Source organism: Paralichthys olivaceus, chromosome 12 (assembly GCF_024713975.1).
Source record: "Paralichthys olivaceus isolate ysfri-2021 chromosome 12, ASM2471397v2, whole genome shotgun sequence".
In the NCBI taxonomy this organism is placed as follows: domain Eukaryota; kingdom Metazoa; phylum Chordata; class Actinopteri; order Pleuronectiformes; family Paralichthyidae; genus Paralichthys; species Paralichthys olivaceus.
The window spans coordinates 24,321,071-24,430,755 of NC_091104.1; the positions used below are offsets into that span (position 1 = coordinate 24,321,071).

The 109,685-nt window shown below is 42.6% G+C and overlaps 31 protein-coding genes and 2 long non-coding RNA genes across 33 annotated transcripts; 13 read left to right on the forward strand and 20 right to left on the reverse strand.

Annotated features, from left to right (window-relative positions):
* The first annotated feature begins 4,747 nt into the window (after positions 1-4,747).
* LOC138412446 (histone H1-like) lies at positions 4,748-5,939 on the forward strand. The gene has a single exon (XM_069536308.1). The coding sequence runs from the start codon at positions 5,181-5,183 to the stop codon at positions 5,808-5,810; it is 630 nt and encodes a 209-aa protein (XP_069392409.1). The 5' UTR covers positions 4,748-5,180; the 3' UTR covers positions 5,811-5,939.
* A 1,513-nt stretch (positions 5,940-7,452) lies between these two features.
* On the reverse strand, positions 7,453-8,104 carry LOC138412406 (histone H2A). Its single transcript, XM_069536211.1, has one exon. It carries the CDS (start codon positions 8,093-8,095, stop codon positions 7,709-7,711), a length of 387 nt encoding a protein of 128 aa, XP_069392312.1. The 5' UTR covers positions 8,096-8,104; the 3' UTR covers positions 7,453-7,708.
* A 307-nt stretch (positions 8,105-8,411) lies between these two features.
* LOC138412270 (histone H3) lies at positions 8,412-9,042 on the forward strand. The gene has a single exon (XM_069535765.1). It carries the CDS (start codon positions 8,423-8,425, stop codon positions 8,831-8,833), a length of 411 nt encoding a protein of 136 aa, XP_069391866.1. The 5' UTR covers positions 8,412-8,422; the 3' UTR covers positions 8,834-9,042.
* Positions 9,043-12,988: 3,946 nt separating this feature from the next.
* Positions 12,989-13,385, reverse strand: LOC138412359 (histone H2B). The gene has a single exon (XM_069536078.1). The coding sequence runs from the start codon at positions 13,361-13,363 to the stop codon at positions 12,989-12,991; it is 375 nt and encodes a 124-aa protein (XP_069392179.1). The 5' UTR covers positions 13,364-13,385.
* Positions 13,386-17,421: 4,036 nt separating this feature from the next.
* LOC138412372 (histone H1-like) lies at positions 17,422-19,943 on the forward strand. The gene has a single exon (XM_069536100.1). The coding sequence runs from the start codon at positions 18,222-18,224 to the stop codon at positions 18,843-18,845; it is 624 nt and encodes a 207-aa protein (XP_069392201.1). The 5' UTR covers positions 17,422-18,221; the 3' UTR covers positions 18,846-19,943.
* A 104-nt stretch (positions 19,944-20,047) lies between these two features.
* On the reverse strand, positions 20,048-20,732 carry LOC138412377 (histone H2A). Its single transcript, XM_069536105.1, has one exon. The coding sequence runs from the start codon at positions 20,673-20,675 to the stop codon at positions 20,289-20,291; it is 387 nt and encodes a 128-aa protein (XP_069392206.1). The 5' UTR covers positions 20,676-20,732; the 3' UTR covers positions 20,048-20,288.
* Positions 20,733-20,867: 135 nt separating this feature from the next.
* Positions 20,868-22,083, forward strand: LOC138412374 (histone H3). Its single transcript, XM_069536102.1, has one exon. The coding sequence runs from the start codon at positions 21,023-21,025 to the stop codon at positions 21,431-21,433; it is 411 nt and encodes a 136-aa protein (XP_069392203.1). The 5' UTR covers positions 20,868-21,022; the 3' UTR covers positions 21,434-22,083.
* A 3,500-nt stretch (positions 22,084-25,583) lies between these two features.
* LOC138412350 (histone H2B) lies at positions 25,584-25,980 on the reverse strand. The gene has a single exon (XM_069536065.1). The coding sequence runs from the start codon at positions 25,956-25,958 to the stop codon at positions 25,584-25,586; it is 375 nt and encodes a 124-aa protein (XP_069392166.1). The 5' UTR covers positions 25,959-25,980.
* A 4,046-nt stretch (positions 25,981-30,026) lies between these two features.
* On the forward strand, positions 30,027-32,538 carry LOC138412373 (histone H1-like). Its single transcript, XM_069536101.1, has one exon. The coding sequence runs from the start codon at positions 30,817-30,819 to the stop codon at positions 31,438-31,440; it is 624 nt and encodes a 207-aa protein (XP_069392202.1). The 5' UTR covers positions 30,027-30,816; the 3' UTR covers positions 31,441-32,538.
* Positions 32,539-32,642: 104 nt separating this feature from the next.
* Positions 32,643-33,327, reverse strand: LOC138412376 (histone H2A). The gene has a single exon (XM_069536104.1). The coding sequence runs from the start codon at positions 33,268-33,270 to the stop codon at positions 32,884-32,886; it is 387 nt and encodes a 128-aa protein (XP_069392205.1). The 5' UTR covers positions 33,271-33,327; the 3' UTR covers positions 32,643-32,883.
* Positions 33,328-33,462: 135 nt separating this feature from the next.
* On the forward strand, positions 33,463-34,678 carry LOC138412375 (histone H3). The gene has a single exon (XM_069536103.1). The coding sequence runs from the start codon at positions 33,618-33,620 to the stop codon at positions 34,026-34,028; it is 411 nt and encodes a 136-aa protein (XP_069392204.1). The 5' UTR covers positions 33,463-33,617; the 3' UTR covers positions 34,029-34,678.
* A 3,161-nt stretch (positions 34,679-37,839) lies between these two features.
* Positions 37,840-39,521, reverse strand: LOC138412283 (histone H2B). The gene has a single exon (XM_069535819.1). The coding sequence runs from the start codon at positions 39,519-39,521 to the stop codon at positions 39,147-39,149; it is 375 nt and encodes a 124-aa protein (XP_069391920.1). The 3' UTR covers positions 37,840-39,146.
* A 4,997-nt stretch (positions 39,522-44,518) lies between these two features.
* On the reverse strand, positions 44,519-45,149 carry LOC138412284 (histone H3). Its single transcript, XM_069535821.1, has one exon. It carries the CDS (start codon positions 45,009-45,011, stop codon positions 44,601-44,603), a length of 411 nt encoding a protein of 136 aa, XP_069391922.1. The 5' UTR covers positions 45,012-45,149; the 3' UTR covers positions 44,519-44,600.
* A 196-nt stretch (positions 45,150-45,345) lies between these two features.
* Positions 45,346-45,762, forward strand: LOC138412468 (histone H2A). Its single transcript, XM_069536407.1, has one exon. It carries the CDS (start codon positions 45,357-45,359, stop codon positions 45,741-45,743), a length of 387 nt encoding a protein of 128 aa, XP_069392508.1. The 5' UTR covers positions 45,346-45,356; the 3' UTR covers positions 45,744-45,762.
* Positions 45,763-47,352: 1,590 nt separating this feature from the next.
* Positions 47,353-49,431, reverse strand: LOC138412483 (uncharacterized). The gene is made up of 2 exons (XR_011244838.1): positions 49,154-49,431; positions 47,353-48,880 (listed from the first exon to the last, which is right to left on the reverse strand). It is a non-coding gene; the product is annotated as an uncharacterized lncRNA (long non-coding RNA).
* Positions 49,432-49,943: 512 nt separating this feature from the next.
* Positions 49,944-50,318, reverse strand: LOC138412484 (histone H2B). The gene has a single exon (XM_069536453.1). The coding sequence runs from the start codon at positions 50,316-50,318 to the stop codon at positions 49,944-49,946; it is 375 nt and encodes a 124-aa protein (XP_069392554.1).
* Positions 50,319-55,006: 4,688 nt separating this feature from the next.
* LOC138412344 (histone H3) lies at positions 55,007-55,643 on the reverse strand. Its single transcript, XM_069536058.1, has one exon. It carries the CDS (start codon positions 55,630-55,632, stop codon positions 55,222-55,224), a length of 411 nt encoding a protein of 136 aa, XP_069392159.1. The 5' UTR covers positions 55,633-55,643; the 3' UTR covers positions 55,007-55,221.
* A 302-nt stretch (positions 55,644-55,945) lies between these two features.
* On the forward strand, positions 55,946-56,399 carry LOC138412367 (histone H2A). The gene has a single exon (XM_069536092.1). It carries the CDS (start codon positions 55,960-55,962, stop codon positions 56,344-56,346), a length of 387 nt encoding a protein of 128 aa, XP_069392193.1. The 5' UTR covers positions 55,946-55,959; the 3' UTR covers positions 56,347-56,399.
* A 2,682-nt stretch (positions 56,400-59,081) lies between these two features.
* LOC138412364 (histone H1-like) lies at positions 59,082-59,834 on the reverse strand. The gene has a single exon (XM_069536089.1). It carries the CDS (start codon positions 59,759-59,761, stop codon positions 59,138-59,140), a length of 624 nt encoding a protein of 207 aa, XP_069392190.1. The 5' UTR covers positions 59,762-59,834; the 3' UTR covers positions 59,082-59,137.
* Positions 59,835-64,333: 4,499 nt separating this feature from the next.
* LOC138412385 (histone H2B) lies at positions 64,334-64,708 on the reverse strand. The gene has a single exon (XM_069536136.1). It carries the CDS (start codon positions 64,706-64,708, stop codon positions 64,334-64,336), a length of 375 nt encoding a protein of 124 aa, XP_069392237.1.
* A 6,696-nt stretch (positions 64,709-71,404) lies between these two features.
* On the reverse strand, positions 71,405-72,188 carry LOC138412366 (histone H3-like). The gene has a single exon (XM_069536091.1). The coding sequence runs from the start codon at positions 72,130-72,132 to the stop codon at positions 71,518-71,520; it is 615 nt and encodes a 204-aa protein (XP_069392192.1). The 5' UTR covers positions 72,133-72,188; the 3' UTR covers positions 71,405-71,517.
* On the forward strand, positions 72,145-72,739 carry LOC138412368 (histone H2A). Its single transcript, XM_069536093.1, has one exon. It carries the CDS (start codon positions 72,256-72,258, stop codon positions 72,640-72,642), a length of 387 nt encoding a protein of 128 aa, XP_069392194.1. The 5' UTR covers positions 72,145-72,255; the 3' UTR covers positions 72,643-72,739.
* Positions 72,740-73,004: 265 nt separating this feature from the next.
* LOC138412369 (uncharacterized) lies at positions 73,005-74,645 on the reverse strand. The gene is made up of 2 exons (XR_011244786.1): positions 74,536-74,645; positions 73,005-74,311 (listed from the first exon to the last, which is right to left on the reverse strand). It is a non-coding gene; the product is annotated as an uncharacterized lncRNA (long non-coding RNA).
* Positions 74,646-75,304: 659 nt separating this feature from the next.
* On the reverse strand, positions 75,305-76,098 carry LOC138412365 (histone H1-like). The gene has a single exon (XM_069536090.1). It carries the CDS (start codon positions 76,028-76,030, stop codon positions 75,407-75,409), a length of 624 nt encoding a protein of 207 aa, XP_069392191.1. The 5' UTR covers positions 76,031-76,098; the 3' UTR covers positions 75,305-75,406.
* Positions 76,099-79,769: 3,671 nt separating this feature from the next.
* LOC138412255 (histone H2B) lies at positions 79,770-80,377 on the reverse strand. The gene has a single exon (XM_069535726.1). The coding sequence runs from the start codon at positions 80,375-80,377 to the stop codon at positions 80,003-80,005; it is 375 nt and encodes a 124-aa protein (XP_069391827.1). The 3' UTR covers positions 79,770-80,002.
* Positions 80,378-87,002: 6,625 nt separating this feature from the next.
* LOC138412227 (histone H1-like) lies at positions 87,003-87,761 on the forward strand. The gene has a single exon (XM_069535651.1). It carries the CDS (start codon positions 87,054-87,056, stop codon positions 87,675-87,677), a length of 624 nt encoding a protein of 207 aa, XP_069391752.1. The 5' UTR covers positions 87,003-87,053; the 3' UTR covers positions 87,678-87,761.
* Positions 87,762-89,479: 1,718 nt separating this feature from the next.
* Positions 89,480-89,949, reverse strand: LOC138412494 (histone H2A). The gene has a single exon (XM_069536464.1). It carries the CDS (start codon positions 89,910-89,912, stop codon positions 89,526-89,528), a length of 387 nt encoding a protein of 128 aa, XP_069392565.1. The 5' UTR covers positions 89,913-89,949; the 3' UTR covers positions 89,480-89,525.
* Positions 89,950-90,235: 286 nt separating this feature from the next.
* LOC138412335 (histone H3) lies at positions 90,236-90,944 on the forward strand. The gene has a single exon (XM_069536026.1). It carries the CDS (start codon positions 90,245-90,247, stop codon positions 90,653-90,655), a length of 411 nt encoding a protein of 136 aa, XP_069392127.1. The 5' UTR covers positions 90,236-90,244; the 3' UTR covers positions 90,656-90,944.
* Positions 90,945-92,534: 1,590 nt separating this feature from the next.
* LOC138412384 (histone H2B) lies at positions 92,535-92,956 on the reverse strand. The gene has a single exon (XM_069536135.1). The coding sequence runs from the start codon at positions 92,932-92,934 to the stop codon at positions 92,560-92,562; it is 375 nt and encodes a 124-aa protein (XP_069392236.1). The 5' UTR covers positions 92,935-92,956; the 3' UTR covers positions 92,535-92,559.
* Positions 92,957-97,354: 4,398 nt separating this feature from the next.
* LOC138412332 (histone H3) lies at positions 97,355-98,079 on the reverse strand. Its single transcript, XM_069536011.1, has one exon. The coding sequence runs from the start codon at positions 97,873-97,875 to the stop codon at positions 97,465-97,467; it is 411 nt and encodes a 136-aa protein (XP_069392112.1). The 5' UTR covers positions 97,876-98,079; the 3' UTR covers positions 97,355-97,464.
* A 132-nt stretch (positions 98,080-98,211) lies between these two features.
* On the forward strand, positions 98,212-98,658 carry LOC138412493 (histone H2A). The gene has a single exon (XM_069536463.1). The coding sequence runs from the start codon at positions 98,223-98,225 to the stop codon at positions 98,607-98,609; it is 387 nt and encodes a 128-aa protein (XP_069392564.1). The 5' UTR covers positions 98,212-98,222; the 3' UTR covers positions 98,610-98,658.
* Positions 98,659-101,867: 3,209 nt separating this feature from the next.
* On the reverse strand, positions 101,868-102,748 carry LOC138412417 (histone H1-like). The gene has a single exon (XM_069536260.1). The coding sequence runs from the start codon at positions 102,545-102,547 to the stop codon at positions 101,924-101,926; it is 624 nt and encodes a 207-aa protein (XP_069392361.1). The 5' UTR covers positions 102,548-102,748; the 3' UTR covers positions 101,868-101,923.
* Positions 102,749-108,236: 5,488 nt separating this feature from the next.
* Positions 108,237-108,682, forward strand: LOC138412295 (histone H2B). Its single transcript, XM_069535837.1, has one exon. The coding sequence runs from the start codon at positions 108,259-108,261 to the stop codon at positions 108,631-108,633; it is 375 nt and encodes a 124-aa protein (XP_069391938.1). The 5' UTR covers positions 108,237-108,258; the 3' UTR covers positions 108,634-108,682.
* The last annotated feature ends 1,003 nt before the right edge of the window (positions 108,683-109,685 follow it).

Below are 109,685 nucleotides of genomic sequence, written 5' to 3' on the forward strand. Positions count from 1 at the left end.
CACAAGTATTCCTGGTCTCCCTACTGTCTCTCTCTTTGTGTCCCCAACACCTTAGTTAAGTTGATTCATGTGTTTATGGTAATTTACATAAATGTTTACAATGTTGACTGTTGAGTTATTTACTTGTGTATGTTTCCACAAGTAACTATTTAGCTTCTTTAGAACAGTAACAATGTGTTGATGCCAGGACATTGATATCTCAAGTATTGTTACTTCAAACTGGGTTAGAAAGACATGCTATTGTTGTTGGGGAGGACCAACACAGCCCTCTGAGTGCAGAGTGTTCTTATAGAAAAGTACTGCTGGGAAGGAGCCATGAAAAGTCAAGGAGCATTACAGGTGTAAAAAAAACTTATTTTCTATTCAGAAAAACAAACATATTATTTCATGTAGTACAGCAGGATCTGTGGGTTTTAACAAATTAATCAAGTTCCACTCCACCACCCATCGTATGACTGTGGTCCAGTCAGCATCCTCTTTCTGGACAGTCACATAAGAACATGATACTTTACCAATTTGAGGTAGTGATATCTACTCAATATCTATATTAGAGTTAAGATGTAAATGTAGATGTGAATGTAGTGTTTTTATACATGTTGGATGGAAACTCACTACAGAGAGAAACTGAAACAAAATAAGTTTAATTCACGTGGTAACATGGTTTATATATGGATAATTACTAAGATCACGTTTCCATTAATGATCAGACCCTGATTGATTGTTGTGGTTCTCTGGAAGAACTAGTGATGAGTGTTGAGCAGAGGATGTGAGCTCTCATTGACTCAGTGTGTGGCTCTTAAAAGAGCCGTTGTGTTGTTGAGCTGTTGAAAGTGAGTTTATCCACCGAAGCCGTACAGAGTGCGGCCCTGTCTCTTCAGAGCATACACCACGTCCATGGCGGTCACGGTCTTCCTCTTGGCGTGCTCGGTGTAGGTGACAGCATCGCGGATAACATTCTCCAGGAAAACCTTCAACACGCCGCGGGTCTCCTCGTAGATCAGACCGGAGATACGCTTCACTCCGCCACGGCGAGCCAGGCGGCGGATGGCGGGCTTGGTGATTCCCTGGATGTTATCACGGAGAACTTTGCGGTGACGCTTTGCGCCTCCTTTACCGAGACCTTTTCCTCCCTTTCCTCGTCCAGACATTTCTCTTCAGTCAGATGAGATCTAGTCAATAGTGTGATCCGCGGGAATCACAGCTATTCATAGGCTGCATGAGGACGTGCTAGAAGACAGAGGAGTACTAGTTCCGCCTCCATCTTCGCTGATAATAAACTCTTTGGTGCACTAGCGCCCCCACAGGACTTTGGATGTAGGACGGTAGATATTAAGGTTTCATTTAAACAGTAACAATACGAGAATCAACTGTAGGTTCTGAAGTCATATCAGATGAAAGACCAGAGGAGAGGAAGTGTTGATGACAAGCTTCCACTATTGAGAATCTGTCTGTAATTTCACCAGCTACCAACCAGATGCTGGTTTACATTTGTGTTGCAGCAGGTCAGTTTGTCCACACTACCAGCCACTCTGGCAGATAATAAACCACCACTTCAGGATCTCGTCCAGTTAGTTGGCAGGAAAAATATTTGAAAGGGAATCTCTGAGAGCAAGTAACTTTGCCTTTAACAAAGCTTCCTTCCTTGTCTGTCACTTTTCTTTCTGTTTCTTTCCGTAGTTCTAAACATTTGGGTTTGTGTGTGCAAGTTCAACTTATACAAACTAATACAGCCAGCCAAGATCTCCAGAGTTCTTTATCCTGGATAAAGCTGGACACACACACACACCATTTTATTTAAGTAACAGTGATTGGTATGAGTTTTGAAAGAAAGCCATGGTGTTCCAAACATTAATGTTTGCAGGTACACAATGTTGACTGGTCACCTGTTCCTGAACAATGCAAGATACATGCAACTCCCCCAGAGCCTCAGATCAACACATTCAAGAGCGGCAACATCTGCCCCTGGACACAAGCAACAACCAGCTCCCAGAACAATCACAACCAGTCTGTGTCGAATGCAACAAGCATTATACTGCTACAGAATGATTACAGAGAGAACTAATAAAAGAGGATATGTGAAGAACTAGACATTAGTTCAATGATGTTCAATGTCTATATCATATGTCAGAACAAGAGCAAGAGTGTGATTGAAACAGTGAGTGGGTTTAATTACATGTACAGTGAAACCAATTGAATCTATTAATTGTCCAGACATCACACGTGATGGTGATGGTCACCCCACTGTGCATGTACAAAGCAGTGGGGGGGTCCTGTCAGCATGACCCAGTGCAGCCTCTCCAGTAGAGTCTTTGATTCTCTCTTTCCAGAGGGAGGACCGCTGTGGAGGGAATCAAACACAGAGCACACTTACAGAGACAAGCTGCTGGAAATCAGGACCGGTACACTGTCACTAAGCAAACCAAGCTTCAATCAAGAAGCTTAAATCTAAATGATCGAGAGTTGTGCACTGATTAAGTGTTGCACTCTCTGTCTGTGTTACAGCAGGACAAGATGTATAATGTCCTCTATTCTACACATTCATCTTTCAAATACTTCTTCCCTGTCGAAGCCTGGTGGCTGCATTACCCACAATCCAACTCAAATGCCATTTGTTATGCTACAAGCAGCTAAGCCTAATAATGGTTCTGCATGCTTCATGGTTGCACGTTGCATTGCAGCGAGGGAGGTAAGGTCAGTGGAATAAGCAGATAATGACCCTGATTATGAAGTAGAGGCAGCTGTACCACAGTGATGGATCGAAACAGGAAAAGAACAGTCAGCAATTTGGGAAATGCTTGTGTTCTTACTACACAAGAAGATCTGTGGTGAGCTGAAGATGAACCCTAAACATCATACAATACCAGAGTAATGGAACAGAATCAGGAAGTGAAACAAGCTTGATAACCTTAAACCACTGTTATTTAACTGTGTTATAGACACACCTGGCACTCACACTACTCCAGTGTTTAAGAGACGCTAAAATGATGATGTAGACACACACAACCGCTTTCTGATTTGTGGTTAAAAAATTAAAACAACTGCTTACATGAATAAGAGATGAGATTTTATTCAAGCGATCTGCTACAATCCTACAACTAACAATCAAAGACTTCCTGTTCCAGCACGTGCATCACCCTTGTATACGAGTTGTCACATGATATGTGTTTTCATGCTTGTTAGTATTGATGGGGGATTAAAACTAATACGGAGAGAAATATTGGTGTGAACAAAAATCGTTTTAATTTGAAAACCCTTTTTTCAAAGCTCCATGGGATCCTCTGAGAATGTTGATGTCATGTTTCAAATGAATTGATTGGTCAGTGAGTGGAACTTTTATACAGGTTGATCTCTTATCTCCAATTTAACCTGCTCCAGAGCAGGTTAGCCGTTCAGCATAAGTTACCATGGTGATTTACACCGATAAGATGTGAACAAGCTTTGTATGACTGGAAAACCTGAATTTATCCTGAATTTAACGCGATAAGAGCAGGTTTGGCCTCGTAGTACAGGCCCTGGTCATAGATCCCCCAACTGACAATCTTGGTTATCTTTTCCTTTCATTCCTCATCCATCTGTATTTTGCTCCAGCACTGGATTCAGTTTTAGTCTGAGAGTGTGTCACTCTCTTGGCATTTGGTTTATGTCAAGAGCCCCCTGTCTTGTGTCAGTCCATTTGTTTTTACCTGCGTAGCCCTGTAGGCTGAAAGCTCTGCGGTCTCTGACGGACTGTAATCCAACCATGGCAGCCTCCATATCACTCACTGCAGCAAGGTCCAGTTTAGCAGAAATGACCTATCCTATGTGATTCACATGATACCTTTAGAAGGGATTCACTCATTAGAAGGGACACTGTGTTGTCCATATTATACTCTGAATAGATACATTGTAACTAGACTTAACTATATTATATGAGTAGTCCATAGCTTTTCAAAAGTATCTCTATCTCCAGCAATATACTCATATGAATAAAACAATGTTTTTATGGAACATGGATCATTGTGATATAGCATCATCACCATCCCACAAAAAATCCGATATCTAGTGCAAATTTCATATTTTTTAATCAGTAAGACAAAAAACCTAAGAACCCCTAGTGAAAAGACTCAAGGCATTTTAAACAAGTGGTTTATTAAATGTGTAGTACTTCAGTCATTTCTACTGTGACACAACTTATGTCCGTAACACGGTTGACAAAGTAAATACTTTGAATGTTTATTTTCATTTAAATATTTTAAAAGTCATGAGAGATTAAGCTTGCCAAATGATGGATTTAGCACACAATGGGGATATATTATGGGAACAACTAAACTATTTAGCAAAGAAAGCTAAAGTTTTTGGTTGATATGATGTGTAGTCCAATCATGCAATGACTCATTTACCAAATCTGACAGCAGGAAAAACAACCAAATGCAGTATATCATACACATTTTCTAATAAATGATGGAACCTGTTGACTTTTTGTATTAAATGAAAGAGAAATGTGGCCCAATATTAATGTGATCATAGTTTGAAGTGAATATTTAGTCAAATTGACTAATCCAACCCATGGACATGAAATGTAGCTCTAATGATAGAATGACTCTCCAGCATCCTCAGCATGAAACGTTCACGGCTCTGATAGAAAGTCTGGCTCCACTTCACCATGAGCCTCGGCCATCAGCGGTGTGTTTGCTGCCTGCACAATAACCTGACTTTCTTCCAAAGGATCATCAGCAGGTGCTTGTTTTGACTCGGTCTCTCTGAACAAACATGTGGAGCAGCTGGGAGACGGATGTTGGTGGAGCTGTGGTGCTTTTCAAGTCATTTTAGGAGAGAAACGAGTGGGAAAAGCCGCCGAGCAGCGCTGCTCACCGCGGTGAACGGGTGAGGTTTGGAGGCTCCACCGACAAAATGCAGAGAGCATCAGGGCTCTTCATGACTTCAATATGAAGACACACAAGTCCGCTACCTGCTTCCTCACTGTCAGCCTCCAGCACCGCTCACCCACTGATGTTTCACTCGTTTATCAGTGAAGAGAAAACACAAGTGTCTCGGCGTTCACACTGCACACAGCAGCCACGGCTGGATTGAGTCTCCACGGTTCTCATGGTGTGTTCAAGTACCGCCTCCCGATCGGGATTCCTCATCAGTTCTGTCACTCACTCCGATAGTTCCTCGTTGATCTAAACACAGAGACAAAGATGGCAGAAGTCCCTCCAGCTCCAGCTCCAGCCCCCGCCCCGGCCAAAGCGGCCAAGAAGAAGGTTGTGAAACCGAAGAAGGTCGGCCCCAGCGTCAGGGAGATCATCATCGAAGCCGTGTCCGCGTCCAAGGAGCGGAACGGCGTGTCAGCGGCCGCCCTCAAGAAGGCTCTGGCTGCCGGAGGCTACGATGTGGAGAAGAACAAGTCCCGCGTCAACACCGCCATCAAGGGCCTGGTGATCAAGGGGACCCTGGTCCAGACCAAGGGAACCGGGGCCTCCGGCTCATTCAAGATCAACAAGAAGGTGGAGCCCAAGGTGAAGAAGCCGGTCAAGAAGGCCGCTCTCAAAGTGAAGAAGCCCGCCGCCAAGAAACCCCTAGCGGCTAAAAAGGCCAAAGCAGCGGCAGCCAAGAAGCCAGCAGCCGCTAAAAAGTCCCCGAAGAAGGCGACGAAACCCGCAGCGGCCAAGAAAGCAGCCAAGAGCCCCAAGAAGGTGGCCAAGAGCCCTAAGAAGGTGGCAGTCAAGAGCCCCAAGAAGGTGGCGAAAAAGGCTCCTGCAGCCAAGAAAGCCCCCGCGAAGAAGGCTGCCAAACCCAAAGTGAAGAAGACAGCAGCCAAGAAGAAGTGAGCTGTCCTCACTGTGAAACATGTTCATCCTGCTAAAAGGCTCTTTTAAGAGCCACACACGTCGATCCACAAAGAGCTGCTTCCTCATCAAACATCACCACTGTCACTCACTGGCAACACATATGTAGAGACTGACTTCTTAACTAAAGAGTCGAGTTATATAGAAACATGTTCAATATTTATTTGTTACAATGTCAAGTTATTTAATGTCAAATACATCAAATACAAATTAATTTAAACGATATTTAGACACTGAAGTAGAAGCAGGCTACTACTGACACACACACACACACACACACACACACACACACACACACACACACACACACACACACACACACACTGTGCAACATCATGTACATCGATTTCAGCTTTACATCATATATTTATAATTTAGATTTTCTTCTTAACAATTATTAATTTGTCATATTTGGTTGTGTAGAAACATATTTATTGTCTTACTGTATATTTATCTTAGTAAACGCATAAGAATGAGTCAGTTATTGACTTTGAGCCACTTAGAATTGACGATGTCCACTTTGCATGAGAATATGTAGTAACATCCGGATTCCAAGAGATGGCGCTGCACTACAATGTGTGAACCAGAACACCGTCCACTACCATGATGAAGTCTCCTACATGTCCTGTCAGAAGCTTTGTTTTCCAGTAGGTCAGCTGCTCCTGTTTTATTCTCATCTAATGATTCAAACACTAAGTTAATTTGTTTCATGTAAATATCAACACATCTTGTGTGGAAGTAAATCTAAGTAACTCCCACCTGAAGATTGTTTTTCAAATCTTGACTATGACTCTGCTTGGGTGTGTCCAAATATAGTCATTTACACCCAGTGCTCACATGTAATTGCTCAATAGCAATTTAGTTTTTCAGATTTAAAAGAAAGTTTCTTTCAAATCATAATCTCTTTACCTTTGTATCTAAACCTCTCGAACCCTATCCTGACTTGTTCTCTCCACCTTGACAACAGCCCTGTGTAGGTGTGTTTACACAGTTGGAGCTAACGTTAAAACCACGTCTGACGAAGGCTACTAACTTTCAGAATATAATTTTAAACTACTAAATTAGACACATTGTTTCAGGACCATGGACAGAGCAGTTAGTTGTGTTTAGGTGCTGTACTTCAACAGTTTGTTTTATGAATGGATGTTGTGGAGCAGAGCGCAGCCACTTTACACTTCAAGTCTATGTGGAAACAAGCTACACATTTAAATACACACGTAGGGGAGAACAGAGTAATATGAATCAGTCAGTCATGCAAAGTGAATTAATCATGTTCATAACCTCAAAATAACTGTTGATCTGAGTTACTGTGTGAACCAGTTTTGTGAAAATGGTGCATGTGGGATAAATTGAGTCATTGCTCACTGAATTCTAACACATATACAAACTGTAAAAGTTTATGTATGTGTTAAAATGTGTATTTAATGGATACCTTGTTGGCTAATGTCATGTTCGAGTCACACAAAACATGTTAACTACACAAAAGTACATGTATACATACATTATTTCTGTATCTAACACAAAAAGGTCAGAATTTAACCCTTACTAAAATGTTTGAGTAACATGTTGAACAACAGTAAACAACCATATGGTTTTACTTAAAACGTTATCCTTTGTTAAATTGCTGGAATATGTTGTACCAGTTATTAATGTGGCACCATTTCCCCATAGAGTGTAAATCTGAAACAATACTAATCACATGCTTTATCAGCTATGGGTACTCAACAACCTGAGGTATAACTTCTGTTCCTTGTTTGTTCAGTACTTGTATTGTGTATTTTCCAAGTTAGATTAGGACATGTGGAGACTTGCTCTTTACCAAAGGTGAGTGTGTGGCTCTTAAAAGAGCCTTTGTGTTGGTGGTTTCCAGCAGCTTCGCTTTACTTGGACTTGGCGGCCTTCTCGGTCTTCTTGGGCAACAGAACAGCCTGGATGTTGGGCAGCACGCCGCCCTGAGCGATGGTCACTCCGCCCAGGAGTTTGTTGAGCTCCTCGTCGTTGCGGACGGCCAGCTGCAGGTGGCGGGGGATGATACGGGTCTTCTTGTTGTCGCGGGCGGCGTTTCCAGCCAGCTCCAGGATCTCAGCGGTCAGGTACTCCAGCACAGCCGCCAAGTAGACGGGGGCGCCGGCACCGACGCGCTGAGCATAGTTGCCTTTACGCAGCAGCCTGTGAACACGACCGACGGGGAACTGGAGCCCAGCGCGGGACGAGCGGGTCTTTGCCTTCGCTCTGGCCTTTCCACCTGTTTTGCCTCTTCCAGACATTTTCAAATCGTTTCCTGAAACACGTCAAGAGAAACTGCGGCAAACAGCTCGAACCCTCGCTTATATCTCAGCGGATCGCGCGGGAGCAGAGAAGAAGCCTCCAGCGGAGCAGGGGAGGTCGTTATGCACGTTTCTCCAATAAGCAGCGGGGACTCAGGCGATGGGTCGCTCCTTTGGGCGGAGCTGAGCTCCAGGAGGAGCCTCTCACCAATCAGGACCCGGGGATCTGAAATCACGTCACAATTTCACGACTGGCTCCGTCGTTTAAAAGCAGAGTGTCGCTGCTCTACTTCACTTTTTCTCAAGATCAGAGAAAGAAAACATACAATGGCAAGAACCAAGCAGACCGCTCGTAAATCCACCGGAGGCAAAGCCCCCAGGAAGCAGCTGGCCACCAAGGCTGCGCGTAAGAGCGCCCCGGCCACCGGCGGCGTGAAGAAGCCTCACCGTTACAGGCCCGGTACCGTGGCTCTGAGAGAGATCCGTCGCTACCAGAAATCGACGGAGCTGCTGATCCGCAAGCTGCCCTTCCAGCGCCTGGTCAGAGAAATCGCTCAGGATTTCAAGACCGACCTGCGCTTCCAGAGCTCCGCTGTCATGGCTCTGCAGGAGGCCAGCGAGGCTTACCTGGTCGGCCTGTTCGAGGACACCAACCTGTGCGCCATCCACGCCAAGAGGGTGACCATCATGCCCAAGGACATCCAGCTGGCCCGCCGCATCCGCGGAGAGAGAGCTTAAACTGCTGCTGCTGCTGCATTCACGATAACAACGGCTCTTTTAAGAGCCACTTCACTGCACTCAAGACAAAACTCCTCCGCTGCTCTCACTAGTTACTGACTGATCATAGATCTAGAAGCTTTCAGCACCAAATAATCAACCAATATACGTGATGTTGCTAATGACGTTCATAGTTCAGCATTTAATTCATTAATAGACAAATAATGTGAATAAACCATTCGCTTTCAATCACACTCTAGATCTGTCAGACCATTTTTTAAATTTACAATTACAGACCACACTGATTCTGGACAGACATTATATTATTGTCTGTGTCGATCAGATTAGAGATGGGATTTATGGATCTTTGGAGGGAGCCAAATATTTGGGATCTGGTCATTTCAAAGAGCCATTTAAAAGACTGGCTCATTTGACTCATTTTTATATTAATTCACTTTTAAGAAGCCAGCCTGGGTTAATTCATTTTATCCTGGAAATAATCACAGGGAGGAATGATGGGCTGAGATTTGGATCAGACCAATTTTGAACTCAGATTTCCCACCAATATTTCAGTTTGAATTATTCTGAAATATTGATTATGGCTTCATTTGACACATGTGGACAAGATTTTAAAGTCTGATATGGATTAATTGTAAATATTCCACTGCTATATCCCTCTGAGTTGACAGTAATATCACTATTTACCCTGAGTATAAAGTGTGTGTATGTGTGTAAAACTACTTTGACTTGTGTTATTCATGCAACACCTACGTCTGCCTGATGTGGAGGCAGAAGTACAGGCACTCTCCACTTCATCGTCAGAGTCATGCTCTCTCCTCACCTCTGAGATTTTAACAGTGGGGTGTTGAGTTTTAAAATGCCTGTGCAAATTATTTGTGGATCCAGATTTCAATGAAATTAACTTCTGGCAAATATAGCACTTAGCCTTTCTGTCTGCCTCAAGCGAAAAGTGCATCTGAATGCTGCTCCTTTTCCCTGGGCTCATTTTGCAGAACGACGACGGACGGTCCTCCCCCTCTTTCAGGCTGCTGTTCACTGCACTGCCGACTCAGAAGCACTCGCTTTTTTTTTTTTTTTTCTGTGTTTTTCACTGAGGCCCTCACATGAAGGGAGCATGCACAACGTGAACTTGTTGCTTAGGTGCTCCTCCCCATGCTCTCTCCGTCTCACTCACTGGAGGAGCTTGTGTGAGCAACTGTGAACCATAGGTGTGAACTCAGGGAGAGAGAAAAAGAAGAACGGCTCCCAACCAAACGCGACTCAGTTCCCATCGTTCATGTTAATGAGCCAGACAAAATATTTGGTTCGTTCGTGAACGACCCAACTCTAGATCAGATAACACTGTAAACATCTTTCAACAATCAACTCCTGACATTTCATCCACAGCCATGTGACAGTACAATAGAGGAACGTTATCAAAAGTTCACTCACACTGTTGATTCAATGATCAATGTAATGAAGGGTGGGGGCAGATCTGGCAGATCTCAAAGCAGTAAAAGAGTAAAACAGCATAAGAGTTATTATATATGGTTCACATAAGGAACAGAGGTCAGAAGGTGACTTGACACAGATAACAGATCTGCACCTGAAAGCATGAAATATGTAACAAAATAATCCAATAAATATATACATTGCAATCCATGTTTTTGAGATTACTGGTCTTTATAATGAGATTATTAAGGCAAGTGAGCTGCCATTTCAGTTACTGAGGTTACGACAGCAAGACAAACTGTGCAAGACGCCCTTGATCTGATCTTCCAAGATGAGGAAGCAGATAGTGATTTGAAGGAGGATGTGTCAGAGCAGGAGGACAACATGGAGGAAAACTACGATTACAGCCGTTCTGATGACGACATTTATATCTTCTGACATATGACATTAAAAATGAAACAATATTTCCTACTAGTCCTCTTCTGTCCGACCATTATTAATGTACAACTATTGACAACACTGAGAAGCTACAATTTAATGAGCTTCTTTACAAATACAATTATAACCACCAGGGAAAACATCCACCACCTCCTCCCCATGAATAACACACATCACTGATTCTTGAGACATGGGACAAAACACGTCCAACATTGCAACCTGCTAATGGGCTTAAAAATATTTTCAATTGTAGATGGGACTGATAATATAATTTAATCTGCACAGTTATCACTTTCAATTGAATCATTATATCAAATCTATGACACTCACTCTCTTCCCACTGCATCTAAAACAGTAGGTCCACAGAGAAGGGTTCAATCATTAATTTGCAATACAATGGTTACAAATACATTTATGCTACACCTTGTTGTTTATGTTAGTGCCTGTTTGTGTAGTCAAATGTTAACTTCCTCATTTAAAGGTTCATTGTGTAACAAGCTGGTAACATCATATCAAACTTGGTGTTCCTCACTCCCCCCTCCCTTCGAGAGCTACGGTGGCCCTCATGCGTCAAAATGCTGGATGACCTCACTGAGCTGACTTCTCTGCAGTGTCTATAGATCGATACATATTGATGAATGTAACCTGTTTATTTTGAATGCAAACTGTAGTTAATAGTTTACATGAAGACAATGTGTTAACATGCTGTGGTAGTGCTTTATTACTGACATTAGGTAGCTGAATTAGCTGAATGCTAATGCAGGCTAACAATATTGATGCTGGCTAATGTTAGCACACAGGCTCGTATAACAGGGAGATGGCGTTAGCAGGAGACACTTGTCTTCTCTGTTTACGTGCTGACACACTTGAGTTCTGTACTGAGGTGAGCAAGAGAAGAGGAGGAGATCCTGGAGCTGCAGCAGTGAGGAGGAGGAGAGACTGGACCACTGGGAGCAGATTGAAGCTACAGGTTTGTGTTTTCATTATATGACTACATGGTCTGCTTGATATCAACAAGAACAATACAACACAAGTGTTTTCATACCACAGCTCTGTGTGCACATCTTACTGAATAATGTTACTGTAACATTAGCTGTGCAGTGCACGTCAGCCACTGACTGTAAAACCTCAGAGACACCACTGAACAATTATTATAGAAATACTGTATGTTACAGGAATATGTTGTTATTGTTTTGCATATGTGGGATACAAGAAACATTGCAGCCTATAACCCCTAATAACTGACCTTATCATATAACCAACATCATATAGAGCTAATAATAAAGCCTTATCTGAGTTTCTCCTTTGTTTATGTTTTCAGACACTTATTGAGGAGATGAGTGTGGAGCAGCACAGGAGCTGACAGCTACAGACATGGTGACTCACCTCCTGCTGGAGTGTCATGGTGTTCTTATGAACTGTAGAGACTAACCTTTCAGACAGTCAGAAGAAATGCTGTGGTCAAGATCCTGAAAACTGTGAGTCTACCACCGTACTTCTCCCAGTACTGCCCAGAAGTGTTTAACATGTTCACAGGCAGTACCAGGAAGATGTTACGGTGTTAGACCATATTAGAGAGCGTGGGGATGACAACACTTTTACCGCAGCATATCAACATTATTATTATTATCAACATGGCTCTTTAGGCCAGGGAACCCATCTTGTCATCCCCAGCTGCTGTTTTTGTCCCTCTGAAGGTTTTGTACAGTACCACGTATTCACACACCTGTCAAATGTATCTAGTATTACAAAAGCAAAGCCGATATGAGTAAGACTTACAGGGTTTGTATTCCACAAGAATGATGTCTTTGTGTCCACACTCCAGACCAGTTGGTGGCGGTAATGCACATAACTGTTCATAGCTAAGAGCCAAAAAGCCAGAAGAAGAAGAAGAATCAGTAAATATAGAGACGTGCCTCAGACCGGTTTGTCCTTTAGATGATCTGTAGCAACAACATTAGACATATTGTTAATTTAATCATCAATGTGTTTGCAAGTCATGTGGACACACTGATTGTTAAGAAATGATACATGATCAACAGAACCAATGAATCCATTGTGTAAATGATTCAGAGCGTTGGGACACTGGACAATAAAACTAATTCAATATGAACCATGAGTATTAAATTGAACCATGATTGAATTCACCACAGTTCCAGTATTAGTGTAAAGTGGCTATTTGAGTGTTGGTGCACATGTTGTTGGAGTCAGGACAGTTTGTCTCTATAGAGAAAGTGTGTGGCTCTTAAAAGAGCCGTTGGTTTGATGTGATGTCTCCAGAGTGGTTTACTTGGAGCTGGTGTACTTGGTCACGGCCTTGGTGCCCTCAGACACGGCGTGTTTAGCCAGCTCACCGGGCAGCAGCAGGCGGACGGCGGTCTGAATCTCCCTGGAGGTGATGGTGGAGCGCTTGTTGTAATGAGCCAGACGAGAGGCCTCACCGGCGATGCGCTCGAAGATGTCGCTCACGAAGGAGTTCATGATGCCCATGGCCTTGGAGGAGATCCCAGTGTCGGGGTGGACCTGCTTCAGCACCTTGTACACGTAGATGGCGTAGCTCTCCTTCCTGCTCTTTCTCCTCTTCTTTCCGCCCTTACCGGGGGCCTTCGTCACCGCTTTCTTGGAGCCCTTCTTGGGCGCGGACTTCGCTGGTTCAGGCATCGTCACGATATTATTCGATCAAATGAATGAAGTCGTCAGTGAACAGGCTGTATTTGAACACAACACATGTAAAGTGGCTGTGCTGTTCCCTCTCTGTGATTGGCTGAATGTTGATCGTCAGTGTAACAGCAGTGGGCGTGTCTCCATGTCCAGAGTCCATTATTCTGCTGCTGACAGAGGTTGAACTGTAGAGATGAACTGGAACATTTGGGGGGTTAAGAAATGCATGATGTCTGAAACTATATATGTTCTTATTATTGATGTTAGTATCACATTAGTATCATTTCAAACTATCTGAACTAAAGCGACCTGATAAACACACTGCTCTAAATATTAAGGGAACACTTGATCGTCACAGTAAAACACCAAGTCAGTTAAACTTCAGGTTTATTAATCTGTTCATTTAGATTGAACTGAATATAATTATTGTCTTCATGATAACAACCAGTCTGATGGAGCTTAAATGTGATGGTTACACAAGTATTCCTGGTCTCCCTCCGTCTCTCTCTTTGTGTCCCCAACACCTTAGTTAAGTTGATTCATGTATTTATGGTAATTTACATAAATGTTTACAATGTTGACTGTTGAGTTATTTACTTGTGTACGTTTCCACATGTAACTATTTAGCTTCTTTAGAACAGTAACAATGTGTTGATGCCAGAACATTGATATCTCAAGTATTGTTACTTCAAACTGGGTTAGAAAGACATGCTATTGTTGTTGGGGAGGACCAACACAGCCCTCTGAGTGCAGAGTGTTCTTATAGAAAAGTACTGCTGGGAAGGAGCCATGAAAAGTCAAGGAGGATTACAGGTGTAAAAAGAACTTATTTTCTATTCAGAAAAACAAACATATTATTTCATGTAGTACAGCAGGATCTGTGGGTTTTAACAAATGAATCAAGTTCCACTCCACCACCCATCGTATGACTGTGGTCCAGTCAGCATCCTCTTTCTGGACAGTCACATAAGAACATGATACTTTACCAATCTGAGATAGTGATATCTACTCAATATCTATATTAGAGTTAAGGTGTAAATGTATATGTGAATGTAGTGTTTTTATACATGTTGGATGGAAACTCACTACAGAGAGAAACTGAAACAAAATAAGTTTAATTCACGTGGTAACATGGTTTATATATGGATAATTACTAAGATCACGTTTCCATTAATGATCAGACCCTGATTGATTGTTGTTCTCTGGAAGAACTAGTGATGAGGGTTGAGCAGAGGATGTGAGCTCTCATTGACTCAGTGTGTGGCTCTTAAAAGAGCCGTTGTGTTGTTGAGCAGTTGAAAGTGAGTTTATCCACCGAAGCCGTACAGAGTGCGGCCCTGTCTCTTCAGAGCATACACCACGTCCATGGCGGTCACGGTCTTCCTCTTGGCGTGCTCGGTGTAGGTGACAGCATCGCGGATGACATTCTCCAGGAAAACCTTCAACACGCCGCGGGTCTCCTCGTAGATCAGACCGGAGATACGCTTCACTCCGCCACGGCGAGCCAGGCGGCGGATGGCGGGCTTGGTGATTCCCTGGATGTTATCACGGAGAACTTTGCGGTGACGCTTTGCGCCTCCTTTACCGAGACCTTTTCCTCCCTTTCCTCGTCCAGACATTTCTCTTCAGTCAGATGAGAGCTAGTCGATAGTGTGACCCCCGGGAATCACAGCTATTCATAGGCTGCATGAGGACGTGTTAGAAGACAGAGATGGACGTATTCCTCCTCTGTGGATCCGCTGATAATAAACTCTTTGGTGCGCTAGCGCCCCCACAGGAGCAGAGGTTGGATGTAGGACTGTAGATATTAAGGTCTGACACTTGACCAGTTTTGTGGAACAGTAGAACTGTAGCACGTCCCCGTCAAGTAAGAATAGAGTCTGTAACAAGCTTGGTTAAAGATAAGAGTTACATTAGGACTGATTAGAGAAGTATAACACAAAGCACATAGAGCCCCGAGGGAAATGGTTCAGAAAGCTGCTGTGCATGTCTCCCCATGTCTGATGAACCATCAGTGTTTCTCACACGACAGTTATGGTCGGTAGATTAGGCTCCAAAGCAGAGGGAAGAGTTTTAATGATTAGAAAAGTAGATGTTATGGTGACCTCGATATCATCTAAACAACCAATATAAATATGTGTAAAACATTGATACTTCAAATATGTTTTTTCTACAAATCTAAAACAGCCTGGGTCCTGGGCGTACACTATGCATCCAGGTCATTGACATTAAATCATGAAACATTTATTTGTACACAGATATCTCACATGCATTAAATGTGAAGCCAAAAAATGAAGTTACCTATTTTTTTTTTCACTTATATACATTAAACATTTAATGGTGTCAAAATGACCCCAAGGACAATAGGAGATTTAAAATGAGAACAAATACATAGCAATCTCAAAATGAATAGGATTGCATGACTATGTTTTTTTTTGTTTTTTTTCTTTGTCCACTGAAACAATGTGTCCAATCCAGTAATTGAAAATCATACTCTGAGAATATGTAGCATTTTTGAAATGTGGTTTGGATTTTATCTCAGAGTGTTTGAACACATCGATGCGGGGCCATTGCCAAGGTTGGAAATAATATACAACAAAAATGATACATTAGTCTATTCCTGTGTCTTCCAGTTAGTCATAGGTTTGAGTTGTTGCTCACTATGATGTAAACACCTTGGTCAAAACTTGACTTTAACCCAGACTGCACACTACACTTGATTTAAATGTTAACATCTGCAGCTCCTGCTAATGGCAGAGTAAAGTACAAGAGTAACATTTATAAGATAATAGTGTCATGAAACAAATACAGTGGAAGGAGTAATGACAAGTTAGAAATACACACAATGTGTAGAAAAGTAGAAGTACTGTAGTCATATACAATAGCTCTGAAGGTACTTTTCATTATGTTTTTATAATCAGGTTTTAAAAGTGTAGTGCTGTGTGTGTGCGGTCACATGTGTGATTATAGACATGTTTCAAAAGAGTCACAAATATTTTAATAAAAACATTGACAAAGTCCTGTATTGTATTAAAGTGCTCCAGTAAACATGACAATGATCCAGCATGCACAACATCAGGACCATGAAACTGGAGCAGCTAAATGGAACTCAACCGTCATCCCGAACAACAGTGCATGTAGCTCTGTCTGCATCTGAATGGTTTGGATTCCTCGATAAACACTTTGCACATTGAAGTTTACTCTTGTTCCCCAGAGGAGCGTAACTCTGGATCAATTCAATAAGAAGCTCCATGTGTTTTTCTGAGCATTCTACCTCTTCTCAGGGTCTTCTTCAGTGAGCTAAAACAGCTTTGGTTCTATCATGTGAGCGGAGGTTGTAATGTTGGTCATGATTTGACCATTGGACCAGTTCCTTTAACTCATGAAAACCCTGAGATGCAATTGAAAGCATCAAACATGATTGTCCCTGAGGGGATGGACTTATAAAGCTTGGATATAATGTTTGGTCTTGACCACACAGCAAGCAGATTTATTGTTATCTTTTCAACTTTGTCTTTGCTTTCCTACCTTTGTGTCATGAGTTTAAAACTGAGATGAATAAAACACTGTTGTTGTTGTTTTGCTATGAGCTTGGATGGGGTGAGAGGAGGGATGAGGGATATTGATCTTGTTTTATTGTAGATATCATGGAAAACACTTTGCTTTATATTGTTTGTTTATAAAGTACTAGATAAATGAAGTATGTTTAAATGGATAAAAATCCATGTTTACAGGCTAATTTACCCACAGCAATCTACACAAACTCAGACTGCACACGTGTGTATATTCTGGATACACAGAGTGTTTGTTGAGACTGAGGTCTTCATTTGTAATATGAATATGTTACTGGCTATAAAAGTCTGAGACTATTTGATCTATAGATCAATAGCTATCCAACTGACAGCTTGACAGAAACACACAAAGGGAATAATTTAATATATGAGACAAATAGTTCTTGATAAGCCTTTGTCATTGTTTAATGAATATTTTTCATAAATAATGATGAACATACTATACAAACACTATCTTTAAAATTAAGAACAAAAGTTTTTTTTACAAAATCGCACAATAGGAATAACAACAAATTCCAGTATATCATACACATTTTCTAATAAATGATGGAACCTGTTGAGTTTTTGTATTAAATGAAAGAGAAATGTGGCTCAATATGAATGTGATCATAGTTTGAAGTTAATATTTAGTAAACTTCACAGATCCAACCCATGGACATGAAATGTAGCTCTAATGATATAATGACTCTCCAGCATCCTCAGCATGAAACGTTCACGGCTCTGATAGAAAGTCTGGCTCCACTTCACCATGAGCCTCGGCCATCAGCGGTGTGTTTGCTGCCTGCACAATAACCTGACTTTCTTCCAAAGGATCATCAGCAGCTGCTTGTTTTGACTCGGTCTCTCTGAACCAACATGTGGAGCAGCTGGGAGACGGATGTTGGTGGAGCTGTGGTGCTTTTCAAGTCATTTTAGGAGAGAAACGAGTGGGAAAAGCCGCCGAGCAGCGCTGCTCACCGCGGTGAACGGGTGAGGTTTGGAGGCTCCACCGACAAAATGCAGAGAGCATCAGAGCTCTTCATGACTTCAATATGAAGACACACAAGTCCGCTACCTGCTTCCTCACTGTCAGCCTCCAGCACCGCTCACCCACTGATGTTTCACTCGTTTATCAGTGAAGAGAAAACACAAGTGTCTCGGCGTTCACACTGCACACAGGAGCCACGGCTGGATTGAGTCTCCACGGTTCTCATGGTGTGTTCAAGTACCGCCTCCCGATCGGGACTCTTCATTAGTCCGGTCACTCACTCCGATAGTTCCTCGTTGATCTAAACTCAGAGACAAAGATGGCAGAAGTCGCTCCAGCTCCAGCCGCCGCCCCGGCCAAAGCGGCCAAGAAGAAGGTTGTGAAACCGAAGAAGGTCGGCCCCAGCGTCAGGGAGATCATCATCGAAGCCGTGTCCGCGTCCAAGGAGCGGAACGGCGTGTCAGCGGCCGCCCTCAAGAAGGCTCTGGCTGCCGGAGGCTACGATGTGGAGAAGAACAAGTCCCGCGTCAACACCGCCATCAAGGGCCTGGTGATCAAGGGGACCCTGGTCCAGACCAAGGGAACCGGGGCCTCCGGCTCATTCAAGATCAACAAGAAGGTGGAGCCCAAGGTGAAGAAGCCGGTCAAGAAGGCCGCTCTCAAAGTGAAGAAGCCCGCCGCCAAGAAACCCCTAGCGGCTAAAAAGGCCAAAGCAGCGGCAGCCAAGAAGCCAGCAGCCGCTAAAAAGTCCCCGAAGAAGGCGACGAAACCCGCAGCGGCCAAGAAAGCAGCCAAGAGCCCCAAGAAGGTGGCCAAGAGCCCTAAGAAGGTGGCAGTCAAGAGCCCCAAGAAGGTGGCGAAAAAGGCTCCTGCAGCCAAGAAAGCCCCCGCGAAGAAGGCTGCCAAACCCAAAGTGAAGAAGACAGCAGCCAAGAAGAAGTGAGCTGTCCTCACTGTGAAACATGTTCATCCTGCTAAAAGGCTCTTTTAAGAGCCACACACGTCGATCCACAAAGAGCTGCTTCCTCATCATACATCACCACTGTCACTCACTGGCAACACATATGTAGAGACTGACTTCTTAACTAAAGAGAGTCGAGTTAGATAGAAACATGTTCAATATTTATTTGTTACAAAGTCAAGTTATTTAATGTCAAATACATTTAACATATCTTTAGACACTGAAGGAGAAGCAGACTACTACTGACACACACACTGTGCAACATGTACATCGATTTCAGCTTTACATCATATATTTATACTTTAGATTTTCCTCTTAAGAAGTATTCAATTGTCATATTTGGTTGTGTAGAAACATATTTATTGTCTTACTGTATATTTATCTTAGTAAACGCATAAGAATGAGTCAATTATTGACTTTGAGCTACTTAGAATTGTCGATGTCCACTTTGCATGAGAATATGTAGTAACATCCGGATTCCAAGAGATGGCGCTGCACTACAATATGTGAACCAGAACACCGTCCACTACCATGATGAAGTCTCCTACATTTCCTTTCAGAAGCTTTGTTTTCCAGTAGGTCAGAATATAATTTTAAACTACTAAATTAGACACATTGTTTCAGGACCATGGACAGAGCAGTTAGTTGTGTTTAGGTGCTGTACTTCAACAGTTTGTTTCTCTGAATGGATGTTGTGGAGCAGAGCGCAGCCGCTTTACACTTCAAGTCTCTGTGGAAACAAGCTACACATTTAAATACACACGTAGGGGAGAACAGAGAAAGATGAATCAGTCAGTCACGCAAAGTGAATTCATCATGTTCATAACCTCAAAATAACCGTTGATCTGAGTTACTGTGTGAACCAGTTTTGTGAAAATGGTGCATGTGGGATAAATTGAGTCATTGCTCACTGAATTCTAACACATATACAAACTGTAAAAGTTTATGTATGTGTTAAAATGTGTATTTAATGGATACCTTGTTGGCAAATGTCATGTTTGAGTCACACAAAACATGTTAACTACACAAAAGTACATGTATACATACATTCTTTCTGTATCTAACACAAAAAGGTCAGAATTTAACCCTTACTAAAATGTTTGAGTAACATGTTGAACAAAAGTAAACAACCATATGGTTTTACTTAAAACGTTTATGCCTTTGTTAAATTGCTGGAATATATGTTGTATCAGTCATTAATGTGGCACCATTTACCCATAGAGTGTAAATCTGAAACAATACTAATCACGTGCTTTATCAGCTATGGGTACCCAACAACCTGAGGTATGACTTCTGTTCCTTGTTTGTTCAGTACTTGTGTATTTTCCAAGTTAGATTAGGACATGTGGAGACTTGCTCTTTACCAGAGGTGAGTATGTGGCTCTTAAAAGAGCCTTTGTGTTGGTGATTTCCAGCAGCTTCGCTTTACTTGGACTTGGCGGCCTTCTCGGTCTTCTTGGGCAACAGAACAGCCTGGATGTTGGGCAGCACGCCGCCCTGAGCGATGGTCACTCCGCCCAGGAGTTTGTTGAGCTCCTCGTCGTTGCGGACGGCCAGCTGCAGGTGGCGGGGGATGATACGGGTCTTCTTGTTGTCGCGGGCGGCGTTTCCAGCCAGCTCCAGGATCTCAGCGGTCAGGTACTCCAGCACAGCCGCCAGGTAGACGGGGGCGCCGGCACCGACGCGCTGAGCATAGTTGCCTTTACGCAGCAGCCTGTGAACACGACCGACGGGGAACTGGAGCCCAGCGCGGGACGAGCGGGTCTTTGCCTTCGCTCTGGCCTTTCCGCCTGTTTTGCCTCTTCCGGACATTTTCAAATCGTTTCCTGAAACACGTCAAGAGAAACTGCGGCAACCAGCTCGAACCCTCGTTTATATATCAGCGGATCGCGCGGGACGGATCATGCCAGACCAACCAGAGAAGAAGACTCCAGCGGAGCGGGGGGGGTCGTTCTCCACTTTTTTCTCCAATAAGCAGCGGGGACTCGGGCGGTGGGTCGCTCCTTTCGGCGGCGTTGAGCTTCAAGAGGAGCCTCTCACCAATCAGGACCAGGGGATCTGAAATCACGTCACCATTTCACGACTGGCTCCGTCGTTTAAAATCAGAGTGTCGCTGCTCTACTTCACTTTTTCTCCCGAACAGAGAGAGAACACATACAATGGCAAGAACCAAGCAGACCGCTCGTAAATCCACCGGAGGCAAAGCCCCCAGGAAGCAGCTGGCCACCAAGGCTGCGCGTAAAAGCGCCCCGGCCACCGGCGGCGTGAAGAAGCCTCACCGTTACAGGCCCGGTACCGTGGCTCTGAGAGAGATCCGTCGCTACCAGAAATCTACGGAGCTGCTGATCCGCAAGCTGCCCTTCCAGCGCCTGGTCAGAGAAATCGCTCAGGATTTCAAGACCGACCTGCGCTTCCAGAGCTCCGCTGTCATGGCTCTGCAGGAGGCCAGCGAGGCTTACCTGGTCGGCCTGTTCGAGGACACCAACCTGTGCGCCATCCACGCCAAGAGGGTTACCATCATGCCCAAGGACATCCAGCTGGCCCGCCGCATCCGCGGAGAGAGAGCTTAAACTGCTGCTACTGCTCCACTCACGATAACAACGGCTCTTTTAAGAGCCACTTCACTGCACTCAAGACAAAGCTCCTCCGCTGCTCTCACTAGTTACTGACTGATCATAGCTCTAGAAGCTTTCATCACCAAATAATCAACCAATATCAGTGATGTTGCTAATGATGGTCATAGTTCAGCATTTAATTCGTTAATAGACAAATAATGTGAATAAACCATTCACTTTCAATCACACTCTAGATCTGTCAGACCATTTTTTTAAATTTACAATAACAGACCACACTGATTCTGGACAGACATTATATTATTGTCTGTGTTGATCAGATTAGAGATGGGATTTATGGATCTTTGGAGGGAGCTGAATATTTGGGATCTGGTCATTTCAAAGATCCATTTAAAAGACTGGCTCATTTGGCTCATTTTTATATTAATTCACTTTTAAGAAGCCAGCCTGGGTTAATTCATTTTATCCTGGAAATAATCACAGGGAGGAATGATGGGCTGAGATTTGGATCAGACCAATTTTGAACTCAGATTTCCCACCAATATTTCAGTTTGAATTATTCTGAAATATTGATTATGGCTTCATTTGACACGTGTGGACAAGATTTTAAAGTCTGATATGGATTAATTGTAAATATTCCACTGCTATATCCCTCTGAGTTGACAGTAATGTCACTATTTACCCTTTGTATAAAGTGTGTATGTGTGTAAAACTACTTTGACTTGTGTAATTCATGCAACACCTACGTCTGCCTGATGTGGAGGCAGAAGTACAGACACTCTCCACTTCATCGTCAGAGTCATGCTCTCTCCTCACTGAGATTTTAACAGTGTGGTGTTGAGTTTTAAAATGCCTGTGCAAATTATTTGTGGATCCAGATTTCAATGAAATTAACTTCTGGCAAATATAGCACTTAGCCTTTCTGTCTGCCTCAAGCGAAAAGTGCATCTGAATGCTGCTCCTTTTCCCTGGGCTCATTTTGCAGAACGACGACGGACGGTCCTCCCCCTCTTTCAGGCTGCTGTTCACTGCACTGCCGACTCAGAAGCACTCGCTTTTTTTTTTTTTTTCTGTGTTTTTCACTGAGGCCCTCACATGAAGGGAGCATGCACAACGTGAACTTGTTGCTTAGGTGCTCCTCCCCATGCTCTCTCCGTCTCACTCACTGGAGGAGCTTGTGTGAGCAACTGTGAACCATAGGTGTGAACTCAGGGAGAGAGAAAAAGAAGAACGGCTCCCAACCAAACGCGACTCAGTTCCCATCGTTCATGTTAATGAGCCAGACAAAATATTTGGTTCGTTCGTGAACGACCCAACTCTAGATCAGATAACACTGTAAACATCTTTCAACAATCAACTCCTGACATTTCATCCACAGCCATGTGACAGTACAATAGAGGAACGTTATCAAAAGTTCACTCACACTGTTGATTCAATGATCAATGTAATGAAGGGTGGGGGCAGATCTGGCAGATCTCAAAGCAGTAAAAGAGTAAAACAGCATAAGAGTTATTATATATGGTTCACATAAGGAACAGAGGTCAGAAGGTGACTTGACACAGATAACAGATCTGCACCTGAAAGCATGAAATATGTAACAAAATAATCCAATAAATATATACATTGCAATCCATGTTTTTGAGATTACTGGTCTTTATAATGAGATTATTAAGGCAAGTGAGCTGCCATTTCAGTTACTGAGGTTACGACAGCAAGACAAACTGTGCAAGACGCCCTTGATCTGATCTTCCAAGATGAGGAAGCAGATAGTGATTTGAAGGAGGATGTGTCAGAGCAGGAGGACAACATGGAGGAAAACTACGATTACAGCCGTTCTGATGACGACATTTATATCTTCTGACATATGACATTAAAAATGAAACAATATTTCCTACTAGTCCTCTTCTGTCCGACCATTATTAATGTACAACTATTGACAACACTGAGAAGCTACAATTTAATGAGCTTCTTTACAAATACAATTATAACCACCAGGGAAAACATCCACCACCTCCTCCCCATGAATAACACACATCACTGATTCTTGAGACATGGGACAAAACACGTCCAACATTGCAACCTGCTAATGGGCTTAAAAATATTTTCAATTGTAGATGGGACTGATAATATAATTTAATCTGCACAGTTATCACTTTCAATTGAATCATTATATCAAATCTATGACACTCACTCTCTTCCCACTGCATCTAAAACAGTAGGTCCACAGAGAAGGGTTCAATCATTAATTTGCAATACAATGGTTACAAATACATTTATGCTACACCTTGTTGTTTATGTTAGTGCCTGTTTGTGTAGTCAAATGTTAACTTCCTCATTTAAAGGTTCATTGTGTAACAAGCTGGTAACATCATATCAAACTTGGTGTTCCTCACTCCCCCCTCCCTTCGAGAGCTACGGTGGCCCTCATGCGTCAAAATGCTGGATGACCTCACTGAGCTGACTTCTCTGCAGTGTCTATAGATCGATACATATTGATGAATGTAACCTGTTTATTTTGAATGCAAACTGTAGTTAATAGTTTACATGAAGACAATGTGTTAACATGCTGTGGTAGTGCTTTATTACTGACATTAGGTAGCTGAATTAGCTGAATGCTAATGCAGGCTAACAATATTGATGCTGGCTAATGTTAGCACACAGGCTCGTATAACAGGGAGATGGCGTTAGCAGGAGACACTTGTCTTCTCTGTTTACGTGCTGACACACTTGAGTTCTGTACTGAGGTGAGCAAGAGAAGAGGAGGAGATCCTGGAGCTGCAGCAGTAAAGAGGAGGAGAGACTGGACCACTGGGAGCAGATTGAAGCTACAGGTTTGTGTTTTCATTATATGACTACATGGTCTGCTTGATATCAACAAGAACAATACAACACAAGTGTTTTCATACCACAGCTCTGTGTGCACATCTTACTGAATAATGTTACTGTAACATTAGCTGTGCAGTGCACGTCAGCCACTGACTGTAAAACCTCAGAGACACCACTGAACAATTATTATAGAAATACTGTATGTTACAGGAATATGTTGTTATTGTTTTGCATATGTGGGATACAAGAAACATTGCAGCCTATAACCCCTAATAACTGACCTTATCATATAACCAACATCATATAGAGCTAATAATAAAGCCTTATCTGAGTTTCTCCTTTGTTTATGTTTTCAGACACTTATTGAGGAGATGAGTGTGGAGCAGCACAGGAGCTGACAGCTACAGACATGGTGACTCACCTCCTGCTGGAGTGTCATGGTGTTCTTATGAACTGTAGAGACTAACCTTTCAGACAGTCAGAAGAAATGCTGTGGTCAAGATCCTGAAAACTGTGAGTCTACCACCGTACTTCTCCCAGTACTGCCCAGAAGTGTTTAACATGTTCACAGGCAGTACCAGGAAGATGTTACGGTGTTAGACCATATTAGAGAGCGTGGGGATGACAACACTTTTACCGCAGCATATCAACATTATTATTATTATCAACATGGCTCTTTAGGCCAGGGAACCCATCTTGTCATCCCCAGCTGCTGTTTTTGTCCCTCTGAAGGTTTTGTACAGTACCACGTATTCACACACCTGTCAAATGTATCTAGTATTACAAAAGCAAAGCCGATATGAGTAAGACTTACAGGGTTTGTATTCCACAAGAATGATGTCTTTGTGTCCACACTCCAGACCAGTTGGTGGCGGTAATGCACATAACTGTTCATAGCTAAGAGCCAAAAAGCCAGAAGAAGAAGAAGAATCAGTAAATATAGAGACGTGCCTCAGACCGGTTTGTCCTTTAGATGATCTGTAGCAACAACATTAGACATATTGTTAATTTAATCATCAATGTGTTTGCAAGTCATGTGGACACACTGATTGTTAAGAAATGATACATGATCAACAGAACCAATGAATCCATTGTGTAAATGATTCAGAGCGTTGGGACACTGGACAATAAAACTAATTCAATATGAACCATGAGTATTAAATTGAACCATGATTGAATTCACCACAGTTCCAGTATTAGTGTAAAGTGGCTATTTGAGTGTTGGTGCACATGTTGTTGGAGTCAGGACAGTTTGTCTCTATAGAGAAAGTGTGTGGCTCTTAAAAGAGCCGTTGGTTTGATGTGATGTCTCCAGAGTGGTTTACTTGGAGCTGGTGTACTTGGTCACGGCCTTGGTGCCCTCAGACACGGCGTGTTTAGCCAGCTCACCGGGCAGCAGCAGGCGGACGGCGGTCTGAATCTCCCTGGAGGTGATGGTGGAGCGCTTGTTGTAATGAGCCAGACGAGAGGCCTCACCGGCGATGCGCTCGAAGATGTCGCTCACGAAGGAGTTCATGATGCCCATGGCCTTGGAGGAGATCCCAGTGTCGGGGTGGACCTGCTTCAGCACCTTGTACACGTAGATGGCGTAGCTCTCCTTCCTGCTCTTTCTCCTCTTCTTTCCGCCCTTACCGGGGGCCTTCGTCACCGCTTTCTTGGAGCCCTTCTTGGGCGCGGACTTCGCTGGTTCAGGCATCGTCACGATATTATTCGATCAAATGAATGAAGTCGTCAGTGAACAGGCTGTATTTGAACACAACACATGTAAAGTGGCTGTGCTGTTCCCTCTCTGTGATTGGCTGAATGTTGATCGTCAGTGTAACAGCAGTGGGCGTGTCTCCATGTCCAGAGTCCATTATTCTGCTGCTGACAGAGGTTGAACTGTAGAGATGAACTGGAACATTTGGGGGGTTAAGAAATGCATGATGTCTGAAACTATATATGTTCTTATTATTGATGTTAGTATCACATTAGTATCATTTCAAACTATCTGAACTAAAGCGACCTGATAAACACACTGCTCTAAATATTAAGGGAACACTTGATCGTCACAGTAAAACACCAAGTCAGTTAAACTTCAGGTTTATTAATCTGTTCATTTAGATTGAACTGAATATAATTATTGTCTTCATGATAACAACCAGTCTGATGGAGCTTAAATGTGATGGTTACACAAGTATTCCTGGTCTCCCTCCGTCTCTCTCTTTGTGTCCCCAACACCTTAGTTAAGTTGATTCATGTATTTATGGTAATTTACATAAATGTTTACAATGTTGACTGTTGAGTTATTTACTTGTGTACGTTTCCACATGTAACTATTTAGCTTCTTTAGAACAGTAACAATGTGTTGATGCCAGAACATTGATATCTCAAGTATTGTTACTTCAAACTGGGTTAGAAAGACATGCTATTGTTGTTGGGGAGGACCAACACAGCCCTCTGAGTGCAGAGTGTTCTTATAGAAAAGTACTGCTGGGAAGGAGCCATGAAAAGTCAAGGAGGATTACAGGTGTAAAAAGAACTTATTTTCTATTCAGAAAAACAAACATATTATTTCATGTAGTACAGCAGGATCTGTGGGTTTTAACAAATGAATCAAGTTCCACTCCACCACCCATCGTATGACTGTGGTCCAGTCAGCATCCTCTTTCTGGACAGTCACATAAGAACATGATACTTTACCAATCTGAGATAGTGATATCTACTCAATATCTATATTAGAGTTAAGGTGTAAATGTATATGTGAATGTAGTGTTTTTATACATGTTGGATGGAAACTCACTACAGAGAGAAACTGAAACAAAATAAGTTTAATTCACGTGGTAACATGGTTTATATATGGATAATTACTAAGATCACGTTTCCATTAATGATCAGACCCTGATTGATTGTTGTTCTCTGGAAGAACTAGTGATGAGGGTTGAGCAGAGGATGTGAGCTCTCATTGACTCAGTGTGTGGCTCTTAAAAGAGCCGTTGTGTTGTTGAGCAGTTGAAAGTGAGTTTATCCACCGAAGCCGTACAGAGTGCGGCCCTGTCTCTTCAGAGCATACACCACGTCCATGGCGGTCACGGTCTTCCTCTTGGCGTGCTCGGTGTAGGTGACAGCATCGCGGATGACATTCTCCAGGAAAACCTTCAACACGCCGCGGGTCTCCTCGTAGATCAGACCGGAGATACGCTTCACTCCGCCACGGCGAGCCAGGCGGCGGATGGCGGGCTTGGTGATTCCCTGGATGTTATCACGGAGAACTTTGCGGTGACGCTTTGCGCCTCCTTTACCGAGACCTTTTCCTCCCTTTCCTCGTCCAGACATTTCTCTTCAGTCAGATGAGAGCTAGTCGATAGTGTGACCCCCGGGAATCACAGCTATTCATAGGCTGCATGAGGACGTGTTAGAAGACAGAGATGGACGTATTCCTCCTCTGTGGATCCGCTGATAATAAACTCTTTGGTGCGCTAGCGCCCCCACAGGAGCAGAGGTTGGATGTAGGACTGTAGATATTAAGGTCTGACACTTGACCAGTTTTGTGGAACAGTAGAACTGTAGCACGTCCCCGTCAAGTAAGAATAGAGTCTGTAACAAGCTTGGTTAAAGATAAGAGTTACATTAGGACTGATTAGAGAAGTATAACACAAAGCACATAGAGCCCCGAGGGAAATGGTTCAGAAAGCTGCTGTGCATGTCTCCCCATGTCTGATGAACCATCAGTGTTTCTCACACGACAGTTATGGTCGGTAGATTAGGCTCCAAAGCAGAGGGAAGAGTTTTAATGATTAGAAAAGTAGATGTTATGGTGACCTCGATATCATCTAAACAACCAATATAAATATGTGTAAAACATTGATACTTCAAATATGTTTTTTCTACAAATCTAAAACAGCCTGGGTCCTGGGCGTACACTATGCATCCAGGTCATTGACATTAAATCATGAAACATTTATTTGTACACAGATATCTCACATGCATTAAATGTGAAGCCAAAAAATGAAGTTACCTATTTTTTTTTTCACTTATATACATTAAACATTTAATGGTGTCAAAATGACCCCAAGGACAATAGGAGATTTAAAATGAGAACAAATACATAGCAATCTCAAAATGAATAGGATTGCATGACTATGTTTTTTTTTGTTTTTTTTCTTTGTCCACTGAAACAATGTGTCCAATCCAGTAATTGAAAATCATACTCTGAGAATATGTAGCATTTTTGAAATGTGGTTTGGATTTTATCTCAGAGTGTTTGAACACATCGATGCGGGGCCATTGCCAAGGTTGGAAATAATATACAACAAAAATGATACATTAGTCTATTCCTGTGTCTTCCAGTTAGTCATAGGTTTGAGTTGTTGCTCACTATGATGTAAACACCTTGGTCAAAACTTGACTTTAACCCAGACTGCACACTACACTTGATTTAAATGTTAACATCTGCAGCTCCTGCTAATGGCAGAGTAAAGTACAAGAGTAACATTTATAAGATAATAGTGTCATGAAACAAATACAGTGGAAGGAGTAATGACAAGTTAGAAATACACACAATGTGTAGAAAAGTAGAAGTACTGTAGTCATATACAATAGCTCTGAAGGTACTTTTCATTATGTTTTTATAATCAGGTTTTAAAAGTGTAGTGCTGTGTGTGTGCGGTCACATGTGTGATTATAGACATGTTTCAAAAGAGTCACAAATATTTTAATAAAAACATTGACAAAGTCCTGTATTGTATTAAAGTGCTCCAGTAAACATGACAATGATCCAGCATGCACAACATCAGGACCATGAAACTGGAGCAGCTAAATGGAACTCAACCGTCATCCCGAACAACAGTGCATGTAGCTCTGTCTGCATCTGAATGGTTTGGATTCCTCGATAAACACTTTGCACATTGAAGTTTACTCTTGTTCCCCAGAGGAGCGTAACTCTGGATCAATTCAATAAGAAGCTCCATGTGTTTTTCTGAGCATTCTACCTCTTCTCAGGGTCTTCTTCAGTGAGCTAAAACAGCTTTGGTTCTATCATGTGAGCGGAGGTTGTAATGTTGGTCATGATTTGACCATTGGACCAGTTCCTTTAACTCATGAAAACCCTGAGATGCAATTGAAAGCATCAAACATGATTGTCCCTGAGGGGATGGACTTATAAAGCTTGGATATAATGTTTGGTCTTGACCACACAGCAAGCAGATTTATTGTTATCTTTTCAACTTTGTCTTTGCTTTCCTACCTTTGTGTCATGAGTTTAAAACTGAGATGAATAAAACACTGTTGTTGTTGTTTTGCTATGAGCTTGGATGGGGTGAGAGGAGGGATGAGGGATATTGATCTTGTTTTATTGTAGATATCATGGAAAACACTTTGCTTTATATTGTTTGTTTATAAAGTACTAGATAAATGAAGTATGTTTAAATGGATAAAAATCCATGTTTACAGGCTAATTTACCCACAGCAATCTACACAAACTCAGACTGCACACGTGTGTATATTCTGGATACACAGAGTGTTTGTTGAGACTGAGGTCTTCATTTGTAATATGAATATGTTACTGGCTATAAAAGTCTGAGACTATTTGATCTATAGATCAATAGCTATCCAACTGACAGCTTGACAGAAACACACAAAGGGAATAATTTAATATATGAGACAAATAGTTATTGATAAGCCTTTGTCATTGTTTAATGAATATTTTTCATAAATAATGATGAACATACTATACAAACACTATCTTTAAAATTAAGAACAAAAGTTTTTTTTACAAAATCGCACAATAGGAATAACAACAAATTCCAGTATATCATACACATTTTCTAATAAATGATGGAACCTGTTGAGTTTTTGTATTAAATGAAAGAGAAATGTGGCTCAATATGAATGTGATCATAGTTTGAAGTTAATATTTAGTAAACTTCACAGATCCAACCCATGGACATGAAATGTAGCTCTAATGATATAATGACTCTCCAGCATCCTCAGCATGAAACGTTCACGGCTCTGATAGAAAGTCTGGCTCCACTTCACCATGAGCCTCGGCCATCAGCGGTGTGTTTGCTGCCTGCACAATAACCTGACTTTCTTCCAAAGGATCATCAGCAGCTGCTTGTTTTGACTCGGTCTCTCTGAACCAACATGTGGAGCAGCTGGGAGACGGATGTTGGTGGAGCTGTGGTGCTTTTCAAGTCATTTTAGGAGAGAAACGAGTGGGAAAAGCCGCCGAGCAGCGCTGCTCACCGCGGTGAACGGGTGAGGTTTGGAGGCTCCACCGACAAAATGCAGAGAGCATCAGAGCTCTTCATGACTTCAATATGAAGACACACAAGTCCGCTACCTGCTTCCTCACTGTCAGCCTCCAGCACCGCTCACCCACTGATGTTTCACTCGTTTATCAGTGAAGAGAAAACACAAGTGTCTCGGCGTTCACACTGCACACAGGAGCCACGGCTGGATTGAGTCTCCACGGTTCTCATGGTGTGTTCAAGTACCGCCTCCCGATCGGGACTCTTCATTAGTCCGGTCACTCACTCCGATAGTTCCTCGTTGATCTAAACTCAGAGACAAAGATGGCAGAAGTCGCTCCAGCTCCAGCCGCCGCCCCGGCCAAAGCGGCCAAGAAGAAGGTTGTGAAACCGAAGAAGGTCGGCCCCAGCGTCAGGGAGATCATCATCGAAGCCGTGTCCGCGTCCAAGGAGCGGAACGGCGTGTCAGCGGCCGCCCTCAAGAAGGCTCTGGCTGCCGGAGGCTACGATGTGGAGAAGAACAAGTCCCGCGTCAACACCGCCATCAAGGGCCTGGTGATCAAGGGGACCCTGGTCCAGACCAAGGGAACCGGGGCCTCCGGCTCATTCAAGATCAACAAGAAGGTGGAGCCCAAGGTGAAGAAGCCGGTCAAGAAGGCCGCTCTCAAAGTGAAGAAGCCCGCCGCCAAGAAACCCCTAGCGGCTAAAAAGGCCAAAGCAGCGGCAGCCAAGAAGCCAGCAGCCGCTAAAAAGTCCCCGAAGAAGGCGACGAAACCCGCAGCGGCCAAGAAAGCAGCCAAGAGCCCCAAGAAGGTGGCCAAGAGCCCTAAGAAGGTGGCAGTCAAGAGCCCCAAGAAGGTGGCGAAAAAGGCTCCTGCAGCCAAGAAAGCCCCCGCGAAGAAGGCTGCCAAACCCAAAGTGAAGAAGACAGCAGCCAAGAAGAAGTGAGCTGTCCTCACTGTGAAACATGTTCATCCTGCTAAAAGGCTCTTTTAAGAGCCACACACGTCGATCCACAAAGAGCTGCTTCCTCATCATACATCACCACTGTCACTCACTGGCAACACATATGTAGAGACTGACTTCTTAACTAAAGAGAGTCGAGTTAGATAGAAACATGTTCAATATTTATTTGTTACAAAGTCAAGTTATTTAATGTCAAATACATTTAACATATCTTTAGACACTGAAGGAGAAGCAGACTACTACTGACACACACACTGTGCAACATGTACATCGATTTCAGCTTTACATCATATATTTATACTTTAGATTTTCCTCTTAAGAAGTATTCAATTGTCATATTTGGTTGTGTAGAAACATATTTATTGTCTTACTGTATATTTATCTTAGTAAACGCATAAGAATGAGTCAATTATTGACTTTGAGCTACTTAGAATTGTCGATGTCCACTTTGCATGAGAATATGTAGTAACATCCGGATTCCAAGAGATGGCGCTGCACTACAATATGTGAACCAGAACACCGTCCACTACCATGATGAAGTCTCCTACATTTCCTTTCAGAAGCTTTGTTTTCCAGTAGGTCAGAATATAATTTTAAACTACTAAATTAGACACATTGTTTCAGGACCATGGACAGAGCAGTTAGTTGTGTTTAGGTGCTGTACTTCAACAGTTTGTTTCTCTGAATGGATGTTGTGGAGCAGAGCGCAGCCGCTTTACACTTCAAGTCTCTGTGGAAACAAGCTACACATTTAAATACACACGTAGGGGAGAACAGAGAAAGATGAATCAGTCAGTCACGCAAAGTGAATTCATCATGTTCATAACCTCAAAATAACCGTTGATCTGAGTTACTGTGTGAACCAGTTTTGTGAAAATGGTGCATGTGGGATAAATTGAGTCATTGCTCACTGAATTCTAACACATATACAAACTGTAAAAGTTTATGTATGTGTTAAAATGTGTATTTAATGGATACCTTGTTGGCAAATGTCATGTTTGAGTCACACAAAACATGTTAACTACACAAAAGTACATGTATACATACATTCTTTCTGTATCTAACACAAAAAGGTCAGAATTTAACCCTTACTAAAATGTTTGAGTAACATGTTGAACAAAAGTAAACAACCATATGGTTTTACTTAAAACGTTTATGCCTTTGTTAAATTGCTGGAATATATGTTGTATCAGTCATTAATGTGGCACCATTTACCCATAGAGTGTAAATCTGAAACAATACTAATCACGTGCTTTATCAGCTATGGGTACCCAACAACCTGAGGTATGACTTCTGTTCCTTGTTTGTTCAGTACTTGTGTATTTTCCAAGTTAGATTAGGACATGTGGAGACTTGCTCTTTACCAGAGGTGAGTATGTGGCTCTTAAAAGAGCCTTTGTGTTGGTGATTTCCAGCAGCTTCGCTTTACTTGGACTTGGCGGCCTTCTCGGTCTTCTTGGGCAACAGAACAGCCTGGATGTTGGGCAGCACGCCGCCCTGAGCGATGGTCACTCCGCCCAGGAGTTTGTTGAGCTCCTCGTCGTTGCGGACGGCCAGCTGCAGGTGGCGGGGGATGATACGGGTCTTCTTGTTGTCGCGGGCGGCGTTTCCAGCCAGCTCCAGGATCTCAGCGGTCAGGTACTCCAGCACAGCCGCCAGGTAGACGGGGGCGCCGGCACCGACGCGCTGAGCATAGTTGCCTTTACGCAGCAGCCTGTGAACACGACCGACGGGGAACTGGAGCCCAGCGCGGGACGAGCGGGTCTTTGCCTTCGCTCTGGCCTTTCCGCCTGTTTTGCCTCTTCCGGACATTTTCAAATCGTTTCCTGAAACACGTCAAGAGAAACTGCGGCAACCAGCTCGAACCCTCGTTTATATATCAGCGGATCGCGCGGGACGGATCATGCCAGACCAACCAGAGAAGAAGACTCCAGCGGAGCGGGGGGGGTCGTTCTCCACTTTTTTCTCCAATAAGCAGCGGGGACTCGGGCGGTGGGTCGCTCCTTTCGGCGGCGTTGAGCTTCAAGAGGAGCCTCTCACCAATCAGGACCAGGGGATCTGAAATCACGTCACCATTTCACGACTGGCTCCGTCGTTTAAAATCAGAGTGTCGCTGCTCTACTTCACTTTTTCTCCCGAACAGAGAGAGAACACATACAATGGCAAGAACCAAGCAGACCGCTCGTAAATCCACCGGAGGCAAAGCCCCCAGGAAGCAGCTGGCCACCAAGGCTGCGCGTAAAAGCGCCCCGGCCACCGGCGGCGTGAAGAAGCCTCACCGTTACAGGCCCGGTACCGTGGCTCTGAGAGAGATCCGTCGCTACCAGAAATCTACGGAGCTGCTGATCCGCAAGCTGCCCTTCCAGCGCCTGGTCAGAGAAATCGCTCAGGATTTCAAGACCGACCTGCGCTTCCAGAGCTCCGCTGTCATGGCTCTGCAGGAGGCCAGCGAGGCTTACCTGGTCGGCCTGTTCGAGGACACCAACCTGTGCGCCATCCACGCCAAGAGGGTTACCATCATGCCCAAGGACATCCAGCTGGCCCGCCGCATCCGCGGAGAGAGAGCTTAAACTGCTGCTACTGCTCCACTCACGATAACAACGGCTCTTTTAAGAGCCACTTCACTGCACTCAAGACAAAGCTCCTCCGCTGCTCTCACTAGTTACTGACTGATCATAGCTCTAGAAGCTTTCATCACCAAATAATCAACCAATATCAGTGATGTTGCTAATGATGGTCATAGTTCAGCATTTAATTCGTTAATAGACAAATAATGTGAATAAACCATTCACTTTCAATCACACTCTAGATCTGTCAGACCATTTTTTTAAATTTACAATAACAGACCACACTGATTCTGGACAGACATTATATTATTGTCTGTGTTGATCAGATTAGAGATGGGATTTATGGATCTTTGGAGGGAGCTGAATATTTGGGATCTGGTCATTTCAAAGATCCATTTAAAAGACTGGCTCATTTGGCTCATTTTTATATTAATTCACTTTTAAGAAGCCAGCCTGGGTTAATTCATTTTATCCTGGAAATAATCACAGGGAGGAATGATGGGCTGAGATTTGGATCAGACCAATTTTGAACTCAGATTTCCCACCAATATTTCAGTTTGAATTATTCTGAAATATTGATTATGGCTTCATTTGACACGTGTGGACAAGATTTTAAAGTCTGATATGGATTAATTGTAAATATTCCACTGCTATATCCCTCTGAGTTGACAGTAATGTCACTATTTACCCTTTGTATAAAGTGTGTATGTGTGTAAAACTACTTTGACTTGTGTAATTCATGCAACACCTACGTCTGCCTGATGTGGAGGCAGAAGTACAGACACTCTCCACTTCATCGTCAGAGTCATGCTCTCTCCTCACTGAGATTTTAACAGTGTGGTGTTGAGTTTTAAAATGCCTGTGCAAATTATTTGTGGATCCAGATTTCAATGAAATTAACTTCTGGCAAATATAGCACTTAGCCTTTCTGTCTGCCTCAAGCGAAAAGTGCATCTGAATGCTGCTCCTTTTCCCTGGGCTCATTTTGCAGAACGACGACGGACGGTCCTCCCCCTCTTTCAGGCTGCTGTTCACTGCACTGCCGACTCAGAAGCACTCGCTTTTTTTTTTTTTTTCTGTGTTTTTCACTGAGGCCCTCACATGAAGGGAGCATGCACAACGTGAACTTGTTGCTTAGGTGCTCCTCCCCATGCTCTCTCCGTCTCACTCACTGGAGGAGCTTGTGTGAGCAACTGTGAACCATAGGTGTGAACTCAGGGAGAGAGAAAAAGAAGAACGGCTCCCAACCAAACGCGACTCAGTTCCCATCGTTCATGTTAATGAGCCAGACAAAATATTTGGTTCGTTCGTGAACGACCCAACTCTAGATCAGATAACACTGTAAACATCTTTCAACAATCAACTCCTGACATTTCATCCACAGCCATGTGACAGTACAATAGAGGAACGTTATCAAAAGTTCACTCACACTGTTGATTCAATGATCAATGTAATGAAGGGTGGGGGCAGATCTGGCAGATCTCAAAGCAGTAAAAGAGTAAAACAGCGAGTTATTATATATGGTTCACATAAGGAACAGAGGTCAGAAGGTGACTTGACACAGATAACAGATCTGCACCTGAAAGCATGAAATATGTAACAAAATAATCCAATAAATATATACATTGCAATCCATGTTTTTGAGATTACTGGTCTTTATAATGAGATTATTAAGGCAAGTGAGCTGCCATTTCAGTTACTGAGGTTACGACAGCAAGACAAACTGTGCAAGACGCCCTTGATCTGATCTTCCAAGATGAGGAAGCAGATAGTGATTTGAAGGAGGATGTGTCAGAGCAGGAGGACAACATGGAGGAAAACTACGATTACAGCCGTTCTGATGACGACATTTATATCTTCTGACATATGACATTAAAAATGAAACAATATTTCCTACTAGTCCTCTTCTGTCCGACCATTATTAATGTACAACTATTGACAACACTGAGAAGCTACAATTTAATGAGCTTCTTTACAAATACAATTATAACCACCAGGGAAAACATCCACCACCTCCTCCCCATGAATAACACACATCACTGATTCTTGAGACATGGGACAAAACACGTCCAACATTGCAACCTGCTAATGGGCTTAAAAATATTTTCAATTGTAGATGGGACTGATAATATAATTTAATCTGCACAGTTATCACTTTCAATTGAATCATTATATCAAATCTATGACACTCACTCTCTTCCCACTGCATCTAAAACAGCAGGTCCACAGAGAAGGGTTCAATCATTAATTTGCAATACAATGGTTACAAATACATTTATGCTACACCTTGTTGTTTATGTTAGTGCCTGTTTGTGTAGTCAAATGTTAACTTCCTCATTTAAAGGTTCATTGTGTAACAAGCTGGTAACATCATATCAAACTTGGTGTTCCTCACTCCCCCCTCCCTTCGAGAGCTACGGTGGCCCTCATGCGTCAAAATGCTGGATGACCTCACTGAGCTGACTTCTCTGCAGTGTCTATAGATCGATACATATTGATGAATGTAACCTGTTTATTTTGAATGCAAACTGTAGTTAATAGTTTACATGAAGACAATGTGTTAAAATGCTGTGGTAGTGCTTTATTACTGACATTAGGTAGCTGAATTAGCTGAATGCTAATGCAGGCTAACAATATTGATGCTGGCTAATGTTAGCACACAGGCTCGTATAACAGGGAGATGGCGTTAGCAGGAGACACTTGTCTTCTCTGTTTACGTGCTGACACACTTGAGTTCTGTACTGAGGTGAGCAAGAGAAGAGGAGGAGATCCTGGAGCTGCAGCAGTGAGGAGGAGGAGAGACTGGACCACTGGGAGCAGATTGAAGCTACAGGTTTGTGTTTTCATTATATGACTACATGGTCTGCTTGATATCAACAAGAACAATACAACACAAGTGTTTTCATACCACAGCTCTGTGTGCACATCTTACTGAATAATGTTACTGTAACATTAGCTGTGCAGTGCACGTCAGCCACTGACTGTAAAACCTCAGAGACACCACTGAACAATTATTATATAAATACTGTAAGTTACAGGAATATGTTGTTATTGTTTTGCATATGTGGGATACAAGAAACATTGCAGCCTATAACCCCTAATAACTGACCTTATCATATAACCAACATAATATAGAGCTAATAATAAAGCCTTATCTGAGTTTCTCCTTTGTTTATGTTTTCAGACACTTATTGAGGAGATGAGTGTGGAGCAGCACAGGAGCTGACAGCTACAGACATGGTGACTCACCTCCTGCTGGAGTGTCATGGTGTTCTTATGAACTGTAGAGACTAACCTTTCAGACAGTCAGAAGAAATGCTGTGGTCAAGATCCTGAAAACTGTGAGTCTACCACCGTACTTCTCCCAGTACTGCCCAGAAGTGTTTAACATGTTCACAGGCAGTACCAGGAAGATGTTACGGTGTTAGACCATATTAGAGAGCGTGGGGATGACAACACTTTTACCGCAGCATATCAACATTTTATTTATTATCAACATGGCTCTTTAGGCCAGGGAACCCATCTTGTCATCCCCAGCTGCTGTATTTGTCCCTCTGAAGGTTTTGAACAGTACCACGTATTCACACACCTGTCAAATGTATCTAGTATTACAAAAGCAAAGCTGATATGAGTAAGACTTACAGGGTTTGTATTCCACAAGAATGATGTCAAAACACAAAGAGTGCATCCTTTTTGCATATTTATAAAAAATGCATTTTTTGAATTTAATCAAATATTTGTAGTCTTCTTTAGCTGAAATCATTCAATATCTGATATACATTTAAAGAACTTTAAACATTGACTGTGCATGTGAGTGATCAATTGCAGATGCAAGCTGTGAAAAACAATAATTAATATTACAATGCTAAAATGGCAGCAAGAAAGCAGATGAAATAACAGAATGGAAGAAATAAACTTGTTGTTAATACAACATTAGATAATGAACAACTGTTCAATGCATTGACTTGCCTGTGTTCCAGTGCAAACTCAGTTGCTGAATACAGTTGGATCTGAAACAGGTTTGTCATTGAACTTGATGTATCAGGGTGAGAAAGCTGTAAAAGAACAGTAAGAAAATAAGTGATACATGACACAGTGGTCTTCTCCTGTAATAAATGATTTTACATCCTGAGATGGTGGGAAGTTCACTAAACCAAATAAATAGATCTAGGATAAGTCAACAAGTACTACAGTGATCTTAGTCTGGAGTAATTCACAATATGAATCTGTAACAATGTAAATGTTACTATAACAGCATCAGTTTGAATATACAAAAAATAATAATCTATTGAACAACAGATTGACTTTGTATTGATGTTGTAAATTACCTGTTCAACAGATAACCTGAGACTTCAGTGTCAGAAAGTCTTTGTCTCTCATTAGTTTTCCATCCTGGAGACAACATGGTGTTTGTCCCCGGTTCTGTCTCAGGTCCCGTTTCACATCTCACATTAACTTTCACTTCTCAGTTGAAGTCTGTGCCGTTCCTTTGGTTTGTCAGAGGTCAATGTATAAGTATTTTCCTCCATTCAACATATTTTCTGTTGGCAAACTTTCTGCCGACCTTTCATAACAACCCCCAGGTCCCACTTCTTCTCCTACTGTTTTTACAGGGGCGGTCCTTCAGTAAACAAACACAAACTCAGTCTTTGTGTCCACACTCCAGACCAGTTGGTGGCGGTAATGCACGAAACTGTGCATAGCTAAGAGCCAAAAAGCCAGAAGAAGAATCAGTAAATATAGAGACGTGCCTCAGACCGGTTTGTCCTTTAGATGATCTGTAGCAACAACATTTGACATATTGTTAATTTAATCATCAATGTGTTTGCAAGTCATGTGGACACACTGATTGTTAAGAAATGATACATGATCAACAGAACCAATGAATCCATTGTGTGAATGATTCAGAGCGTTGGGACACTGGACAATAAGACTAATTCAATATGAACCATAAGTATTAAATTACACCATGATTGAATTCACCACAGTTCCAGTATTAGTGTAAAGTGGCTATTTGAGTGTTGGTGCACATGTTGTTCGAGTCAGGACAGTTTGTCTCCATAGAGAAAGTGTGTGGCTCTTAAAAGAGCCGTTGGTTTGATGTCATGTGTCCAGAGTGGTTTACTTGGAGCTGGTGTACTTGGTCACGGCCTTGGTGCCCTCAGACACGGCGTGTTTAGCCAGCTCACCGGGCAGCAGCAGGCGGACGGCGGTCTGAATCTCCCTGGAGGTGATGGTGGAGCGCTTGTTGTAATGAGCCAGACGAGAGGCCTCACCGGCGATGCGCTCGAAGATGTCGCTCACGAAGGAGTTCATGATGCCCATGGCCTTGGAGGAGATCCCAGTGTCGGGGTGGACCTGCTTCAGCACCTTGTACACGTAGATGGCGTAGCTCTCCTTCCTGCTCTTTCTCCTCTTCTTTCCGCCCTTACCGGGGGCCTTCGTCACCGCTTTCTTGGAGCCCTTCTTGGGCGCGGACTTCGCTGGTTCAGGCATCGTCACGATATTAGTCGATCAAATGAATGAAGTCGTCAGTGAACAGGCTGTATTTGAACACAACACATGTAAAGCTGCTGTGCTGTTCCCTCTCTGTGATTGGCTGAATGTTGATCGTCAGTGTAACAGCAGTGGGCGTGTCTCCATGTCCAGAGTCCATTATTCTGCTGCTGACAGAGGTTGAACTGTAGAGATGAACTGGAACATTTGGGGGGTTAAGAAATGCATGATGTCTGAAACTATATATGTTCTTATTATTGATGTTAGTATCACATTAGTATCATTTCAAACTATCTGAACTAAAGCGACCTGATAAACACACTGCTCTAAATATTAAGGGAACACTTGATCGTCACAGTAAAACACCAAGTCAGTTAAACTTCAGGTTTATTAATCTGTTCATTTAGATTGAACTGAATATAATTATTGTCTTCATGATAACAACCAGTCTGACGGAGCTTAAATGTGATGGTTACACAAGTATTCCTGGTCTCCCTCCCGTCTCTCTCTTTGTGTCCCCAACACCTTAGTTAAGTTGATTCATGTGTTTTTGGTAATTTACATAAATGTTTACAATGTTGACTGTTGAGTTATTTACATGTGTGTGTTTCTACATGAAACTATTTAGCTTCATTAGTAAGTGTTGAACCTGCATCTGCACTTCTTTCACCTCAGTCTGTGGCCTTTCTGGCTTCCTCTTGGTTAGTTCAGTCACAGGAGTGAGAAGCAGGAAGTATGTGTGGTTGATGATGATCAGTGAGGAGATCAGTAAAGTACAGCTTCACAAGTCTGTCTCCAGTTTCATCACATCAAGAGATTCAACTCTCCACATTGAACACTCACGTTGCACTAAGATCATGATTCTATCAACCTCTGCTACATGCTGTGACTGGGACTTTCATTCATTCATTCATTCATTTCATTCATCTGTTTACAGCCTAATTTAACTGCACACAGTCCTTTATCCCCATTTATGTCAATCTTCTATGGTCACTTCATATTTTGAATGTAGTTTAAGGTTGCATAAAACATTTTTATTTCTATAGTTACCTTCTAGTTTTTATATAGATGATTAGCATTAACAGTTTAATATTTATTTTCTATGCATATTTTCTGCAAATATTTAATATCCCTACACATTTTGAATTCCTCTGTATATATTTAAATCCTATGCAAATGTTTTAATTTCTCTGTCAAAGTTTGATTGTGCTTCAATTGTTTAATTTAGTTTCTTTAATTCCTCTGTACACATTTAAATGTACATTAATCTCAGGCATTTTGTGTATGATTACTGTGTTATGAGTTAGCCCTAATGCATAAGTCGAGTCTAATGTATGTTCAATGTATGTTACTGCCACCGGAAGCTTGAATCTCCTTAGGGATCAATAAAGAATCTATCTATCTACTGAGCCTGATTGTTGTTGTTCTCTGGAAGAACTAGTGATGAGTGTTGAGCAGAGGATGTGAGCTCTCATTGACTCAGTGTGTGGCTCTTAAAAGAGCCGTTGTGTTGTTGAGCTGTTGAAAGTGAGTTTATCCACCGAAGCCGTACAGAGTGCGGCCCTGTCTCTTCAGAGCATACACCACGTCCATGGCGGTCACGGTCTTCCTCTTGGCGTGCTCGGTGTAGGTGACAGCATCGCGGATGACATTCTCCAGGAAAACCTTCAACACGCCGCGGGTCTCCTCGTAGATCAGACCGGAGATACGCTTCACTCCGCCACGGCGAGCCAGGCGGCGGATGGCGGGCTTGGTGATTCCCTGGATGTTATCACGGAGAACTTTGCGGTGACGCTTTGCGCCTCCTTTACCGAGACCTTTTCCTCCCTTTCCTCGTCCAGACATTTCTCTTCAGTCAGATGAGATCTAGTCAATAGTGTGATCCGCGGGAATCACAGCTATTCATAGCCTGAATGAGGACGTGCTAGAAGACAGAGGAGTACTAGTTCCGCCTCCATCTTCGCTGATAATAAACTATTTGGTGCGCTAGCGCCCCCACAGGACTTTGGATGTAGGACGGTAGATAATGAGGTTTCATTTAACCTTTGTGTCGTGTTCGGGTCAAATCTGACCGATTTCCATTTCGATCAATCATAAATATTGTGTTTTACATTTTATTGTCTCAAGGGCTTATGATATCCTCCACACTAGGCATTTGAACATTTACAATTGCTGATCACTACTTTCATTGAATTTTGAGTTGTTTAGTCAACTTTGTAACACCTGTGGTGTTCCCGGTCAAAAATGACCACCATAGGAAATGAATGGGTGACCCTAGATTGTGTTCATTCATCAGATAGTACACAACCACAAATCCACCACCACCACCACAAGCACACACAAACACACCTACACACACACACACACACACACACACACACACACACACATACACACAGTAACAATACAACATGCAACTCCCCCAGAGCCTCAGATCAACACATTCAAGAGCAGCCACATCTGCCCCTGGTCACAAGCAAAAACCAGCTCACAGAACAATCACAACCAGTCTGTGTCGAATGCAACAAGCATTATACTGCTACAGAATGATTACAGAGAGAACTAATAAAACAGAATATGTGAATAACTAGAAATCAAATTGTTTACCCCCCCCCCCCATAATGTATGAAGTGCAATGCTCCCATGTAATGTGCAAAGTTTACTCACTCATCTCATCCTTTGAGTCATTTTAATCACAGCAATTTAAAACCTCCAGGAAACTTTTATAATACAATGTTTATACAAGTGTATGTTTCAAGTATGTCATGTTTGTTGCTGACTACTAAAATAGCCCTTTATGTAAATCTCTGTCCAGGATCAGAGTTGCTAATAATTGTAAATTAAAAATGGTCAGACAGAAAAAGATTTGGGGGAAATATTATTAGATATTTAATGTCTATGTCATATGTCAGAACAAGAGCAAGAGTGTGATTGAAACAGTGAGTTGGTTTAATTGCATTTACAGTGAAATTGAATCTATTGATTAATTAAAAGATGAAGACTGTTATTGAGATCAACATGAACATTGAAATCATTTATTATTAGGACTTTATCTGTCCTAAGAACCAGCACAGATACAAATTCTTACAAATTATATTACTAACTTCATTATTCACAATCAGCAACACGGTGTGAAGCTGATTAATCTGCAGAACGTTTTTGTTCAAGTCAACATGAATCAGAATAACAGAGGAAGGTTTCCAGCATCTTGTTGAATCAATGGCACAAAGAACTGTGACTGTTTTGACGGCAAAGGGAGGCACTACCCAGTAGAGACTGGATTCTTCACTTGTTACCCTGTGTTTATTATTGATGATTACTGTTGTCTGCAGACTTTGGAGAGACACAACTGCTCCAGTTAACTTTTACTGTCACCAAGTGTTTTCTTATTTCTGCTTGATACTTATATTTTATTTTCTTGTTTTGTTTGTGATTAAAACAAAACAGATAAGAGATATAAACTTGAAGGTGACACATTTTCCTACATTGATGTGATACACAAGTAAAGTCCAGTGATCTGAACACTGCTGGAAGTTTGTATCAAGCAAGAAAATATGTGAGGCTTTGTGTGATGACTCTGCCAATGACCATGGATTTATTGGTTCAGTTGATCATTGATCATTTGTTAACAATAAGCTTATTCAGATGATTGATGATTAAATGAGCAACTAAACATTATTGATCATTTCTTAACAAACTGATACAATTGCACAATTTGACCACAATGGAACGGTGCATGCAAATGATACAGCATTATGACAGGCTATATCGAAAGTTAACACTTGACTAAACGAACAGGCACTAACATAAATGACAAGGTGTAGCATATGAGCTGGGATACACACCTGCACATTCACTCAGCTCAGGACCTCCTGGGTGAAGCTAATAGCATGCTAATTATCACATGAGCTTCTAAACAAAGTAGAATATTGACAACCAGTGTCATAATGAAACACAACATCAGGTATAAGTGATGATAACTCACATTGTCACTGACGCACACTGTTCAAACAAGGATGTTTTACAACTTTGCTGAACAGACCTGCCAGAGGAGGAAGTGAACTACTCTCTAGGTAAGTTTGCTACTAAACACGAGCTGTATCCAGGATCAGTGTTGTCAATAGATTATTTTAATTATAATGGTCGGACAGAAGAGGACTGGTAAGAAATATTGTTTCATTTTTATTGTCATATGTCAGAAGATATAAATGTCGTCATCAGAACGGCTGTAATCGTAGTTTTCATTCATGTTGTCTTCCTGCTCTGACACATCCTCCTTCAAATCATTATCTGCTTCCTCATCTTGGAAGATCAGATCAAGGGCATCTTGCACATTTTGTCTTGCTGTCCTAACCTCAGTCACTGAAATGGCAGCTCACTTACATTAATAATCTCATTATTAAGACCCCCAACCCCTCTTTTTAACTCTGTTAGTTCAGAAACATGTATTTTAATTTATATATTTATTGGATTATTTTGTTCCATAGCTCATGCTTTCAGGTGCAGATCTCTTATCTGTGTCAAGTCACCTTCTGACCTCTGTTCCTTATGTAAACAATATATAATCACTCTTATGCTGTTTTACTCTTTCGCTGTTTCGAGACCCCCCCACCCTTCATTGCAGTAATCATGTAATCATTGAATCAACAGTGTGAGTGAACTTTTGATAACGTTCCTCTGTTGTACTGACACATGGCTGTGAATGAAATGTCAGAGGAGCTGATTATTGACATATGTTGACAGTGTCATCTGATCAACACATACAAAAATAGAATGTATGTCCAGAATCAGTGTGGTCTGTAATTGTAAATTTAAAAAATGGTCTGACAGATCTAGAGTGTGATTGAAAGTGAAATTGTTTATTCACATTTACTCACACTCTTTTAATTTAATGAATTAAATGCTATGGCCATCATTAGCAACATCACTTATATAGGTTGATTATTTGGTGATGAAAGCTTCTAGAACTATGATCAGTCAGTAACTAGTGAGAGCAGCGGAGGAGTTTTGTCTTGAGTGCAGTGAAGTGGCTCTTAAAAGAGCCGTTGTTATCGTGAGTGGAGCAGCAGCAGTAGCAGTTTAAGCTCTCTCTCCGCGGATGCGGCGGGCCAGCTGGATGTCCTTGGGCATGATGGTCACCCTCTTGGCGTGGATGGCGCACAGGTTGGTGTCCTCGAACAGGCCGACCAGGTAAGCCTCGCTGGCCTCCTGCAGAGCCATGACAGCGGAGCTCTGGAAGCGCAGGTCGGTCTTGAAATCCTGAGCGATTTCTCTGACCAGGCGCTGGAAGGGCAGCTTGCGGATCAGCAGCTCCGTAGATTTCTGGTAGCGACGGATCTCTCTCAGAGCCACGGTACCGGGCCTGTAACGGTGAGGCTTCTTCACGCCGCCGGTGGCCGGGGCGCTCTTACGCGCAGCCTTGGTGGCCAGCTGCTTCCTGGGGGCTTTGCCTCCGGTGGACTTACGAGCGGTCTGCTTGGTTCTTGCCATTGTATGTTTTCTTTCTCTGTTCGGGAGAAAAAGTGAAGTAGAGCAGCGACACTCTGATTTTAAACGACGGAGCTTGTTGCGAAATGGTGACGCGGTTTCAGATCCCCGGGTCCTGATTGGTGAGAGGCTCCTCCTGAAGCTCAGCGCCGCCGAAAGGAGCGACCCACCGCCCGAGTCCCCGCTGCTTATTGGAGAAAAGTGCAGAACGACCTCCCCTGATCCGCTGGAGGCTTCTTCTCTGGTTGGTCTGGCATGAACCGTCCCGCGTGATCCGCTGATATATAAGCGAGGGTTCGAGCTGGTTGCCACAGTTTCTCTTGACGTGTTTCAGGAAACAAATTGAAAATGTCTGGCAGAGGCAAAACAGGCGGAAAGGCCAGAGCGAAGGCAAAGACCCGCTCGTCCCGCGCTGGGCTCCAGTTCCCCGTCGGTCGTGTTCACAGGCTGCTGCGTAAAGGCAACTATGCTCAGCGCGTCGGTGCCGGCGCCCCCGTCTACCTGGCGGCTGTGCTGGAGTACCTGACCGCTGAGATCCTGGAGCTGGCTGGAAACGCCGCCCGCGACAACAAGAAGACCCGTATCATCCCCCGCCACCTGCAGCTGGCCGTCCGCAACGACGAGGAGCTCAACAAACTCCTGGGCGGAGTGACCATCGCTCAGGGCGGCGTGCTGCCCAACATCCAGGCTGTTCTGTTGCCCAAGAAGACCGAGAAGGCCGCCAAGTCCAAGTAAAGCGAAGCTGCTGGAAACGTCCGACACAAAGGCTCTTTTAAGAGCCACACACTCACCTCTGATAAAGAGCAAGTCTCCTCATGTCCTTCACCAACTTGGAAAATACACAATTACCGAACAAACACGGTACAGAAGTTAGACCTCAGGTTGTTGGGTACCCATAGCAAATAAACGACTTGTGATTATTATTGTTTCAGGACAATGATCCATTCAAAACAAAAAAAAAAAGAAAGTCGTTTGACAAATTATTTCAAGTTGTGGGTTAAATGATCATGGTGATGGGTAAATTGAGTCCTCTATGGGTAAATGGTGCCACATTATTAACTGATACAACATATATTCCATCAATTTAACAAAGGCAAAAACGTTTTAAGTAAAACCATATGGTTGTTTACTGTTGTTCAACATGTTTCTCAAACATTTTAGTAAGGGTTAAATTATGACCTCTTTGTGTTAGATACAGACTGTTGATTCAATGATCAATGTAATGAAGGGTGGGGGCAGATCTCGCACATCTCAAAACAGTAAAAGAGTAAAACAGCATAAGAGTGATTATATATGGTTCACATAAGGAACAGAGGTCAGAAGGTGACTTGACACAGATAACAGACCTGCACCTGAAAGCATGAAATATGTAACAAAATAATCCAATAAATATATACATTGCAATCCATGTATTTGAAATTACTGGTCTTTATAATGAGATTATTAAGGCAAGTGAGCTGCCATTTCAGTGACTGAGGTTACGACAGCAAGAGAAACTGTGCAAGACGCCCTTGATCTGATCTTCCAAGATGAGGAAGCAGATATTGATTTGAAGGAGGATGTGTCAGAGCAGGAGGACAACATGGAGGAAAACTACGATTACAGCCGTTCTGATGACGACATTTATATCTTCTGACATATGACATTAAAAATGAAACAATATTTCCTACTAGTCCTCTTCTGTCCGACCATTATTAATGTACAACTATTGACGACACTGAGAAGCTACAATTTCATGAGCTTCTTTACAAATACAATTATAACCACCAGGGAAAACATCCACCACCTCCTCCCCATGAATAACACACATCACTGCTTCTTGAGACATGGGACAAAACACGTCCAACATTGCAACCTGCTAATGGGCTTAAAAATATTTTCAATTGTAGATGGGACTGATAATATAATTTAATCTGCACAGTTATCACTTTCAATTGAATCATTATATCAAATCTATGACACTCACTCTCTTCCCACTGCATCTAAAACAGCAGGTCCACAGAGAAGGGTTCAATCATTCATGTGCAATACAATGGTTACAAATATATATATGCTACACCTTGTTGTTTATGTTAGTGCCTGTTTGTGTAGTCAAATGTTAACTTCCTCATTTAAAGGTTCAGTGTGTAACAAGCTGGTAACATCATATCAAACTTGGTGTTCCTCATTCCCCCCTCCCTTCCTGAGCGTGAGGAGAGCTACGGTGGCCCTCATGCGTCAAAATGCTGGATGACCTCACTGAGCTGACTTCTCTGCAGTGTCTATAGATTGATACATATTGATGAATGTAACCTGTTTATTTTGAATGCAAACTGTAGTTAATAGTTTACATGAAGACAATGTGTTAACATGCTGTGGTAGTGCTTTATTACTGACATTAGGTAGCTGAATTAGCTGAATGCTAATGCAGGCTAACAATATTGATGCTGGCTAATGTTAGCACACAGGCTCGTATAACAGGGAGATGGCGTTAGCAGGAGACACTTGTCTTCTCTGTTTACGTGCTGAAACACTTGAGTTCTGTACTGAGGTGAGCAAGAGAAGAGGAGGAGATCCTGGAGCTGCAGCCGTGAGGAGGAGGAGAGACTGGACCACTGGGAGCAGATTGAAGCTACAGGTTTGTGTTTTCATGATATGACTACATGGTCTGCTTGATATCAACAAGAACAATACAACACAAGTGTTTTCATACCACAGCTCTGTGAGCACATCTTACTGAATAATGTTACTGTAACATTAGCTGTGCAGTGCACGTCAGCCACTGACTGTAAAACCTCAGAGACACCACTGAACAATTATTATATAAATACTGTATGTTACAGGAATATGTTGTTATTGTTTTGCATATGTGGGATACAAGAAACATTGCAGCCTATAACCCCTAATAACTGACCTTATCATATAACCAACATAATATAGAGCTAATAATAAAGCCTTATCTGAGCTTCTCCTTTGTTTATGTTTTCAGACACTTATTGAGGAGATGAGTGTGGAGCAGCACAGGAGCTGACAGCTACAGACATGGTGACTCACCTCCTGCTGGAGTGTCATGGTGTTCTTATGAACTGTAGAGACTAACCTTTCAGACAGTCAGAAGAAATGCTGTGGTCAAGATCCTGAAAACTGTGAGTCTACCACCGTACTTCTCCCAGTACTGCCCAGAAGTGTTTAACATGTTCACAGGCAGTACCAGGAAGATGTTACGGTGTTAGACCATATTAGAGAGCGTGGGGATGACAACACTTTTACCGCAGCATATCAACATTTTATTTATTATCAACATGGCTCTTTAGGCCAGGGAACCCATCTTGTCATCCCCAGCTGCTGTATTTGTCCCTCTGAAGGTTTTGAACAGTACCACGTATTCACACACCTGTCAAATGTATCTAGTATTACAAAAGCAAAGCTGATATGAGTAAGACTTACAGGGTTTGTATTCCACAAGAATGATGTCAAAACACAAAGAGTGCATCCTTTTTGCATATTTATAAAAATGCATTTTTTAAATTTAATCAAATATTTGTAGTCTTCTTTAGCTGAAATCATTCAATATCTGATATACATGTAAAGAGCTTTAAACATTGACTGTGCATGTGAGTGATCAATTGCAGATGCAAGCTGTGAAAAACAATAATTAATATTACAATGCTAAAACATTTCAAACTTTGTTTTAATGGATATGGTAAAATGGCAGCAAGAAAGCAGATGAAATAACAGAATGGAAGAAATAAACTTGTTGTTAATACAACATTAGATAATGAACAACTGTTCAATGCATTGACTTGCCTGTGTTCCAGTGCAAACTCAGTTGCTGAATGCAGTTGGATCTGAAACAGGTTTGTCATTGAACTTGATGTATCAGGGTGAGAAAGCTGTAAAAGAACAGTAAGAAAATAAGTGATACATGACACAGTGGTCTTCTCCTGTAATAAATGATTTTACATCCTGAGATGGTGGGAAGTTCACTAAACCAAATAAATAGATCTAGGATAAGTCGACAAGTACTACAGTGATCTTAGTCTGGAGTAATTCACAATATGAATCTGTGACAATATAAATGTTACTATAACAGCATCAGTTTGAATATACAAAAAATAATAATCTATTGAACAACAGATTGACTTTGTATTGATGTAGTAAATTACCTGTTCAACAGAAAACCTGAGACTTCAGCGTCAGAAAGTCTTTGTCTCTCAGTAGTTTTCCATCCTGGAGACAACATGGTGTTTGTCCCCGGTTCTGTCTCAGGTCCCGTTTCACATCTCACATTAACTTTCACTTCTCAGTTGAAGTCTGTGCCGTTCCTTTGGTTTGTCAGAGGTCAATTTATAAGTATTTTCCTCCATTCAACATATTTTCTGTTGGCAAACTTTCTGCCGACCTTTCATAACAACCCCCAGGTCCCACTTCTTCTACTGTTTTTACAGGGGCGGTCCTTCAGTAAACAAACACAAACTCAGTCTTTGTGTCCACACTCCAGACCAGTTGGTGGCGGTAATGCACGTAACTGTTCATAGCTAAGAGCCAAAAAGCCAGAAGAAGAATCAGTAAATACAGAGACGTGCCTCAGACCGGTTTGTCCTTTAGATGATCTGTAGCAACAACATTTGACATATTGTTAATTTAATCATCAATGTGTTTGCAAGTCATGTGAACACACTGATTGTTAAGAAATGATACATGATCAACAGAACCATTGAATCCATTGTGTGAATGATTCAGAGCGTTGGGACACTGGACAATAAATCTAATTCAATATGAACCATAAGTATTAAATTGAACCATGATTGAATTCACCACAGTTCCAGTATTAGTGTAAAGTGGCTATTTGAGTGTTGGTGCACATGTTGTTCGAGTCAGGACAGTTTGTCTCCATAGAGAAAGTGTGTGGCTCTTAAAAGAGCCGTTGGTTTGATGTCATGTCTCCAGAGTGGTTTACTTGGAGCTGGTGTACTTGGTCACGGCCTTGGTGCCCTCAGACACGGCGTGTTTAGCCAGCTCACCGGGCAGCAGCAGGCGGACGGCGGTCTGAATCTCCCTGGAGGTGATGGTGGAGCGCTTGTTGTAATGAGCCAGACGAGAGGCCTCACCGGCGATGCGCTCGAAGATGTCGCTCACGAAGGAGTTCATGATGCCCATGGCCTTGGAGGAGATCCCAGTGTCGGGGTGGACCTGCTTCAGCACCTTGTACACGTAGATGGCGTAGCTCTCCTTCCTGCTCTTTCTCCTCTTCTTTCCGCCCTTACCGGGGGCCTTCGTCACCGCTTTCTTGGAGCCCTTCTTGGGCGCGGACTTCGCTGGTTCAGGCATCGTCACGATATTACTCGAGCAAATGAATGAAGTCGTCAGAGAACAGGCTGTATTTGAACACAACACATGTAAAGTTGCTGTGCTGTTCCCTCTCTGTGATTGGCTGAATGTTGATCGTCATTGTAACAGCAGTGGGCGTGTCTCCATGTCCAGAGTCCATTATTCTGCTGCTGACAGAGGTTGAACTGTAGAGATGAACTGGAACATTTGGGGGGTTAAGAAATGCATGATGTCTGAAACTATATATGTTCTTATTATTGATGTTAGTATCACATTAGTATCATTTCAAACTATCTGAACTAAAGCGACCTGATAAACACACTGCTCTAAATATTAAGGGAACACTTGATCGTCACAGTAAAACACCAAGTCAGTTAAACTCCAGGTTTATTAATCTGTTCATTTAGATTGAACTGAATATAATTATTGTCTTCATTATAACAACCAGTCTGACGGAGCTTAAATGTGATGGTTACACAAGTATTCCTGGTCTCCCTCCCGTCTCTCTCTTTGTGTCCCCAACACCTTAGTTAAGTTGATTCATGTGTTTATGGTAATTTACATAAATGTTTACAATGTTGACTGTTGAGTTATTTACTTGTGTACGTTTCCACATGTAACTATTTAGCTTCTTTAGAACAGTAACAATGTGTTGATGCCAGGACATTGATATCTCAAGTATTGTTACTTCAAACTGCGTCTGGGTTAGAAAGACATGCTATTGTTGTTGGGGAGGAACAACACAGCCCTCTGAGTGCAGAGTGTTCTTATAGAAAAGTACTGCTGGGAAGGAGCCATGAAAAGTCAAGGAGGATTACAGGTGTTAAAATAAAACATTTTCTATTCAGAAAAACAAACATATATTATTTCATGTAGTACAGCAGGATCTATGGGTTTTAACAAATGAATCAAGTTCCAGTCTGCATCCTCTTTCTGGGCAGTCACATTAGAACATGATACTTTACCAGTCTGAGATAGTGAAGGTTAAAAATCCATATTAGAGTTAAGGTGTAAATGTAGATATGAATGTTGTGTTTTTATACATTTTGGATGGAAACTCACTACAGAGAGAAACTGAAACAAAATAAGTTTCATTGACGTGGTAACATGGTTTATATATGGTTAATTACTAAGATCACGATTCCATCAGTGATCAGACCCTGATTGATTGTTGTTCTCTGGAAGAACTAGTGATGAGTGTTGAGCAGAGGATGTGAGCTCTCATTGACTCAGTGTGTGGCTCTTAAAAGAGCCGTTGTGTTGTTGAGCTGTTGAAAGTGAGTTTATCCACCGAAGCCGTACAGAGTGCGGCCCTGTCTCTTCAGAGCATACACCACGTCCATGGCGGTCACGGTCTTCCTCTTGGCGTGCTCGGTGTAGGTGACAGCATCGCGGATGACATTCTCCAGGAAAACCTTCAACACGCCGCGGGTCTCCTCGTAGATCAGACCGGAGATACGCTTCACTCCGCCACGGCGAGCCAGGCGGCGGATGGCGGGCTTGGTGATTCCCTGGATGTTATCACGGAGAACTTTGCGGTGACGCTTTGCGCCTCCTTTACCGAGACCTTTTCCTCCCTTTCCTCGTCCAGACATTTCTCTTCAGTCAGATGAGAGCTAGTCAATAGTGTGATCCGCGGGAATCACAGATATTCATAGCCTGCTTGAGGACGTGATAGAAGACAGAGGACTACTACTTCCGCCTCCATCTTCGCTGATAATAAACTATTTGGTGCGCTAGCGCCCCCACAGGACTTTGGATGTAGGACGGTAGATATTAAGGTTTCATTTAAACAGTAACAATACGAGAATCAACTGTAGGTTCTGAAGTCATATCAGATGAAAGACCAGAGGAGAGGAAGTGTTGATGACAAGCTTCGACTATTGAGAATCTGTCTGTAATTTCACCAGCTACCAACCAGATGCTGGTTAACATTTGTGTTGCAGCAGGTCAGTTTGTCCACACTACCAGCCACTCTGGCAAATAATAAACCACCACTTCAAGATCTCGTCCAGTTAGTTGGCAGGAAAAATATTTGAAAGGGAATCTCTGAGAGCAAGTAACTTTGCCTTTAACACAGCTTCCTGCCTTGTCTGTCACTTTTCTTTCTGTTTCTTTCCGTAGTTCTAAACATTTGGGTTTGTGTGTGCAAGTTCAACTTATACAAACTAATACAGCCAGCCAAGTTCTCCAGAGTTCTTTATCCTGGATAAAGCTGGACACACACACACACCATTTTATTTAAGTAACAGTGATTGGTATGAGTTTTTAAAGAAAGCCATGGTGTTCCAAACATTAATGTTTGCAGGTACACAATGTTGACTGGTCACCTGTTCCTGAACAATGCAAGATACATGCAACTCCCCCAGAGCCTCAGATCAACACATTCAAGAGCGGCCACATCTGCCCCTGGACACAAGCAACAACCAGCTCCCAGAACAATCACAACCAGTCTGTGTCGAATGCAACAAGCATTATACTGCTACAGAATGATTACAGAGAGAACCCCCCCCATATTTGTCATGTTTGTTGCTGACTACTAAAGTAGCCCTTTATGTAAATCTCTGTCCAGGATCAGAGTTGCTGATAATTGTAAATTAAAAATGGTCAGACAGAAAAAGATTTGGGGGAAATATAATTAGATGTTTAATGTCTATGTCATATGTCAGAACAAGAGCAAGAGTGTGATTGAAACAGTGAGTTGGTTTAATTACATTTACAGTGAAATTGAATCTATTAATGAATTAAATGATGAAGACTGTTATTGAGATAAACATGAACATTGAACTCATTTATTATTAGGACTTTATCTGTCCTAAGAACCAGCACAGATACAAATTCAGAGTATGGGCCAGAAGATCGTAACTGATGTCTACATCACTATTACTTTACTATTCATTAAATGTATTACTAACTTCTTCATTCACAATCAGCAGCACGGTGTGAAGCTGATTAATCTGCAGAACGTTTTTGTTCAAGTCAACATGAATCAGAATAACAGAGGAAGGTTTCCAGCATCTTGTTGAATCAATGGCACAAAGAACTGTGACTGTTTTGATGGTAAAGGGAGGCACTACCCAGTAGAGACTGGATTCTTCACTTGTTACCCTGTGTTTATTATTGATGATTACTGTTGTCTGCAGACTTTGGAGAGACACAACTGCTCCAGTTAACTTTTACTGTCACCAAGTGTTTTCTTATTTCTGCTTGATACTTATACTTTATTTTCTTGTTTTGTGTGTGATTAAAACAAAACAGATAAGAGATGTAAACTTGAAGGTGACACATTTCCCTACATTCATGTGATACACAAGTAAAGTCCAGTGATCTGAACACTGCTGGAAGTTTGTATCAAGCAAGAAAATGAGTGAGGCTTTGTGTGATGACTCTGTCAATGACCATGGATTTATTGGTTCAGTTGATCATTGATCATTTGTTAACAATAAGCTTAATCAGATGATTGATGATTAAATGAGCAACCAAACATTATTGATTAGGTCTTAACAAACTGATGTTACAGCACAATTTGTCCACAATGGAGCAGTGCATGCAAATGATAAAGTATTATGACAGGCTATATCGAAAGTTAACATTTGACTAAACAAACAGGCACTAACATAAATGACAAGGTGTAGCATATGAGCTGGGGTACACACCTGCACATTCACTCAGCTCAGGACCTCCTGGGTGAAGCTAATAGCATGCTAATTATCACACGAGCTTCTAAACAAAGTATAATATTGACAACCAGTGTCATAATGAAACACAACATCAGATATAAGTGATGATAACTCACAATGTCACTGACGCACACTGTTCAAACAAGGATGTTTAACAACTTTGCTGAACAGACCTGCCAGAGGAGGAAGTGAACTACTCTCTAGGTAAGTTTGCTACTAAACACGAGCTGTGTGCACCGTGCTCCAGCAGGGAATCACTGCTACGCTGTTTACTTATTTACTGTTTCGAGAGACCCCCCCGGACAGAAGAGGACTGGTAAGAAATATTGTTTCATTTTTATTGTCATATGTCAGAAGATATAAATGTCTTCATCAGAACGGCTGTAATAGTAGTTTTCATTCATGTTGTCCTCCTGCTCTGACACATCCTCCTTCAAATCATTATCTGCTTCCTCATCTTGGAAGATCAGATCAAGGGCGTCTTGCACAGTTTGTCTTGCTGTCGTAACCTCAGTCACTGAAATGGCAGCTCACTTACATTAATAATCTCATTATTAAGACCCCCAACCCCTATTTTTAACTCAGTTAGTTCAGAAACATGTATTTCAGTCTATATATTTATTGGATTATTTTGTTCCATAGCTCATGCTTTCAGGTGCAGATCTCTTATCTGTGTCAATTCACCTTCTGACCTCTGTTCCTTATGTAAACAATATATAATCACTCTTATGCTGTTTTACTCTTTCGCTGTTTCGAGACCCCCCCACCCTTCCTTACAGTAATCATGTAATCATTGAATCAACAGTGTGAGTGAACTTTTGATAACGTTCCTCTGTTGTACTGACACATGGCTGTGAATGAAATGTCAGAGGAGCTGATCCTTGATGTTTACAATGCTATCTGATCAACACATACAAAAATAGAATATATGTCCAGAATCAGTGTGGTCTGTAATTGTTAATTTAAAAAATGGTCTGGCAGATCTAGACTGATTGAAATTGAATGGTTTATTCACATTATTAGTCTTTTAATTGAATAAATCAAATGCTATGACTGTCATGAACAACATCAGTTATATTTCTTGATTATTTGTTGATGAAAGCTTCTAGATCTATGATCAGTCAGTAACTAGTGAGAGCAGCGGAGGAGTTTTGTCTTGAGTGCAGTGAAGTGGCTCTTAAAAGAGCCGTTGTTATCGTGAGTGGAGCAGCAGCAGTAGCAGTTTAAGCTCTCTCTCCGCGGATGCGGCGGGCCAGCTGGATGTCCTTGGGCATGATGGTCACCCTCTTGGCGTGGATGGCGCACAGGTTGGTGTCCTCGAACAGGCCGACCAGGTAAGCCTCGCTGGCCTCCTGCAGAGCCATGACAGCGGAGCTCTGGAAGCGCAGGTCGGTCTTGAAATCCTGAGCGATTTCTCTGACCAGGCGCTGGAAGGGCAGCTTGCGGATCAGCAGCTCCGTCGATTTCTGGTAGCGACGGATCTCTCTCAGAGCCACGGTACCGGGCCTGTAACGGTGAGGCTTCTTCACGCCGCCGGTGGCCGGGGCGCTTTTACGCGCAGCCTTGGTGGCCAGCTGCTTCCTGGGGGCTTTGCCTCCGGTGGATTTACGAGCGGTCTGCTTGGTTCTTGCCATTGTATGTTTTCTTTCTCTGATCGGGAGAAAAAGTGAAGTAGAGCAGCGACACTCTGCTTTTAAACGACGGAGCCAGTCGTGAAATGGTGACGCGGCTTCAGATTCGCGGGTCCTGATTGGTGAGAGGCTCCTCCTGGAGCTCAGCTCCGCCCAAAGGAGCGACCCATCGCCTGAGTCCCCGCTGCTTATTGGAGAAAAGTGCATAATGACCTCCCCTGCTCCGCTGGAGGCTTCTTCTCTGCTCCCGCGCGATCCGCTGATATATAAGCGAGGGTTCGCGCTGTTTGCCGCAGTTTCTCTTGACGTGTTTCAGGAAACGAATTGAAAATGTCCGGAAGAGGCAAAACAGGCGGAAAGGCAAGAGCGAAGGCAAAGACCCGCTCGTCCCGCGCTGGGCTCCAGTTCCCCGTCGGTCGTGTTCACAGGCTGCTGCGTAAAGGCAACTATGCTCAGCGCGTCGGTGCCGGCGCCCCCGTCTACCTGGCGGCTGTGCTGGAGTACCTGACCGCCGAGATCCTGGAGCTGGCTGGAAACGCCGCCCGCGACAACAAGAAGACCCGTATCATCCCCCGCCACCTGCAGCTGGCCGTCCGCAACGACGAGGAGCTCAACAAACTCCTGGGCGGAGTGACCATCGCTCAGGGCGGCGTGCTGCCCAACATCCAGGCTGTTCTGTTGCCCAAGAAGACCGAGAAGGCCGCCAAGTCCAAGTAAAGCGAAGCTGCTGGAAACTTCCAACACAAAGGCTCTTTTAAGAGCCACACACTCACCTCTGGTAAAGAGCAAGTCTCCTCATGTCCTAATCTAACTTGTAAAATACACATTTACTGAATAAACACGGTACAGAAGTTAGACCTCAAGTTGTTGGGTACCCATAGAAAATATAGACTCGTGATTATTATTGTTTCAGGACAATGATCCATTCATAAAAAAATAAAAATAAAAAAGTAATTTGACAAATTATTTCAAGTTGTGGGTTAAATGATCATAGTCATGGGTAAATTGAGTCCTCTGTGGGTAAATGGTGCCACATTAATGACTGGTACAACATATATTCCATCAATTTAACAAAGGCAACAACGTTTTAAGTTAAACCATATGTTTGTTTACTGTTTTTCAACATGTTACTCAAACATTTTAGTAAGGGTTAAATTCTGACCTTTTTGTGTTAGATACAGAAAGAATGTATGTATACATGTACTTTTGTGTAGTTACAACATGTTTGTGTGACTCGAACATGACATTAGCCAACAAGGTATCCATTAAATACACATTTTAACACATACATACACTTTTACAGTTTGTATGTGTGTAAGAAATCAGTGAGCAATGACTCAATTTATCCCACATGCACCATTTTCACAAAACTGGTTCACACAGTAACTCAGATCAACAGTTATCTTGAGTTTATGAACATGATGAATTCACTTTGCATGACTGACTGGTTCATCTTACTCTGTTCTCCCCTACGTGTGTATTTAAATGTGTAGCTTGTTTCCACAGAGACTTGAAGTGTAAAGCGGCTGCGCTCTGCTCCACAACATCCATTCAGAGAAACAAACTGTTTAAGTACAGCACCTAAACACAACTAACTGCTCTGTCCATGGTCCTGAAACAATGTGTCTAATTTAGTAGTTTAAAATTGTATTCTGAAAGTTGTGAACACACCTACACAGGGCTGTTGTCAAGGTGGAGAGAACAAGTCAGGATAGGGTTGGAGAGGTTTAGATACAAAGGTAAAGAGATGATGATTTGAAAGAAACTCTTTTAAATCTGAAAAACTAAATTGCTATTGAGCAATTACATGTGAGCACTGGGTGTAAATGACTATATGTGGACACACCCAAGCAGAGTCATAGTCAAGATTTGAAAAACAATCTTCAGGTGGGAGTTACTTAGATTTACTTCCACACAAGATCTGTTGATATTTACATGAAACAAATTAACTTAGTGTTTGAATCATTAGATGAGAATAAAACAGGAGCAGCTGACCTACTGGAAAACAAAGCTTCTGACAGGACATGTAGGAGACTTCATCATGGTAGTGGACGGTGTTCTGGTTCACAGATTAGGAGGGCAGCGCCATCTCTTGGTTCCCTCGTGTTACTACATCTCATCACAGTGGCACCACTCGGAGAGCATGAGTGCTCAGTGTGAGTAAGATGCTGTGATCTCATTATCTCTCCCACATGTCTCTCGTGTCACCCCAACCAGTCGAGGCAGATGGCCACAGACACTGAGTCTGGTTCTAGAAGTGTATTTCTGTTAAAGGGGAGTTTGTTCTATTCTCTCCATGTAGCATCCCCGGCTGAATGATGATCAGACTCTTCAACTGATGGTCCAAAGTGTTTATTGAAGGAACCTGGTACACTTGAACGCACCGTAAGAGCTATGTAAAAAGTATAACAATAAATGTAATTATCTTCTTCATGACCTTATTGTATGATAAATCCACTCAAAATGCATTTAACTTCAGACCGGACATTAGCTGAGCTAATGCTAATTAGCGGTACCGCTAGCTCAAAACATTACATCAAGAGTATACAAAACCGTAAAAGTTACCGCGATTCGAACTACACATTAAACATGTCATGAGGTGATATGAAAACAAACCTTGTGCCCTCTATCAGCCAGGTGCTCGGTAAACAGAGTTAGCTTTTCCTCATTTTCAGTAAACCCCTTGCTGTCACACTTCTAATACGCAGACGCACACTATCCACAACAACGGATGCTTTTGATACACAGCTTGGCGCTTTCAAAATAAAAGTCCCGCATTTAGCGTCTAATTGAATTAATGAAATAATAACCTGGCTTCAAAGCATATCAGGAAACTAAATGAAAACAACATGTCCTTAGAAACAATTATAGAATTAATGGTCATTTACACTCCACAGTCGTCAGTGTTTCTCATTGTGAGAACCGTTGGGTTTCTCTATAATTTTGTACGGCCTCTGTAAAGTGCCCTGAGATGTTATTATTCTGTGCTATACAAATCAAATAAAATATCAATAATGTATGTGAAGAGTCTGTCAGGATCACATATCACAATCAGAAAATCTAACTGTAGAAATATATGATTTAAAGCAGACATTGTCTAATTTCTAAACAGCTCACCGGCAACTAAGTGAGTATATATATATATATACATGTACATCTGCTTAAGGTAGATAAGATGAGGTGTGTGTGTGTGTGTGTGTGTGTGTGTGTGTGTCAGTAGTAGTCTGCTTCTCCTTCACAGTGTCTTTTAAGATGTTTATAACGACTTGATAGTATTTTGATGGTTTGACATTAAATTACTTCTTAATCTTGACATTGTAACAAATAAATATTGAACATGTTTCTATCTAACTCGACTCTCTTTAGTTAAGAAGTCAGTCTCTACATATGTGTTGCCAGTGAGTGACAGTGGTGGTGTTTGATGAGGAAGCAGCTCTTTGTGGATCGACGTGTGTGGCTCTTAAAAGAGCCTTTTAGCAGGATGAACATGTTTCACAGTGAGGACAGCTCACTTCTTCTTGGCTGCTGTCTTCTTCACTTTGGGTTTGGCAGCCTTCTTCGCGGGGGCTTTCTTGGCTGCAGGAGCCTTTTTCGCCACCTTCTTGGGGCTCTTGACTGCCACCTTCTTAGGGCTCTTCGCCACCTTCTTGGGGCTCTTGGCTGCTTTCTTGGCCGCTGCTGGTTTCGTCACCTTCTTCGGGGACTTTTTAGCGGCTGCTGGCTTCTTGGCTGCCGCTGCTTTGGCCTTTTTGGCCGCTAGGGGTTTCTTGGCGGCGGGTTTCTTCACTTTGGGAGCAGCCTTCTTGACCGGCTTCTTCACCTTGGGCTCCACCTTCTTGTTGATCTTGAACGAGCCGGAGGCCCCGGTTCCCTTGGTCTGGACCAGAGTCCCCTTGATCACCAGGCCCTTGATGGCGGTGTTGACGCGGGACTTGTTCTTCTCCACATCGTAGCCTCCGGCAGCCAGAGCCTTCTTGAGGGCGGCCGCTGACACGCCGCTCCGCTCCTTGGACGCGGACACAGCTTCGATGATGATCTCCCTGACGCTGGGGCCGACCTTCTTCGGTTTCACAACCTTCTTCTTGGCCGCTTTGGCCGGGACGGCGGCTGGAGCTGGAGGGACTTCTGCCATCTTTGTCTCTGAGTTTAGATCAACGAGGAACTATCGGAGTGAGTGACCGGACTGATGAAGAGTCCCGATCGGGAGGCGGTACTTGAACACACCATGAGAACCGTGGAGACTCAATCCAGCCGTGGCTCCTGTGTGCAGTGTGAACGCCGAGACACTTGTGTTTTCTCTTCACTGATAAACGAGTGAAACATCAGTGGGTGAGCGGTGCTGGAGGCTGACAGTGAGGAAGCAGGTAGCGGACTTGTGTGTCTTCATATTGAAGTCATGAAGAGCTCTGATGCTCTCTGCATTTTGTCGGTGGAGCCTCCAAACCTCACCCGTTCACCGCGGTGAGCAGCGCTGCTCGGCGGCTTTTCCCACTCGTTTCTCTCCTAAAATGACTTGAAAAGCACCACAGCTCCACCAACATCCGTCTCCCAGCTGCTCCACATGTTTGTTCAGAGAGACCGAGTCAAAACAAGCACCTGCTGATGATCCTTTGGAAGAAAGTCAGGTTATTGTGCAGGCAGCAAACACACCGCTGATGGCCGAGGCTCATGGTGAAGTGGAGCCAGACTTTCTATCAGAGCCGTGAACGTTTCATGCTGAGGATGCTGGAGAGTCATTCTGTCATTAGAGCTACATTTCATGTCCATGGGTTGGATTAGTCAAGTTTACTAAATATTAATTTCAAACAATGATCTCATTAATATTGGGCCACATTTCTCTTTCATTTAATACAAAAACTCAACAGGTTCCATCATTTATTAGACAATTTGTATGTTATACTGGAATTTGCAGTTTTTGCTATTGTTCGATTTCGTAAAAACTTTTGTTCTTCATTTTAAAGATACAAGTGTTTGTATAGTATGTTCATCATTATTTATGCAAAAGAATTATTAAACAATGACAAAGGTTTATCAAAAACTATTTGTCTCATATATTAAATTATTCCCTTTGTGTGTTTCAGATACATTTCTGTCAAGCTGTCAGTTTGATAGCTATCGATCTATAGATCAAATAGTCTCAGACTTTTATAGCCAGTAACATATTCATATTACAAATGAAGACCTCAGTCTCAACAAACACTCTGTGTATCCAGAATATACACACGTGTGCAGTCTGAGTTTGTGTAGATTGCTGTGGGTAAATTAGCCTGTAAACATGGATTTTTATCCATTTAAACATACTTCATTTACCTAGTACTTTATAAACAAACAATATAAAACAAAGTGTTTTCCATGATATCTACAATAAAACAAGATCAATATCCCTCATCCCTCCTCTCACCCCATCCAAGCTCATAGCAAAACAACAACAACAGTGTTTTGTTCATCTCAGTTTTAAACTCATGAAACAAAGGTAGGAAAGCAAAGACAAAGTTGAAAAGATCACAATTAATCTGCCTGCTGTGTGGTCAAGACCAAACATTATATCCAAGCTTTATTAGTCCATCCCCTCAGGGACAATCATGTTTGATGCTTTCAATTGCATCTCAGGGTTTTCATGAGTTAAAGGAACTGGTCCAATGGTCAAATCATGACCAACATTACAGCCTCAGCTCACATGATAGAACCAAAGCTGTTTTAGTTCACTGAAGAAGACCCTGAGAAGAGGTTGAAAAATCAGAAAAAACACTTGGAGCTTCATATAGAATTTATCCAGAGTAACGCTCCTCTGGGGAACAACATTAAACTTCACTGTGCAAAGTGTTTATTGAGGAATCCAAACCATTCAGATGCAGACAGAGCTACATGCACTGTTGTTCGAAGTGACGGTTGAGTTCCATTTAGCTGCTCCAGTTTCATTGTCCTGATGTTGTGCATGCTGGATCATTGTCATGTTTACTGGATCACTTTAATACAATGCAGGACTTTGTCAATGTTTTTATCAAAATATGTGTCACTCCTTTGAAACATGTCTATAATCACACAAGTGACCGGACACACACAGCACTACACTTTTAAAACCTGATTATAAAAACATAATGAAAAGTACCTACAGAGCTATTGTATATGACTACAGTACTTCTACTTTTCTATTCATTAAGTGTATTTCTAACTTGTCATTACTCCTTCCACTGTATTTGTTTCATGACACTATTATCTTATAAATGTGACTCTTGTACTTTACTCTTCCATTAGCAGGAGCTGCAGATGTTAACATTTAAATCAAGTGTAGTGTGCAGTCTGGGTTAAAGTCAAGTTTTGACCAAGGACCAATGATAGACTTATGTATCATTTTTGTTGTATATTATTTCCAACCTTGGCAATGGCCCTGCCTCGATGTGTTCACACACTTGGAGATACAATCAAAACCACATCTCACAAAAGCTACACAATTTCAGAGTATGATTTTAAACTACTAAATTGAACACATTGTTTCAGGGACATGGACAAAGACAAACAGTTAAATAGTCAATTGGTCCTATTCATTGTGAGATTGTTATGTATTTGTTCTCATTTTAACCCTCCTATTGTCCTTGGGGTCATTTTGACACCATTCAATGTTTAATGTCTGTACATTTAAAGGAATAGTGAATATTCATTTTTTGGCTTGACATTTAATGTATTTTTCAAATTTATTGATTTAGGATTTAATGTCAATGACCTGGATGCATAGTGTACACCCAGGACCCAGGCTGTTTTAGATGTGTAGAACAAAATATTTGAAGTATCAATATTTTACACATATTTATATTGGTTGTTTAGATGATATCGAGGTCACCATAACATCTACTTTTCTAATCATTAAAACTCTTCCCTCTGCTTTGGAGCCTAATCTACCGACCATAACTGTCGTGTGAGAACCACTGATGGTTCATCAGACATGGGGAGACATGCACAGCAGCTTTCTGAACCATTTCCCTCGGTGCTCTATGTGCTTTGTGTTATACTTCTCTAATCAGTCCTAATGTAACTCTGATCTTTAACCAAGCTTGTTACAGACTCTATTCCTACTTGACGGGAACGTGCTACAGTTCTACTGTTCCACAAAACTGGTCAAGTGTCAGACCTTAATATCTACAGTCCTACATCCAACCTCTGCTCCTGTGGGGGCGCTAGTGCACCATAGAATTTATTATCAGCGGATCCACAGAGGAGGAATACGTCCACCTCTGTCTTCTACCACGTCCTCATGCTAGCTATGAATAGCTGTGATTCCCGCGGATCTCACTATTGACTAGCTCTCATCTGACTGAAGAGAAATGTCTGGACGAGGAAAGGGAGGAAAAGGTCTCGGTAAAGGAGGCGCAAAGCGTCACCGCAAAGTTCTCCGTGATAACATCCAGGGAATCACCAAGCCCGCCATCCGCCGCCTGGCTCGCCGTGGCGGAGTGAAGCGTATCTCCGGTCTGATCTACGAGGAGACCCGCGGCGTGTTGAAGGTTTTCCTGGAGAATGTCATCCGCGATGCTGTCACCTACACCGAGCACGCCAAGAGGAAGACCGTGACCGCCATGGACGTGGTGTATGCTCTGAAGAGACAGGGCCGCACTCTGTACGGCTTCGGTGGATAAACTCACTTTCAACAGCTCAACAACACAACGGCTCTTTTAAGAGCCACACACTGAGTCAATGAGAGCTCACATCCTCTGCTCAACACTCATCACTAGTTCGTCCAGAGAACAACAATCAATCAGGGTCTGATCACTGATGGAAACATGATCAACCATGAATAATCACCCATATATAAACCATGTTACCACAAGAATGAAAACAATTTGATTCAGTTTCTCTCTGTAGTTAGTTTCAACCCAACATGTATAAAAACACTACATTCATATCCACATTTACACCTTAACTCTAATATGGATTTTTAACCTTCACTATCTCAGATTGGTAAAGTATCATGTTCATATGTGACTGTCCAGAAAGAGGATGCAGACTGGACCACAGTCATACGATGGGTGGTGGAGTGGAACTTGATTCATTTCTTAAAACCCACAGATCCTGCTGTACTACGTGAAATAATATATGTTTTGTTTCTCTGAATCAAAAACGTGTTTTACACCTGTATTCCTCCTTGACTTTTCATGGCTCCTTCCCAGCAGTACTTTTCTATAAGAACACTCTGCACTCAGAGGGCTGTGTTGTTCCTCCCCAACAGTCTTAGCATGTCTTTCTAACCCAGACGCTGTTTGAAGTAACAATACTGGAGATATCAATGTCCTGACTTTCAATGTGTGAAATATCAAATGTTTTTCTTCACTCATTTTAAGTTTTAAATGATTGAACCATCTAAATAAGCTTGATGTTAACACATGATCTGATCAACAGAACCAATAAATCCATTATCATTAGCAGACTCATCACAAAATATGTATTCTTGACACAAAGTCACATATATCAATTTCAAGTTTATGTCTCTAATCTTCTATTTATTGTCATGTCCATTAACACTGGTTTAATCACTGAATTCACTCCTTGTGATGTGATTTGTGCGAACATACTGCAACAAGAACACATTCCTGTAAAGTTGCTATTTGAGTGTTGGTGCACATGTTGTTCGAGTCAGGACAGTTTGTCTCCATAGAGAAAGTGTGTGGCTCTTAAAAGAGCCGTTGGTTTGATGACATGTCTCCAGAGTGGTTTACTTGGAGCTGGTGTACTTGGTCACGGCCTTGGTGCCCTCAGACACGGCGTGTTTAGCCAGCTCACCGGGCAGCAGCAGGCGGACGGCGGTCTGAATCTCCCTGGAGGTGATGGTGGAGCGCTTGTTGTAATGAGCCAGACGAGAGGCCTCACCGGCGATGCGCTCGAAGATGTCGCTCACGAAGGAGTTCATGATGCCCATGGCCTTGGAGGAGATCCCAGTGTCGGGGTGGACCTGCTTCAGCACCTTGTACACGTAGATGGCGTAGCTCTCCTTCCTGCTCTTTCTCCTCTTCTTTCCGCCCTTACCGGGGGCCTTCGTCACCGCTTTCTTGGAGCCCTTCTTGGGCGCGGACTTCGCTGGTTCAGGCATCGTCACGATGTTACTCGATCAAATGAATGAAGTCGTCAGTGAACAGGCTGTATTTGAACACAACACATGTAAAGCTGCTGTGCTGTTCCCTCTCTGTGATTGGCTGAATGTTGATCGTCAGTGTAACAGCAGTGGGCGTGTCTCCATGGCCAGAGTCCATTATTCTGCTGCTGACAGAGGTTGAACTGTAGAGATGAACTGGAACATTTGGGGGGTTAAGAAATGCATGATGTCTGAAACTATATATGTTCTTATTATTGATGTTAGTATCACATTAGTATCATTTCAAACTATCTGAACTAAAGCGACCTGATAAAGACATCATGTCTATTATCTCAAAGAAGACTAATAGAAATGTGTTCTTGTTGCAGTCATTCCTAACAAATGACTGATCATTTAGTATTTCTGCATAATACACTCTGTGTGAATGGACATAAACTTGAAGGCGACACATTTTCCCACATTCCTGTGATACACAAGTAAAGTCCAGTGATCTGAACACTGCTGGAAGTTTGTATCAAGAGGCTTTGTGTGATGAGTCTGCTAATGACGATGGATTTATTGGTTCTGTTGATAGAACAGAATTGAATAGAATGCCTTTAATGCCATCACACAATGAAGAATTGCAAAATTACAGCAGCTACCACTGAAAGGAGCATTTAGTAAAAAAATGAATAAATATAACAATAAAAATGAACATGTTTACAGGAAAAACATGTTAAAACTATACAAAATACTGCAAAAAGAGGAAGTTGTGGTTGAATAGTATAACAATTCATTTTTGAGTTCAGTGTTCTGACATCCCTTGGATAGAAGCGGTTCCTCAGTCTATTTGTTCTGCATTTTAATGACATGAGCAACTTCCCAGACGGCATCCGGTTAAACAATCCATGGCCATGTGTAAAGAGTCCCTGGAGACTCTCAATCAATCAATCAATCAATCAATCAATCAATCAATCAATCAATCAATCAAATGTATTCATATAGCATGGTATCACCTCAAACATCTGTCTCATGGAGCTGCACAAAAGTCCAAGATCTTAAAAAAGACTAAATCCAACTTGTTCCTCACAGAGCAAGCATGAGCCAAAGTGGGGAGGCAAAACTCCCAGGTGGAAGAAATCTCTGGCAGAACCGGGCTCGGTCTGGACGGCCTCTGCCAGGACCGCTTGGGGTGAGTGGAGAAAAAAGAAATAGGGTAAAAAAAAGGAAAGAGGGGGGGTCGGAGTCACAGTCTCAGGTCATGGGCTTGAATCCAGCCCGGGAATCTCCACGTGGACGTTGGCATGGTCTTCCAAGGGCGTGTCGGTCCCCCTCGGCGCTCCTGCCTCCCTCATGGTCCAACATGCGCAGCAGGTGGACCCATGGCTCCAAAGGTTAAAGGTCCTCAGGTGAAAATGCTGGTGGTTGCGTGACCCTCATGTCAGCCCTGCTACTGACCGGCGATCTCCACTAGGTCCATCCCTCATCAGGACCCGAGCCAGGACGGGCTCCAGAGAGCCAAACAGCATGAACTAAGGAGTGGAGGAGAAGACCCAAGGCAGAGAGAGAAGAAGAGAATAGGTGCTGGTTTCTGGTGCCTGATGGGTGATCCCCCAGCAGTCTAAGCCTATAGCAGTATAACTTTTGATGACTATGGCTCAGGGTTGAGCTAAAAGCTTTATCAAATAAGAAGGTTTAAGTCTAGCCTTCAATGTAGAGACTGTGTCTGCCTCCCTCACTGAGAGTGGGAGCTAATTCCACAGGAGATGAGCTTGGTGACTAAAAGTTCACCCACCCATTCCACTGTTAGTAACTCGAGGCACTACAAGGAGACCAGAGTTTAGGGAGCAAAGTGGTCTGTGTGGGGGGAGTAAGGGGTTATGAGCTCTTTAATGTAGGATGGGGCCTGGTTGTTGAGGGCCTTGCAGGTAAGTAGGAGGATTTTGAAATAAATCCTCTGTTGAACAGGGAGCCAGTGAAGGGAAGCTAAGACAGGAGTAATGTGAACCCGTCTTCTGGTTCCTGTCAGTACTCGTGCAGCTGCGTTATGTACGAGCTGAAAGGTTGTAAAGGATCTTCTGGGACATCCTGATAAAAGTGAGTTGCCGTAGTCTAGCCTAGACGTAATAAAGGCATTTTTTAGAATCCTGTTTTGACAGGATGTGTGTCATTCTCTATATATTACGCAGATGAAAGAAAGCTGTTCTGGAAGTTTGACTAATTTGTTTGTTAAATGACAGATCTTCATCAAACAGAAATCCTAGGTTGTTCACAGTGGATTCTGGAACCAGGTGGATGTCATCTAGGTTCACCGACTGGTTAGACAGAGTTTCTCTGAGATGCCCAGGACCCAGGATTATGACCTCAGTTTTGTAGTAACAATAAGAAATTCTGATCCTTGATGTCCTTAAGACAGTTTTGAAATCAAATTAAATGGTTCAGTTCGTCTGGCTTCATAGATAAATATAATTGGGTGTCATTTGCAAAGCAGTGAAAAATAATGTTATGTTTTCTAATAATATTGCCTAATGGTAACATGTATAAATTAAAGAGTATTGGACCAAGAACCGAACCTTGTGGAACTCCATCATTAACTTTAGTGTATGATGAGTATTCATTATTAACACTAACAAAGTGGAATCTATTTGATAAATAAGACCTAAACCAGCTTAATGCTGTCCCTCCAATCCCAACCTCTTGCTCTAATCTTTGAAGGAGAATGTTATGGTCAATGGTGTCAAATGCAGCACTGAGATCTAACATGACCAGCATGGAGACAAGTCCCTGGTCAGAGGCTAGGAGAATATCATTTGAGACTTTTAAAAGTGCTGACTCTGTACTATGGTGCATTCTAAATCCAGACTGATAGGCCTCCTGCAGGTCATTTCCCTGAAGGTGATCGAGCAGCTGATTTACAACGGCTCTTTCTAAAAGTTTAGAAGTAAATGGGAGGTTTGATATAGGTCTGTAATATGCTAAGATACCTGCATCTAAACTAGGCTTCTTTAGCAGAGGCTTCATTACTGCTAGTTTAAAAGCCAGTGGTACATAGCCAGTTAATAAAGAGCTATTGATAAGATTCAATACAGTGCTGTCGACTTCTAAGAAAACCTCTTTAAAGAGCTGAGTAGGGATGGGGTCCAGCTAGCAGGTTACTAAGCAGGTGATTACTAAAGTAAGTCAGGCTCATTCATGTGTTTGTGGTAATTGACATCAATATTTCTAGTTTAGTTGTTTACATGTGTATGTTTACACATCCTGTTGTTCGTTCACATCAAGAGATTCAACTATCCTACATTGAACACTCACGTTACACTGAGATCATATTTCTGTACATTTTCAGATGTTGTTAAGATGGCGCCGCAGGTGGCAGCAGGTGAGGCTGGTGAACATCACATCCAGCACCTGGACCATCAGCATCAGTGTGCTCTTCCCACTTTTATTCCCCCTCTACACCAGAGATGTCAAACTCAAGCATATTATATGTCTATCTTATCTTGGCCCGTCGGTGCACAATGTCAGGCTAGACGCACACAGAGCGAGTGCTCCTCTCCACTCACTCGCAGAGTATTGGGTGATATGATATTAGTTTTTCCAGCGTTGCAGAGATCCCAGTGCCTGCCCAATCAATTTCAGCGTGTCTTTCAGGAAACTCTCTCTCTCTCTCTTTCCTTCTGTCTTTCTCTCTCCATCTCACTCTGGCCAGAGAGCCAGGTGGAGTGCACAGCCAGAGCCTGTGTGCTGCTCTCTGGGCCCCATCAAGTTCCCCCACACGCTTTTCTCTGTGATGAAGATGAATAAAAACCCACACAGGAGTTGTCTCAGATTCAAAGATCCAAAGATTCAAAGATTTTTATTGTCAAATACACAAGAGAACACACGTTTCCCTGTGAATTTAAATTCTTGTGCTGTCCTTTCTGGAAAACCAGCTGACAAAAATTTACATTAGAATACAATATATACACAACATACAATAAGGATATGAACATGTTACAAGTAAGGCAGAAACAAGGTGAATGAGGTGAATAAGGTGAGGATTGTGCAAAACTGAGCAGTGCAAATTGAGCAGTAACAGTGAAAAATTAAATAAAATGTATATAATATCAATTTAAACAGTACAAATGGAATACTTTATGTTAAAGTGCAGACCAGTGTTGCAGTTTGTGAGGTAGGTTGTAGACTCCTGTCAGCTGTTTAGGAGTCTAATGGCAGTGGGGAAGAAAGAGTTTTTGAGTCTGGTTGTCCTACATTTAACACTTCTATACCTCCTGCCTGAGGGTAGAAGTGTGAACAGTCCATGTTGAGGGTGGGTGGGGTCTTTAAGAATGGAGGCAGCTCTCATTTGAACCCTGCGGTGGTTAATGCTCTGCAGAGAGGGCAGTGAGGTCTTGATGATTTTGTTCTGCTGTCCTCACCACTCTCTGCAGGCGTTTGCGGTCCATAGTAGATGTGCTGCCGTACCACACAGTGATGCAGCTGGTCAATATGCTCCCGATGATGCAGCTGTAGAAGTTGCTTCAGTGATGCACACCCTCACTACATCTTGAGGGTTTCCACAGCAAAGAATCTAACTCCAAACATTAATGAACTGGCAGCCTAGAACAGATGCCAATCATCTGACTCTGGCACATGTAAATAAAAGAAGAATGTAGTCGACCTAAATATGTTTTATTTTGCAATTTATCCAATATCCTGTCTATCCTTGTGGCGGTGGGGTATGGTTAGGGCGCCAACTGCTGGACAACAGGGAGGAGTGGCTCAGCCGGTGCAGAATCAGGTGATCAGGCAATCAATAAGAGCATGCTGGTAACCTGGTTTTGCTCTCTCTCTTGTAGTAGGCTGGCATCCCGAGACCGGAGCAGCGAGCAGAAGTGTGTGGATGTGTGTGTGTGTGGGTTGAGAGACCCGAGTAAATATATGTGTGTGGTTGCCAGAATAGGCAACCGGAATAAAGACATTGCAAACGCCATTCTCTCCTCCTGTACTTTACCGGAGTGGGCCGAGTAATCCCACAATCCTGTTTAATAAATGTTGACCCTGATGACACAACAGTCATCAGCCTCATCAGGGACAGTGATGAGTCTGTGTACAGATGGAAGGTTGAACAGCTGGTCCTCTGGTGTGGTCAGAACAACCTGGAGCTGAACAATCTCAAAACTGTGGAGATGATGCTGGACTTCAAGAGGAACCCCCCCACACTGCCCCCTCACCATCCTCAACAGCACTGTGTCTGCTGTGGAGACCTTCAGGTTTCAGTGATTCACAATCTCCCAGGACCAAAAGCTAAAGTGGGCCTCCAACATCGACACCTTCACCAGAAGGCCCAGTTGAGGATGAACTTCCTTTGCCAGCTCAGGAAGTTCAACCTGCCTCTGGATATATATATACACATACATATTCACCTACCTCATGTATATAAAGTGTCTATAAAGCGCCCCCACAGGACTTTGGATGTAGGACAGTAGATATTAAGGTTTCATTTAAACGGTAACAATACGAGAATCAACTGTAGGTTCTGAAGTCATATCAGATGAAAGACCAGAGGAGAGGAAGTGTTGATGACAAGCTTCCACTATTGAGAATCTGTCTGTAATTTCACCAGGTGCTTGTCTGACTTGTGGTGGGGGTGTGATGAGTATGAGTTTTTAAAGAAAGCCATGGTGTTCCAAACATTAATGTTTGCAGGTACACAATGTTGACTGGTCACCTGTTCCTGAACAATGCAAGATACATGCAACTCCCCCAGAGCCTCAGATCAACACTTTCAAGAGCAGCCACATCTGCCCCTGGACACAAGCAACAACCAGCTCCCAGAACAATCACAACCAGTCTGTGTCGAATGCAACAAGCATTATACTGCTACAGAATGATTACAGAGAGAACTAATAAAACTGAATATGTGAATAACTAGAAATCACAATGTATGAAGTGCAATGCTCCCATGTAATGTGAAAAGTTTACTCACTCATCTCATCCTTTGAGTCATTTTAATCACAGCAATTTAACACCTCCAGGAAACTTTTATAATACAATGTTTATAAGTGTATGTTTCAAGTATGTCATGTTTGTTGCTGACTACTAAAATAGCCATTTATCTAAATCTTTGTCCAATTGTAAATTAAAAATGGTCAGACAGAAAAAAATATATGGGGGAAATATTATTAGATATTTAATGTCTATGTCATATGTCAGAACAAGAGCAAGAGTGTGATTGAAACAGTGAGTTGGTTTCATTACATTTACAGTGAAAATGAATCTATTAATGAATTAAATGATGAAGACTGTTATTGAGATCAACATGAACATTGAAATCATTTATTATTAGGACTTTATCTGTCCTAAGAACCAGCACAGATACAAATTCAGAGTATGGGCCATAAGATCATAACTGATGTCTACATCACTATTACTTTTCTATTCATTAAATGTATTACTAACTTCTTTATTCAGCTTGTGATAACGTTCCTCTGTTGTACTGACACATGGCTGTGAATGAAATGTCAGAGGAGTTGATTCTTGACATATGTTGACAGTGTTATCTGATCAACACAGACAAAAATAGAAATTCTGTCCAGAGTAAGTGTGGTCTGTAATTGAAAATTTAAAAAATGGTCTGAAAAGTGAAATTGCTTATTAATGGATTAAATGCTATGACTGTCATGAGAAGCATCACGTATATAAGTTGATTATTTGGTGATGAAAGCTTCTAGATCTATGATCAGTCAGTAACTAGTGAGAGCAGCGGAGGAGTTTTGTCTTGAGTGCAGTGAAGTGGCTCTTAAAAGAGCCGTTGTTATCGTGAGTGGAGCAGCAGCAGCAGCAGCAGTTTAAGCTCTCTCTCCGCGGATGCGGCGGGCCAGCTGGATGTCCTTGGGCATGATGGTCACCCTCTTGGCGTGGATGGCGCACAGGTTGGTGTCCTCGAACAGGCCGACCAGGTAAGCCTCGCTGGCCTCCTGCAGAGCCATGACAGCGGAGCTCTGGAAGCGCAGGTCGGTCTTGAAATCCTGAGCGATTTCTCTGACCAGGCGCTGGAAGGGCAGCTTGCGGATCAGCAGCTCCGTAGATTTCTGGTAGCGACGGATCTCTCTCAGAGCCACGGTACCGGGCCTGTAACGGTGAGGCTTCTTCACGCCGCCGGTGGCCGGGGCGCTTTTACGCGCAGCCTTGGTGGCCAGCTGCTTCCTGGGGGCTTTGCCTCCGGTGGATTTACGAGCGGTCTGCTTGGTTCTTGCCATTTTAGGTTTTCTTTCTCTGATCGGGAGAAATGGTGAAGTAGAGCAGCGACACTCTGCTTTTAAACGACGGAGCAAGTCGTGAAATGGTGACGCGGCTTCAGATTCGCGGGTCCTGATTGGTGAGAGGCTCCTCCTGGAGCTCAGCTCCGCCCAAAGGAGCGACCCATCGCCTGAGTCCCCGCTGCTTATTGGAGAAAAGTGCATAACGACCTCCCCTGCTCCGCTGGAGGCTTCTTCTCTGCTCCCGCGCGATCCGCTGACATATAAACGAGGGTTCGAGCTGTTTTCCGCAGTTTCTCTTGACGTGTTTCAGGAAACAAATTGAAAATGTCCGGAAGAGGCAAAACAGGCGGAAAGGCCAGAGCGAAGGCAAAGACCCGCTCGTCCCGCGCTGGGCTCCAGTTCCCCGTCGGTCGTGTTCACAGGCTGCTGCGTAAAGGCAACTATGCTCAGCGCGTCGGTGCCGGCGCCCCCGTCTACCTGGCTGCTGTGCTGGAGTACCTGACCGCTGAGATCCTGGAGCTGGCTGGAAACGCTGCCCGCGACAACAAGAAGACCCGTATCATCCCCCGCCACCTGCAGCTGGCCGTCCGCAACGACGAGGAGCTCAACAAACTCCTGGGCGGAGTGACCATCGCTCAGGGCGGCGTGCTGCCCAACATCCAGGCTGTTCTGTTGCCCAAGAAGACCGAGAAGGCCGCCAAGTCCAAGTAAAGCGAAGCTGCTGGAAACCACCAACACAAAGGCTCTTTTAAGAGCCACACACTCACCTCTGGTAAAGAGCAAGTCTCCTCATGTCCTCATCTAACTTGTAAAATACACATTTACTGAACAAACACGGTACAGAAGTTAGACCTCAAGTTGTTGGGTACCCATAGAAAATAAAGACTCGTGATTATTATTGTTTCAGCACAATGATCCATTCAAAAAAAAATAAAAAATTAATTTGACAAATTATTTCAAGTTGTGGGTTAAATGATCATAGTCATGGGTAAATTGAGTCCTCTGTGGGTAAATGATGCCACATTAATAACTGATACAACATATATTCCATCAATTTAACAAAGGCAAAAACGTTTTAAGTTAAAACATATGTTTGTTTACTGTTTTTCAACATGTTACTCAAACATTTTAGTAAGGGTTAAATTCTGACCTTTTTGTGTTAGATACAGAAAGAATGTATGTATACATGTACTTTTGTGTAGTTACAACATGTTTGTGTGACTCGAACATGACATTAGCCAACAAGGTATCCATTAAATACACATTTTAACACATACATACACTTTTACAGTTTGTATGTGTGTAAGAAATCAGTGAGCAATGACTCAATTTATCCCACATGCACCATTTTCACAAAACTGGTTCACACAGTAACTCAGATCAACAGTTATCTTGAGTTTATGAACATGATGAATTCACTTTGCATGACTGACTGGTTCATCTTACTCTGTTTTCCCCTACGTGTGTATTTAAATGTGTAGCTTGTTTCCACAGAGACTTGAAGTGTAAAGTGGCTGCGCTCTGCTCGACAACATCCATTCAGAGAAACAAACTGTTGAAGTACAGCACCTAAACACAACTAACTGCTCTGTCCATGGTCCTGAAACAATGTGTCTAATTTAGTAGTTTAAAATTGTATTCTGAAAGTTGTGAACACACCTACACAGGGCTGTTGTCAAGGTGGAGAGAACAAGTCAGGATAGGGTTGGAGAGGTTTAGATACAAAGGTAAAGAGATTATGATTTGAAAGAAACTCTTTTAAATCTGAAAAACTAAATTGCTATTGAGCAATTACATGTGAGCACTGGGTGTAAATGACTATATGTGGACACACCCAAGCAGAGTCATAGTCAAGATTTGAAAAACAATCTTCAGGTGGGAGTGACTTAGATTTACTTCCACACAAGATCTGTTGATATTTACATGAAACAAATTAACTTAGTGTTTGAATCATTAGATGAGAATAAAACAGGAGCAGCTGACCTACTGGAAAACAAAGCTTCTGACAGGACATGTAGGAGACTTCATCATGGTAGTGGACGGTGTTCTGGTTCACAGATTAGGAGGGCAGCGCCATCTCTTGGTTCCCTCGTGTTACTACATCTCATCACAGTGGCACCACTCGGAGAGCATGAGTGCTCAGTGTGAGTAAGATGCTGTGATCTCATTATCTCTCCCACATGTCTCTCGTGTCACCCCAACCAGTCGAGGCAGATGGCCACACACACTGAGTCTGGTTCTAGAAGTGTATTTCTGTTAAAGGGGAGTTTGTTCTATTCTCTCCATGTAGCATCCCCGGCTGAATGATGATCAGACTCTTCAACTGATGGTCCAAAGTGTTTATTGAAGGAACCTGGTACACTTGAACGCACCGTAAGAGCTATGAAAAAAGTATAACAATAAATGTAATTATCTTCTTCATGACCTTATTGTATGATAAATCCACTCAAAATGCATTTAACTTCAGACCGGACATTAGCTGAGCTAATGCTAATTAGCGGTACCGCTAGCTCAAAACATTACATCAAGAGTATACAAAACCGTAAAAGTTACCGCGATTCGAACTACACATTAAACATGTCATGAGGTGATATGAAAACAAACCTTGTGCCCTCTATCAGCCAGGTGCTCGGTAAACAGAGTTATCTTTTCCTCATTTTCAGTGAACCCCTTGCTGTCACACTTCTAATACGCAGACGCACACTATCCACAACAACGGATGCTTTTGATACACAGCGAGGCGCTTTCAAAATAAAAGTCCCGCCTTTAGCGTCTATTTTAATTAATGAAATAATAACCTGGCTTCAAAGCATATCAGGAAACTAAATGAAAACAACATGTCCTTAGAAACAATTATAGAATTAATGGTCATTTACACTCCACAGTCGTCAGTGTTTCTCATTGTGAGAACCATTGGGTTTCTCTATAACTTTGTACGGCCTCTGTAAAGTGCCCTGAGATGTTATTATTCTGTGCTATACAAATAAAATAAAATATCAATAATGTATGTGAAGAGTCTGTCAGGATCACATATCACAATCAGAAAATCTAATTGTAGAAATATATGATTTAAAGCAGACATTGTCTAAATTCTAAACAGCTCACCCACAACTAAGTATATATATATATATGTTGCACAGTGTGTGTGTGTGTGTGTGTGTGTGTGTGTGTGTGTGTGTGTCAGTAGTAGTCTGCTTCTCCTTCACAGTGTCTTTTAAGATGTTTATAACGACTTGATAGTATTTTGATGGTTTGACATTAAATTACTTCTTAATCTTGACATTGTAACCAATAAATATTGAACATGTTTCTATCTAACTCGACTCTCTTTAGTTAAGAAGTCAGTCTCTACATATGTGTTGCCAGTGAGTGACAGTGGTGATGTTTGATGAGGAAGCAGCTCTTTGTGGATCGACGTGTGTGGCTCTTAAAAGAGCCTTTTAGCAGGATGGACATGTTTCACAGTGAGGACAGCTCACTTCTTCTTGGCTGCTGTCTTCTTCACTTTGGGTTTGGCAGCCTTCTTCGCGGGGGCTTTCTTGGCTGCAGGAGCCTTTTTCGCCACCTTCTTGGGGCTCTTGACTGCCACCTTCTTAGGGCTCTTCGCCACCTTCTTGGGGCTCTTTGCTGCTTTCTTGGCCGCTGCGGGTTTCGTCACCTTCTTCGGGGACTTTTTAGCGGCTGCTGGCTTCTTGGCTGCCGCTGCTTTGGCCTTTTTGGCCGCTAGGGGTTTCTTGGCGGCGGGCTTCTTCACTTTGGGAGCAGCCTTCTTGACCGGCTTCTTCACCTTGGGCTCCACCTTCTTGTTGATCTTGAACGAGCCGGAGGCCCCGGTTCCCTTGGTCTGGACCAGGGTCCCCTTGATCACCAGGCCCTTGATGGCGGTGTTGACGCGGGACTTGTTCTTCTCCACATCGTAGCCTCCGGCAGCCAGAGCCTTCTTGAGGGCGGCCGCTGACACGCCGTTCCGCTCCTTGGACGCAGACACGGCTTCGATGATGATCTCCCTGACGCTGGGGCCGACCTTCTTCGGTTTCACAACCTTCTTCTTGGCCGCTTTGGCCGGGGCGGCGGCTGGAGCTGGAGCGACTTCTGCCATCTTTGTCTCTGTGTTTAGATCAACGAGGAACTATCGGAGTGACTGACCGGACTAATGAAGAGTCCCGATCGGGAGGCGGTACTTGAACACACCATGAGAACCGTGGAGACTCAATCCAGCCGTGGCTGCTGTGTGCAGTGTGAACGCCGAGACACTTGTGTTTTCTCTTCACTGATAAACGAGTGAAACATCAGTGGGTGAGCGGTGCTGGAGGCTGACAGTGAGGAAGCAGGTAGCGGACTTGTGTGTCTTCATATTGAAGTCATGAAGAGCTCTGATGCTCTCTGCATTTTGTCGGTGGAGCCTCCAAACCTCACCCGTTCACCGCGGTGAGCAGCGCTGCTCGGCGGCTTTTCCCACTCGTTTCTCTCCTAAAATGACTTGAAAAGCACCACAGCTCCACCAACATCCGTCTCCCAGCTGCTCCACATGTTTGTTCAGAGAGACCGAGTCAAAACAAGCACCTGCTGATGATCCTTTGGAAGAAAGTCAGGTTATTGTGCAGGCAGCAAACACACCGCTGATGGCCGAGGCTCATGGTGAAGTGGAGCCAGACTTTCTATCAGAGCCGTGAACGTTTCATGCTGAGGATGCTGGAGAGTCATTCTATCATTAGAGCTACATTTCATGTCCATGGGTTGGATCTGTCAATTTGACTAAATATTAATTTCAAACAATGATCTCATTCATATTGGGCCACATTTATCTTTCATTTAATACAAAAACTCAACAGGTTCCATCATTTATTAGAAAATGTGTATGATATACTGGAATTTGCATTTTTTTTCTGCTGTCCATTTAAATACTATGCTGCAAGTGTTTGTATATTATGTTCATCATTATTTATGCAAAATAATCATTCAACAATGACAAAGGTTTATCAAAAACAATTTGTCTCATGCATTAAATTATTCCCTTTGTGTGTTTCAAGTAGTGTCATAATTGTATAGCCAGTAACATATTCATATTACAAATGAAGACCTCAGTCTCAACAAACACTCTGTGTATCCAGAATATACACCCTCAGGGACAATCATGTTGGATGCTCTCACCATTCTTTTTTATTTATTTTGTGAATTGATAGTCATCAACACTATCAGGAATTAGTAGAGGTCTTGTTTAGACATTTAGCTGCTCCAGATTCATGGTCCTGATGTTGTGCATGCTGGATCACTGTCATGTTTACTGGAGCACTTTAATACAATACAGGACTTTGTCAATGTTTTTATTAAAATCTGTGTGACTCTTTTGAAACATGTCTATAATCACACATGTGAACAGACACACACAGCACTACACTTTTAAAACCTGATTTTAAAATCATAATGAAAAGTACCTTCAGAGCTATTGTATATGATTACAGTACTTCTACTTTTCTATTAATTAAGTGTATTTCTAACTTGTCATTACTCCTTCCACTGTATTTGTTTCATGACACTATTATCTTATAAATGTGACTCTTGTACTTTACTCTTCCATTAGCAGGAGCTGCAGATGTTAACATTTAAATCAAGTGTAGTGTGCAGTCTGGGTTAAAGTCAAGTTTCGACCAAGGTGTTTACATCATAGTGAGCAACATCTCAAACCTATGACTAACTGGAAGATACAGGAATAGACTTATGTATCATTTTTGTTGTATATTATTTCCAACCTTGGCAATGGCCCTGCATCGATGTGTTCACATACTTGGAGATACAATCAAAACCACATTTCACAAAGGCTACACATTTTCAGAGTATGATTTTCAACTACTAAATTGAACACATTGTTTCAGGGACATAGACAAAGACAAACATTTACATTGTCAATCGATCTTATTCATCATGAGATTTTTATATATTTGTTCTCATTTTAACCCTCCTATTGTCCTTGGGGTCATTTTGACAGTATTAAATGTTTAACATCTCTAATTTATAAAAAAAAAAAAAATAACTTCATTTTTTGGCTTCACATTTGATTCATGATTTATGTTCAATGACCTGGATGCATAGTGTACACCCAGGACCCAGGCTGTTTTAGATGTGTAGAACAAAATATTTGAAGTATCAATGTTTTACACATATTTATATTGGTTGTTTAGATGATATCGAGGTCACCATAACATCTACTTTTCTAATCATTAAAACTCTTCCCTCTGCTTTGGAGCCTAATCTACCGACCATAACTGTCGTGTGAGAACCACTGATGGTTCATCAGACATGGGGAGACATGCACAGCAGCTTTCTGAACCATTTCCCTCGGTGCTCTATGTGCTTTGTGTTATACTTCTCTAATCAGTCCTAATGTAACTCTTATCTTTAACCAAGCTTGTTACAGACTCTATTCCTACTTGACGGGAACGTGCTACAGTTCTACTGTTCCACAAAACTGGTCAAGTGTCAGACCTTAATATCTACAGTCCTACATCCAACCTCTGCTCCTGTGGGGGCGCTAGTGCACCATAGAGTTTATTATCAGCGGATCCACAGAGGAGGAATACGTCCACCTCTGTCTTCTAAAACGTCCTCATGCAGCCTATGAATAGCTGTGATTCCCGCGGGTCACACCATTGACTAGATCTCATCTGACTGAAGAGAAATGTCTGGACGAGGAAAGGGAGGAAAAGGTCTCGGTAAAGGAGGCGCAAAGCGTCACCGCAAAGTTCTCCGTGATAACATCCAGGGAATCACCAAGCCCGCCATCCGCCGCCTGGCTCGCCGTGGCGGAGTGAAGCGTATCTCCGGTCTGATCTACGAGGAGACCCGCGGCGTGTTGAAGGTTTTCCTGGAGAATGTCATCCGCGATGCTGTCACCTACACCGAGCACGCCAAGAGGAAGACCGTGACCGCCATGGACGTGGTGTATGCTCTGAAGAGACAGGGCCGCACTCTGTACGGCTTCGGTGGATAAACTCACTTTCAACTGCTCAACAACACAACGGCTCTTTTAAGAGCCACACACTGAGTCAATGAGAGCTCACATCCTCTGCTCAACACTCATCACTAGTTCTTCCAGAGAACAACAATCAATCAGGGTCTGATCATTGATGAAGAAATGATCAACCATGAATAATCAACCATATATAAACCATGTTAGCACAAGAATGAAAGCAATTTGATTCAGTTTCTCTCTGTAGTTAGTTTCCATTCAACATGAATAAAAACACAACATTCATATCCACATTTACACCTTAACTCTAATATGGATATTGAACCTTCACTATCTCAGACTGGTAAAGTATCATGTTCTTATGTGACTGTCCAGAAAGAGGACGCAGACTGGACCACAGTCATACGATGGGTGGTGGAGTGGAACTTGATTCATTTCTGAAAACCCACAGATCCTGCTGTACTACATGAAAGAAAATATGTTTCCTTTTTCTGAATAAAAAACGTTTTTTATTTAAACACCTGTAATCCTCCTTGACTTCATGGCTCCTTCCCAGCATTAACTTTTCTATAAGAACACTCTGCACTCAGAGGGCTGTGTTGTTCCTCCCCAACAGTCCTAGCATGTCTTTCTCACCCAGACGCTGTTTGAAATAACAATACTGGAGATATCAATGTCCTGACTTTCAATGTGTGAAATATCTAATGATTTTCTTCACTCATTTAAAGTTTTAAGTGATTGAACCATCTAAATAAGTTAACAAATGATCTGATCAACAGAACCAATAAATCCATTATCATTAGCAGACTCATCACAAAATATGTTTTCTTGACACAAAGTTCCAGCAGTGGGAAAATATATCAATTTCAAGTTCATGTCTCTAATCATATATTTGTTGTCATGTCCATTAACACTGAGTCAATCACTGAATTCACTCCTTGTGATGTGATTTGTGGAAAATTACTGCAACAAGAAAACATTCCTGTAAAGTGGCTATTTGAGTGTTGGTGCACATGTTGTTCGAGTCAGGACAGTTTGTCTCCATAGAGAAAGTGTGTGGCTCTTAAAAGAGCCGTTGGTTTGATGTCATGTCTCCAGAGTGGTTTACTTGGAGCTGGTGTACTTGGTCACGGCCTTGGTACCCTCAGACACGGCGTGTTTAGCCAGCTCACCGGGCAGCAGCAGGCGGACGGCGGTCTGAATCTCCCTGGAGGTGATGGTGGAGCGCTTATTGTAATGAGCCAGACGAGAGGCCTCACCGGCGATGCGCTCGAAGATGTCGCTCACGAAGGAGTTCATGATGCCCATGGCCTTGGAGGAGATCCCAGTGTCGGGGTGGACCTGCTTCAGCACCTTGTACACGTAGATGGCGTAGCTCTCCTTCCTGCTCTTTCTCCTCTTCTTTCCGCCCTTACCGGGGGCCTTCGTCACCGCTTTCTTGGAGCCCTTCTTGGGCGCGGACTTCGCTGGTTCAGGCATCTTCACGATATTACTCGATCAAATGAATGAAGTCGTCAGTGAACAGGCTGTATATGAACACAACACATGTAAAGTAGCTGTGCTGTTCCCTCTCTGTGATTGGCTGAATGTTGATCGTGATTGTAACAGCAGTGGGCGTGTCTCCATGTCCAGAGTCCATTATTCTGCTGCTGACAGAGGTTGAACTGTAGAGATGAACTGGAACATTTGGGGGGTTAAGAAATGCATGATGTCTGAGACTATATATGTTCTTATTATTGATGTTAGTATCACATTAGTATCATTTCAAACTATCTGAACTAAAGCGACCTGATAAACACACTGCTCTAAATATTAAGGGAACACTTGATCGTCACAGTAAAACACCAAGTCAGTTAAACTTCAGGTTTATTAATCTGTTCATTTGGATTGAACTGAATATAATTATTGTCTTCATGATAACAACCAGTCTGACGGAGCTTAAATGTGATGGCCACCTCTCCTCTCTCCCCCATTTTCCTGCAAGAGGTTAATGAGGGAGTCTCTTCTCTACATTCAACTAAGTGCTACTCATTGTGGGATCTGTTGAGTTTCTATCTAAATGTTAAAGTCTTGATCTTTTTATTTAATAGTTTGAACAAAATTGAATACGTGTTATTTTAGTTTATTTTTTGCCCTGATGTTTTTTTGTAGAATTTGATTGTGTAACCTTGTTTAGATACATGCTATACAAATTAAGTTATGTCTGTGAATGTTTGGTGAAAAAAATCTAATCAAACCAAATTAAAAGGGAAAAATATGTTTCATGCAGTGGCTGGGTTTATATACCAATGATTAATAATGTAAGTCAGGCTCATTCATGTGTCTGTGGTAATTGACATCAATATTTCTAGTTTAGTTGTTTACATGTGTATGTTTACACATCCTGTTGTTCCTTCACATCAAGAGATTCAACTATCCTACATTGAACACTCACGTTACACTGAGATCATATTTCTGTACATTTTCAGATGTTGTTAAGATGGCGTCACAAGTGGCAGCAGGTGAGGCTGGTGAACATCACATCCAGCACCTGGACCATCAGCATCACTGTGTTCTTCCCACTTTTATTCCCCTCTACACCAGAGATGTCAAACTCAAGCATATTATTTGTCTATCTTATCTTGGCCCGTCGGTGCACAATGTCAGGCTAGACGCACACAGAGCGAGTGCTGCTCTCCACTCACTCGCAGCATATTGGGTGATATATTATTATTCCAGCGTTGCAGAGATCCCAGTGCCTGCCCAATCAATTTCAGCGTGTGTTTCAGGAAACTCTCTCTCTTTTCCTTCTGTCTTTCTCTCTCCATCTCACTCTGGCCAGAGAGCCAGGTGGAGTGCACAGCCAGAGCCTGTGTGCTGCTGTCTGTACACCGTCAAGTTCCCCCACAAGCTTTTCTCTGTGATGAAGATAAATAAAACCCACACAGGAGTCGTCTCCGTGATGCACACCTTCACTCCATCTTGAGGGTTTCCACAGCAGAGAATCTAACTCCAAATATTAATGAACTGGCAGCCTAGAACAGATGCCAAACATCTGGCACATGTAAATAAAAGAAGAATGTAGTCGACCTAAATATGTTTTCTTTTGCAATATATCCAATATCCTGTCTATCCTGTTTTATAAATGTTGACAGAAGAGATCCTTGTCCTGCTTTGTTGTTTATGTGTCTGTTTGTTGAGAGCAATGGTTTGCTTACACAGTTAGTTATTACACATTCATTGTTTACACACTGTTGATTATTCCAATCTCCACATTAAACACACTCTCCCTTTGTTTCCATCAGTGATCAGACACTGATTGATTGTTGTTCTCTGGAAGAACTAGTGATGAGTGTTGAGCAGAGGATGTGAGCTCTCATTGACTCAGTGTGTGGCTCTTAAAAGAGCCGTTGTGTTGTTGAGCTGTTGAAAGTGAGTTTATCCACCGAAGCCGTACAGAGTGCGGCCCTGTCTCTTCAGAGCATACACCACGTCCATGGCGGTCACGGTCTTCCTCTTGGCGTGCTCGGTGTAGGTGACAGCATCGCGGATGACATTCTCCAGGAAAACCTTCAACACGCCGCGGGTCTCCTCGTAGATCAGACCGGAGATACGCTTCACTCCGCCACGGCGAGCCAGGCGGCGGATGGCGGGCTTGGTGATTCCCTGGATGTTATCACGGAGAACTTTGCGGTGACGCTTTGCGCCTCCTTTACCGAGACCTTTTCCTCCCTTTCCTCGTCCAGACATTTCTCTTCAGTCAGATGAGAGCTAGTCAATAGTGTGATCCGCGGGAATCACAACTATTCATAGGCTGCATGAGGACGTGCTAGAAGACAGAGGAGTATACTTCCGCCTCCATCTTCGCTGATAATAAACTCTTTGGTGCGCTAGCGCCCCCACAGGACTTTGGATGTAGGACGGTAGATATTAAGGTTTGATTTAAACAGTAACAATACGAGAATCAACTGTAGGTTCTGAAGTCATATCAGATGAAAGACCAGAGGAGAGGAAGTGTTGATGACAAGCTTCGACTATTGAGAATCTGTCTGTAATTTCACCAGCTACCAACCAGATGCTGGTTAACATTTGTGTTGCAGCAGGTCAGTTTGTCCACACTACCAGCCACTCTGGCAGATAATAAACCACCACTTCAGGATCTCGTCCAGTTAGTTGGCAGGAAAAATATTTGAAAGGGAATCTCTGAGAGCAAGTAACTTTGCCTTTAACACAGCTTCCTGCCTTGTCTGACACTTTTCTTTCTGTTTCTTTCCGTAGTTCTAAACATTCGGGTTTGTGTGTGCAAGTTCAACTTATACAAACTAATACAGCCAGCCAAGTTCTCCAGAGTTCTTTATCCTGGATAAAGCTGGACACACACACACCATTTTATTTAAGTAACAGTGATTGGTATGAGTTTTTAAAAAAGCCATGGTGTTCCAAACGTTAATGTTTGCAGGTACACAATGTTGACTGGTCACCTGTTCCTGAACAATGCAAGATACATGCAACTCCCCCAGAGCCTCAGATCAACACATTCAAGAGCGGCCACATCTGCCCCTGGACACAAGCAACAACCAGCTCCCAGAACAATCACAACCAGTCTGTGTCGAATGCAACAAGCATTATACTGCTACAGAATGATTACAGAGAGAACTAATAAAAGAGGATATGTGAATAACTAGACATTTACCCCCCCCCCCCCTCGAGGTGCCCTTGAGCAAGGCACTGCACCCCGGGCGCTGGCAACAGCAGCCCACCGCTCCAGTATATGTCTGTACATGGCACCTGTCAATGTGTGTGTTTCTGTCAATGTGTGTGTTTCGACAGGAGCCAACTGGATGGGTTAAATGCGGAGAACAATTTCATGTATGCATGTAAAGTGTTAACGTGACAATAAAAGTAAATCTTCTTCTTCTTCTTCTTCTCAAAAGTTCCAGGAAACATTTATAATACATTTTTTACTCAAGTATGTCATGTTTCAAGTATGTCATGTTGTTTGCTGACTAAAATAGCCCTTTATTTAAATCTCTGTCCAGGATCAGAGTTGCTAATAATTTCAAATTAAAAATGCTCAGACAGAAAAGGTTTTGGGGGAAATATTATTCGATGTTCAATGTCTAAGTCATATGTCAGAACAAGAGCAAGAGTGTGATTGAAACAGTGAGTGGGTTTAATTACATGTACAGTGAAACCAATTGAATCGATTAATTGTCCAGACATCACACGTGATGGTGATGGTCACCCCACTGTGCATGTACAAAGCAGTGGGGGGGTCCTGTCAGCATGACCCAGTGCAACCTCTCCAGTAGAGTCTTTGATTCTCTCTTTCCAAAGGGAGGACCGCTGTGGAGGGAATCAAACACAGAGCACACTTACAGAGACAAGCTGCTGGAAATCAGGACCGGTACACTGTCACTAAGCAAACCAAGCTTCAATCAAGAAGCTTAAATCTAAATGAGCGAGAGTTGTGCACTGATTAAGTGTTGCACTCTCTGTCTGTGTTACAGCAGGACAAGATGTATAATGTCCTCTATTCTACACATTCATCTTTCAAATACTTCTTCCCTGTCGAAGCCTGGTGGCTGCATTACCCACAATCCAACTCAAATGACAATTGTTATGCTACAAGCAGCTAAGGCTAATAATGGTTCTGCATGCTTCATGGTTGCACGTTGCATTGCAGCGAGGGAGGTGAGGTCAGTGGAATAAGCAGATAATGACCCTGATGATGAAGTAGAGGCAACTGTACCACAGTGATGGATCGAAACAGGAAAGGAACAGTCAGCAATTTGGGAAATGCTTGTGTTCTTACTACACAAGAAGATCTGTGGTGAGATGAAGATGAACCCTAAACATCATACAATATCAGAGTTATGGAACAGAATCAGGAAGTGAAACAAGCTTGATAACCTTAAACCACTGTTATTTAACTGTGTTATAGACACACCTGGCACTCACACTGCTCCAGTGTTTAAGAGACGCTAAAATGATGATGTAGACACACACAACCGCTTTCTGATTTGTGGTTAAAAAATTAAAACAACTGCTTACATGAATAAGAGATGAGATTTTATTCAAGCGATCTGCTACAATCCTACAACTAACAATCAAAGACTTCCTGTTCCAGCACGTGCATCACCCTTGTATACGAGTTGTCACATGATATGTGTTTTCATGCTTGTTAGTATTGATGGGGGATTAAAACTAATACGGAGAGAAATATTGGTGTGAACAAAAATCGTTTTAATTTGAAAACCCTTTTTTCAAAGCTCCATGGGATCCTCTAAGAATATTGATGTCATGTTTCAAATGAATTGATTGGTCAGTGAGTGGAACTTTTATACAGGTTGATCTCTTATCTCCAATTTAACCTGCTCCAGAGGAGGTTAGCCGTTCAGCATAAGTTACCATGGTGATTTACACCGATAAGATGTGAACAAGCTTTGTATGACTGGAAAACCTGAATTTATCCTGAATTTATCGCGATAAGAGCAGGTTTGGCCTCGTAGTACAGGCCCTGGTCATAGATCCCCCAACTGACAATCTTGGTTATCTTTTCCTTTCATTCTTCATCCATCTGTATTTTGCTCCAGCACTGGATTCAGTTTTAGTCTGAGAGTGTGTCACTCTCTTGGCATTTGGTTTATGTCAAGAGCCCCCTGTCTTGTGTCAGTCCATTTGTGTTTACCTGCGTAGCCCTGTAGGCTGAAAGCTCTCCGGTCTCTGACGGACTGTAATCCAACCCTGGCAGCCTCCGTATCACTCACTGCAGCAAGGTCCAGTTTAGCAGAAATGACCTATCCTATGTGATTCACATGATACCTTTAGAAGGGATTCACTCATTAGAAGGGACACTATGTTGTCCATATTATACTCTGAATAGATACACTGTAACTAGACTCACCTATATTAAATGAGTAGTCCGAAGCTTTTCAAAAGTATCTCTATCTCCAGCAATATACTCAGATGAATAAAACAATGTTTTTATGGAACATGGATCATTGTGATATAGCATCATCACCATCCCACAAAAAATCCGATATCTAGTGCAAATTTCATATTTTTTAATCAGTAAGACAAAAAACCTAAGAACCCCTAGTGAAAAGACTCAAGGCATTTTAAACAAGTGGTTTATCAAATGTGTAGTACTTCAGTCATTTCTACTGTGACACAACTTATGTCCGTAACACGGTTGACAAAGAAAATACTTTGAATGTTTATTTTCATTTAAATATTTTAAAAGTCATGAGAGATTAAGCTTGCCAAATGATGGATTTAGCACACTATGGGGATATATTATGGGAACAACTAAACTATTTAGCAAAGAAAGCTAAAGTTATTGGTTGATATGATGTGTAGTCCTAATTATGCAATGACTCATTTACCAAATCTGACAGCAGGAAAAACAACCAAATGCAGTATAACATACACATTTTCTAATAAATGATGGAACCTGTTGACTTTTTGTATTAAATGAAAGATAAATGTGGCCCAATATTAATGTGATCATAGTTTGAAGTTAATATTTAGTCAAATTGACTAATCCAACCCATGGACATGAAATGTAGCTCTAATGATAGAATGACTCTCCAGCATCCTCAGCATGAAACGTTCACGGCTCTGATAGAAAGTCTGGCTCCACTTCACCATGAGCCTCGGCCATCAGCGGTGTGTTTGCTGCCTGCACAATAACCTGACTTTCTTCCAAAGGATCATCAGCAGGTGCTTGTTTTGACTCGGTCTCTCTGAACAAACATGTGGAGCAGCTGGGAGACGGATGTTGGTGGAGCTGTGGTGCTTTTCAAGTCATTTTAGGAGAGAAACGAGTGGGAAAAGCCGCCGAGCAGCGCTGCTCACCGCGGTGAACGGGTGAGGTTTGGAGGCTCCACCGACAAAATGCAGAGAGCATCAGAGCTCTTCATGACTTCAATATGAAGACACACAAGTCCGCTACCTGCTTCCTCACTGTCAGCCTCCAGCACCGCTCACCCACTGATGTTTCACTCGTTTATCAGTGAAGAGAAAACACAAGTGTCTCGGCGTTCACACTGCACACAGGAGCCACGGCTGGATTGAGTCTCCACGGTTCTCATGGTGTGTTCAAGTACCGCCTCCCGATCAGTCCGGTCACTCACTCCGATAGTTCCTCGTTGATCTAAACTCAGAGACAAAGATGGCAGAAGTCGCTCCAGCTCCAGCCCCCGCCCCGGCCAAAGCGGCCAAGAAGAAGGTTGTGAAACCGAAGAAGGTCGGCCCCAGCGTCAGGGAAATCATCATCGAAGCCGTGTCCGCGTCCAAGGAGCGGAGCGGCGTGTCAGCGGCCGCCCTCAAGAAGGCTCTGGCTGCCGGAGGCTACGATGTGGAGAAGAACAAGTCCCGCGTCAACACCGCCATCAAGGGCCTGGTGATCAAGGGGACCCTGGTCCAGACCAAGGGAACCGGGGCCTCCGGCTCGTTCAAGATCAACAAGAAGGTGGAGCCCAAGGTGAAGAAGCCGGTCAAGACGGCTGCTCTCAAAGTGAAGAAGCCCGCCGCCAAGAAACCCCTAGCGGCTAAAAAGGCCAAAGCAGCGGCAGCCAAGAAGCCAGCAGCCGCTAAAAAGTCCCCGAAGAAGGTGACGAAACCAGCAGCGGCCAAGAAAGCAGCCAAGAGCCCCAAGAAGGTGGCGAAGAGCCCTAAGAAGGTGGCAGTCAAGAGCCCCAAGAAGGTGGCGAAAAAGGCTCTTGCAGCCAAGAAAGCCCCCGCGAAGAAGGCTGCCAAACCCAAAGTGAAGAAGACAGCAGCCAAGAAGAAGTGAGCTGTCCTCACTGTGAAACATGTTCATCCTGCTAAAAGGCTCTTTTAAGAGCCACACACGTCGATCCACAAAGAGCTGCTTCCTCATCAAACACCACCACTGTCACTCACTGGCAACACATATGTAGAGACTGACTTCTTAACTAAAGAGAGTCGAGTTAGATAGAAACATGTTCAATATTTATTTGTTACAATGCCAAGTTATTTAATGTCAAATACTTTAAATACATTTAAAATATCTTTAGACACTGAAGGAGAAGCAGACTACTACTGACACACACACACACACACACACACACACGCACACTGTGCAACATCATGTACATCGATTTCAGCTTTACATCATATATTTATACTTTAGAATTTCTTCTTAAGAATTATTCATTTGTCATATTTGGTTGTGTAGAAACATATTTATTGTCTTACTGTATATTTATATTTGTAAACGCATAAGAATGAGTCAGTTATTGACTTTGAGCCACTTAGAATTGACGATGTCCACTTTGCATGATAATATGTAGTAACATCCGGATTCCAAGAGATGGCGCTGCACTACAATATGTGAACCAGAACACCGTCCACTACCATGATGAAGTCTCCTACATGTCCTGTCAGAAGCTTTGTTTTCCAGTAGGTCAGCTGCTCCTGTTTTATTCTCATCTGATGATTCAAACACTAAGTTAATTTGTTTCATGTAAATATCAACAGATCTTGTGTGGAAGTAAATCTAAGTAACTCCCACCTGAAGATTGTTTTTCAAATCTTGACTATGACTCTGCTTGGGTGTGTCCACATATAGTCATTTACACCCAGTGCTCATATGTAATGGCTCAATAGCAATTTAGTTTTTCAGATTTAAAAAAAAATTTCTTTCAAATCATAATCATTTTACCTTTGTATCTAAACCTCTCGAACCCTATCCTGACTTGTTCTCTCCACCTTGACAACAGCCCTGTGTAGGCTTGTTTACACACTTGGAGCTAACGTTAAAACCACGTCTGAAGGCTACTAACTTTCAGAATATAATTTTAAACTACTAAATTAGACACATTGTTTCAGGACCATGGACAGAGCAGTTGTGTTTAGGTGCTGTACTTCAACAGTTTGTTTTTCTGAATGGATGTTGTGGAGCAGAGCGCAGCCGCTTTACACTTCATGTCTATGTGGAAACAGGCTACACATTTCAATACACACGTAGGGGAGAACAGAGTAAGATGAACCAGTCAGTCACGCAAAGTGAATTCATCATGTTCATAACCTCAAAATAACTATTGATCTGAGTTACTGTGTGAACCAGTTTTGTGAAAATGGTGCATGTGGGATAAATTGAGTCATTGCTCACTTAATTCTAACACATATACAAACTGTAAAAGTGTATGTATGTGTTAAAATGTGTATTTAATGGATACCTTGTTGGCTAATGTCATGTTCGAGTCACACAAACATGATAACTACGCAAAAGTACATGTACATTATGTCTGTATCTAACACAAAAAGGTCAGAATTTAACCCTTACTAAAATGTTTGAGTAACATGTTGAACAACAGTAAACAACCATATGGTTTTACTTAAAACGTTTTTGCCTTTGTTAAATTGCTGGAATATATGTTGTACCAGTTATTAATGTGGCACCATTTACCCATAGAGTGTAAATCTGAAACAATACTAATCACATGCTTTATCAGCTATGGGTACCCAACAACCTGAGGTATAACTTATGTTCCTTGTTTGTTCAGTACTTGTGTATTTTCGAAGTTAGATGAGGACATGAGGAGACTTGCTCTTTACCAGAGGTGAGTGTGTGGCTCTTAAAAGAGCCTTTGTGTTGGAAGTTTCCAGCAGCTTCGCTTTACTTGGACTTGGCGGCCTTCTCGGTCTTCTTGGGCAACAGAACAGCCTGGATGTTGGGCAGCACGCCGCCCTGAGCGATGGTCACTCCGCCCAGGAGTTTGTTGAGCTCCTCGTCGTTGCGGACGGCCAGCTGCAGGTGGCGGGGGATGATACGGGTCTTCTTGTTGTCGCGGGCGGCGTTTCCAGCCAGCTCCAGGATCTCAGCGGTCAGGTACTCCAGCACAGCCGCCAGGTAGACGGGGGCGCCGGCACCGACGCGCTGAGCATAGTTGCCTTTACGCAGCAGCCTGTGAACACGACCGACGGGGAACTGGAGCCCAGCGCGGGACGAGCGGGTCTTTGCCTTCGCTCTGGCCTTTCCGCCTGTTTTGCCTCTTCCGGACATTTTCAATTCGTTTCCTGAAACACGTCAAGAGAAACTGCGGCAACCAGCGCGAACCCTCGCTTATATGTCAGCGGATCGCGCGGGAGCAGAGAAGAAGCCTCCAGCGGAGCAGGGGAGGTCGTTATGCACTTTTCTCCAATAAGCAGCGGGGACTCAGGCGGTGGGTCGCTCCTTTGGGCGGAGCTGAGCTCCAGGAGGAGCCTCTCACCAATCAGGACCCGGGGATCTGAAATTGCGTCACCATTTCGCGGCAAGCTCCGTTGTTTAAAAGCAGAGTGTCGCTGCTCGCCTCGACTTCACTTTTTCTCCCGATCAGAGAAAGAAGATATAAAATGGCAAGAACCAAGCAGACCGCTCGTAAATCCACCGGAGGCAAAGCCCCCAGGAAGCAGCTGGCCACCAAGGCTGCGCGTAAGAGCGCCCCGGCCACCGGCGGCGTGAAGAAGCCTCACCGTTACAGGCCCGGTACCGTGGCTCTGAGAGAGATCCGTCGCTACCAGAAATCTACGGAGCTGCTGATCCGCAAGCTGCCCTTCCAGCGCCTGGTCAGAGAAATCGCTCAGGATTTCAAGACCGACCTGCGCTTCCAGAGCTCCGCTGTCATGGCTCTGCAGGAGGCCAGCGAGGCTTACCTGGTCGGCCTGTTCGAGGACACCAACCTGTGCGCCATCCACGCCAAGAGGGTGACCATCATGCCCAAGGACATCCAGCTGGCCCGCCGCATCCGCGGAGAGAGAGCTTAAACTGCTAGTGCTGCTGCTCCACTCACGATAACAACGGCTCTTTTAAGAGCCACTTCACTGCACTCAAGACAAAACTCCTCCGCTGCTCTCACTAGTTACTGACTGATCATAGATCTAGAAGCTTTCATCACCAAATAATCAAACAATATAAGTGATGTTGCTAATGACTCACAGTTCAACATTAAATTCATTACTTGACAAATATTGTGAATAAACTCACTGTTTCAATCAGACTCTAGATCTGTCAGACCATTTAATCTACAATTAGAGACCAGACATTCCATTATTGTCTGTGTTGATCAGATAACACTATAAACATATTTCAACAATCAACTCCTCTGACATTTCATTCACAGCCATGTGTCAGTACAATACAGGAACGTTATCAAAGTTCACTCACACTGTTGATTCAATGATTACTGTAATGAAGGGGGGGGGGGGGGGGATCTCGAAACAGTAAATAAGTAAACAGCGTAGCAGTGATCATATATGGTTCATGTATGAAATTCCCTGCTGGAGCACGGTCGACCTCACAGCACACCACTTGTGTTCTGCTGTAGAGACCTTGTGCACATGCACACAGCTCGTGTTTAGTAGCAAACTTACCTAGAGAGTAGTTCACTTCCTCCTCTGGCAGGTCTGTTCAGCAAAGTTGTAAAACATCCTTGTTTGAACAGTGTGTGTCAGTGACAATGTGAGTTATCATCACTTATACCTGATGTTGTGTTTCATTATGACACTGGTTGTCAATATTCTACTTTGTTTAGAAGCTTGTGTGATAATTAGCATGCTATTAGCTTCACCCAGGAGGTCCTGAGCTGATTGAATGTGCAGGTGTGTACCCCAGCTCATATGCTACACCTTGAAAACAGGCTATATATTGAAAGTTAACATTATGATAAAGACATTAAGAAAACTATTACAACATTATGATAATGCTGTATCATTTGCATGCACTTGTTTGTTAGAAATTACTGCAACATGGAAACATTTATGTTATGTTCCATTAAGACAAATAGTAGATGTACAAATATCAAAGTGATTTATATTCTTCTGATCTGAATCTTTTCATTATTTGAAGAACAGTTAAAGACACCAGTGTATTACTGTACAAATACATTAGTCCTTCATGTGTGGAACATTTTGTATCTTAAATAATTCAGAGCGACAAATTAAACACCTTTGCATTTGTATGACAACTGAAGCTACCACAGGTTCCCTTTCATGTTTGGAAGGAGAGGGTGAGGGATGGTCAGCTGCAACATACAAAGTCATCACTAGATTCTGCACAGCTGGACAATAAAACTAATTCAAAATGAACCATAAGTATTAAATTCAACCATGATTGAATTCACCACAGTTCACGGAAGGTGGAGGAGTTTATAGATAATGCAGGCCTTTATCGAGAGCCAGTGGTAATTAGCATGCTATTAGCTTTGCCCAGGAGGTCCTGAGCTGAGTGAATGTGCAGGTGTGTACCTCAGCTCATATGCTACACCTTGTCATCTATGTTAGTGCCTGTTTGTTTCATCAAATGTTAATTTTCTGTATAGCCTTTCATAATACTGTATCATTTGCATGCACTGCTGCCTTGTGGTCAACTTGTGCTATAACATCAGTTTGTTAAGAAATGATTGATGTTTATTTCCTCATTTATCATGTGAGTAACATATTGTCACTTAAACCACTCAGAGCTGTGGACACTGGACAACACAAACAGTTGTATATGAACCATTAGTATTAAACTCAACCATGATTGAATTCACCACAGTTCCAGTATTAGTGTAAAGTGGCTATTTGAGTGTTGGTGCACATGTTGTTCGAGACAGGACAGTTTGTCTCCATAGAGAAAGTGTGTGGCTCTTAAAAGAGCCGTTGGTTTGATGTCATGTGTCCAGAGTGGTTTACTTGGAGCTGGTGTACTTGGTCACGGCCTTGGTGCCCTCAGACACGGCGTGTTTAGCCAGCTCACCGGGCAGCAGCAGGCGGACGGCGGTCTGAATCTCCCTGGAGGTGATGGTGGAGCGCTTGTTGTAATGAGCCAGACGAGAGGCCTCACCGGCGATGCGCTCGAAGATGTCGCTCACGAAGGAGTTCATGATGCCCATGGCCTTGGAGGAGATCCCAGTGTCGGGGTGGACCTGCTTCAGCACCTTGTACACGTAGATGGCGTAGCTCTCCTTCCTGCTCTTTCTCCTCTTCTTTCCGCCCTTACCGGGGGCCTTCGTCACCGCTTTCTTGGAGCCCTTCTTGGGCGCGGACTTCGCTGGTTCAGGCATCGTCACGATATTATTCGATCAAATGAATGAAGTCCTCAGTGAACAGGCTGTATATGAACACAACACATTCAAATGTTACTGTGCTGTTCCCTCTCTGTGATTGGCTGAATGTTGATCGTCAGTGTAACAGCAGTGGGCGTGTCTCCATGTCCAGAGTCCATTATTCTGCTGCTGACAGAGGTTGAACTGTAGAGATGAACTGGAACATTTGGGGGGTTAAGAAATGCATGATGTCTGAAACTATATATGTTCTTATTATTGATGTTAGTATCACATTAGTATCATTTCAAACTATCTGAACTAAAGCGACCTGATAAACACACTGCTCTAAATATTAAGGGAACACTTGATCGTCACAGTAAAACACCAAGTCGGTTAAACTTCAGGTTTATTAATCTGTTCATTTAGATTGAACTGAATATAATTATTGTCTTCAGTATAACAACCAGTCTGACGGAGCTTAAATGTGATGGTAACACAAGTATTCCTGGTCTCCCTCCCGTCTCTCTCTTTGTGTCCCCAACACCTTAGTTAAGTTGATTCATGTATTTATGGTAATTTACATAAATGTTTACAATGTTGACTGTTGAGTTATTTACTTGTGTACGTTTCCACATGTAACCATTTAGCTTCTTTAGAACAGTAACAATGTGTTGATGCCAGGACATTGATATCTCAAGTATTGTTACTTCAAACTGGGTTAGAAAGACATGCTATTGTTGTTGGGGAGGACCAACACAGCCCTCTGAGTGCAGAGTGTTCTTATAGAAAAGTACTGCTGGGAAGGAGCCATGAAAAGTCAAGGAGGAATACAGGTGTAAAATAAAACATATTTTCTATTCAGAAAAACAAACATATTATTTCATGTAGTACAGCAGGATCTGTGGGTTTTAACAAATGAATCAAGTTCCACTCCACCACCCATTGTATGACTGTAGTCCAGTCTGCATTCTCTTTCTGGACAGTCACATAAGAACATGATACTTTACCAGTCTGAGATAGTGAAGGTTCAATATCTATATTAGAGTTAAGGTGTAAATGTAGATATGAATGTTGTGTTTTTATTCATGTTGGATGGAAACTCACTACAGAGAGAAACTGAAACAAAATGAGTTTCATTCACGTGGTAACATGGTTCATATATGGATAATTACTAAGATCACGATTCCATCAATGATCAGACCCTGATTGATTGTTGTTCTCTGGAAGAACTAGTGATGAGTGTTGAGCAGAGGATGTGAGCTCTCATTGACTCAGTGTGTGGCTCTTAAAAGAGCCGTTGTGTTGTTGAGCTGTTGAAAGTGAGTTTATCCACCGAAGCCGTACAGAGTGCGGCCCTGTCTCTTCAGAGCATACACCACGTCCATGGCGGTCACGGTCTTCCTCTTGGCGTGCTCGGTGTAGGTGACAGCATCGCGGATGACATTCTCCAGGAAAACCTTCAACACGCCGCGGGTCTCCTCGTAGATCAGACCGGAGATACGCTTCACTCCGCCACGGCGAGCCAGGCGGCGGATGGCGGGCTTGGTGATTCCCTGGATGTTATCACGGAGAACTTTGCGGTGACGCTTTGCGCCTCCTTTACCGAGACCTTTTCCTCCCTTTCCTCGTCCAGACATTTCTCTTCAGTCAGATGAGAGCTAGTCAATAGTGTGATCCGCGGGAACCCCAGCTATTCATAGGCTGCATGAGGACGTGCTAGAAGACATAGGTGGACGTATTCCTCCTCTGTGGATCCGCTGATAATAAACTCTTTGGTGCGCTAGCGCCCCCACAGGACTTTGGATGTAGGACGGTAGATAATAAGGTTTCATTTAAACAGTAACAATACAACATGCAACTCCCCCAGAGCCTCAGATCAACACATTCAAGAGCGGCCACATCTGCCCCTGGTCACAAGCAGCAACCAGCTCCCAGAACAATCACAACCAGTCTGTGTCGAATGCAACAAGCATTATACTGCTACAGAATGATTACAGAGAGAACTAATAAAACTGAATATGTGAATAACTAGAAATCATAATGTATGAACTGCAATGCTCCCATGTAATGCACAAAGTTTACTCACTCATCTCATCCTTTGAGTCATTTTAATCACAGCAATTTAAAACCTCCAGGAAACTTGAATAATAACATTTTTACTCAAGTGTATGTTTCAAGTATGTCATGTTTGTTGCTGACTTCTAAAATAGCCCTTTATGTAAATATATGTCCAGGATCAGAGTTGCTGATCATTGTAAATTAAAATGGTCAGACAGAAAAAGATTTGGGGGAAACATTATTAGATGTTTAATGTCTATGTCATATGTCAGAACAAGAGCAAGAGTGTGATTGAAACAGTGAGTTGGTTTAATTACATTTACAGTGAAATTGAATCTATTAATGAATTAAATGATGAAGACTGTTATTGAGATAAACATGAACATTGAACTAATTTATTATTAGGACTTTATCTGTCCTAAGAACCAGCACAGATACAAATTCAGAGTATGGGCCAGAAGATCGTAACTGATCTCCACATCACTATTACTTTTCTATTCATTAAATGAATTACTAACTTCTTTATTCACAATCAGCAGCACGGTGTGAAGCTGATTAATCTGCAGAACGTTTTTTGTTCAAGTCAACATGAATCAGAATAACAGAGGAAGGTTTCCAGCATCTTGTTGAATCAATGGCACAAAGAACTGTGACTGTTTTGATGGCAAAGGGAGGCACTACCCAGTAGAGACTGGATTCTTCACTTGTTACCCTGTGTTTATTATTGATGATTTCTGTTGTCTGCAGACTTTGGAGAGACACAACTGCTCCAGTTAACTTTTACTGTCACCAAGTGTTTTCTTATTTCTGCTTGATACTTATACTTTATTTTCTTGTTTTGTGTGTGATTAAAACAAAAAAGATAAGAGATATAAACTTGAAGGTGACACATTTTCCTACATTGATGTGATACACAAGTAAAGTCCAGTGATCTGAACACAGCTGGAAGTTTGTATCAAGCAAGAAAATGTGTGAGGCTTTGTGTGATGACTCTGCCAATGACCATGGATTTATTGGTTCAGTTGATCATTGATAATTTGTTAACAATAAGCTTATTCAGATGATGATGATTAAATGATCAACTAAACATTATTGATAATTTCTTAACAAACTGATACAATTGCACAATTTGACCACAATGGAGCGGTGCATGCAAATGATAAAGTATTATGACAGGCTATATAGAAAGTTAACATTTAACTAAACAAACAGGCACTAACATAAATGACAAGGTGTAGCATATGAGCTGGGGTACACACCTGCGCATTCACTCAGCTCAGGACCTCCTGGGTGAAGCTAATAGCATGCTAATTATCACATGAGCTTCTAAACAAAGTAGAATATTGACAACCAGTGTCATAATGAAACACAACATCAGGTATAAGTGAGGATAACTCACAATGTCACTGACGCACACTGTTCAAACAAGGATGTTTTACAACTTTGCTGAACAGACCTGCCAGAGGAGGAAGTGAACTACTCTCTAGGTAAGTTTGCTACTAAACACGAGCTGTGTCCAGGATCAGTGTTGTCAATAGATTATTTTAATTATAATGGTCGGACAGAAGAGGACTGGTAAGAAATATTGTTTCATTTTTATTGTCATATGTCAGAAGATATAAATGTCGTCATCAGAACGGCTGTAATCGTAATATTCCTCCATGTTGTCCTCCTGCTCTGACACATCCTCCTTCAAATCACTATCTGCTTCCTCATCTTGGAAGATCAGATCAAGGGCGTCTTGCACAGTTTGTCTTGCTGTCCTAACCTCAGTCACTGAAATGGCAGCTCACTTACATTAATAATCTCATTATTAAGACCCCCAATCCCTCTTTTTAACTCTGTTAGTTCAGAAACATGTATTTAAGTCTATATATTTATTGGATTATTTTGTTCCAAAGCTCATGCTTTCAGGTGCAGATCTCTTATCTGTGTCAAAGTCACCTTCTGAAATCTGTTCCTTATGTAAACAATACATAATCACTCTTATGCTGTTTTACTCTTTCATTGTTTCGAGACTCCCCCACCCTTCATTACAGTAATCATGTAATCATTGAATCAACAGTGTGAGTGAGCTTTTGATAACGTTCCTCTGTTGTACTGACACATGGCTGTGAATGAAATGTCAGAGGAGTTGATTCTTGACATATGTTGACATTGTCATCTGATCAACACATACAAAAATAGAATGTCTGTCCAGAAACAGTGTGGTCTGTAATTGTTAATTTAAAAAATGGTCTGACAGATCTAGAGTGTGATTGAAAGTGAAATTGTTTATTCACATTATTAGTCTTTTAATTGAATGAATTAAAAGCTTTGACTGTCATGAGCAGCATCCCTTATATAGGTTGATTATTTGGTGATGAAAGCTTCTAGATCTATGATCAGTCAGTAACTAGTGAGAGCAGCGGAGGAGTTTTGTCTTGAGTGCAGTGAAGTGGCTCTTAAAAGAGCCGTTGTTATCGTGAGTGGAGCAGCAGTAGCAGCAGTTTAAGCTCTCTCTCCGCGGATGCGGCGGGCCAGCTGGATGTCCTTGGGCATGATGGTCACCCTCTTGGCGTGGATGGCGCACAGGTTGGTGTCCTCGAACAGGCCGACCAGGTAAGCCTCGCTGGCCTCCTGCAGAGCCATGACAGCGGAGCTCTGGAAGCGCAGGTCGGTCTTGAAATCCTGAGCGATTTCTCTGACCAGGCGCTGGAAGGGCAGCTTGCGGATCAGCAGCTCCGTAGATTTCTGGTAGCGACGGATCTCTCTCAGAGCCACGGTACCGGGCCTGTAACGGTGAGGCTTCTTCACGCCGCCGGTGGCCGGGGCGCTTTTACGCGCAGCCTTGGTGGCCAACTGCTTCCTGGGGGCTTTGCCTCCGGTGGATTTACGAGCGGTCTGCTTGGTTCTTGCCATTTTATGTTTTCTTTCTCTGATCGGGAGAAAAAGTGAAGTAGAGCAGCGACACTCTGCTTTTAAACGACGGAGCCAGTCGTGAAATGGTGACGTGGCTTCAGATCCCCGGGTCCTGATTGGTGAGAGGCTCCTCCTGGAGCTCAGCGCCGCCGAAAGGAGCGACCCACCGCCTGAGTCCCCGCTGCTTATTGGAGAAAAAAGTGTAGAACGACCCCCCCTGCTCCGCTGGAGTCTTCTTCTCTGGTTGGTCTGGCATGAACCGTCCCGCGCGATCCGCTGATATATAAGCGAGGGTTCGAGCTGTTCGCCGCAGTTTCTCTTGACGTGTTTCAGGAATCGAATCAAACATGTCTGGAAGAGGCAAAACAGGCGGAAAGGCCAGAGCGAAGGCAAAGACCCGCTCGTCCCGCGCTGGGCTCCAGTTCCCCGTCGGTCGTGTTCACAGGCTGCTGCGTAAAGGCAACTATGCTCAGCGCGTCGGTGCCGGCGCCCCCGTCTACCTGGCGGCTGTGCTGGAGTACCTGACCGCTGAGATCCTGGAGCTGGCTGGAAACGCCGCCCGCGACAACAAGAAGACCCGTATCATCCCCCGCCACCTGCAGCTGGCCGTCCGCAACGACGAGGAGCTCAACAAACTCCTGGGCGGAGTGACCATCGCTCAGGGCGGCGTGCTGCCCAACATCCAGGCTGTTCTGTTGCCCAAGAAGACCGAGAAGGCCGCCAAGTCCAAGTAAAGCGAAGCTGCTGGAAACCACCAACACAAAGGCTCTTTTCAGAGCCACACACTCACCTCTGATAAAGAGCAAGTCTCCTCATGTCCTTCACCAACTTGTAAAATACACAATTACTGAACAAACACGGTACAGAAGTTATACCTCAGGTTGTTGGGTACCCATAGAAAATAAAGACTCGTGATTATTATTGTTTCAGGACAATGATCCATTCATTAAAAATAAAAAAGTAATTTGACAAATTATTTCAAGTTAAAGTGATGGGTAAATTGAGTCCTCTGTGGGTAAATGGTGCCACATTAATAACTGATACAACATATATTCCATCAATTTAACAAAGGCAAAAACGTTTTAAGTTAAAACATATGTTTGTTTACTGTTGTTCAACATGTTACTCAAACATTCTAGTAAGGGTTAAATTTTGACCTTTTTGTGTTAGATACAGAAATAATGTATGTATACATGTACTTTTGTGTAGTTAACATGTTTATGTGACTCGAACATGACATTAGCCAACAAGGTATCCATTAAATACACATTTTAACACATACATACACTTTTACAGTTTGTATGTGTGTAAGAAATCAGTGAGCAACGACTCAATTGCTCAATTTATCCCACATCCACCATTTTCACAAAACTGGTTCACACAGTAACTCAGATCAATAGTTATTTTGAGTTTATGAACATGATGAATTCATTTTGCATGACTGACTGGTTCATCTTACTCTGTTCTCCCCTACGTGTGTATTTAAATGTGTAGCTTGTTTCCACAGAGACTTGAAGTGTAAAGCGGCTGCGCTCTGCTCCACAACATCCATTCAGAGAAACAAACTGTTGAAGTACAGCACCTAAACACAACTAACTGCTCTGTCCATGGTCCTGAAACAATGTGTCTAATTTAGTAGTTTAAAATTATATTCTGAAAGTTAGAAGCCTTCGTCAGACGTGGTTTTAACGTTAGCTCCAAGTGTGTGAACACACCTACTGACTGTGTGTTTAGTGACTGAGCTCCACCAAGTTAGATATCTAACGTCATGTAAAGTTGTTCAGCTCGCCAACCTATTTGGTTTGACTACGTTACTGTGAGTAACTTCAGTAATAATGTTTTATTAGATTATTGGTTCAGAAATAACGTTAGTGCAGCTGCTGCAGTGTGAAACTTGTTGAGCTGGACTTTATTTATGAATGAACAGTTTACCTTTCATAACTTGCTAACAATTAAAGCAAATTATTGCACATGATGCATGACATTATATATCCAATATTTTTACTGTGAAAGAACTCCATACTGCACACTCATTGTCTTTATAGTACACTGTTTAATCCCAAACCATATTCAAATACATTGTTGAATATCCACAGAATATAAGGACATAGACTTTGTTTGAAAGTTACACTTATCTCTGCAATAATGCCATAACTTTATGTTTCCTGTCATTTTATTAGGGACGGACGAACCTGAGGAACACAGCTGTGCTGACCGTGTTCTGTCTCTTATGGCAAAAAGGAAAAGACAACACTTTGTATCTAAAGTTTATCAAATCATATAGAAATTGACTCAATATTATTATCATGTGGACCAGAACTGTTTACAACAGTGGTGTGCGGAGATTATAATCACATCTGCACTGAGTCTAATTCACTGTGAATTCTATAACAGGCTAAAAAAAAGAGGTTGTAATAGTAATGGCGGTTATACAAGTCTGTATCACATGCAACTTACACATGCAGCTTATTAATATTAACTCATTAAAATTACAATTAAATGACAAAACACAAGCCTTTAATAAAAGTAGTTAACTTGCTTCAAACTGTTCATTAGACGTGTTAAATAAACGGTAAGTTACCACAATAACATCAAAAACCACTTGAGGCTTGTAAGTATATGTAGTGTGATAATGATAATAGATACATCAATAGGTTTTCTTGTTGTAAAGTTTCAGGGTAACTTACCTCTGCTCGGTTCGATGTTACGACTTCGACCATCCCAGCAACAACACCGCAGCGCTAGCCGGTTAGCAGTCGCGGGTAGCATTTAGCCTAGCTCCTTAGCCTGAGCTAACCAGGTAACGATCAGCTCTATGGGAGTGGCTCAGTAGTCAGTCTTCACTCGGTCCACCTAGCGTCCACTCGCGCGCCTCCTCTTTGCCCATTTATGGGTTAGCCAGGAACTAGGAGGAGTCAGGCCCCGGCAAGATGGCGCTGGGTGAAACGCCCACTGCGAGCCTCATTTTCGCTCTTCAGAAACCAACGGGTGACGTCACGGACACTACGCCCATCTTTATATACAGTCTCTGGTTTTAACGTGAGCTCCAAGTGTGTGAACACACCTACACAGGGCTGTTGTCAAGGTGGAGAGAACAAGTCAGGATAGGGTTCGAGAGGTTTAGATACAAAGGTAAAGAGATTATGATTTGAAAGAAACTCTGTTAAATCTGAAAAACTAAATTGCTATTGAGCAATTACATGTGAGCACTGGGTGCTAATGACTATATGTGGACACACCCAAGCAGAGTCATAGTCAAGATTTGAAAAACAATCTTCAGGTGGGAGTTACTTAGATTTACTTCCACACAAGATCTGTTGATATTTACATGAAACAAATTAACTTAGTGTTTGAATCATTAGATGAGAATAAAACAGGAGCAGCTGACCTACTGGAAAACAAAGCTTCTGACAGGACATGTAGGAGACTTCATCATGGTAGTGGACGGTGTTCTGGTTCACAGATTTGGAGGACAGCGCCATCTCTTGGATACCTGATGTTACTACATATTCTCATGTGGATATCGTCTATTCTAAGCAGCTCAAAGTCAATAACTGACTCATTCTTATGTGTTTACTAAGATAAATATACAGTAAGACAATAAATATGTTTCTACACAACCAAATGTGACAAATGAATACTTGTTAAGAAGAAAATCTAAAGTATAAATATATGATGTAAAGCTGAAATCGATGCACATGATGTTGCACAGTGTGTGTGTGTGTGTGTGTGTGTGTGTGTGTGTGTGTGTGTGTGTGTGTGTGTGTGTGTGTGTGTGTCAGTAGTAGTCTGCTTCTACTTCAGTGTCTAAAGATATTTTAAATGTATTTGTATTTGACATAAAATAACTTGACATTGTAACAAATAAATATTGAACATGTTTCTATATAACTCGACTCTCTTCAGTTAAGAAGTCAGTCTCTACATATGTGTTGCCAGTGAGTGACAGTGGTGATGTTTGATGAGGACGCAGCTCTTTGTGGATCGACGTGTGTGGCTCTTAAAAGAGCCTTTTAGCAGGATGAACATGTTTCACAGTGAGGACAGCTCACTTCTTCTTGGCTGCTGTCTTCTTCACTTTGGGTTTGGCAGCCTTCTTCGCGGGGGCTTTCTTGGCTGCAGGAGCCTTTTTCGCCACCTTCTTGGGGCTCTTGACTGCCACCTTCTTAGGGCTCTTCGCCACCTTCTTGGGGCTCTTGGCTGCTTTCTTGGCCGCTGCTGGTTTCGTCACCTTCTTCGGGGACTTTTTAGCGGCTGCTGGCTTCTTGGCTGCCGCTGCTTTGGCCTTTTTGGCCGCTAGGGGTTTCTTGGCGGCGGGCTTCTTCACTTTGGGAGCAGCCGTCTTAACCGGCTTCTTCACCTTGGGCTCCACCTTCTTGTTGATCTTGAACGAGCCGGAGGCCCCGGTTCCCTTGGTCTGGACCAGAGTCCCCTTGATCACCAGGCCCTTGATGGCGGTGTTGACGCGGGACTTGTTCTTCTCCACATCGTAGCCTCCGGCAGCCAGAGCCTTCTTGAGGGCGGCCGCTGACACGCCGCTCCGCTCCTTGGACGCGGACACGGCTTCGATGATGATCTCCCTGACGCTGGGGCCGACCTTCTTCGGTTTCACAACCTTCTTCTTGGCCGCTTTGGCCGGGGCGGCGGCTGGAGCTGGAGCGACTTCTGCCATCTTTGTCTCTGTGTTTAAATCAACGAGGAACTATCGGAGTGAGTGACCGGACTGATGAAGAGTCCCGATCGGGAGGCGGTACTTGAACACACCATGAGAACCGTGGAGACTCAATCCAGCCGTGGCTCCTGTGTGCAGTGTGAACGCCGAGACACTTGTGTTTTCTCTTCACTGATAAACGAGTGAAACATCAGTGGGTGAGCGGTGCTGGAGGCTGACAGTGAGGAAGCAGGTAGCGGACTTGTGTGTCTTCATATTGAAGTCATGAAGAGCTCTGATGCTCTCTGCATTTTGTCGGTGGAGCCTCCAAACCTCACCCGTTCACCGCGGTGAGCAGCGCTGCTCGGCGGCTTTTCCCACTCGTTTCTCTCCTAAAATGACTTGAAAAGCACCACAGCTCCACCAACATCCGTCTCCCAGCTGCTCCACATGTTTGTTCAGAGAGACCGAGTCAAAACAAGCACCTGCTGATGATCCTTTGGAAGAAAGTCAGGTTATTGTGCAGGCAGCAAACACACCGCTGATGGCCGAGGCTCATGGTGAAGTGGAGCCAGACTTTCTATCAGAGCCGTGAACGTTTCATGCTGAGGATGCTGGAGAGTCATTCTATCATTAGAGCTACATTTCATGTCCATGGGTTGGATCTGTGAAGTTTACTAAATATTAACTTCAAACTATGATCACATTAATATTGGGCCACATTTCTCTTTCATTTAATACAAAAACTCAACAGGTTCCATCATTTATTATACAATTTGTATGTTATACTGGAATTTGCATTTTTTGCTATTGTTCGATTTCGTAAAAAAACGTTTGTTCTTCATTTTAAAGATAGTGTTTGTATAGTATGTTCATCATTATTTATGAAAAATAATCATTAAACAATGACAAAGGTTTATCAAAAACTATTTGTCTCATATATTAAATCATTCCCTTTGTGTGTTTCAAATACATTTCTGTCAAGCTGCCAGTTTGATAGCTATTGATCTATAGAACAAATAGTCTCAGACTTTTATAGCCAGTAACATATTCATATTACAAATGAAGACCTTAGTCTCAACAAACACTCAGTGTGCAGTCTGAGTTTGTGTAGATTGCTGTGGGTAAATTAGCCTGTAAACATGGATTTTTATCCATTTAAACATACTTCATTTACCGCGTACTTTATAAACAAACAATATAAAGCAAAGTGTTTTCCATGATATCTACAATAAAACAAGATCAATATCCCTCATCCCTCCTCTCACCCCATCCAAGCTCTTAGCAAAACCACAACAACAGTGTTTTGTTCATCTCAGTTTTAAACTCATGACACAAAGGTAGGAAAGCAAAGACAAAGTTGAAAAGATAACAATAAATCTGCCTGCTGTGTGGTCAAGACCAAACATTATATCCAAGCTTTATTAGTCCATCCCCTCAGGGACAATCATGTTTGATGCTTTCAATTGCATCTCAGGGTTTTCATGAGTTAAAGGAACTTGTCCAAAGGTCAAATCATGACCAACATTACAACCTCAGCTCACATGATAGAACCAAAGCTGTTTTAGCTCACTGAAGTCATCATTGAGTCCATCCTCACCTCATCAATCACCGTCTGGTTCGCTGCCTCCACTGCCAAGGACAAGGGCAGACTGCAGCGGATCATAAGGTCAGCTGAGAAGGTCATCGGCTGTGACCTGCCGGCCCTCCTAGACCTGTTCCACTCCAGGACCAGTAGGAGAGCAGGCAAGATCATTGCTGATCCTTCACATCCCGGTCACCACCTGTTCCAGAGACTTCCCTCCGGTAAAAGGTTTCGGGCCATCAGGACTAAAACCTCTCGCCATCTGAACAGTTTTTTCCCCGTGGCAGTGGGGCTCACAAACAAGCCCCCTGCATCACACTGACTCTGCACCGCACTGACTCTACCCCACCACACCCCACCACCTGCTCATAATTTATAATTTATTACTTATATACTACTGGCACTATCACCAATCTCTGCACCTTCGCACAGCACGTGCCCATAACCCTGTGAATCTGTTAATGTATATATGTATATTCTTTATTTTATTTTATTTTATTTTATTTTATTTTATTCTATTTTATTTTATTTTATTCAATTTCTTACATATTGTTGTTTTTTATATTGTTGTTTTATGTACATAAGTAGTGCACCAATGACACCAAGGCAATTTCCTGTATGTGCAAACATACTTGGCAAATAAAAGAATTCTGATTCTGATTCTGATTCTGATTCTGAAGAAGACCCTGAGAAGAGGTAGAAAGCTCAGAAAAACACTTGGAGCTTCATATTGAATAGATCCAGAGTTACGCTCCTCTGGGGAACAACAGTAAACTTCACTGTGCAAAGTGTTTATTGAGGAATCCAAACCATTCAGATGCAGACAGAGCTACATGCACTGTTGTTCGGGATGACGGTTGAGTTCCATTTAGCTGCTCCAGATTCATGGTCCTGATGTTGTGCATGCTGGATCACTGTCATGTTTACTGGAGCACTTTAATACAATGCAGGACTTTGTCAATGTTTTTATCAAAATATGTGTCACTACTTTGAATCATGTCTATAATCACACATGTGACCGGACACACACAGCACTACACTTTTAAAACCTGATTATAAAAACATAATGAAAAGTACCTACAGAGCTATTGTATATGACTACAGTACTTCTACTTTTCTACTCATTGTGTGTATTTCTAACTTGTCATTACCCCTTCCACTGTATTTGTTTCATGACACTATTATCTTATAAATGTGACTCTTGTACTTTACTCTTCCATTAGCAGGAGCTGCAGATGTTAACATTTAAATCAAGTGTAGTGTGCAGTCTGGGTTAAAGTCAAGTTTTGACCAAGGACCAAGGATAGACTTATGTATCATTTTTGTTGTATATTATTTCCAACCTTGGCAATGGCCCTGCATCGATGTGTTCACACACTTGGAGATACAATCAAAACCACATTTCACAAAAGCTACACAATTTCAGAGTCTGATTGTAAACTACTAAATTGAACACATTGTTTCAGGGACATGGACAAAGACAAACAGTTATATAGTCAATTGGTCCTATTCATTGTGATATTGTTATGTATTTGTTCTCATTTTAACCCTCCTATTGTCCTTGGGGTCATTTTGACACCATTAAATGTTTAATGTGTCTAAGTTAAAAAAAATAGGTAACTTCATTTTTTGGCTTCACATTTAATGCATGTGAGATATCTGTGTACAAATAAATGTTTCATGATTTATTTTCAATGACCTGGATGCATAGTGTACAACCAGGACCCAGGCTGTTTTAGATGTGTAGAAAAAACATATTTGAAGTATCAATGTTTTACACATATTTATATTGGTTGTTTAGATGATATCGAGGTCACCGTAACATCTACTTTTCTAATCATTAAAACTCTTCCCTCTGCTTTGGAGCCTAATCTACCGACCATAACTGTCGTGTGAGAACCACTGATGGTTCATCAGACATGGGGAGACATGCACAGCAGCTTTCTGAACCATTTCCCTCGGTGCTCTATGTGCTTTGTGTTATACTTCTCTAATCAGTCCTAATGTAACTCTTATCTTTAACCAAGCTTGTTACAGACTCTATTCCTACTTGACGGGAACGTGCTACAGTTCTACTGTTCCACAAAACTGGTCAAGTGTCAGACCTTAATATCTACAGTCCTACATCCAACCTCTGCTCCTGTGGGGGCGCTAGCGCACCATAGAGTTTATTATCAGCGGATCCACAGAGGAGGAATACGTCCACCTCTGTCTTCTAGCACGTCCTCATGCTAGCTATGAATAGCTGTGATTCCCGCGGATCACACTATTGACTAGAGCTCATCTGACTGAAGAGAAATGTCTGGACGAGGAAAGGGAGGAAAAGGTCTCGGTAAAGGAGGCGCAAAGCGTCACCGCAAAGTTCTCCGTGATAACATCCAGGGAATCACCAAGCCCGCCATCCGCCGCCTGGCTCGCCGTGGCGGAGTGAAGCGTATCTCCGGTCTGATCTACGAGGAGACCCGCGGCGTGTTGAAGGTTTTCCTGGAGAATGTCATCCGCGATGCTGTCACCTACACCGAGCACGCCAAGAGGAAGACCGTGACCGCCATGGACGTGGTGTATGCTCTGAAGAGACAGGGCCGCACTCTGTACGGCTTCGGTGGATAAACTCACTTTCAACAGCTCAACAACACAACGGCTCTTTTAAGAGCCACACACTGAGTCAATGAGAGCTCACATCCTCTGCTCAACACTCATCACTAGTTCTTCCAGAGAACAACAACAACAACAATCAGGGTCTGAAGATAGATAGATTCTTTATTGATCCCTAAGGAGATTCAAGCTTCCAGTGGCAGTAACATACATTGAACATACATTAGACTTGACTTATGCATTAGGGATAACTCATAACACAGTAATCATACACAAAGTGCCTGAGATTAATGTACATTTAAATGTGTACAGAGGAATTAAAGAAACTAAATTAAACAATTGAAGCACAATCAAACTTTGACAGAGAAAATAAAACATTTGCATAGGATTTAAATATATACAGAGGAATTCAAAATGTGTAGGGATATTAAATATTTGCAGAAAATGTGCATAGAAAATAAATATTAAACTGTTAATGCTAATCATCTATATAAAAACTAGAAGGTAACTATAGAAATAAAAATGTTTTATGCAACCTTAAACTACATTCAAAATATGAAGTGACCATAGAAGATTGACATAAATGGGGATAAAGGACTGTGCAGTTAAATTAGGCTGTAAACAGATGAATGAAATGAATGAATGAATGAAAGTCCCAGTCACAGCATGTAGCAGAGGTTGATAGAATCATGATCTTAGTGCAACGTGAGTGTTCAATGTGGAGAGTTGAATCTCTTGATGTGATGAAACTGGAGACAGACTTGTGAAGCTGTACTTTACTGATCTCCTCACTGATCATCATCAACCACACATACTTCCTGCTTCTCACTCCTGTGACTGAACTAACCAAGAGGAAGCCAGAAAGGCCACAGACTGAGGTGAAAGAAGTGCAGATGCAGGTTCAACACTTTGTTACTAATGAAGCTAAATAGTTTCATGTAGAAACACACACATGTAAATAACTCAACAGTCAACATTGTAAACATTTATGTAAATTACCAAAAACACATGAATCAACTTAACTAAGGTGTTGGGGACACAAAGAGAGAGACGGGAGGGAGACCAGGAATACTTGTGTAACCATCACATTTAAGCTCCGTCAGACTGGTTGTTATAATGAAGACAATAATTATATTCAGTTCAATCTAAATGAACAGATTCATAAACCTGAAGTTTAACTGACTTGGTGTTTTACTGTGACGATCAAGTGTTCCCTTAATATTTAGAGCAGTGTGTTTATCAGGTCGCTTTAGTTCAGATAGTTTGAAATGATACTAATGTGATACTAACATCAATAATAAGAACATATATAGTTTCAGACATCATGCATTTCTTAACCCTCCAAATGTTCCAGTTCATCTCTACAGTTCAACCTCTGTCAGCAGCAGAATAATGGACTCTGGACATGGAGACACGCCCACTGCTGGTACACTGATGATCAACATTCAGCCAATCACAGAGAGGGAACAGCACAGCTACTTTACATGTGTTGTGTTCAAATACAGCCTGTTCTCTGACGACTTCATTCATTTGATCGAGTAATATCGTGACGATGCCTGAACCAGCGAAGTCCGCGCCCAAGAAGGGCTCCAAGAAAGCGGTGACGAAGGCCCCCGGTAAGGGCGGAAAGAAGAGGAGAAAGAGCAGGAAGGAGAGCTACGCCATCTACGTGTACAAGGTGCTGAAGCAGGTCCACCCCGACACTGGGATCTCCTCCAAGGCCATGGGCATCATGAACTCCTTCGTGAGCGACATCTTCGAGCGCATCGCCGGTGAGGCCTCTCGTCTGGCTCATTACAACAAGCGCTCCACCATCACCTCCAGGGAGATTCAGACCGCCGTCCGCCTGCTGCTGCCCGGTGAGCTGGCTAAACACGCCGTGTCTGAGGGCACCAAGGCCGTGACCAAGTACACCAGCTCCAAGTAAACCACTCTGGAGACATGACATCAAACCAACGGCTCTTTTAAGAGCCACACACTTTCTCTATGGAGACAAACTGTCCTGACTCCAACAACATGTGCACCAACACTCAAATAGCCACTTTACAGGAATGTTTTCTTGTTGCAGTAATTTTCCACAAATCACATCACAAGGAGTGAATTCAGTGATTAACTCAGTGTGAATGGACATGACAATAAATATATGATTAGAGACATGAACTTGAAATTGATATATTTTCCCACTGCTGGAACTTTGTGTCAAGAAAACATATTTTGTGATGAGTCTGCTAATGATAATGGATTTATTGGTTCTGTTGATCAGATCATTTGTTAACTTATTTAGATGGTTCAATCATTTAAAACTTAAAATGAGTGAAGAAAAACATTTGATATTTCACACATTGAAAGTCAGGACATTGATATCTCCAGTATTGTTATTTCAAACAGCATCTGGGTTAGAAAGACATGCTAAGACTGTTGGGGAGGAACAACACAGCCCTCTGAGTGCAGAGTGTTCTTATTGAAAAGTTAATGCTGGGAAGGAGCCATGAAGTCAAGGAGGATTACAGGTGTTTAAATAAAAAACGTTTTTGATTCAGAAAAAGGAAACATATTTTCTTTCATGGAGTACAGCAGGATCTGTGGGTTTTAAGAAATGAATCAAGTTCCACTCCACCACCCATCGTATGACTGTGGTCCAGTCTGCGTCCTCTTTCTGGACAGTCACATAAGAACATGATACTTTACCAGTCTGAGATAGTGAAGGTTCAATATCCATATTAGAGTTAAGGTGTAAATGTGGATATGAATGTTGTGTTTTTATTCATGTTGGATGGAAACTCACTACAGAGAGAAACTGAATCAAATTGCTTTCATTCTTGTGCTAACCTGGTTTATATATGGTTGATCATTCATGGTTGATCATTTCTTCATCAATGATCAGACCCTGATTGTCTGTGGTTCTCTGGAAGAACTAGTGATGAGTGTTGAGCAGAGGATGTGAGCTCTCATTGACTCAGTGTGTGGCTCTTAAAAGAG

Coding starts and splice junctions, on each gene's coding strand:
- LOC138412446 (XM_069536308.1), top strand. CDS start 5,181: ATGGCAGAAGTCCCTCCAGCTCCAGCTCCAGCCCCCGCCCCGGCCAAA.
- LOC138412406 (XM_069536211.1), bottom strand. CDS start 8,095: ATGTCTGGAAGAGGCAAAACAGGTGGAAAGGCCAGAGCGAAGGCAAAG.
- LOC138412270 (XM_069535765.1), top strand. CDS start 8,423: ATGGCAAGAACCAAGCAGACCGCTCGTAAATCCACCGGAGGCAAAGCC.
- LOC138412359 (XM_069536078.1), bottom strand. CDS start 13,363: ATGCCTGAACCAGCGAAGTCCGCGCCCAAGAAGGGCTCCAAGAAAGCG.
- LOC138412372 (XM_069536100.1), top strand. CDS start 18,222: ATGGCAGAAGTCGCTCCAGCTCCAGCCGCCGCCCCGGCCAAAGCGGCC.
- LOC138412377 (XM_069536105.1), bottom strand. CDS start 20,675: ATGTCCGGAAGAGGCAAAACAGGCGGAAAGGCCAGAGCGAAGGCAAAG.
- LOC138412374 (XM_069536102.1), top strand. CDS start 21,023: ATGGCAAGAACCAAGCAGACCGCTCGTAAATCCACCGGAGGCAAAGCC.
- LOC138412350 (XM_069536065.1), bottom strand. CDS start 25,958: ATGCCTGAACCAGCGAAGTCCGCGCCCAAGAAGGGCTCCAAGAAAGCG.
- LOC138412373 (XM_069536101.1), top strand. CDS start 30,817: ATGGCAGAAGTCGCTCCAGCTCCAGCCGCCGCCCCGGCCAAAGCGGCC.
- LOC138412376 (XM_069536104.1), bottom strand. CDS start 33,270: ATGTCCGGAAGAGGCAAAACAGGCGGAAAGGCCAGAGCGAAGGCAAAG.
- LOC138412375 (XM_069536103.1), top strand. CDS start 33,618: ATGGCAAGAACCAAGCAGACCGCTCGTAAATCCACCGGAGGCAAAGCC.
- LOC138412283 (XM_069535819.1), bottom strand. CDS start 39,521: ATGCCTGAACCAGCGAAGTCCGCGCCCAAGAAGGGCTCCAAGAAAGCG.
- LOC138412284 (XM_069535821.1), bottom strand. CDS start 45,011: ATGGCAAGAACCAAGCAGACCGCTCGTAAGTCCACCGGAGGCAAAGCC.
- LOC138412468 (XM_069536407.1), top strand. CDS start 45,357: ATGTCTGGCAGAGGCAAAACAGGCGGAAAGGCCAGAGCGAAGGCAAAG.
- LOC138412484 (XM_069536453.1), bottom strand. CDS start 50,318: ATGCCTGAACCAGCGAAGTCCGCGCCCAAGAAGGGCTCCAAGAAAGCG.
- LOC138412344 (XM_069536058.1), bottom strand. CDS start 55,632: ATGGCAAGAACCAAGCAGACCGCTCGTAAATCCACCGGAGGCAAAGCC.
- LOC138412367 (XM_069536092.1), top strand. CDS start 55,960: ATGTCCGGAAGAGGCAAAACAGGCGGAAAGGCAAGAGCGAAGGCAAAG.
- LOC138412364 (XM_069536089.1), bottom strand. CDS start 59,761: ATGGCAGAAGTCCCTCCAGCTCCAGCCGCCGTCCCGGCCAAAGCGGCC.
- LOC138412385 (XM_069536136.1), bottom strand. CDS start 64,708: ATGCCTGAACCAGCGAAGTCCGCGCCCAAGAAGGGCTCCAAGAAAGCG.
- LOC138412366 (XM_069536091.1), bottom strand. CDS start 72,132: ATGCACTTTTCTCCAATAAGCAGCGGGGACTCAGGCGATGGGTCGCTC.
- LOC138412368 (XM_069536093.1), top strand. CDS start 72,256: ATGTCCGGAAGAGGCAAAACAGGCGGAAAGGCCAGAGCGAAGGCAAAG.
- LOC138412365 (XM_069536090.1), bottom strand. CDS start 76,030: ATGGCAGAAGTCGCTCCAGCTCCAGCCGCCGCCCCGGCCAAAGCGGCC.
- LOC138412255 (XM_069535726.1), bottom strand. CDS start 80,377: ATGCCTGAACCAGCGAAGTCCGCGCCCAAGAAGGGCTCCAAGAAAGCG.
- LOC138412227 (XM_069535651.1), top strand. CDS start 87,054: ATGGCAGAAGTCGCTCCAGCTCCAGCCCCCGCCCCGGCCAAAGCGGCC.
- LOC138412494 (XM_069536464.1), bottom strand. CDS start 89,912: ATGTCCGGAAGAGGCAAAACAGGCGGAAAGGCCAGAGCGAAGGCAAAG.
- LOC138412335 (XM_069536026.1), top strand. CDS start 90,245: ATGGCAAGAACCAAGCAGACCGCTCGTAAATCCACCGGAGGCAAAGCC.
- LOC138412384 (XM_069536135.1), bottom strand. CDS start 92,934: ATGCCTGAACCAGCGAAGTCCGCGCCCAAGAAGGGCTCCAAGAAAGCG.
- LOC138412332 (XM_069536011.1), bottom strand. CDS start 97,875: ATGGCAAGAACCAAGCAGACCGCTCGTAAATCCACCGGAGGCAAAGCC.
- LOC138412493 (XM_069536463.1), top strand. CDS start 98,223: ATGTCTGGAAGAGGCAAAACAGGCGGAAAGGCCAGAGCGAAGGCAAAG.
- LOC138412417 (XM_069536260.1), bottom strand. CDS start 102,547: ATGGCAGAAGTCGCTCCAGCTCCAGCCGCCGCCCCGGCCAAAGCGGCC.
- LOC138412295 (XM_069535837.1), top strand. CDS start 108,259: ATGCCTGAACCAGCGAAGTCCGCGCCCAAGAAGGGCTCCAAGAAAGCG.